Below are 140,533 nucleotides of genomic sequence, written 5' to 3'. Positions count from 1 at the left end.
TTAGGGTGGGGTACTTTACTATAAAACCAGCTTTGTCTACTTGACTCGCTCAATCTCCTGGCTGAGGGTGCGCCCGACTCTGCAGACTCATGAATAAACGCCTCATTTTGCTGCTGAAGTCCTGTGTCCCGGTGTTTTATTGTGAGCGTCTCTCACACTCACTGGTGGGTGTGAAGGCTCGGGGAGATACAGGGAAGCACTTAGACAAGGGGCTTCCATGGTGGTCTCTATGTAGGCATCACTGTGTTGTTGGGCACCGCCCACATGGTATGACCCTGCAGAGAGGAGTCAACCTGCAAGGCCTGATGGATCCCTGCAGCCACCTCTGCTTCACACATGCTAGACGGAGGTCTCACAGCTGGTCAGGGGTGCTGTCAGGACAGGAACCCGACTCAGGCTCCCTGCCGACAGGACTGCTGTGACTCAAGTTTGCAGGAGGAGAGGAGGAGGCTGGGGTAGGCAAGCACTTAGGGGAATCCATGACCTCTCTTCTCTCAGAAATGGAAGTGTGTTTGGCAATGTCTCTCCATGGTGCAGTTGGGGTTGGTGTAGCCAAGAAGCAGCCGATGACAGGCCTGGGGGTTACTTACACAGCTGGCTCGGCAGGAGTGCAGGGACATGCCTGGCCTCTGTAGCATCAGCTGGATTTCGCCTGGACCTTGACACCTTGGCCTGGTCACAGCTGCAACTTGGCCTCAATCCTTGGCAGTGTAAGTGTTACAGAAACAGGGGAGTCCAAAAATCCCTAGAGTTTGCGGCTAGGGGATGGGGAGAAGGAAGCAGCTTTTAGAATGTCTCCACATGCCTGAGGCTGGTGGCTAATGTCTTTTTTTATGCAAAATGGCTTTAATGCATCCAAGGCCCAGGAGGATGGGAGGGGTCTTGGACCAGGGGATGGTACGGAGAAAGCACACAGAGCCTGCGTGAGGTTCTGTGAATGGTCAGAACTGGTTACCACACCTACTGCATCAGAGGACGTAGTCAGGGATTTAAAAATAAGCAGCAGACATTTTAGCCAGGCTGACCGTGCGGATTTGGCTAAGGCTGAGGCTGACTGTGTGGATTTGACTGGGGCTGAGGCTGACTGTATGGATTTAACTGGGACTGACGATGCAGTTTTAAGGAAGGGACATACCTTGCTGCTTTGAAAAGGAACAGACTGACCATGTAGAATACAAAAAAAGGACTAACTATACAGTTTACAAGGAGGCTGAGAATCTACGAGGTTCTGGATTAAAAGCGGATGGACGCCATAACACAGACGAGGTCTCCCCAATCAGGACTGAATGGTTGGCAGCTACTGGTAAAGCTGAACTGTGTTTGGAAAGTAGGGAAACGGTTTCTCTAACTTTTCTAAAACTGGCCTGGTTTGGTAGGGGGGAGGCAAGGATATGTGTTTATGGGTGTTTTAAAGAACATAAGACTTAACAGAAATCCGCAAATAACTGAATCTATATAACTGGTAAATAAACTATTCTTTTTCTTTTCACCAAACTCTGGTATTGAGAGTTATAATTCTGGCGGCGGGCAATCGGGCCCCTGACTAAAGAGCCCGTGGGCTGTTTCAATCGGAGCAGCCCAGGGGTTCTGTGACATAAGGGAGCCCAGGCTGGCACAGGAGTCCCGAGTCCAGTGGCTGGAACAGGTGAGTCCTCTGGCCTGCTCCACCTAGAGGTCTGTGAGCATGTCTCTGGACCATGCACCTGGTTGCTCAACCTTTGCTGAACAGCCACTGGGTGCTGGGCACTGATGTAGGTGCTGATGACAGGCAGGCAGAAAGCCCTGCCCTCTCAGAGGGGAGGGAGACAGAGCAATCAGTGTGTAACATAACATCAGATAGTGATCAATACTTCACACAAAGCAGGAAGAGGGCAGAGAGGGATGTGGGGGAGGGGAGGAAAGCACCCTCTCATTGGTTAAGAGATTGACTGGAGGGAATGGAGGGGAATCAGGATATCGGGAGGGCATCCCAGGTCTAACTCAGGAGGGAAGCTCAGTGTGGGAGGAGAGAGAGTGGGGGGAGGGGCAGGGTAGGCAGTGCCTTCCAGTCAAAGGAGGGGCGGTAGATCTGATGCTAAGTGTGCTGCAAAGTCCTTGAGGGTTTGGTCTTGTTTGGTCGTCCCTGCAACCCTTGCTGTCAGTGAAACCAGAAAAGTCAGCATTCGTGCTGCCTGTCACCTACCAGACCCAATAAGTAGAGACAAGGATTGAATCTTTACAGGCACTTAATTCAGAGGGTCCACGATCTGAGAAGACAACAGGTTTGTACCCTAATAGACTGTCTTAAATTCCATTGTAAATGGACCTTTTTGTAAGGAGAAGAAAAGTGTCCTAAGGGGTTTGGAATTCAGGGAAAAAGTTAATTGAATAAAAGCTGCAGCGTTCTCTCCTCTGTGTCCTGGGTGGTCTTTATCTGTGCCCTGGGCGTTCACCCTCTCATCCTGGAGCACTATGGCTCAGATACCATCTTGATTGCCTGCAATCCTCCTGAGGCACAAAATTTCTCCTTCATTTGAGTCCCCCATCAGCAAGGGACAGTGCCCCAAACTGCAGTGATGCAGTGAGGAAGCCGTGTCCACATTTGAGGTTTCACATTACTGATGGCGGACTCATGTTGGAAATTTTTAGTTTCAGGTAACAGTTAATAAGCTTAGTAATCAACGTGTGTAAAAAGCTATTGTTTCAGGAACTGGAGGTATGACGCACCCTGGCTCCAGGGGACCATAAGCTGTTCCACCTTTGTGCCTCAGGAGGACTGCAGGCAATCAGGATGGTATCTGAGCCATTGTACTCCTGGGTGACTGCCACCCAGGACACAAAGACCACGGCCCAGGATACAAGGACCACAGCCCAAGACCCAAGGACCACCACCCAGGGCACAGGGACCACTGTCCAGGGCACAGGGACCACAGCCCAGGACTCGGAAGAACGCTGCAGCTTTTATCTGATTAACTTTTCCCTGAACGCCAAACCCCTTATCTACACTTTTCTTCTCCCTATAAAAAGGGCCCATTTATAATGGAATTGAAGACAGTCTGTTCAGGTACAAACCTGCTGTCTTCTCAGATCACCAACTATCTGAATAAAGCGCCCTTAAAGATTCAATCCCTGTCTCTGCTTATTGGGTCTGGTGGACGACAGGCAGCACAAACACCGACTTTTCCAGTTTCATTACCAGCGCTGAAATGCAACTTGAACCTGACTTGCACTTGAACCTGCTGTTTGTGTGAGGTGCCAGGGCAGGCACAAGCTCCTCCCTCCGTGGTAATACTCAGTTAACCGGGGCTGACCCAGTGGCTTCCACTAGGGATGTCTTGTCTTTCATTCTTTACTCAGCAAACATACTCAGACATCACATTGTGCTCTGTGGCTAGAACCTTGCAGGGGTAGGAGATACAGATAAGTAAGGGCCAGTCCCTGCCCTCCCTCGAGAAGCCGCCAGATCACAAGTGACAGAACCTAAACTGTCTGTCACCATCCAGGGGCAGGTACTAGGATGGCGAGCAGCCAGAGAACACCCTGAACATGGCCAGTGGCCATCAGAGGTTTGCAAGCACAGGTTGCCTACTGAATCCCGCAAGCCTGTTAGCAGCATTCAGCTAGGCCACGCTGGGCAGGGCCCGAGGGCCGGAGAGAGCGCTCCAGCAACAGGAACAGCAGGCAGGGAAGCTCCGTGGAGGGCATGCACAGGCTGCGTAGGGGCCTCCAGGTGGTTAGTGGGGCCGCGGCCCAGGATGGTGCGGAGCAGTGCCAACAGCGGAGCCTAGGAGGACACTGCCTTCCCCACTCTGGGCTCAGCTCCTAACCTACTCAATGAGTGATCCCAAGGAAGCCATGCAACCAGGCCCAGGAAGGGCCCAGGGAGGGCCTGGGGCTGGAGGGCTGGTTAGCCTTGGCTGAGCTGAGTCCCCTGCCTGTGTCTGGGTGTGTGGGCAGACTTGAGCCCAGCAGCCAGATGAAAGTGTAAGACAAGGACATAGTGACTCCCAAACCAGTAGAAAATCATTAGTAACAAAGGGCAAATGTAATTAGAGGGTCTCAAGGGCAAATATAATTAGAGGGTCTCTGAGAAGGAAGTTGACAGCATTAGCATATTTACAAATCACAAAAGGGACATTTAGATAATTGTGTTAGATTGTAACTCCGGAGTATCCAGCATGGAGAAACGGGGAAGGAAAGAGAGAGCAAGGGGGGCTTTAGATGCGTTAGGGATAAAAGCAACCAGCTCCCTCTTTGGTGCGCACATTCTCCTGGCTGTGAGGGTGCGCCCGGCTCTGCAGACTCGTGAATAAACGCCTCGCTTTGCTTCTCAAGTCCTGTGTCCCGGTTTTTATTGTGAGCGTTTCTCAGACTTTGGGGGCTCGTCTGGGATCCTCCGCCTGTGTGTGGGAAGGGGCTCTGAGCCGAGGCCGGGAGACGCATCCTACCCGCTTTTGGGTGGCCCGCTTGACCCAGGGCCCACCCGCCTCAGTGTCCGGAAACGACCTGAGACTTCTTGTTGGGACAGCAGTGGATCGACGCACGGGGAAACAAAAGCAAACTCCACGGCAACCAGGCAACCTCGTGCACGGGCCAAGGTAGAAAAATTGGACTTAAGTACTGCCTTGGTGGTTGGCCATCCTCGGGGAGCTGATTGTGCGTGTGGCTGGTACGAGTTGTGTGTGTGGCTGGTACGAGTGTGGAGTGCCTCTCCGCTGGGTCCGCTGTCCCGTGAGGGAGACGGCCGGAGTGCACCTCCGCTGGGTCCGCTGTCCCGTGAGGGAGACGGCCGGAGTGCACCTCCGCTGGGTCCGTTGTCCTGTGAGGGAAACGGCCAGAGACAAACGAAGCATCTCGGTCTGTGTGCAAGTAAGCGAGTGTGGAGTGCCCCTCCGCTGGGTCCGTTCTCAATAGATCTCTGGTGAAGGAGGTTGAGAACACAACCGGATTCAGCCATGGGAATCAGCTGAGGATGGGAAATAGAAATCCTAGGCCTAGGGGTGGGGCCAAGGAAGACCCCACAAACATGCCATCGAACAGTCCATTAGGGAGAATGTTAGAGCACTGGGGAGAGGATCCCTGGACCAAAAGTAAGGAAAAACAGACAATGGTAAAATACTGTTGTCTCCTTTGGCCAAAGGAACCCATTAAGGGGAGATCTGTCTTCTGGCCCCAATTTGGGTCTGATGAATGTTGGGTTTGTCAAGCCCTGGTTTTTATGTGAATGATCGGGCATCAGCTTCTAGGAAAGAGAAAGAATATGCTCTCTGCTCATTGCAACCTACCAGCTCGTCTACGGGCCTCTTCCCTGTAAACGAAAAGGAAAAAAAAGAGGATAAATCCTGGGACCCTCTGTCCTGTCTTCCACCACCTTATGGCCCTGGCCAGCCGGCGGTCAACTGGGCACAGGCACCGCGGACAGACAGTACAGACGGAAGAGGCCAGGAACACCTAGCAGATACTCCACCAGTATCCACCCCCACGGCACCTGCAGCGCCAGTGGGAATCTATCCTAGATTAAGAAAGGAATTAGAACAATGTAAGCAAGACCTAAAGAACTTCCCCATTCCCTCAGAGCAGCCGATGTTTCCTCTCAAAGAGGTCCCTATAGGTCTGGGGCAAATTGGATATGTTAATGCTCCTCTAACAAGCACTGGAGTCAGAAATTCCAAGTGTGAGATGAAGTGCTTGATAGAGGACCCCCTTGGACTGGCGGAACAGCTAGACCAGTTCCTTGGACCATGCACATAACACGTGGACAGAATTAATGTCTATTCTAGACATCCTTTTTAGTGGAGAAGAGAGGGGAATGATCAGACGGGCTGCTATGAGGAAATGGGAAAGAGAACACCCTCCTGGTCCAGGAGTTATCCCGGCTGGACAGAAATTCCCCAACGTAGATCCTGAGTGGAATCATAACAGGCCAGAAGATAGGACTCAGATGAGAGACCTTAGGAGTCCCATCATCAGGGGAATTAAAGAGTCTGTACCTAGAACACAGAACGTCTCAAAGGCATTTGAGATACACCAAGAAAGAGATGAGGCTCCATCTGTGTTCCTACAGAGGCTCAGGGACCAGATGAGAAAGTATTCTGGTCTAGATCCAGAGGACGCTGTGGGGCAGGGACTCCTAAAGGTCACCTTTGTACAAACAAAAAGTTGGCCAGATATTAGTAAGAAATTACAGAAGGTAGATGGGTGGAATGAAAGAACGGTTGAGGAACTCCTCAGGGAAGCTCAGAAAGTGTACGTTAGGAGGGAGGAGGAGAAGCAAAAGCAGAAGGCCCGGATCATGGTCTCAACCGTTGAGAAAGTCATCCAGGGGAAGCAAGGGCTAGAAACACCAAACAGAAGGGGTTGCCAGGGGCCCAGACGAAGGGGCAACGGGGAAAGAAAGTCTTTAAGGCCTGGGGTATGTTACAAGTGCGGGAAACCCGGCCATATTAGGCGGGAGTGTCCTGACCTCCAGAAAGAGAGAGATCTTACAAACCTCATGACCTTTGATGAGGAGTAGGCGTGTCAGGGGCTCCTTTTAAGTAGATCCCACCAAGAGCCCTTGATAAATTTAAAGGTGGGACCCCATAAAGAAGAAACTACATTTTTAATAGATACAGGGGCAGCCAGATCATCTTTAACTTTTCAACCCCAAGGGACAGACTTCTCTAAGGAAAAGATATTAGTGTCAGGGGTAAAAGGGGAGGGATTTCAAGTGCCAGTTTTCCAGCAAATGCAACTACAATTAGGAGAAGAACTAATTGAGGAGTCTCTTCTATACGTCCCTGAGGCTAGAGTAAATTTATTAGGTCGAGACTTAATTGTCAGGCTAGGCTTAGACCTCGGGGTAGAAGAGGGACAAATTAAGGTCAAGCTGAATCTCCTAACTGAAGAAGAAGAACAGCAAATTGATTCTATAGTGGGGGCTAATGAAGGAAATGGGGGGGGGGGGCTGAAGATTGCTCCATTTGAAATTGAACTACAAAAACCAGGGGAAACTGTCTGCAGACGCCAGTACCCCATTTCCAATGAGGGGAAAAAGGGCTTACAGCCTGTTATTCATAAACTCCTGCAGGATGGGCTTCTGGAGCCATGTATGTCCCCCTATAGTACCCCCATGCTCCCCATAAAGAAACCTGATGGCAACTACCGGCTGGTCCAGGACCTAAGAGCCATAAACCAACTCGTCCGAACCCGCCATCCTGTCGTCCCTAACCCCTACACTCTCCTTAGCAAAATCCCCTTTGAACATAAGTGGTCTAGTGTAATAGATCTCAAACATGCATTTTGGGCTTGCCCCCTTGCTCTAAAAAGCAGAGACTTGTTTGCCTTTGAATGGAAGGACTTAACTACAGGAAGGAAATAGCAATATCGCTGGACAGTCCTGCCCCAGGGCTTTACAGAAGCTCCAAATCTGTTTGGCCAAGCTCTTGAAGAAATCCTTACAGAATTCCTTCCTGTGGGACACACTCAATTACTGCAATATGTGGATGACTTACTCCTCTCTGGTCCTGATCAAGAGGAAGTGAGACTCTCTACTATTTCTCTCCTAAACTTCTTGGGTCAGAAGGGATTGCGTGTGTCTAAGGAAAAAAACTGCAGTTTGTAGAACAGGAGGTAAAATACTTAGGCCATCTAATAAGTGCAGGGAAGAGAAAAATCAGCCCTGAGAGGATAGCCGCTATTACTACCCTTCCCTTACCTCGGACTAAGCGAGAATTGAGAAAATTTTTAGGGCTAACAGGGTATTGCAGGCTCTGGATAGAGTCATATGCTCAGAAAACCAGACTATTGTATTCAGAACTGTTAGAACAAAAACCAGATCCTCTTCAGTGGACGACTGAGGGGATAAATACCGTCAATGAGCTAAAACAAGCTCTAGTAACTGCCCCAGTTTTAGCCCTTCCTTCCTTAGAGAAACCTTTCCACCTCTTTGTCACGGTGGATCAGGGCACGGCACTCAGGGTTCTGGCTCAGGAGTGGGCTGGAAAGAAACAACCTGTTGCCTATCTCTCCAAACTCCTTGATCCAGTTTCCCTGGGGTGGCCAGAATGTATCCAGACGGTGGCTGCTACAGCTTTGTTAGTAGAAGAAAGCAGGAAATTGACCTTCAGGGGGTCTCTCACTGTAACCTCCCCTCATCAAGTCAGAACAATTCTAAACCAGAGGGCAGGACGGTGGTTAACCGACTCCAGGATTCTTAAATATGAGGCTGTCCTCCTAGAAAAGGATGATTTTTCTCTCTCTCAAAGCCCAAATTTGAACCCTGCTAGCTTCCTTTGGGCAGGAGGAGAGAGGACTCAAGAGGCTTTAGAGCATAACTGCCTTGATGTCATAGAATACCAGACTAAGGTCAGACCGGATTTGAGAGAAAAGCCCTTAAAGGGTGGACAGTCCCTCTTCATCGATGGCTCTTCCCGAGTAATCAATGGGAAAAGGCATGATGGATATGCCATTATTGATGGGGACTCTCAAGCGCTTTCTGAGGGAGGGAGGCTGCCTAATAATTGGTCTGCACAGACTTGTGAACTCTATGCTTTAGGGCAGGCATTAAAACTACTAAAGGACCAGGAAGGAACCATCTATACGGACTCTAAGTATGCCTATGGGGTAGCCCATACCTTTGAAAAAATTTGGCTAGAACGAGGACTAATAAATAGCGGGGGAAAGAACTAGTACATGAAAAACTAGTCAAGTCAGTCCTGGATGGCCTCCTACTCACTGCAGAAGTCGCTATAGTCCACATCAATGGGCATCAGACCGGGGGATCATATGAAGCTAGAGGAAATAGGCTGGCTGATAATGCAGCAAAGCAGCCTGCGTTAGAGGGAGAAAGTAAAGTCCTCTACCTGGTTCCGTGCCTCCCCTCTGTGTCAATAGCTCCTACCTTTTCCTTGGAGGAAATAAGGAGATTAACTCAGATAGGAACCTCGAAGGATGCAACTGGTTAGTAGAAACTCCCAGATGGGAGAGAGATGCTGAATAAGCAGGTCCTCAGGGAGATTATGATAACACTGCATCAAGGCAGCCATTGGGGACCTCAGGCCCTCTGTGACAGTCCTCAGACAACATGGGGGATTTGGAATTTATACTATAGCTAAGCAGATCTGTCATGGATGCCTCATATGCCAGAAGGTGAACAAACAGGCAGTACAAAAGATGCCAGCTGGGGGAAGGCCACCGGGATTCAGGCCCTTCCAGAGCATTCAGGTTGATTTTACTGAAATGCCAAAGGTGGGTCATCAAAAATTTCTCTTAGTTATAGTAGGTCATTTCTCTGGGTGGGTGGAAGCCTTACCACTTCCATCAGCCACAGCAAGCAAGGTGGTTAAAATAATCCTTGAACAAATTATCCCCAGATTTGGCTTAGTCGAAAATATTGACTCAGACAATGGGGGTCATTTTTCCTCCCAAGTGCTAAAGGGTGTTATGAGGTGTCTGGACATCAAATGGGAATATCATACCCCCTGGCACCCTCCTTCCTCCGGCAGAGTAGAACGCATGAATCAAACCCTAAAGAAACAATTAGCTAAACTGATCTCGGAGACCAAGTTACCATGGACCAAGTGTCTTCCATTGGCTCTCCTCAGGATCAGGACAGCTCCTAGGAAGGATCCTGGGATATCACCCTATATGAACTCCCTTACCTGGGGGGGAGGACTGAGATACCCACCCTGGAGACCAAGGATCAGTTCTTAAAGAAATACATATTGGCTATTACATCTACCCTTGCTTCTCTCAAGGTGAAAGGCCTTCTTGCCCAGACCCCACCACTCGAGTTCCCGGTTCACCGCTTCCAGCCTGGCGACAAGGTCCTGATCAAGTCCTGGAGAGAAGAGAAACTTCAGCCCAAGTGGGAAGGACTGTTCCAGGTGCTCCTGACCACTGAGACTGCCGTGAGAACTGCTGAAAAGGGGTGGACTCATTATACTAGGGTGAAGGGACCCCTAGAAGAAAAGGCAGAGGCTAAGTGGGAAGTAACCTCAGAGCAGGGAAGGGACCCTCTGAAGTTAACTCTCAGGAAAAAGTCATGTTCCCCAGGTGGGGGTGTGGGCCCTTTATAATGCTCTGCTGGATAACAGTCTCCCTGGGGCACTCTGGGCTGGGTCAGGCCAATAACCCTAATTATTAATGTAACTGAAAGTACAAATCCCCAAACCCTGAAGTTTGATGCATGCCAAGTTTTGTCTTGTGGGGACCTTACTTATCAACGCTGGCTGTCATCTCAGGAGAAGTATCTCTGTCCCTATCTAGAAAACAATGGGATTCTTACATATTTAGGGAACGTCCCTTGTCCTACATGGGAGGATATTTGGTGGACAACTAACCCTAGTGGGCAAACGGCTGCTCCCCCTGAGCCAGTAAAACTGCTCCTGCCTAAAATAACTTTCAGCAAAGGAGCTCCTCCCCCAAACCGCCAGCCTCTCCAGTGCAACCCTCTTTTTCTGACACTGAACCAGTCACAGGCCTTAAGTCAGGAACCCCATGTGGCTACCAGAGTTTACAGCCTAGGAGCTGATGTATCTGGCATAGATCCAGTAGGGTGGCTAGGTCTTCACTTAGTGACAACTACTCCTTCCCTAGAAAATCTAACTTCCCCCAGCCAGACCTCAGAAACACCTCAGAAAAGACCCCAGAATAATCCAGCCAAGGTAAAAGTTTTTGAGGTATTAGATCTCAGACAGACCTTAGAGATAGACACTGGATATGGGGACGCAAATGCTTGGGTAAAACGGGTCAAATTTACTGTTAAATCCCTGAATAAAAGCAACTGTTATGCTTGTACCACAGGGAGACCCCAGGCACAGGTCGTACCATTTCCACTAGGCTGGGACTCTGACCCCTCGGGAATGGCCTGTATGCTCGCTCTCTACCAGGATGAGAATGCATGGGGAAAGGAGACTTGCAGAAGCTTGTCTCTCCTCTTTCCCTCTATAAGGAGTAATGGGACTCAATCCCTCTCTTCATACTCAGTGGGGCCCATGAATTACTCTTCTTGCCTCTCTAGGTGTGAAGCGAATCCGGGTACCCCTGTGGGAGAACTCCTAACATGCACTCATACCAGAAATGCGAGCCACCTTCACAGTGGGGCAGGCAACTATTCTCCCCTCCGAATCCCCAGAGCAGATGTCTGGTGGTATTGTGGGCAAAGGAGTCTCTGGAAAATCCTACCTGACAGGTGGAGTGGAACCTGTGCCCTGGTTCAATTGGCTATCCCATTTACCCTAGCATTTCCAAAACCGATCCAGACTGTCCCTGTTAGGAAAAAGAGGTCAATGGCGCCTAGTGGATCCTTTGATCCTCATATCTATATTGACGCCATTGGGGTCCCCAGAGGAGTTCCAAATGAGTTTAAAGCTAGAAATCAGATGGCAGCAGGGTTTGAGTCAGTGCTCTTCTGGTGGTCAACCATTAATAAAAATGTTGATTGGATAAACTATATTTATTATAACCAGCAGAGGTTTATCAATTATAGTAGGAATGCCATAGAAGGAATCGCTCAACCATTAGATGCCACCAGCCGAGTGGCTTGGGAGAACAGGATGGCACTGGATATGATGTTGGCAGAAAAGGGAGGTGTATGTGTAATGCTCAGGGGGCAGTGTTGCACCTTTATCCCTAATAATACTGCCCCTGATGGATCTATCACTAAGGCTCTGCAGGGACTAACTACCTTAGCAAATGAGCTAGCGAAAAACTCAGGCATCGACAATCCCATAACGGGATGGTTAGAAAACTGGTTTGGCAACTGGAAAGGAATGATCTCATCAGCTCTGGTATCCCTCATAGTGGTAGCAGGTGTCCTAACAGCTTTAGGCTGCTGTATTATTCCATGCGTCAGAAGTTTGGTTCAAAGGCTCATTGAGACTGCACTAACTAAACAGATGCCAGCAACTTCTCATAATCTCCTCCTCCGAGAGACCAAAGGGAATCCTAACTATGAGGAAGAAAGTCGAGAAATCCTCCTTAGATTTGAAGGTGTGAGAAACGCTCACAATAAAAACTGGGACACAGGACTTGAGCAGTAAAACGAGGCCTTTATTCACGAGTCTGCAGAGCCGGGCGCACCCTCACAGCCAGGAGAATGTGCGCGCCAAGTAGACAAAGGAACCTGGTTTTATAGTCTTAGCTTCCCCACCCTAACGCAACTAGTTTCCCCTCCCCTCTCCTCCTTCCCCGTTTCTCCATGACTGGATACTCCGGAGGTACAATCTAACGCGTTCATCTAAATGCCCTTATTGTGATTTGTGAATATGCTAATGTTATCCACTCCCTTCTCAGAGATCCTTTAATTACATTTGCCCTTAAGACCCTTTAATTACATTTGCCTTTTGTTACCAATGACTTTGCTACTGGTTTGGGAGTCACTATGAACTTGTTTCTAACAATTTCCCCCTGTCTCTTTTGGAAAATTGACTACTCAAACCATTCTATTTATTCCTCCAAATTTAAGGAGGATTTCTTAACTTTCTTCCTCATGGTTAGGATTCCCTTTGGTCTCTCGGAGGAGGAGATTATGAAAAGTTGCTGCATCTGTTTAGTTAGTGCAGTCTCAATTAGTCTTTGAACTAAACCTCTAATGCATGGAATACAGCAGCCTAAAGCTGTGAGGACACCTGTTACCACTATGAGGGATACCAGAGCTGATGAGATTATTCCTTTCCAGTTGCCAAACCAATTTTCTAACCATTCTGTTATGGGATTGTCAATACCTGAGTTTTCTGCTAGCTTATTTGCTAAGGTAGTTAGTCTCTGCAGAGCCTTAGTGATAGATTCATCAGGGGCTGTATTATTAGGGATAAAGGTGCAACACTGCCCCCCAAGCATTACACATACACCTCCCTTTTCTGCCAGCATCATATCCAGTGCCATCATGTTCTCCCAAGCCACTCAACTGGTGGCATTTAATAAATAAATCAACAGAAGAGCACTGACTCAAACCCTGCTGCTATTTGATTTCTAGCTTTAAACTCATTTGGAACTACTCTGGGGACTCCAATTGCGTCAATATAGATATGAGGATCAAAGGATCCACCAGGCACCACTGACCTCTTTTCCCTAACAGGGGCAGTCTAGTCTGGACCAGTTTTGGAAATGCTAGGGTAAATGGGATAGCCAATTGAACCAGGGCACAGGTTCCACTCCACCTGTCAGGTAGGATTTTCCAGAGACTCCTTTACCCACAATACCACCAGACATCTGCTCTGGGGACTTGGAGGGGAATATAGTCGCCGGCCCCACTGTGAAGGTGGCTCGCATTTCTGGTATGAGTGCATGTTCGGAGTTCTCCCACAGGGGTACCCGAATTCGCTTCCCACCTAGAGAGGCAAGAAGAGTCATTCATGGGCCCCACTGAGTATGAAGGGAGGGATTGAGTCCCATTACTCCTTATAGAGGGAAGAGGAGAGACAAGCTTCTGCAAGTCCCATTTCCCCATGCATTCTCATCCTGGTAGAGAGCGAGCATACAGGCCATTCCCGAGGGGTCAGAGTCCCAGCCTAGTGGAAATGGTACGACCTGTGCCTGGGGTCTCCCTGTGGTACAAGCATAACAGTTGCTTTTATTCAGGGAATTAACAGCAAATTTGACCCATTCTACCCAAGCATTTGCGTCTCCGTACCCAGTCTCTATCTCTAAGGTTTGTCTGAGATGTAATACCTTAAAAACTTTTACCTTGGCTGGATTATTCTGGAGTCTTTTCTGAGGTGTAGCTGAGAGAAGTTAGATTTTCTAGGGAAGGAGTAGTTGTCACTAAGTGAAGACCTAGCCACCCTACTGGATTTATGTCAGATACATTAGCTTTTAGGCCATAAACTCTGGCAGCCACATGGGGTTCCTGACTTAAGGTCTGTGGCTGGTTCAGTGTCAGAAGAAGAGGGTTGCACTGGAGAGGCTGGCAGTTTCGAGAAGGAGCTCCTTGGTGAAAGTTATTTTAAGCAAAAGAGAGACCAGTTTAAAGTGAAGCCCACTGACCAACCCATACTTCGCCAACCCAACCACTTAGTTCAGCCAAACTGTTGAGTCTCAGGAGGCAGCAATGCAGATGGGCTTCTTAAGTGAGGCTTCTATGTACAGACAATCACTCAGGTAATGAGATTATAGGCTTATATCCTATGAAAACAGAAAGAACACACACATGTTTATTCACACAACACAATTCACAAACCAATTTCTAAATTTGCAAGACTGTCTTATTGGGAAGACATCCAGTTGCAAGGCATTTGATATTCTTCTTGCCTGTAAATTAAGCATTGTTGATATCACAGACCTGGTTTAACTTTTGAATGAAAACAAACTTTTAATTAAAATAAACTTTATAGACACAGCTGCACTAGTTTATAGTCTACCACTGATCATTGTGATTTTCCTCAAATCACGATTTTTCTCCCTAAGATTACCCTCCTCGTTATTAAAGGGACTGCATTAAGTCCAGTTTTAATTTAGCCTGTTCATTTGCATAAATACAAGAGCAGCCATTGATAGCATAAATCTTTTAAGTCTGCTTTGCTGGAACTTACACAAGGAACCTTCAGGATTACCTTTAGTCTGCCCTCTGGGCACAGAAGCTGAGCCACATACCTGCCATCTGGCCTTGCCTGTAAAACCCATGCTTTTTACAAATTCTTCAAGCTTTCCATTGTGCCTTAAGTTTCTTCCTAGCCATTTATTAGGGAAGCAATCTTCGTTTTTTTCCCTAGAAAGATTGCCATGGACCGCACAACCAGCCAAGGTGCCAGGCCTTTCCCTCGTGGGCTTTCATTAGCCTAAGCATGCCTCCTTCAGGCATGACATTCCAGTCAAAGCCTCGTCTGACATAACCACCATTAGCAACTGTCTTTTTAGTTTTATGCAAAGAAACCTAATGTAATTACTTCTTTAAATTGCCAAGTTCTGGAGGGATCAGGTAGGGAGAAAAATATACAGTGTGAAGGAAAATTCTTGTCCTTCTAATATTCCCTAAAATTGCATTTCCATGCCTTATACTTTCTTTTGTTCACTTTCCTACATGTGAAGTTTTTTTAATTTTCTCTGGGAAACCTCAATTTTCCTTTCAGATTATATGGCCAGTACCAATACAGAGAATTCCAGACCCTTCCTAGGCCTCAGAGAATTCTAGGTCTCCAACAGCTAAATGCCAAACCAATACAGGGAATTCCAAATGACCTTTCATAGGTCCCCAATGGCTTAATGCCAATACAGAGGTACAGTAACCATACAATTAGACCACAAGTAGTTGAGGTTTCCCTTTTCCCAGGTTTAAAAACTTTCACAACCTTTCTATACATTTTTATGACTTTCCACAGACTTTCTGCAACATTCACAAACTTTCCATATATTTACCCATTCAGATTTAACCATAACCCATTTCCAATTCTTTTCCACACTGTAAAGGACTCTACCCAAACTCAGTATTTAGCAGCTAAAATTTCCCTAGATTTGTAGATATTCTGCAGTTTTCTGAAGCTTAGACCTTGCAAACACCTGTCATGCAGCAATGACTTGAATGTTTAGACATACACCATTTTGCAAACAAAGCACATCACCTTAAGAGCATATCTAACCGACCATTTTGCCCACTTCAAAGATGGCTGCAGCATTACATGCAGCATCTTTGAAGACAGTGGCACCCATAAGTACCACCCACAAGATGGTGGCAAACCCACGTGACTTATCCACCATGGTGGAGCATTCACGTGGCTTACCCTAAATGGCAGTATACATATGAGGCTCAGTGTCCAAATCACAACTTTCATGCGGGCTCTGGAGGGAGAGACCCATTTCTCCTCCTGCAGAGGTGGAGTCATTGGCTTTGCAGTCACTTCAGAGGCCATAACCAAAAGGCGTACTGAGAGGGAAGTCCCTTGAATCTGCAGACGGGTGGGCACTGCAGAAGCCACGCTCACCTGCAGAGGGGGCTGCGCCCCAGGAGCCTCCGATGCTGCCGCAGGAACCGCCCCCACCTGGGGAGAGGGCTGTGCCGCGGGAGTGGCCCCTACCTTCAGAAGGGGTGGTGCCATGGGAGGCGCCTTTACCTGGGCGCAGTTTGGCGCCAAAACAGTTCCTTTGTCTCCCGGATTTAGAGAGTTAAAGAGGGCTACTTCCTCATTCTCCTCCTCTCTTCTAACATACACTTTCTGAGCTTCCCTGAAGAGTTTTTCAGTTGCTTTAATTGGCCCATTCACTTACTTTTTGCAATTTCTTACAAATATTTGGCCAGTTTCTGTTACAATGGTGACTTTTAAGAGTCCCTGTCCCACAGCATTCTCTGGATTTAGACCAGAATACTCCCTCATTTTGTCCCTGAGCTTCTGCAGGGATCTGATGGAGCTGTATTTCGAATGCCTTGGAGACATTCTGTGCATGGGGAACGGACTCCTTGATTTCCCTGATGACGAAGCTCCTAAGGTCTTTCATTTGAGCCCTAGCCTCCGGCCTGTTATCCCAATCAGGGTCTATACTGGGAAACTTCTGTTAGGCCGGGACAATTTCCTGACCGGGGGGATGTTCCCTTTCCCATATCCTCATAGCAGCCCGTCTGATCACTCCCTTCTCTTCCCCACTGAAGATGTCTAGTATAGACAGTAATTCTGTCCACATGTATATGCTGGGTCCGGGGAACTGATCTAATTATTCTGCCAGTCCAAGGGGGTCCTTTACCAAGCGCTTCATATTGCGTTTGAAGTTTCTAACTTCAGTGCTTGTTGAAGGAGCATTTGACATATCTAATATGTCCTGGACCCATGGAGACCTCCCTAAGGGGAAACCCGCTGCTCTGAGGGAACGGGGAAGTTCTTTAGGTCTTGCTTACATTGTTTCAATTCCTTTCTTAATTTAGATAAGTTGCCACCAGCGCCGTAGGTGTCATGGGGACGGATACTGGTGGGGTATCTGCTAGGTGTTCCTGGCCTCTTCCGTCTGTACTGTCCGTCCACGGTGCCTCTGCCCAGTTGGCCGCCGGCTGGCCAGGGCTATAAGGCAGTGGGAGACAGGACAGAGGGTCCCAGGCCTTCTCTTTTTCTTTTTTACAGGGAAGAGACCTGCGGATCTGCTGGTAGGTGGTGATCAGCAGAGAGCATATTCCCTCTCTTCCTTAAAGGCTGATGCCTGGCCCTGGCTGTTGTGGCCCAGTGGACCAAGCACCAGCCCGCGAACCAAGTGTTGCCGGTTCAACTCCCAGTCAGGGCACACGACCAGGCCACACGCCAGGTCCCCAACTGGGGGCACGAGCGAGAGGCAACCACACAGCGATGCCCCTCTCTTCTTTCTCCAAAAACAAACAAACAAACAAACAATCCAAAAAAACTGAACACACATATAAGACCAGGGCTTGACAAACCCAACATTCATCAGACCCAAACAGGGGCTAGGAGACAGATTTCCCCTAAATGGGTTCCTTTGGCCAAAGGAAACAACAATAATTTACCATTGTCTGTTCTTCCTTACTTTTGGTCCCCACCCCTAGGCCTAAATTTCCATTTCCCATCCTCCAGTCAAAAGTCTTGGTTAACAATACCTTTATTAACAACTGGTCTTTTTAGTTTTATGCAAAGAAACCTAACGGTAATTACTTACTCCTTTAAATTGCCAAATTCTGGAGGGATCAGGTAGGAGAAAAATACACAGTGTGAAGGAAAATCCTTGTCCTTCTAATATTCCCAAAATTGCATTTCCATGCCTTATACTTTCTTTTGTTCACTTTCCTACATGTGAAGTTTTTTTTTTTTAACTTTCTCTGGGAAACCTCAATTTTCCTTTCAGATTATATGGCCAGTACCAATACAGAGAATTCCAGACACTTCCTAGGTCTCAGAGAATTCTAGACCTTACATAGGTCTCCAGTGGCTAATGCCAAACCAATACAGGGAATTCCAGATGACCTTTCCTAGGTCCCAAGGCTAAATGCCAATCCAGGGAATTCCAGATGACCTTTCCTAGGTCACCAATGGCTAATGCCAAACCAAAGAATTCCAGACCCTTCCAAGGCCTCAGAGAATTCTAGACCTTACATAGGTCTCCAGTGGCTAATGCCAAACCAATACAGGGAATTCCAAATGACCTTTCCTAGGTCCCCAATGGCTAAATGCCAATACAGAGGTACAGTAACCATACAATTAGACCACAAATAGTTGAGGTTTCCCTTTTCCCAGGTTTAAAAACTTTCACAACCTTTCTATATGTTTACCCATTCAGATTTAACCATAACCCATTTCCAATTCTTTTCCACACTGTAAAGGACTCTACCCAAACTCAATATTTGGCAGCTAAAATTCCCTAGATTTGCAAGCACATGCCTAAAGCAAAAGAAACATTTTAAATCTGTGTTTCAGTTCACTGTCCTTTTTTTCGAAAGAGTAATTTCAAATCTTCTTCTGGAGTGCAGGTCCAACTTTCCCTTTCGGTGTCAGTCACAGCAGCAGGGTCTGTGTCCTCCTCAGGCGGTGCTCGTTTTACCCGTGTGTGGTGTATCCAGGGCTTGATTCCTACCAGCTTCAGCGAAGAATGTGTTGTTAGCAAAACATCATAGGGACCAGTCCATTGTTCAGCCAGCTGCTGTTCAGGACCTTGCGTCTTCCAGGTCTTCAGTAAGACTCTGTCCCCAGGTCCGAATGGGTGCAAGGGTTCTCATTTCTACTTCCCTTCTTACGATCTGGACACTCATTCTTCCAATGGCCCTTCTTTCTGCAATAGGCACACTGGTCCTTGCCCAATGGCTCTTTCCTCCTCTCTTTAGGGTCCTGTTTCTTCCTTTGGCCTCTCCAGCCTGTTTTAAAGAACATCAGGTCCTGTCTTCTCTTTTCTACTCCCCTTGCATGGTAAACTTTAAATGCGATGTCCACTAACTGAGAGGGGCTCATTCCTAATACCCCATCTATACGCTGGAGTTTCCGTCTAATATCTGGGGCACTCTGCCCAATAAATGTCATGTTCACCATTCTTATGTTCTCTTGTGCCTGTGGATCAACATCAGTGTACTTTCTATAGGCTTGATAGATCCTCTCTAAGAACTCAGAAGGATCCTCATCTGGTTTTTGCTGAATAGTCCGTACCATATTCAGGCTTTTTGGCTTGGGTACCCCTTTTCTAAGTCCTTCCAATATACACTTCCTGTAGTGTTTCAAAGGAACTAGGCCTCCACCATTTGGGTCCCAGTTAGGCTCTGTCCAGGGAATTGCCACAGTTGGGTCGGGGGTCCCATGGGGATCCTCTCCATGGAGACGCTGAGCCTCTTCATTAGCCTTACTTGTAACCAGTCGCCTCTCATCCCCAGTTAGAAGAATATTTAGGAGAGCCTGTACATCTGCCCAGTTCGGGTTATGAGTGGCAAAAATGGAGGCAACAAGCTCTGCCATTTTCTGAGGATCTTCCCTATATGAGGGGTTAGAATTTTTCCAATTTAGCAAATCTGAAGTGGAAAACGGAGTATGGGCCCAATAGTAGCCAGAGGGCTGGCCTTGCTGATTTATTCCACCTATTGGGTACTGCCGTAGAGGGAATTGGCTTGCTCCAAATTGGGAGGCCCCCTGACTATACTGAGTTCCTTGGCGGGTTCTGGCGGGGGAGACCCACTCCTCCTCCTGTAAGGGTGGAGTCATTGACTTTGCAGTCACTTCAGAGGCTGGCTCCAAAAAGGGTGGCGTGAGAGAAGTCCCTTGAGTTTGCAAAAGGGCGGGCACCACGGAAGCCACTTCCATCTCTGGAGGTGGTATGGTGGAAGCAACCTCCACCTGCAGAGGGTGCTGTGCCATCGCCACTGGCATTGCAGGAGCTGCGGCTGCCTGCAGAGGGCGCTGCGCCACAGGAACCGCCACCTCGGAACCCTGGGCCTCCTGCAGAGGAGGTGGAGCCACTGCTGCGGAAGCTATGGCCTCCTGAACCGCCCCCACCTGTGCCTGGCTTGGTGCCAAATTAGGGCCTTTGTCTCCCGGATTTAGAGAATTAAAGAGGGCTACTTCCTCATTCTCCCTTTCTTCCGGCGTTTGACTCTCAGGAAAAGGCTTTGAGACCTCTTTTTTCCTCTGCACCATTATTCGGGCCTCCATTTCTGCTAAGGTCTTATTATGCAACTCTACAAATGCATTTAGATAATAAACATCTTCCCAATTTCCTGATTGCAGGCAGTACCTTTTCAATTGCTTAATGACATGGTAATTCAGGGTACCATTCACAGGCCACCTTTTCTTACCACCCAGAACATACTCAGGCCAAACAGTGTTACAATAATAAATTAATATTTTTCTAGTCATAGGATAACAACAGTATTTATCCCAATTTTCCAAAATTCTCTCCAGTGGGCTGCCATCAGGGACTTGCCCAGAACTGCTCTTATTAACCCAGACATACATGCTAATGGCTATAACCAAAATAATCCCAAGGACTAGAAAACATATATACCACTCCGGCATCCATAATTCTTTTACGTCCAGGAATTCTCCTAACCGGACAAACAAATCTAGCATCCACGGTGCCATTATTTCAGAAATGAGTTTTAGCAAACAATCTTACTTCTCTAATCTCTTCCCAGTTCTGTTTTCTTTTCACCACACAGGCGTACTTAGGCGGTCGGCGCCCTCAGAAGGTGTCTCCCAAGGGGGTCGACCTGCCACGGGCAATTATTAATGTCCCATCTGGGTCGCCAAATTGTTACAGAACCCCTGGGCTGCTCCAGTTGAAAACAAACCCACGGGCTCTTTGGTTAGGGGCCCGATTGCCCGCCGCCAAAATTATAACTCTCAATACCAGAGTTTGGTGAAAAGAAAAAGAATTGTTTATTTAACAGTTATATAGATTTAGTTATTTGTGGATTTCTGTTATTAAGTCTTATGCTCTTTAAAATACCCACAAACACATATCCTTGCCTCCCCCCCCTTCCAAACCAGGCTAGTTTTAGGGAAGTCAGAGAAACCATTTCCCTACTTTCCCAACACAGTTCAGCTTTACCAGCAGCTGCCAATCATTCAATCCTGATTGGGGAGGTCCTTTCTGTGCTGTGGTGCCCTCCAGCTCTCAATGCAGAAGCGCCTGGGTTCTCAGCCTCCTTGTAAACTGCCTTCTTCCTGCAAACCGCGCGGATCTCCTCTCCTTCTCAAAACCGCATGGCAAGAGCCTCTTAAAGCAGCCTGAAGACCCCTTCTCCAAGCCACATGGAGAAGGCCCCGTCACCAAGCCACGTGGAGGGAGCACACGAGAGAGCGAGAGAGCCCGAGAGCTAGAGAGCCCGAGTCAGAGCGCCAGAGCGAGAGCGCGAGCCAGAGAGAGTCAGAGAGCGAGAGTCAGAGCGCCAGTGAGAGCCAGAGCCCGAACGAGAGCTTGAGAGAGTCTGAGCTAAAATGTCTGCAGCTGCTTATATATCCCTGACTGCGTCATCTGACGCAGTGGGCGTTGCAAATAGTTCTGACCATTCACAGAACCTTACGTAGGCTCTGTGTGCTTTCCATACCGTCCCCTGGTTCAAGACTCCTCCCATCTGCCTGAGGCTTTGGATGCATTAAAGCCATTTGCATAAGAAAGTAGCCACCAGCCTCAGGCATGTGGAAGCATTTGAAAAGCTGCTTACTTATCCCCATCCCCCAGCAGCAAACTCTGGGGATTTTTTGGACTCCCCTGTTTCTGTAACAACAGGACAATGGACCCAGCGGAGGTGCACTCCGGCCGTTCCCTCACGGGAGAACGGACCCAGCGGAGGTGCACTCCGGCCATTTCCTCACAGGACAACGGACCCAGCGGAGGAGCACTCCGGCCGTTCCCTCACAGGAGAACGGACCCAGCGGAGGTGCACTCCGGCCGTTTCCTTCACGGGACAACGGACCCAGCGGAGGTGCATTCCGGCCGTTCCCTCACAGGAGAACGGACCCAGCGGAGGTGCACTCCGGCCGTTTCCTTCACGGGACAACGGACCCACCGGAGGTGCATTCCGGCCGTTCCCTAACGGGAGAACGGACCCAGCGGAAGAGCACTCCGGCCGTTTCCCTCACGGGAGGACGGACCCAGCGGAGATGCACTCCGGCCGTCTCCCTCATGGGACAACGGACCCAGCGGAGGTGCACTCCGGCCGTCTCCCTCACGGGACAGCGGACCCAGCGGAGAGGCACTCCACACTCGTACCAGCCACACACACAACTCGTACCAGCCACACACACAACTCGTACCAGCCACACGCACAATCAGCTTCCCGAGGATGCCCAACCACCAAGGCAGTACTTAAGTCCAATTTTCCTACCTTGGCCCGTGCACGAGGTTGCCTGGTTGCCGCGGTGTTTGCTTTTGTTTCCCCCTGCGTCGATCCACTGCTGTCCCAACAAGAAGTCTCGGGTCGTTTCCGGACACTGAGGCGGGTGGGCCCTGGGTCAAGCGGGCCACCCAAAAGCAGGTAGGACGCGTCTCCCCACCTTGGCTCAGAGCCCTTCCCACATACAGGCGGAGGATCCCGGACGAGCCCCCAAATTGTGAGAAACGCTCACAATAAAAACTGGGACACAGGACTTGAGCAGTAAAACGAGGCCTTTATTCACGAGTCTGCAGAGCCGGGCGCACCCTCACAGCCAGGAGAATGTGCGCGCCAAGTAGACAAAGGAACCTTGTTTTATAGTCTTAGCTTCCCCACCCTAACGCAACTAGTTTCCCCTCCCCTCTCCTCCTTCCCCGTTTCTCCATGACTGGATACTCCGGAGGTACAATCTAACGCGTTCATCTAAATGCCCCTATTGTGATTTGTGAATATGCTAATGTTATCCACTCCCTTCTCAGAGATCCTTTAATTACATTTGCCCTTAAGACCCTTTAATTACATTTGCCTTTTGTTACCAATGACTTTGCTACTGGTTTGGGAGTCACTATGACCTTGTTCTAACAAAGGGATAAATAGAATGGTTTGAGTAGTCAATTTTCCGAAAGAGACAGGGGGGAATTGTTTGAAACAAGGACATAGTGACTCCCAAACCAGTAGAAAATCATTAGTAACAAAGGGCAAATGTAATTAGAGGGTCTCAAGGGCAAATATAATTAGAGGATCTCTGAGAAGGAAGTTGACAGCATTAGCATATTTACAAATCACAAAAGGCACATTTAGATAATGCTGCTCAAGTCCTGTGTCCCAGTTTTTACTGTGAGCATTTCTCACAAAAGGAAGGCAGGTGCAACTTTGTTTTCCTCTTTCTTTTTAGCACCTCTTAAATAAGGACGTTTACAAAATTTATGACAATATTTGTTTTATGTCCTCAATTTGTATTTCCTTTGGATTAAAGAAAGAAGAAAGGGGGGGAGGAAGGGAAGGGGACATAAGGAAGGGGAGACAGGCAGAAAAAAGAAAGACTTGAGAAATTTTTTTCTTGTCTTTTTCTGGACTAAATGGCCCCAACCTTTACCTATTCTCACCCCTTGGAGTCACTGGTTTTCTGCCTTCTTGGGAAAGACCCCCGCCACCCCCTTGCCAAACACACACACACACACACACACACACACACGTCTTGCCATTTTACTGCTGTACCTGTGTCAGCCTCCTAGTCCTCAGAAGCTGGATTTTCAACCAGTTTACGGGTGTGTCTTCACAGAGGGACGAGCATCCAAAAGGAACAGCTGGAGAATTAAAGCAGTTTTCCCAACATATCAGAGCATCCTGATTCTCTCCCCTTCCAAAAAGCACTGGATTCTCCTGGGGTAGCGATTTTCACCCGGTGTGCCACAAGAATTTTTAAAACATTGCAGTACCTGACTATTTAGACAGGGGCACTGACCTCTCTCCCCTTAGATTGTCGAATTTAAAAAGGACAGCAGCCAACACAAAAGAATTATACCGATTTTTTCAGTCAGATCAGCAAAAAATGTATTTTTTGATGAGCCACAGAATTTTAGTAATTAGTTTGTGTGTGCCATGAGATGGAAAAAGTTGAAAATCACTGTCTCGGGGTTTGGATTTTTCCGTCTGTGAGGTATGTGGTGTGAGAACACTTTGGGCAGGTGAGGCTCCTGAGCGGGGCGGGGCGGCTGATTCTCTGGGGAGCAGGCGGCTGCCGCTTTCCGAACTCTGCGCAGCTCTGCATGGCCCGGTCCAGGCCCCTGCGCTTCCTTGCTGCACACCACGTTCATATCTCGTGTAAGCTGGGCCTCCTCACTGCCATTTGAAGTGGACAAGGCAGCAGTTATCAGCACCCTGTCCATTTTATAGTCGAGGAAACGGAGACTGTGTACGGCGGCGGGACGTGCCTGCGGTCACAGAGCTGCCGAGCCCTACCTCGTACCCTGGTCTTCCTCATCCCGGACCTCCGTGGTTTTGCACACAGCACTCTCACGCTGGCTTCTTTCCAATTTTCGTAGCCCCCTCAGGCTCCTCTGGAGTCCCCCAGCCTGCAGTCTACCCCCACCCCCCACCATTTTTTTTTCTTCTGGGGAGAAGGGGATGAGCATTGGAGACAGAAAGGGAAGATAGAGCAACAGGGCAGCCGAGCGCGCACACCCCTGCTCTGTCCTCACAGGACAGTGGCAGAGACTGAGTGATGGACACAATATTTGGGTTAAGAAACATATAAGACTGCATGAAAACTTAGGCCCTCAAAAAGGTGAAATTGCTTCGGGAGTGGATGCTGGGCTTTGAACGCTGGCTTTCTGACTCTCAATTTTCTGCCCTTGGCATTGGAGAGGACCACTTAACTAGAGAGTTGACTGTCATCTCAGCCGTGATTGGGACTTTTGCCCATGATGCCCAGTGGAATGCCAACAGGAGAGTGTGATGCAGGCCAGGGTCATCGAGGGCAGAGCAGGGGCCCCTCATCATGACATGCCTTCTCTTTCTGCCTCTTGGTATCATTTATGAAATACAAGGAGGAAGTGGTTTACTATTACACATATTATATGGTTGGGAGGGCACTGGATGAATAAAACTAAGAATTAAGAATGACTTCAACAGATATTTATTCAGAGCTGAATCGATATCAAGGTGTAATAGAGAAGCACTCAGAATGGGAAGTGTATTGCCACAGCTAAGAGCCTTGGTACGTCCCTTTATTAATAGAGGCACAGGGTGGGGACAACTGCTCATTACTGCATGATTTAAAACAGGGATGGAGATGGTAACAGGCAGGGTTCTTAAGACCAACAGAAATGGATCTGGTTAAACAAAATTTTAAAAAAGGAAGGAAATTAAAATTTAATGGAAAGAAGTGGAGCGACTTAGAGAATCAAAGGCAAGGCTTGAGAAAGCCACCACCTTGCATGGCAGATCCAGGATTTCAGAAGCGAGAATTGATGGGCAAGCTTTTGAAGGCAACACTGCTGGGGGGGGGGGTGCCCACAAAGGGAGACCAGATGCTGAGCAGTTAATCCAATGGAGGACCCCACCAGGTGGGTAATCCTCAGAGACCCCACCTGCAGCGGGCAGGTGGAACCTGGCTGAACTATAAAGTAATTTTGCTGAAGTAAACTTCAAATCCTATCTTTGAATGTGAGAACCCAATATAGGTTGGAGATGCCTGGTCTTGCAGTAACTAATAGACAAAACCCTGCAATTGCTCTTTGAGAGCCTCTGTAAGGAAACTGCAGATAAAGCTGCACAGGTGTGCAAAGGCATATGATCAAGGACACACGAAGTATGTAGCAGAATGCAGGGGATAATGTCTGCCATTCACTGGGGATTAGATAAATACTCTAAGGCATTACAAATGAGGCAGTTATCTTTATGTTGAAGTGGAAGAATCTCCAAGAAAAACAATATTAAGTGAAAAGAGGGAGTTACCATTTGTGTAAAACAGGGTGGGGGCTGGATAGATATAAATCTGCAGTACACACAGAATCCCTGGGGTACACTGAAACAGTGGTCATCCCTAGGGAGGGGGACTGAAGGTCTGAGGGGATAGCAGGAGGGACAGTTGTTTTCCATGCTATGTCCTGATATACTGTTGGAACTTTTTCTGTGCATGTATTTTGTTTTTATTCTCACTTCAGGACATGTTTATTGATTTTAGAGAGAGGTGTAAGAAACAAGGACATAGTGACTCCCAAACCAGTAGAAAGTCATTAGTAACAAAGGGCAAATGTAATTAAAGAGTCTCTGAGAAGGGAGTTGACAGCATTATTGTGATATTCAAAAATCACAATAAGGGCATTTAGATGAACATGATTGTAACTCTGGAGTATCCAGTCATGGAGAAACGGGGAAGGAGGAGAGGGGAGGGGGAGCTAATTGCGTTAGGGCGGGGGAGCTGATTGCTCTCACTTTAGGGTGAGGAAGCTAATCAATTTCACTTTAGGGTGGGAATTTCAGGGTGGGGAAGCTAAGACTATAAAACCAGCCATCTTTGTCTACTTGGCGCGAACATTCTCCTGGCTGTGAGGGTGCGCCCTGCTCTGCGGACTCGTGAATAAAGGCCTCACTTTACTGCTCGAGTCCTGTGTCCCAGTTTTCTTATTGTGAGCGTTTCTCACAGAGGGAAAGAGAGAGAGAGAGAGGAAGAGAGGGAAAGAGAGAGAGAGAGAGAGAGAGAAACATTCATGTTCATGTGAAAGAGAAACATGGATTGGTTGCCTCTTGTACGCTCCCTGTCCGGGGACCAAACCTGCAACCCAAGCATGTGCCCTGACTGGGAATTAAACCTGAAACTTTGGTTCATGGGACGACACTCCAATCAACTGAGCCACACCAGCCAGGGTTGTGCATGTATTATTTTAAAAACATTTTTACTTTGGAGTGATTTCAGAGTTATAGAAAATTTTCAAATATAGGACAGTTTTCCTCTACCTTCTGTACCCTAATTACTGTACATTACCATTGTCCTTTTGTCAAAACTAAGATATTACCATTGGGACTTCTGGCCAAGATGGAGGCGTAGGTAGATGTGCTTTGCCTCCTTCCACAGTCATAAGAAGGATTACATCTATCTCAAAACAAAAACAACCAGAACTACCAGAAAATTGAACTACATGGAAGTCCAACAAACAAAGATATAAAGAAGCAATACTCGTCCACACAGGGAGGAGGGGCGGAACCATGGTGGAGAGGATGTGGTGTGGATGCTGCAGTGACGGCAGCGGCATCAAGGCAGTGACCAGCCATCAGAAAGAGCAGTCACACACTATAAAAGCCAGGAGGGACACCTGAAGAGTGGTCCCAGTCCCAGGCCAGATCACACAGCTCATGGTTCCAGTGCTGGGAAAATAAAGCCTCATTGCTTCTGACTGTGAAAACCAGTGGGGGATGGGATGGCGGAAGAAACTTCCAGTCTCTCATGAGAGTCTGTTTAAGAGGCCCTCTGGTCCTAGAATGTCCACAAACCCATCCACTCTAGGAACCATCAGCAGGGCAACAGCTAGAGGGGCATCTGTCACATAAAAGAAGCGGGCAAAATGACTGGAACAGGGGCGAGTGCTGAGCAAGAAGCACTGTTTCCTTTCAGACCCCTCTCCCACATACAGCACCAGCACTGACGAATATCTAAGGCTCTTCCCCTTACTGTGTAACACATGAGACAGCTCTACCTAAGAGACACAGGCAAATACAGGAGGTGGTCAAGTTGAGGAGACAGAAGTATGGCCCAAAAGAGGGAGCAGATCAAGACTCAACTGGGAGACCTAAGCGACGAGGAGATAGCCACCTAACATATGGAGAGTTCAAAACACTGGTGATAATGATGCTCACAGACATGACAGACATGACTGAGTACGGCAAACACATTAGGGAAGAAGTAAAGGCTAAACTAAGTGAAATGAAGGAAAATTCACATGAAACCAAAGGTGAAGGGAAGGAAGCCAGGGTTCATATCAAGAAATTGGAACACAGGAAGAAATAAACAATCAACCAGTACAGAATGAAGAAACAAGAATTGAAAAAAATGAGGAAAGGCTTGGGAACCTCTGGGACAACTTTAAATGTGCCAACATCCAAATCATAGGGGTGCCAAGAGAAGAGGAAGAGCAAGAAATTGAAAGCTTATGTGAAAATATAATGAAGGGAAACTTCCCTAATTTGGTGGAGGAAATAAAACATACAAGTCCAGGAAGCACAGAAAGTCCCAAACAAGCTAGACCCAAAGAGGACCACTCCAAGAGACATCATAATTAAAATGCCAAAGGTTAAAGATAAAAAGAGAACCTTAAAAGCAGCAACAGAAGAGCAGAGTTACCTACAAAGGAGTTCTCATAAGACTGCCAGCTGATTTCTCAAAAGAAACTTTGCAGGCAAGAAGGGATTGGCAAGAAGTATTCAAAATAATGAAAAGCATGGACCTACAACCAAGACTACTCTATCCAGCAAAGCTATCATTTATAATGGAAGGGCAGATAAAGTGCTTCCCAGACAAGGTAAAGCTAAAGGAGTTTATCATCGCCAAGCCGTTATTGTATGAAATGTTAAAGGGACACATTTAAGAAAAAGATCAAAACTATGAACAGTAAAATTACTATAAACCCACAATTATCAACAAATGAATCTAAAAACAAAACAAAAACATACTAAGCAAACAAGCAGAACAGGAATAGAACCATAGATATGGAGATCATATGGAGGTTTGTCAGTGGGGAGGGGGAAGGGGGAGAATGGGAGAGAGTAGGGGAAAAGGTGCAGGGATCAAGAAGCATAACTGGTAGGTACAAAATAAACAGGGGGACATAAAGAATAGTATAGGAAGTGGAGAAGCCAAAGAACTTGTATGCACAACCCATGGACATGAACTAAGTGGGGGGTGGGGAGATTGCTGGAGGGAACAGAGGTACTGGGCAGAGGGAGGCAAAAGGCAAAAATTGGGACAATTGTAATAGCATAATCAATAAAATATACCTAAAAAAAAAAAAGAAATTGTCATTAGTACAGTACTATTAACTAAGCCACATAAATTATTCAGATTTCACCAGTTTTTCTACCAATCTCTCTTCTATAATAAGACACCACTCAGGATACCACACTGTTGATGTGTCTTCTTAGTCTTCTCTAGTTGGTGGCAGTTTCTTAATCTTTCTTGTGTTTCATGACCTTGACAGTTTTGAAGAGTACTGGTCAGCTATTTGTAAAATGTGTTCATGTATTTTTTAGGATTATTTTAAAATACTATAAGTATAAAGACTGAAATTATCAGAAAATTAAACAAAAACTCTTTGGAAACGGGGTTGATGATCATTACGGTCAAGAATTTGGGTACCGAGGGCTGAAAACCTGTCAACTGGCTGCGGGACGAACGGGGGTTCGTCAGAGGGGTGGGCATCGCTGCACACCTCGCAGCATCGGCTTCCCTGCTGTAACTGCCCCTGACTCCTGGGCGAGCTCCCGTTGGCATAAGCCAATCACCCTTATTGTACATATTCCACATCAGACTCCCCACAGTTGGCTCAGGGATGAGCAGGAGATCTGAGTGCTTCTAACCAGAGCAAACCTCAGGTATTAGTTTGCTGGTTGGGAGACAGAGTCACTGATGCTTCTGGGTGGTGTGGCTACTGATACAAAGCACAGACTCGCTGCAGGCAATTTAGTCAGTCAAGACTCCGGCCAAGGAAAGCGATGGCATGTCTAGGAAGCACGTATCAAAGATGTGGAGTCAGGACCGTGGTCATATTGCACCTGAAGTCCCAGCTCTGGAGATTGTAGTTAAGTGAGCCCATTGATTCCAATGATCACTTAAGCCAGTTTAAGCTGGGATTTCTATTAAAATAGTTCCAACTGATGTATTGGCTTGTGTGCTAAAAAGTCCAGGGTGAAAGCTTCAGGCATGGCTGGTTCAAAGTGTTCAACGGCAGCAGAAATCTCTTTTCTCTCATCCCTGCCCCTCTTCGTGTTGGCTTCGTTCTCAGCCTGGCTGTCCCAGTGTGGAGCTGCTCCTGGCTTAAATTACACTAGCTCCGCAACCTGATGGAAAGAGCAGGGTCACTTCTTCAATGGTTTCTACAGAAGTCCTGGTTTTGAGGTTCACTGGCCTGTCTTGAGTCATCTGACCATTTCTGAGCCAATCACTATGACAAGGAGAGATGTTCTGACTCGCTCACCCTTGATTATACACCAACCCCTGGGGCTGAAGGGGAGGGGCAATCTCTCCCCTCAGCCTATTCAAATTTCTTCTTGAGCTTGGCTTTGAAATCAGACAGCCCTGGGTTTTCTAGCATTGCCAGTTTTTAGCTTTGTGATCATGGGGCAAATAGTTGGATCTCTCTGAACCTCATCTGTAAATTAAGGACAATGATGGTCTCAAATGCAAAGTTGTGATGAAGAGGAAATGAGTTAATCTATGCAAGACATTTGCACAGCGCTCACTACTTTGTTTTTGTTATATTACTACTGTTTCCTAGCTTCAGTCCTTCCACTTCCAGACAGTCTGCCCTGATTGCTCCCTCCCCACAGACTAGAAGGGAACTTCCTTCTTGAGCTGTCACAGTTCTTTCTCTTATGATTCTCCATGTAATTTAAAGTTTCAGTTTCTGCTCATGTTCATGACTCCTCCGCCATTTTAGACTTCCAGCACCTACAGGAGTCAGAACAGCTTCATCTCTGTACCTTAAGAAGAATCACGGCTAACGCCCATCTAGGCCTTTACTGTTTCCAAAGCATTTTCTTCTCTGCTTTTTCTTTCTGAACTGAAGTGCAGTCCTACAAGGTGGGACGGGTTATGATTCCCACTTCCAAGATGGAGCAACTGAGGACTTGGAAGGAGCAGTGATATGGCCAAGGTCAAGCAACAAATCAGTGGGCAAGAAGTTAGGTGTTTTTGGATTTCCAGCACAGGGTTCTTTCTGCTGGAGATGGTTTTGAATCCAGGGTTCACCCCTGGACCTCCTTCTGCACCTTTGCTTAGTGATTCTTTTCCCTCAGCACACCCTCTCTCCCTGCCCGCAAGGCTTCTCCCCTTGACGCCCTCCTTCCCTAACTCCAGAGATATCCCTGGCCTCCACAGCCAACTCTTTCTGCATCTCAAGCCAGCCCCAGTCACTCTGCCTCATTATGCATCTGGAACCAACCTCCAAATCCTAGGAAGGACAGGTGAGGGTCTGCTCTGGCTCTGTGTCCTGGGCTTGGACAGTGTCTGGCTTATCTGGCACCCTCCCCCGCAATACTGCTTACGTGCTGTGGACTGAGCAGAACCAGGGTTTGAATCCCAGCACTGCAGTGTGCTGCGTCTGATTTTTCATCAGTAAAAGAACAGAGCTGCTGACCACAAGTCTACTTATGAGGATGCATTGAGAAGGGGAAGTGAGAGAGGGTGGTATGTTTCAAAGGGGGTGCAGGAAGGAGAAATGACTTCGAGGAATGAAGAAACGTTCTCACCGATCTTGCTCATGGGTGGTGGTCTTCCAGCCTCTGGAGACCCTCCCCCACTCCCCAGCCTGGCTCAATCTCCTGCCCTCCAACTCACTTTCTGGGCGGTACTTAGCTCATCATTTCTTTATCTATATCCAGTTCTCTTTCCAAAGCTTGCATCTTATCTCTGTGACAATGCAGACTTGCTAGCTGAGTGGGGAAAGAAATGGGTTTTGCATGCAGGAAAGTCATCCTGGGTGATCAAGACCCAGCATCTCCTTGAGCCTCAATTTCTTGGTCTAGAAAATGTGAGCAATAAGAATTGACTACACCAGCCAGGTATAGTAAATTGGTTGGGCGTCGTTCCTCAAGGCAAAGTCACCAGTTCGACTTCTGGTCAGGGCGCCTGCCTGGGTTGCAGGTCCGGTCCCCAGTGGGAGTGTGTGCAAGAGGCAACCGAGCAATGTTTCTCTCCCTCTCTTTCTCCCTCCCTTCCCCGCTCTCTGAAAATAAATAAATAAAATCTTTTAAAAAAAAGAATGCTCACCTTCTAGGCCAGCACTGTTTAGTATGACAGCATCTAGCTACATGTAGCCATTTAAATTTATTCGTTAAAGTTAAATAAGGTCTTAAAAATTCAGATCCTTGGTCGCACTAGCCACATTTCAGTGCTTTCATGTGGATAGCATTGCTAGAGGACATTTCCATCATTGCCCATGGCTGGTGGTTGGGCAGTGCTGTTTTAGTCAATCTACGTAAAACACTCAAGCCTCAACTGGGCACCCAGTATTGTTACCAAGCAAAGTGGGGCTCGTTCGTGAGGCACCTTTGTGTATGACCCAACAATTAGTATTGCAGAAAACAGGTCTTTATTCACAAGATTCCAACCTTTGGGGGGCCGGAAGCACTCCTGCTCAGAGCTCTGTTCTCCCACGAGACCCAACACTTCCCTTGGTCCCCAAAAGGCTAGAAGCTGAAACCAAGCCCAATAGCTCCCCAGGCCTTATCTGTCAGCTCCCTCCTTCAGGACCTGGGGTACGATGTCATCAGCCCCCGTATAACAGTCCAGGAAGGCATGTGCCGTGTTACACTGGATCACAGTGAAGTCCGGGACGGGCACAAGTCCTAAGAGAGTGTCCTTTCCTCATGTCCTGAGTTCCAAGAGTCCGGATAGCGTCTGGGTCTGCAAGGCAGAGTCCTCGGTGGCTTTGGCGTCAGCTGGAGCGGGCACGGCCAAAGCAGCAGCGGGCCTGCTTTCTGACCTGCCCAGGCCGCAGGGCCGGGTCCTGACTGCAAACCGCAGGGCTGCTGCTTCTCCCATGGTTGGCACAGCCCGCCGCTCCATCACGCTCCTCCGACACGCTCCTTCCATCGTGCTGCTTCTTGTGGCAGACGAGGGCCCTTCATCCTTTCAAATAGCATGGCCCCCTTCCTTATGGCTACCCCACTTCTCTCGGCTGGCTGCCCTAATTTTAAATGCTGACCTTGAGCAACATACTTCATTGTTATGAAAAGTATCTTAAGTGTACCCAGCACAGCTTCCCTACAGGAAAGGCTGGGGCTTTCACCTTGTCATTGATATGCAAACTATATTAAACCGTAGCAGCTGCCCTTTTACTGGCCTCTTACTGGGGCAGAAGCACAGCTATTGTCTAGCTACCTGCCTGCCATAGATATGCAAAGTACCTTATAAGCTGTATTATCTCCTTCGCTCATCCCCCAAACCATGGGCTGTTGGGACTTTGGGCACCCTGCTCCTTACAGTATGTGTTGCCACAATTCACCTTAAGTTGCAAACTTTTTGAGGCTAGGAGCCATGATTTCATGTAAAGTTCTCTCCTGGAAGGGCCAGGAAGGCCCAGCCAACTTTTACTCCTTGTGGTTTATAAGCAGTGTTGGACTGGCTGAAGGCCTTTTCTGGGTCCAGGAGCTTGCGATCCAGCCACAAGGCAGGTGACATAAAACTTAGTTCACTCTCCTACTGGAGAAGGGATGCTGAGCAGCGGGAGGGACGTGGAGCCCTGGGTGGGCAGCAAAGTGTTGGAGTTTCTAGCATCCAGAACAAGCGTGGGACTTTTGAAAGAGAAAATGTCCGCATGAGTTTGCAAATATGTTAGTTTCTCTCTTTTTCTTCTCCCTCCCCTTTCCTCCCCTCTCTTCTCCTGCTTATATTTTTGCCAGAGGAGGGAAGTCTAGTCTAGATCCCAGCTTGTGAGAACACAGGGGATGTCTCGGTCCATCTGGCTCCTTCATAGGGTGGAGGACTATGAGGCTCAGAGAAGTTCGGAGACTTGCCTAAGGTCCCTTAGTGATTAGGGCAGTGAAAATTCTGGACACAGCTTCCCTGAAACCAGAGTTTGGCATAGTGTTGTCACCTGGGCAACAGGGAGGGTGCTATCTGCCAACCTAGCAAGCCCTGATCCACTCCCAGACCCTGCTGCGGGAGTCTCTGCAGTGCCCGCCCTGGCTGGAGCAGGTCCGTGGGCTGTGAGTTCCTGAGAATGTCTCCGGGGTCTGCCTCTCTTGCTTTGTCTTTGTCTCCTTCTGTACCAAGCACCATGCTGGGCACATAGTAGGTGCCTGTGGGTGCTGGCTGAACCTAAGGGAAAAGGCAGTTCCTGCCGCTACTTGGAGACTGTGCGGCCGTGTGAAGGGGCAAGGCTGCACCGGGGGTATCTAGTAAACCCGGCATATCAGGGTTACGCTGAGCCAAGGGCCTCACCTTGTCAGTGCCACCACCTCTTGGGCAGTCTACCAAAGCGTATGCGTCCCTTCTCAGAATAATTTTGAGTGTGCTTCATTAAAGTATAACACACGTACATTAAAGTGCACATATCCAAAGTGCACACTGGTGATGTTTCACGGAGTGAACACTTTTGACTCCGGCACCCAGCTCAAGGAACCAAGCGTGACCAGCGCCCCAAGCAGCCACCTCACCCCTCCCAGGTGCCTCCTCCCAAGAAGCTTCTGTCCCGGTAATACTTACCAGTGTGGACTGCAAGGGTGAGTGCGAGATTCGGCGGGGGTGTGTGGGGTGTGTGTGTGTGCGTGTGGAGTGAGGAGTTGTGGGATGTGTATAGGGTGGAGGGAGCATGGGGGGGAACCTGAGTGAAGGTGGCCCAGTGCATGGATTTGGGGTATGAATTTGCAAGGTATGTGTGGCATTTGGGATCGTCGGGACGCGTGTGCGGGGTTGGGGAGGTTGTTTGGGGGATTCCGCTGTATGTTCCAGCTGTGGGGCAGCCTACGTGGGTGGGGTGGGAGCTGCGGGGGACGGGGCGTGGGCGGTGCTACAGGGCCGGGCGGCAGGCGCGGGGCGGGGCCTGAGCTGGACGGAGGGCGGGGCCGGCGGGCGCGCGCACGCAGCCGGCGCGCCCCCTCCCGGCCGCCATGTTGGCTGGTGTGTGGGTGTCAAACGGGGCTAGACGCGGTGGTGGTGGCGCCGGCGGCGGCGGCGGCGGCAGCTCTCCGGGCTCCGGTCGCTCCCGCCTCCCCAGCGCTGCTGGCGGCCGTAGCCGCGCACCCGGGCCGGTCCGAAGGAGCGAAGGTGAGCCGGGTTCGGGGACCCTCCCCCTTCCTTAGGGAGCGGACGCCCCCAGAACACAGGCTCCCCGGGAGTCAGCCCCCCAAGCATGCATCCCTGCAGCCCCAGCTGGGTCTGTCCCTCTGGCGGAACCCCCTTCGTTCCAACCAGACCCCGCCCCACAGGCTCGAGCATGGCCCCCTCCCAATGTCTTTCCCTCCTTCCGCTGCAAGGACCCCTCCTGCCCCCGACACACACACGCACACCTTTCCTGTCTGAGAGCTTTTCATTTTCTGGCCCGGGAGTGTGGCGCTCCCCCGACTCTTGCTTCAGGTCCGGGAGCCCCCCTGGCCCTCACCTCTCAGCCTGGACTAACCCCGCCCGTTCTCCCCGTAGCACTTTCCGCCGCTCCCGGGCCAGGCGTCCCTTTTCGCCGGAGCCGAGCCCGATCTCCCCTCGCCCCCGTGCAGAGCCCGGACCCCATCCCTCCGGGAATCGGGGCAGGGACCTCTGTGTTCAGGATCCCTGCCCGACCCCGCTCTTCTTCGGGCTGGAGCGGGGCCCCCTTCCCCTCCCGAGGGACCAGGCTCCCTCCCCACCCCCACCCCCACTGCACAGCGGGGACGGGGGCGGCCGAGCCGGCTCCTGCTGCCTTTTGTTCCGCGTGGGATTGCAGAGAACCCTCCCGGCAGTCCTGCTCGGCTAATCCGGGTGGGTGAATGGGTCCGTGGGGCTCGACTCTTCCAGGCCGTCCGCGTGGGAAGAGACCCTTCCTTTCTTTCCCAGTGGGGCGGCTCCCCGGGAGCCGAGCGCGCTGGGAGAGGCTGGCCCTTCCTAGAGGAGTCTTTGCCAACAGGTTTTTGTTTGCGCCCTGGAGTTGGCCAAGTGGCTTTGCGGAAGGGGCTGTTTGCTCTCCCCAGAAGCCCCAGCACGGGCCGTGAAAGGCCACTCCTCAACGTAGGGGCTCACTGTGGGACCCCTTCACAGCTTTGCTGCCCTGGGAATGCTTCTGGTCCGTGCTTGAAGACAGATGAGGCTTAACCATCTTTGGGGTTGAGATGGGGAAAACTGAGGCCCAGAGGTGCAAGTGATTTGCTCAGGGCCACATAGCGATTCCAGAACTGTAGGCTCCCTCCTCCAGGGCGCTCTCCATGCTCTCCAGGACATTTTGGGCTTTTTTTTTTTTTCTTTTCTTAAGAGAGAGATGTTCAGGATTATCTTCCTCTTTTATTTTAAAGGGTGAGTTTTAATGTCCATGCCCCTCTCTCCCCCTCCTACCTTCCAAATTCTCTGTGCATCTTGTCACTCTAGATACCAGATGATAGGCGCTGGCAAAACCGTGTTCTGAATCCTGCACAGCAGGGTTTGAGTTTGCACCGATAATTAAGTTTTCACCTGCATTTAAACCTCCCAAGGGACTACAGCTTATTTCTGAATAGCGCTTGTTCCAGTGTTTGTGTTTGGAACAAGTGATCCTGTTGGAGAAACCACCAAGATCTCATCTTTCATTTATCTGTATTTATTTTTACATCGTAAAAGCTTATTTGTTTCTTTAGTTTTAATATTGGGCTAGTCTTCCTTACCAGTCTCACTGAGCTGTTCTTTTGTAAGCATTGACTGAGACTCTGGCTATCACAGAGTCTGGTAAAGTGCAGGTTACTGGAAGGCATGACTCAGGACTGCATCCGGCAGGCCCCTGGACCAGGAGCAAGTCTGGATTGTCCTGCGGGATGCGCGGATCTCTTCTGGGCCGACACAGGCTATTTACCCTCCTGAACCCTGAGCTTGGCGGGTAAGGGAGCTCTGTGGAGATCTCTCTCCCAGCACAGTGTGCTGTGCCAAGTACCTGCATGAGGTGTGAAGAAATGTAAAACTTTCAAGTCATGATACCTGCCTAGCTAGCATGGTGTATGCAGTCTTGAAAAATGACCTGTCCTTGGTAGACGTTCTCTGTAGAAGCACAGTTGCCACTTGATGTTTTCTACATTATAATAAGGGATGGATTTCCTGAGAGTTAGGATCCTGGTGAGTCCTGCAAAAGTAGTTGAAAAGTTTGGGGGCTCCGCTTAGTTTTAATGACTTGGCTGTTCCTGAACTTAAAGGGTGAGTGGTGGCAGCTTCTGCTGGGGTGGCTGCTGCTGCTCTTCCTCCTCCTCCTCCTCCCTTACTCCCTCCTTTCTCTTCTCCATTTCATCGGAGGAGTGGCAACTTTCAGTTCTTTGTGGACTAAAGCGCTAGGAGATTTTCATGGGTGGGATTGTTGTTATATTCTTGGGAAGCACATTCAAGTCTTCAAAGCTTTTTGGCAGTTGTTCTCATTGTCCCCCAGACCCTTCAATTGGATTGGTGGGGCATGGGTGACCGTGGCAGTTGTCATTTTATGGCCTGAGGACCTGATGGCTCTGAGCCTTGGAGAACTCAGAGGGCTTGGATTGGGGGTATTTGAGGTTAGAGAGTATAAAGAATTGTCTAGTCCCACTCCTTGTTTTCTGCTGAACTTTCATCTCCTGTCTTAAGTTTAAACAAACTTCTGTCAAGCCTTTGCCAGCCAGCTCCATCAGCATTTGGGCCCCGCTGACTCTCCTCTCTAAGCCCTCACCACCCTAGACAGTCTGTTGGAGCACTTATCACATTACCTGTGTATGTGGGGCTCTTGTGACACAGTGATTGCCCCGTCTTTCTTTGCCTCTCCAGCATGCAGCTCAGTCTCTGACATGTGCATGGTAGGTGTTCATTAAAGGTCTGGGGTGTGAATAAGTTGTCCTGGGGGCAGCGGAACAACCTTTCATTGGTCTTACTATGGGCTCCCCTGTTCTGTCTTGTTCTTGCAAAAAGCACTGCTGTTTGTCCAGCAGTCACATGTCAGTCAGATGGGTATTATCTTCAGTCTGCAGATGAGGAAAGTGAGACCCAGGGGCTGCAGTCATGTGCTCAAGGCCACTCACCCAGTAAGTGATGGAGCTGGGATTTGAATAGGTATGCTGGATTCCAAAATATTATTATACCAGATATCTCATTTGAAAAACCCATTCTCACAGGAATGAAGGGACTTGCTTAAACCCCTACTGCAAATTGGCAGTAAACTGAGGACTGCGAAATGATGTAATTAACATTGGTGAGGGTGAGCCCTGGCTGGTGTGGCTCAGTTGGTGGAGCACCTGGCCTGTAAACCAAAAGGTCATGGTTTCGATTCCGCGTCAGGTGAATGCCTAGGTTGTGGCTTCAGTCCCCTGTTGGGCTGTGTGCAGGAGGCAACTGATTGATGTTTCTCTCTCACATTGATGTTTTTCTCCCTCCCTTTCTCTAAAAAATAAATGAATATATATATATATAACAGGAAAAGGCATTTGCATCCCATACCCCAAATAAATATTTATTAATGTTTTAAAAATTATTTTATTTATGTATTTTTAGAGAGGGGGAAAGGGACCTGGTCCACAACCTGGGCATGTGCCCTGACTAGGAATCAAACCAGCAACTTTTTTTGGTTCGCTGGCCACTGCTCAATCTACTGAGCCACAACACAAGCCAGGGCCCAAATAAATACTTAAAAAAAAAAAAAAAAAAAAAAAGATGGTGAGGGCGGGAGAAAGCACACTGTTGAAGCGACTGTTCACATCCATCTGTTGAGTTTTTGAAAATTGACAAGCTTTCTGATAAGTTAGTCAGTGGAATTTTCTTTGATCTTAATTAGCTCGTTCAAGGTATCTAAAAATAGACACTTAGAAAACAAAACCAGCGCAGTAAATGTAGTTGTGGTTGAGTGAGTGTATTCAGTGGCGTCCATCTGTGGGTTTGTTCGACCATACCCATTTTTCAGTCAGGCAGTTAAGTTTTGATACCTCGAAATGCAAAGCTGTTATAGCAGCCTTTTAATTTGTTTCACATAAAATTTTACAGGGACTACCACCCATTTGTGAATGGAAAACCTGAGGTCCAGAAGAGAGGTTAGGTAACTGCCCCCCCCATCCCTGTCATCAATATTTATTGAGCATTTATGGTGTACTAGGCACACTAGAACACATAAAAAACATTGTCTTGAGGCACTTACATGCTAAAAGAAAAAAAAATACACCTTTTAAAATGGTGTTTCTGTTTGTTGTTTTTACAGGGTACTGAGGAAGTAGTCTGTAGGGTGAGCTTTGCTACAACTTAGCCCCGTTATTTAAGGAAGAGGAAGAGGAAGGATTTAAAGGCAGACAATGACACACCATTCAGGACAGGTAGCGTTGACAGGGAGGAACAGTCTTATCAGCTAAGGAGAGATTTGCTGCAGTCAGCAGGACGAGGGGGAGAGTTTGTGGGGTGCAAGCAAAGGAAGCAGGGCCTCTGGAGACATTTAGTGGAGCCAGAAAGATCCTATGGTTTTTTTCCCCAAGTACATGGCCACCAAGTAGGAATGGTTGGTGACAAGACTGAAGGCTAAAAAAAGGTAATCTTGTACACCTGACCAATAGAAGAAAGGCTCAAAGCTAAAGACAGGCTATCAGAGTATCAAGAAATTCTTAATAACAAAAATTACTTGGAAGCACAAAACTTAAAAAGTTAATGCTACCCCATGCCATGATGGGCCTAGAATATTGTGGTGTCCAAAATTATAAAATGCCATATACAATTTTAAATGGAACACATTACTTTTTTAAAATCAGTCCCCCTACCTCTGAAAAAATAAATAGCAACCCAACACCTTTCTGTCCCGAGGGTTGGGGAAGAGGACTATGGGATGCGGTTGGAAACAATAGTAGCTATATTAGTTGTATTTTGTCATGACAAACTTTGAATTTAAACTTGGTAAAAACCCCATTATCTGCCAAGAGGGAATAAGGAATAAATTTCCAAAACTGTACAATTTCCTTTAGAGAAGTTTCAGAACCAGAAGACTAATTTGCATGAGAAGCTGTAGAGTAGTTGTTGAAAAGTTCATTCATAAAACTTATTCCACTTACATGGGCTTATACAGGTGCTCTTAACCATTATGCTTAGATTGTTCATGAAAATTTCATAAGACATTAAAGCTAGCCACCATCTCAGTTATTTCCCCGTTAACTTTTTAATATTTTATTTATTTAGTTTTAGAGAGGACAGGCGGTAGAGAAAGAGGGAGAGAAACATTGATCAGCTGTCTCTCACAAGGCCCCATCCAGGCGTGTGCCCCAACCAGGAATCAAACCAGTGACCCCTGGTTCGCAGGCCGGGGCTCAGTTCACTGAGCCACACCAGTCAGCGCCCTGTTAACTTTTTAAAAAAAGATTTTATTTATTTTTAGAGAGGGGAAGGGAGGGAGAAAGAGAGGGAGAGAAACATTGATATGAGAGGGAAACATCTATTGGCTACGTCTTGTATGTACCCAGTCAGGAACTGAACCTACAACCCAGGCGTGTGCCCGACCAGGAATCAGACTGGTGACCTTTCACCTGGTGGAACGACACCCAGCCAACTGAGCCACACCAGTCAGGGCTCCCTGTTAGCTATTTTTATAGCACATGCATGTTAGGCAAGTATTAAAAAAAAAAAAAATCATAAAAACAAAACAAAAAACCCTACAAAAAGTTAAACACATGAGTTTTTTTGTCGTTTTACTGCTGGGCTTGATATGCATGAGGTAATGGAGGTCAAGCAGTTCGTTCTACTGCGTGTTGTACGTTTGTTCTTGGGCTGCCTAAAACACTTACATACAAATAAAATGAGTGTAGCAGAAATAGAGCAGGCAGCAGGCAGCTTTACGAATAACGGAATGTGAACTGTTCTGCCCTTGTCCAGGGCAAGTTGGTCACAACTAAGAGAGCACCTGTGCAGCTGTAGGCAACGGTGTGCGTTGAGACTGAGGACTCCCAGGCGCGCATGTGGTTCAGCGTGCCCTGGCCCTTGCAGCCTGGGCTGTCTGCTTCTGCCACAGCCTCTGAGTGCCCTAGGGGTGGGGGGATTTTTGAGAACTGGCACAGCCAGGGGTCTGTGTGATTCCCCGACCTGGTTTCCTCCTGTTCCACCAGCTCCTGTAGAAAGCCCCCCAGTATAATGGGTACTCATTTAAATTGTAGGATAAACTTGTGATCTGAAAATCACCATCACCTTTATTTAGCAGGCTGGGAATTGTGAATGAGGAGATTTCTGTCTTTCTCTTAATCTTATGGTCTGTGAAAATTACTGCATGTCAAGAATTTAATGGACAGCTTGGAACTGCTAGATGGTAGATTTAGGGTTTGATTAAAAAAAAAAAAAAAAAAGACGTGCTTCCTGCGAACCATGCTGTTAAAAGGTTCTCTGTATATGCCCGTTGGACTTTTCCTGGTGACGCATTCTCGCCGGAGCCAGGTTCTGGACCCTGCTTTGTGCCTGGACACAGAGTGTCGTCCTCTCGGTCCTGGGCTTGGCAGTGTCTAGGCTGCACTTTCAGGCCCTCCGGAGACAGAACGGGTACTTTAATTCTCCTTCTGTTCAAAGTAGTGCTGGGAATTGGGTGCATACAGGGCTGTGAATGAAGGGACCCCCCATCTTCTCTTCAGGGCAACCTGGCTGATGAATGGAGCAGGCAGAAGCAGGCTCATCCCGAGGGATGGCTGATTATCGAGGGATGATGGGTGATGTGGATTTAAAAGCATCCATAACTAATCACTTCTAAGTACAGCATTCTTCCCTCCTCTCACTCCCAGCCCTCTTAAGGTAATGTCCTCCTTGCATCCTGGGGGCTCCGTCCCTGAGAGCACCAAGCGGTACAGACAACTTGGCTACAAAGGCCATGCGACAAATAGCTTTGGAATCTGATTGGGTACATACTGGCTGCGGGCTTTGGCCATTTTAGTCACTGAGCTTCAGTTTCCTTATCTCTAAAGTGGGGCTAATAATAACCACTTGGCAGCCGAGTAGTGGTTCTCAGACTCCAGTGCGCATCGGAATTACCAAGAGCCTGTTAGATGCTGCTGGGCTCCACCCGAGAGCTTCTGATTCAGTAGGTCCGGGTGAGGCCTGAGAGTGTGCGTTTGCAACCAGGTGTCTGGTGTTACGGATGCTGCTGGTCTGGGGACCAGATTTGGGAACTCTGGCCCAGAGGACTGAAGGAGAAGGCGTGAGAGGGGTCAGCCCTGGCTGGCTTGCAGGGGAAACCCAAAAACAGTTCCTTCTGCCTCTGCCAGTCCTCTGGTTTCGCACAGAAGATGGTGCTGTGGCACTTAGGGATCTGGTTCTCAAAAAGGTGCTTTCACTTTATTCTGATGTGATTGTAATTTGGACTGTGGTCACAGGCATTATCACTGTGGGTTAATTGGGATGTTTTCTGTAGTGAAAGGAATGCAAGATGTCAGTGCCCATCAAAGAGGCAGTGAATTTAAGGTTGTTCGAAAAGCCAGTTCATTCCCACACATTAGGCAAGACCTTCTCTGTGGAGGCTTCTAGATAAGCAGCTGGGAAAGGCCGGGGGAGTGGTGCTGGGTGCCGGGCAGACTCCCATGGGGTCGGTAGGGATGGCCGCTGGCGTTAATGGAAGGCACTCCTTCCCCCTCCAACAATTCAGACTGATTTAATATTCTTTGGTGTTTGGAGTTTGGAGAAAAACATTGTTTTCCTCCACTGGCGATTGTCCGTGGAAACCAGACGTGGGCGTGTGGTTTGAGACCGTCTCCTGTGTGTTAGGCCGTCTGTACTTGGTGTATGCACGGTTTTTAATTTAGATCTCATCGTTATCCTGAAAAGCCTGTCACCGTTTCCCTCTCTGCACGCGCAGAAACGGAGACTCCGCGGGGTCAGCAGCCTGGCCCAGGCTACTGTCAGTAAGGATCCCTGCTGTGTCACATTCAGAACCCTGTTACCTCCGCTGCCTCACTCTCGAGACATTCCAGGTGCTTGCACTGCCTCGCCGCACCTCACAGCAGCCTGGGAAGTGGGCGTCTCACAGGGGCGCGGGGCGGGCAGGCTCGCTCGCCTGCGTCCGCCCGGCGCTCAGTCCCACGCTTGTCTGATTTTGGAGCCTCGTGAAGCTGTTCCTGTGACAGCGCCTCCCTTTCCCACCCAGGGCCGCAGAATTCTGAGGTCTGCAGCTGCCTGGGTGAGTCTGGCCAGGACCTGGGGGACCCACTTGGCTTGCCTGGGAGGAAGTTTCTGTGGGCGTATAAGGGTTTTGGTGTTTGTAAAGCTGTGTGAAAATAATTGTCCAAATTGCTCTTTGAGGGAAGGGACCATTTCCTCTTACTCTGTAATTCTGAAGCATTGCACGTTTGTTCTTTAAACATGACACGTGGAAATTAAGGTCTAAAAAGCCTCTGGTAATGCTGTTGTTAAAACGTGATCAGATTCATACAGAATCTCTTGATAGTCTTAAACAGTTGCATGTAAATAGAAACAGAGCATCTCCTTCCTCAGCAGGCAGTCCAGCCATGGCTCTAGTAACTGGGTCATTTTCTGGTCTTACAGTGTGGGGAGGCTGGGGTGTGATCACTTTCCCAGGGTTTGGAAACTGCCTGCAGCTCCCAAGCCAAGGGATGGTAAACAGCTATGTGTCAGTACCTGCCCTACACTCAGGAGGCCCTGGAGGTTTGGACTTGAATGTGGTGTTTCGTAAACTCTTCAAGGCTCTGAAGTGAATAAATCATGAGAGCTAAAGTTACCGTTCAAAGTCTGTACCCCCTCACAGTCCTAGCAATAAAGGAGTCCTGGCCAGGTAGAAAGTCACATTTCTATGTGAAAGCAAGTCCTCCCTGAGTGCCTGTTTGATACCCAGAGTTGTCCTGGGTATAATAACTAGACTTTGGACCCAAACATATTGGAAACAGGAGCAGAGAAATAATTTTTATGCTACTTTATGGGAAGTGGTCTGGTTGATACAGAATCACGAGCATTGAATCAAAGGCAATTTCATGGCAGCTGGGCAGAATATTTGAGATCGGTGTCAGTCTGGAAAACACGCAACTCAGGATGGGTGTCAGCGAAATGCTGTGTTTCTTGCCACCAAGAACTTAGTCTAATTGAGAAGACAAAGGTAACAGGGAGAAGATAGGATCTGAGCTGGCCCTCAAAGGACAGGGAATAGTTTCAGGAGTGGAAGCAGATGGGAAGGCATTTCAGCCGGAGGGAACAGCAGGGGGCCAGGCTTGGGGTGTGTTTGGGCTGGTGCCTGCGTGCCGGTGGGGTGTGTGCCCAGTGCAGGCTTCAGAAGCGGCGCTGCCCGGTGGGTGTCTGTTGGGAGCAGATGAAGATGGAGGAGGTGGCAGAGGCCTTGGGACTTGGTGGTGCTGGGGAGGGGCCCTCTGGCAAGGGCCTTACAAGTGGCATCATTTCTGTGGGCGGGGGCTGGCCAGGCTGGCTTCCTGGGACTGAACAGGTTGCAGTTTTGGAGCTGGCACAAGGGTGTGTGTCAGAGAGAAGGGAAGCCGTGGGGGCTGTTCTGTTTCTGGGGAGGTCAGTGGGGAAGTGTGGATATGGCTCTCTGTGAGCCTGCAGTTCTTACCCTTGGGTGTACCTGCAAATCACATGGCCTGGAAAGCTTTCTCAGATGCCTATTACAGGCCCCATTCCAGACCGTGGAGGTGGGGACCAGTAGTACTTTACGAAGTTATCCGGATGATTCTAACGGCTCCTGTGGGCTGAAGAGCTGAACTGTACACTCAGGGGAGCCTCTGGGAGTGCCATGCGTTAAAGGGGGGAGAAAACTGGAGCAGAGAGAGCAGGAAGCCTTGCAGTCAGGATGCATGGGTGCGGGCCCCTGAGAACTGCGGAGGGCTGGCTGGAGAAGAGAGGGGGCGGCAGAGGGGGCGAGGTCAGACGTAGGCCTGGGCTGAAGTTTGCCTCAGCCGAGGAAACTGGTGAGGACCAGAGAAGAGACTGTGACCCACCTGTTTGGTAATTAATCCTGCCTGAGCAGAGCTCAGCAAGTTCTTATCTACACCTTCAAGCCTGCAGGCAGGTTCCGTCCTATACTCCTAACTGTGAGGACTGCAGCAGACACTACTTGTAAAATTTAAAACTACATTTCTTTAAAGTAATTATTTTAAAATAGTTGTTATTTAGAGTTCTTAATTCAGGTAGATTTACTTTATTAAAGATTAGAAGTGAGGCTTACCTGGTGCATTTAATAAATATCACAACACAATAATTTCTAGTGGTACAGAAAAATTAGTGTATAGGCCAGTTTCTTTAGTCTTTTTTTAATGTCTGTTGAGCACACAGTATTATTATATGCTTATAATCTGGGTGGTAAGTTCTGGCCCTCAAGTAGCTTATGGTCTGCAGAAAGTGGCTCCTGATGTGGGGACAAGTCATGCCCATCCCTGGAGAGGGAACTTCAGATGGTGGTGCCCGGCACTGAGGAGGACCCTGGGTGTTGCAGAAGACCTCGGAGGGCATGATCTGTAAGCAGAGTCTTGAAGGAAGAGTGGGAGTCTTGGGGAACAGCCGGGAGGACTGCCAGCTGCGGGGACCAGCTGTGTCAGGGCCTGAGGGCGAAGCCAGGCTTGGGCTGAGCAGGCAGGAGGGGCTGGTGGCTACACCACAGGCGACCGGGCAGGACAGGTGGAGAACTTAGTGAGATCTGGGCTGGGCTGTGGTTTTTACACAGTCTTGGTAGCAAGTGTGCAGTGCCCTGGGTCCTCCACTCGACCTCTGATCAGAGGAGCTCTGCTCTGGTCTGAATGCAGGGAACTAAAAAGAGCTTATTTGGAAAGTGCTTCTCTGCTGTTTAAAAAAAAATCAAAGTGATCTCATTGCAGGGGATGCTGGGGAGCCAGTCTGAGCAGGAGAGTGCCTGGTGCGTGACTGGGAGGGAGGGACTGGCACGTCCTCGGGGACCTGAGGACGCTCTCACTTCTGGCTGTCTGCAGAAGGTGGAGTTGAAAAGGACTCTGTTCCATCCTGTGCTCCAAGCCAGTTTCTCAGGTCCCAGGGTGATGTCTGGGCAGTGTGCTGCTGCTGTGGTTCACAGGTCCCTTGGGAATAGAACTCCTTACAGCCAAGCATTTCTGTTTCCCAGAAGTCCCTGGAGAATTTTATGACCGGTTTGCAAAGGACCCCATGGTTAACCTGGAGTACGTGTCAGAGAGTGTGCAGCAGGCTCGGTGCCCAGGGAGGCCAGTCCTCAGGTCTCCTCTGTGTGGGCCAGACACAAGTGGGCCACGTCTGATGCCACCCTCAGAGGCATTTAAACATTAACATTGCTTGCTGTGTTCGTTCCCTGTGGCTGCTGCACCAGGTGACCACACACACAGCTTACAGCAACGCAGGCTAGACGTGCTGCACTGGTTTTCGGGCGCCAAAATCGTGGTGAAGCCAGGGCTGCATTTCCTTTGGGGGAGGATCTGTTTCCTCCTCTTTTCCAGCTTCCATTGATTTGTGGTCCCAAGGCCATCTTCAAAGCCAGCTAGTCCTATCCTCCCATTGCCTCACTCAGACACTGCCTTCTCTGCCTCCCATTCCACACTTAAGGACCCTTGTGATTACCTTGAGCCCACTGGAGAATCTAGGATCCCCTCCCTATTTTAAGGTCAGCTGATTAGAAACCTTAATTCCATCGGCTACCTTAATTCTTCCTTGCCATGTAACCAGGGCGGTGTGGACAGACATCTTTGGGAGGCCATTATTCTGTCTTCCATGTTGCCAGCGTGAAGATTAGGAGATCTTACGTAGCATAGACATGCAGCTTCATTGACAAATCAGAACACTTGGCAGCTGGGGGCCTGCGCTGCTGCCTGGCAACGCTGGGTCAGTGCCAGTGTGGGCACTGCCTGGATGGGGTTGCGTCTACCAGTTCTTCAGAGCCACCACCTCTCCCGCGGTGCCCACTCACTTTCCTTCGTTGTCTGAACCCTGCTCTGGGGACCCAGGACCTCACACAGAGACCAGTCATGGCAGAAACCAGCATTCGGGTTGCTGGAGCTCGCTTACCAGCCTGGTCGCTTACCACCTCCTTGCCTCGGGCCCCTCCCTGTCCCCAGGCCCTTGTCCCAAACCCTCCTCTGCCTGGCACACACCCGTCCCTACTCTCCATGCCCCCCTCTCCCTGACCCAGGGCTCTACATTCTGGAGCACCCCTGATGCTATTTTAGATGGTATTTGTACCATAATTCCATGTTCCCGTCCCTCCTCTTCTGGCACCCAACACTAATGCATTGGCCAAAAAGTCTGTAGTTCTTTCCGTAAAATAAAAGATACGTTAATTTTCACAATAACTACTGATTCGGATGTTTTAAGTATGTTGGCTGTCTCCCACTATTGGCTTCTAGTGGGTAGAGGCCAGGGGTGCTGCATAAGGCAGCCCCACAGCAAACAATCTTTGGCCAAAACGTCAATAATACCGAGAAACTTCTCAAACCACTTTTGACGCAATCAGTCGTAGCACCTTCTCCATACGCTGCACAAATCATTTTTTGCCTCTCAGTTGTGTTTTTACCTTTCTTGAAATTATAAAGCACGATATGCCGACAGTGTTGCATATTTTTTCCATCTTCAATATGAAAACGGCTGCACAAAAATTCACCAGTTTTGATAAGCTTATTTAACTTAAGCACGCTGATATGACAGCTGTTGCAGTACAGTCCAACAAAATTGTTTCTAATTAAGTTAAAGACAACTAAACACTACTAGAGCTGCCCTATGGAAAAAGGGACTTTCTGACCAACCCGATATGTTCTGTTATCTTCCATGTCTTGCATTTGTAAAGAGCAAATCTTTATAATATGCCCTTGGAGCAGTATCCATAAAGAGTCAGGATCACACAGCAAGCATTTAGTTGAACATATACTGTGTGCCACATATTTTCCTAGACAATAGGGAATGAGATAGATACCTGCACCCCCCCCCCCCCCCCGCCTTCTCCACCTCCAATCTAATTCTGGCGGAGAGGAGAAAAAACAGGCAGTTGCATATTAACCATCTACTGCATCTAGAGGGAGGCTCTGGCCTCAGTGGTCAGGAATTCAGGGCTGGGGGTGGGGGACTGCTAAAGGCATTTTAGTGAAAGGTTCCCTCACTTCCAGACATCCCCTAGGCCCCAGTTGATAGCTGAATTTGAGGCAGGCAGCTCAGAGGCCCAGATAGCAGATTGGTTTGCTCTGTGAAGGACTAGGCTGGACACCTTGTGCTCAGGCAGTCTGAACTGGAGCCTGGTGACTTTCTGAGGGCCCCTTGGTGTGGCGTGCTGTGGGTGGGCCTGCCCTGGTGACCCTGCACTGGGAGGCTCAGTCGCAGGGCCCCAGGCTGAGTCGGGGGAGCTGGACAGTGTGAGTTCCTTATCCAGCCTGTCAGAGGTCTTTGGAAGCTTGCTTGAAAACAGAGCAAAACTCTTCATTATGGAGGATTTCTAACATAAAAATAGAGTAGTTTGGTGAAACCCATCCCTCAGCTTCAGTTTTAGTGCACGTTTTCCCTGCCCCCTGCTGGATTACTTCAGATTGAATCCTAGACCTCTCTTAGGTGATAAATGCCTCAGCATGTATCTCTAACAGATACGGACTCTGGAAACCGTTTTTTTTTTTTAAGTCAACACTGACTACTAGCAGTTTATTTCTGATTTTAATATGTTCTGGGGTTGAAGCTGATTTTTTATCAGTTGTGGAATACAATCATCTTTATACAAAATCTTGATTTAGGTTGAATTTTATTAGCATTTACATTAGGGCAGAACAATGAGAGTTCTGCTGTTTTAATTTTTTCACTGTAAAAGACATAAAATTCAGTGGCACTGGTACACTTAGAGACAGTGCTTTGCCGTTGTCACCACTGCCTAGTTCCAGAGTATTTTTTTTTCTTTTCTCTTTTTTAATAAAGATTCTATTTATTTATTTATTTGTTTGTTTATTTATTTATTTTCAGAGAGAGGGGAAGGGAAGGAGAAAGAGAGGGAGAGAAACATCCGAGTGTGGTTGCCTCTTACACGCCCCCAGCTGGGGACCTGGCCTGCAACCCAGGCACCTGCCCTGACTAGGAATCGAACCAGCTACCACCCTTTGGTTCACAGGCTGGAGCACGATCTGCTGAGCCACACCAGCCAGGTCCAGAGCTTTTCATCACCCCACAGGAAAGCCTGTACCCACTTAGCCGTCGCTCTCTGCACCCCCCTACCTCCCAGCCCTGGGGACCGTGGATCTGCTTTCTGTCCCTGTGGGTTCACCTGTGCTGGACATTTCATGCAATGGAATCATAGAGTATGTGAGCAGTGTTTTCCAGGTTCATCCGTGTAGCACCTGGGTCAGTACTTCCTTCTTTATGTGGCCGAATAATATTCCATGGTGTGCATAGACCACAGTTGGTTTATCCACTCATCTGTTGATGAACACTTGGGCTGTCTCCACTTTTGGCAGTTGTAAGTAGTTGCTGCTTTAACTCATCAGTGCTGGCTTTGGAATGGGATGAGCCGTGGGTGGTGTAGTTCAGTGGATTGAGCGTCTGCCTGTGAACCAAATAGTTGCCAGTTTGATTCCCAGTCAGGGCAAATGCCTGCTGCATTGCAGGCCAGGTCCCCAGTTGTGGGGGCGCAAGAGGCAAACACACACTGATGTTTCTCTCCTTCCTTTCCCTCTCTAAAAATAAATAAAAAAACATTTTTTTAAAGAAATGGGATGATGTGCATGGATCAAAAAGAAAATGTCATGTATGTGGGAGCAGGAGGGTGACTTACTCTTGGTTTCATTGATTTCTACACACCTATTGAAAAGAACTTATTACTGAAGCGTAATGTGCATAACAGAAAAGCACACAGCACATCGTGTCAGTACATAAGTGGTGCAGAGGTCTCTTGTGATTGTCTGTTGTTCTCGGGGCCATGAGGCCTGCTCAGTAGGCTGCCTTCTGGGGTACAGGCCCTGTTCTTAGACCTGCGAGGGTGGCCAGTCGCCTCTCCAAGCCCAGTGCTTGGCAGTCTCCGGATGTGGCCCCGCCCTGAGTTACGGGGACAGAGTTGGTGCTCTTCATGTTTTCATGAGTCATGACAAAAGAGCTTGTTTTCCTGGCCACCGAGTCTGTGCCGTTATTTACCTTGTCCGTAAAATGGAGTCTGTGCCCTTGCGTTTTCACAACAGCCTCCTGGAGTCCAGGATGGCAGTGTTACCGGTGTGGAAGCAAAGCGCCTCTGCGGTGTGGAGGCGAGTTGGTTTCCAGCAAGGAGTTCACAGGCAGCGCTAACTGGCCCAGAGCTGCCTTGAGGGCGCCCTTCTCAGGGCTGCTGCGGGAGGTGAGAAGTGGCCCGGTGCCACTTCTAGGTGGTTGTGGTCACCTGGTTAGGTGTTGGGAGCATAGCGTCCACTGCTCTGTGCTGCGTGACTTCTAGGTGGTTGTGGTCACCTGGTTAGGTGTTGGGAGCATAGCGTCCACTGCTCTGTGCTGCGTGTCCCTGTTAGAGGGCGCGAGGGAGGCATTCTCCTCTCAGGTCCCAGGGCTAGGGGAGTCTTCCCCTGTGACCCGGGTGTGTGCTGTCTTGCAGACCAGTGGTTTTCAACGGGCGTGCTGCCGCTGCGGGAAGTGTAACGCGTGCACCACATGACCAGTGTAACGCGTGCACCACATGACCAGTTGGTTGGGGCGCTGACCTCTTGCCCTGAGATTGTTGCATAAAGAATGACAGCAGCCAGCACAGCAACAGCCGTCCAGTGGCAATGACTCAAAAATATACCTTTTTTTTTTTTTTCTCCATCAGAGTGGCAAAAAATGTTTATTTTTGGTGTGCCACATAATTAGTCTGTGTGCCATGAGATGAAAAAGGTTGAGAATCACCGTTGCAGACAGTGAATTCTCTTTACTTTGGCTACCAGGAAGCTCGGCTCAGAGCACGTTTGTCCAAGCTGTAGTGCGGCCTGCTCTTCGGATTCTAACCTCGTTTTCTGACTTTGCACCCCCCTCCCCCTGCTTCTATTTTCCTATTGCCTGTGTTTTTTCATTTACTTACTTTTTATTACCTATCAGTCAAGTGGATTTCTGCAAGGGCGTGATTCTCCACTTGTCTACTTTACCTTAATCAGAATCACCTGGGAAGATTCTTTTTTAAAAGTTGCCACCACCTTATGTTTTAATTGTTCTGGGATGGGGCCTGAGCATAAGTATGTTTCCAAGGCTCCCCAGAGCTTCAAACGGGGCTCTTGGGTTGAGAGCTGCTGCTTCAGGCTATTTCACATCTTTTTAGCAACAAGCCAGTGATAAATAGATGGGAAAAAAGGGAGTCTGGTACAGAGAAGCTGAGTAAAGAGGGTTCTGTAGCTTCCAGGGCTTTCCCTGATGGTGGAAGCAGTGGGAAAGCTCGGAGGGGCTCCTCTTCTTGGCCAGAACCGCAGAAGCCTTACTCCTGGACTGGCGTGGGAAGGAGCAGCTAGAGATTTTGCTCTGAAGATCTTGGGCCTGGCTAGTGTCGTAGGTAGTACAGCTTTGTAGTAAGGTCTTCTGGGCTGTTTAGGACCCAGGTTCCATACTTGGGATCTAATTTATGCTTAACAACATTTGCTATATAATGTAATTATAGAGAAGACCCAGTGTATAAAAGAAAAAATTTTAAATATTTTATTTACTTTCAGAGAGGGGAAGGGAGGGAGAGGAGAGAAACAACTATTGCGAGAGAAAGGTGGATCAGTTGCCTCTCGTGTGCCCGCAACTGGGGACCTGGCCACCACCCTGACTGGGAATTGAACCAGTGACCTTTTGGTTTGCAGGCTGGTGCTCAATCCATTTAGCCACAGCAGTCAGGGCTGAAAATTTAAAACATGGTCTTTGCAACTAATCTAATACCTCCTGCACTTTAAAAAAGCTCTATTCCTGCCCTGACCAGTGTGGCTCAGTTGGTTGGAGTGTTCTGTAAATAGAAAGGTCACAGGTTCAATTCCCAGTCAGGACACATGTTCATGTTGCAGGTTTGGTTCCTGGTCGGGGTGCATGTCAGAGGCCACTGATTGATGTTTCTCACATTGGTGTTTCTCTCCCTCTAAAATCAATAAGCATGTCCTTGGATGAGGGTTAAAAAAAATAAAAAACACTTTCCCTGCTCTAAAGAGAAAACAGGAAATTATGAAAGAAAACACATTCTTTCTTGATTTAAAAGCGTATATTTTCTTGGCAGAAGAAAATGGCAAGTAGCACAAGAACTCACTGTGTCACCGGATTGCAAGGTGTTGGTCAGATCTTAACATCTGAAGAAAGAGTAACACATGTCTCTTTAAAGAAACCAAACCAAACCGATTATCTCCAACCCCCCCCCCAAAAAAAACCCCAAACCAGACTGTTTTCATTTAGTTCTTCTGCCTTTTACCGAAAATCTTAACATTTTTTTCCTTCACCATCTGATTATCAGTAGTTTCCAAAGACTTATTTTAAAGGCAACTCTACCAAAATAGATTCTGTGTGATCTAGTATTCCCCGGCTGGTTTTCTTTTTGTACTGTCTCATGGATGATGTTTGGGATGCCTGTTTTAATCGCCATCAAAGAAAATTTGGGGAGTTCTTTCTCCGAGTTGTTTGTTTGGTACCCAGGGGTCTTCGCGGCCTGTGCGACCAGCATGGGGTGGCTCAGAGCTTTCCCTTGAGTGGCTGTGCTGGGAATAGGCCAACTGCCTTCTGGGATTTGTCCCCTACTCTATTCATTCATTTATTTATTTATTTATCTTAAAATTTTATTTATTGTTTTTTCAATTATAGTTGTCCCATTTTCCCCCCATTTGCCCCCTACTCTCTTGCCATAGGCGATGGGGGTCTGCAGCTTCCAGAGGCTCCAGGAGGCCGGGAGGGAACTTGGCTGGCGTGGTAGGGTCTGGTACCCGGCTGGGTGTGGGTGTGAGGGGGAGGAGCCCCGAGCCTGCCCGAGGCTGGGGGGGGCGCTGGTGCTGGTGCTGAGACAGGAGTGTGGGCGTGAAACGGCCGGGCGGGAGGAGGACTTCAGGACTGGGTGATGGAAGCACTACAAGCACTTCAGAGACTTTCAGAGCCGGGCCCACTGGCTCCTGGGCAAGGTTGCTCCATGCTCTCTGGGCGTCAGCCTCCGCATCTATGATTAAAAAGTCAGGGAGTTGGATTAAGTGATATCCAAGTCCTTCCCTGTGCCAAAATGCTTTGGTTTTGTCTTTAAAACCTTCCATTCTTCAGTAAGAGCAGCATTGAAGCTGGCAGGTGTTTTGTGTTTTCTGAAGGTATGTTTTTCCCTCTAGTGAAGTTTGGTTGGGTTGTTGAGAAGCTGGTAACTGGTTTATCACCTTTCCTTTCAGGAGTCTTCAGAAAAGGGGCCAGTGCCTCAGGAAATAGGTTTGCCTGAGGCTACTAACATACTCTGATTCCACCCAGAGAGCTAGTCCAGGTTGTAGGTCAACCTGGTCATTTTCGGGTGACTCATGCCAACCTGTGGTCGTTGAGCCAGTTCTACACCAATAGGAATCCCCAGTTTGGGGTACAGTGAAGAAGGAAACTTTGGGGTGCAAAACAGCTCAATTGTGACACAGCATGGCTATGAGGCAGCCCCCGGGCCAGACCCCTGTCTGTTAGAGAGCCCTGCTTTACTGCTCTGACCTGCTCTGGCGTGACAGCTTCAGTGTTTCAGCTCAGCTAAGAAAACAGTCTTCAGTTTTCTGTGGAAGGGAAAGTGCACTCTCAGGGCTGGAGGAGAGCTGGCTTATATAGACAGGAGTCCCCAGTCCCGGTGTCTGATTGGTCCGTCCTCCTGCAAAGAAAGACTCCAAATCATTGCCGTTTGAATGGTCCAAAAGACACTTTCCTGATTGGTTAGAATGGAGCTACCTTGATTGGTTGGTGAAAATGCTGATGGGGATATAGCTGTGCAGCTCCAATTGAATGGGGAAAGCTTCAGCCCTATTGGTTGAAATAGAACTCCAGGAGTTCCTTTATAAGGGCCAGCTCAGAGGGCAGGAACCCAGTGCAGGCAGGCGGTTTGGTGTGGCTTCTCCCAGAAGTGCAGTTTGCGTGAGATGCCCTTGTGTAGAAATGGCTGCTAGACTCTGGTTTTTAAATTTGAGCCTCGTTAGCCACCAGGTATCCTTCTAAGTAGGTGTCTTCTTTCTCAAGGTCCATACCTACGACATGTTAATGTCTAGAAATTTCCTCCCGGGGTCCTTGACACTGGTGTTGCATGTGTACCGTCAGAGCAGTTATTTGTGCCTCTCTGTGAGCGGGTCTCCCATGCTGGGAAAAGGCCCCTGATCCCCTGCCCATTGGTGTTAGGCCCACTTGACTGGTCTCAGAGTCAACTCCGGTGAAAAGATGTCTGCCTTCCCACAAGACCACACAGCCCAGAGACAGCAGTCCTGCTGTGTGCAGTGTTTAGTGAAGGGCCTGGTAGTCATGGATGGCCAGGTACAGCCCTGTCAAATGAGGTTTGTATTTGTGTGCTGCAATTCACTCGCAACTGGTAGATTTTTAAGAAATCCTTTCAAAGGAAATGTAAAGGCCAGCCTTGGCCGCTGTGGCTTGGTTGGAGTGGGCATATACCTAGGTTGTGGATTCGAGCCCCGGTCCAGGTGTGTATGGGAGGCAACTGATCTATGTTTCTCTTTCTCCCTTTCTCTCACTAAAAGAGATGAAAAAAAATGTCCTTCAATGAGGACTTCAAAAATAGAAAGAAAAAAAATAATGTAAAGGCCACTATGAAGGATTACTTTTTTCTATTTGGGAGAGAATATTGGTTTTTAAACTTGAAAAGAAAAAGCAGATGTCTTCTTTGAAAGAAAAAAAAACTCACTTTTTAACATATTAGCTTCTAAACTCTCAGAAATAAGAGTTTTTAAATTATATTTTGATTATGCTATTACAGTTGTCCTGATTTTTTTTTCCCTTTGCCCCCCTCCACCCAGCATCCCCCACTCCCTCAGGCGATCCCCACGTCATTGTTCATGTCCATGCGCCATGAGTAGGTTCTTTGGCTGCTCCATTTCCTGTGCTGTACTTTACATCCCGTGGCTATTCTGTGACTACCTATTTGTGCTTAATCCCCTCACCTCTTCACCCATCCCCCACAACCCCTCCCAGCTGGCAACCATCAAAATGCTCTCTGTGTCCGTGATTCTGTCTCTGTTCTTGTTTGCTTAGTTTGTTTTTTAGATTCAAATGTTGATAGGTTTGTATTTATTGCCATTTTATTGTTTATAGTTTTGATTTTCTTTTTCTTAAATAATTCCTTAATATTTCATATAATAATGGTTTGGTGACGATGAATTCCTTTAGCTTTACCTTGCCCAGGAAACACTGTATCTGCCCTTCCATTCCAAATGATAGCTTTGCTGGATAGAGCAATCTTGGTTCTAGGTCCCTGCTTTTCATAATTTTGAATATTTCTTGCCAATCCCTTCTAGCCTGCAAGGTTTCTTTAGAGAAATCAGATGACAGTCTTATGGGAACTCCACTGTAGGTAACTAACTGCTTTTCTCTTGCTGCTTTTAAGACTCTCTCTTTGTATTTAATTTTTGGCATTTTAAATATGACGTGTCTTGGAGAGGGCCTCTTTGCATCTAGCTTGTTTGGGACTCTCTGTGCTTCCTGGACTTGCATGTCTATTTCCTTAACCAAATTAGGGAAGTTTTCTTTCACTGTTTTTTCAAATACCTCTTCTCCTTCTGGTACCCATATGATGCGAATGTTGGATCTCCTGAAGTTGTCCCAGAGGCTTGTTAAACTGTTTTTTGGATTCTTGTTTCTTCTTGTTCTGATTGGTTGTTTTTTGCCTCCTATGTTGCAAATCATTGATTTGATTCTTGGCTTCATCCACTCTACTGTTGTTCCCCTGTAAATTGTTTTTTATTTCAATTAGTGAATCCTTTGTTTCTGACTGGATCTTTTTTATGCTGTTGAGGTCCTCACTATGTTTTTGCAGCATCCTTATAACCAGGGTTTTGAACTCTGCCTCTGTTAAATTGCTTGTCTCCATTTCATTTAGCTTTTTCTCTGGAGTTTTGGTCTGTTCTTTCATCAGAGCATGTTTCTTTGTCTCCTCGTTTTGACAGCATTTCCGTGTTTGTTTCTGTGTAGCTGCTCTTACTCCCTATCTTGGTAGCATGGACTAATATAGTAGGTGTCCTGTGGGGTCCAGTGGCACAGCCTCCCCTATCACCCAAGCTGGGTACTCGAGGTGCACCCTTCGTATGGGCTGAGTACACCCTCCTCTTGTAGTTGAGCCTTGATTGCTGTTGGCAGGTCAATGGGAGGCATTTGCCCAGGCCTGTCAGCTGCAAGGACTGGCTGTGACCACTGACCACCAACCTCCGCCCTCCATGGAGGGTCAGCTGAGCGGGGGCAGGGTGGTGGTGCTCTGACGTGGTCTGTAGGTGTCCACTGGGTGTGCTGGCCCTGGGGTTTCCCAGGTGGTGCAGACCCAGGGCAGCCCCCACCTGTGTTTTGTCCTGGGGCACCCTGCCTGAGCTGTAAAGCAATCTGAGATGGCTGCTACTTGTGCTGGGCTTGGAGATTCCCAGGGGAAGGCAGGCTGTGAATCTAGGCTGTCAGCTGCTAGTGCAGGGCCTGGGACTCACTGAAGCCAGCTGTTGCCTGTTTGAGAAGATTTAGGAAGTTGTGAAGCATGAGCCAGGACCAGCCATTCATCTGGAAAAGCAGCTTGGGTGGGTCTAAGTTGGGTGGGGCAGAGTCTCTGGGGCTCTCCAAGGGGGTCAAAGTTAGCCAGGTTGATGGGGTCTCAGATATGACACCAGCTTGCCGGCTCTGTCGGGGGAGGGTTTACAAAAGGGGCCATGGCCTCTGCTCGCCTTGACACCAGACACCTCAGTTCCTCCCTGTGTGCCACTGCTGCCTTTCAAGCTGCTGCCCTGGTGCTGGAGCTCAGAGGGAGTGAGTCTGAGTAGGTGAGTCTGTGTATGGGATTCTAGCAGTTTCTCCCACTGACTCACTTTGCACTGGTTTTTGCAGCCAGAAGTTGTGGGGACTTAACTTCCTGGCTCTGGAACCCTGGGCTGGGGGGGCTGGTGTGAAGCTGTGACTCCTTGCTCCTGAGCCCTCCCTCCAGGATTCTTATCCACCTCACGTGGGTGAGGGACCAGCTCATTCCACTCTGTGCCCCTCCTACCCGTCTGGATGGAGGTGGTTTCTTTAATTCCGTAGCTGTCAGACTTCCATTCAACTCGATTTCTGATGGTTCTGAGTGATGGCTGTTCTATACTTTAGTTGTAATTTTCATGTGGGAGGAGGCGAGCCATGTTTATCTATGCCACCATCTTGACTGGAAGTCCCCAAGAGTTTTTGTTTTTTTTAACTGTCCTGTGAGGCTTATAGAAATATAATTTGGGATTGGTCAGCCTAATTCCCTTTCATGGAAATACAGTTTTGTTGTTGTTAATTATGAGCAGTGCTTCGTTGTGTTGGCATCTTTTGAGCATCGAGTTGCTGTTGGGGAAAATTTCCAGACAAATTAAAATCACCCCTTTGAGTCCCTAAGCCTTTCTTTTCCCCTGTAGCTTCTGTTTTCCACTGCACGGTCACGCTTGCCTATGTCCTTACTTCACAGAGGCCAGGCCGGCTGGCCAGCACATGTTTGGGGGGGCTGGCTTCCAGGTGAAAGGCTGACGGTGCCTGGAGTGATGGATGCGGTTGCTCCCCTGGGTGGGCCCTGGGCCCCCACTCCTCACCGCTGGACGCCTGGGGCAGGAGTCCCAGTTCTGTTACTGGCATCCGGGGCCCATTCCCCTGTGGTCTGTTCTGCTCTCTCTGGCTCCACCCTCTGCTTTCTCTCTCCACGTGCCAAGCTGGGTGCTGGAGTGTGCCTGGCCTCTAGGTACCGTTGAGGCTTCCCGTGTAGGGTGTCACTAGGGTTGTGTCTGGTTGATGGGTATCCCCTGGCCCTGAAGCAGGTGCTGAGTGCGCACCTGCTGCACAAGGGACGGCTCCGAGCTTCTCGGTCTCTTCCTGGGCCCTGCCCGTGCTGATGGATTGGAGAGACAGGCCTGTTCCGCCTGCGGGGGTTGGTGGGGGTAGGGAAGCTGCACACGAATCCATCGGTAGTGCCGGGAGAGACACGCCAGGAGAGGATGGCTCACACCAGCTGGGTGGTGGGTGGGCCATTGGGGACACCAGTCACAGCCTTCCGGGTGTGAGGTCTGAGAGGCCTGGAAGGGGCAGACACAGGGCTGTCTGGTGGTTTCTGGCCTCTCGCTGCGGGTGGAGGTCCGACCCAGATTGACAGAAGGAGGGAGGGGGGAGCTGGGCTGACAGCCGCCTGGGCGCTCACAGCTCTGGTGTCTGAGACCTCTTTGCCAAAGGCTCTGTGTGGCTTTGGTGTTTCTTTTTCAGTGAGCATGGGGCTTTGTTTTTAAGTAATGCTCTTTGAATGTGCAATTCACTCATGTAGTTCTAAAATGAAAAGATACTGAAGTGTACTTTGAGAAGTCTTTCCTGATCTCATCTGCCCCAGCCCTGCTCCCTAAGTTAACCCTTTTTAGTAGTTTGAATAGCTTTCCAGTGCTTCTGTATGCAAATAAAGCAAACACAAATTTATATTACTATTTTTTCCTTTTTGTTAAATCCAAGACAGCACACGATACACTGTTCAACACCTTGCTTTTTTACTTGCTGCTGTGGCCTAGAAATTTCCCATGTCAGCATGTGGAGAATCATTGACATTCTCTTTTAGCTATTAGTATTGTGAAGTTGTTCCTAATTTTGGAGGAGCAGAAGTTGTTCCTTTTGTTTTAAGTCCCATTCCCTACACAAAGGCATTTGGGCAAGTTTCCAATAAGCCATTTCCTAACTTACTGTGAGGAGTAGTCTTATCTCTGCTGTCTCTCACATGTGCAGGTGGATCTGTAGGGTAGCGTCCCCCAGGGACGTTGCTGGGTAAGAGGGAAATCACATTTGTAACTTGGATAGATTTTGCCCAATTGCCCTCCACGGGGTGGCTCTGCTTTGCGCCCCCGCCAGCAGGTAGGTGTGAGTGCCTGTTTCCGGTCGCCTCACCAACAGAAGGTGTAGTCAAACGCTCGGATTTTGCCAGCCTGACAGGTGTAAAGAGTATCTCAGTATAGTTTTAAATTTGCATTTTTCTGGAGTGTGAGCTGATCATACTGTCATATGTTTAAGGACCATTTATACTTTTATATAGACTTTTCTCATTTTTCTCTTGTGTTATTTGTTGCTTATTTCTGTTTTTGTGAATGGTTTGTATTTTTGGAAGATTAGTTCATTGTGTTATGAGTTGTAAATATTTTTCCAGGTTAGGAATTATTCTGATCTAGTCACATTCTTTAACCACCCCCTCCCCACCACCATCCAGTTTCCTGTGTTTGAAGGTTCAGACTGTGGCCTTGGGACAGAGTCTTGTCCTTGCTGGGACAGAACAACTCTGGTTTCTTGTAGGGTTTTAAATTAACTGGCCACAGCCATGTTTTCAGCACGAACGTAGAGTGGTGGTGGGGTGGTGGTGGTGGGTGGGTTAGGTGGCGCTGCGGAAACGGCCAGTCCCTCTCATTGGCGTGGCCCAGCACACGGAGGGGGGCCTGTGGGTGGTCGTCACAGTTGCCCGTGGGCCCAGGATGAGGGAATACAGTTCGGTTCCTTAGTTTTAAGGGCAGAGTGTGCACCCAGCAGCCTAATCTTACTTTAGGACATTTTGTCACCCCCAAAAGAAATCTTGTACCCACTAAGCGGTCATTCGCCCTCCTCCCCTGCCCCCAGGCTCCAGTAACTGTTAGTCTACTTTCTGTCCCTGAGGATCGCCTGTTCTGGACATTTCATCTCAGCAAAACCACACAGTGTGTGGCCTTTTTTGTGTCTGGCTTCTTTCACTCAGCATCGTGTTTTCAAGGCTCATTCTCGTTGTAGCAGGTGTCCATTCCCCTTCCTCTGTGGGTGGACAAGATTATTCCTGTGTTTTGGCTCCTGTAAGTCATGCTGCCGGGAACACTCTGCAGCCACACTTTCCTTTCTCTTGGGTTGATAAGGAGGCTTCCACCTTCACCACCATGTTGAAAAGGAAACATGGAGAATTGTACATTGGCTTTTTAAATGTTTGACAAAAAGTGACACACACACACAGTTCTATGACATTTTACTGGCCAGTGCCACAACTGACTTCAGAGGGATGGGAAATGCAACTTTTTCATAGGCCCAGGAGAACGTCGAGGTATTTGGTGAATAGAAGTAATTACTATAGAAGAGAAGAGGAATGGACATTGCTGAGACCCAAGAGGCTGGTTCTGAAGGCTTCATTAGCTCATTAGTAAGGTGGGAATTCTAGGTACACATCACCTAGAGCTAATGGTTCAACCTGGAAAGCTGGTTGGTGGAAAGACCTTGATCTTTTCAAGGGGCAGCCCCATGGAAGTAACGTCAAGTCGGTTTAGGACTGGGCTTGTCCGAGTTTGCGCTGGAGGCCTCCTGCAGCTCTGGGGCTTGTGCCGTTACTCATCCTTCCCCCTCTCACCGGTAAGACGCCTGCCTCCCGTGCAGAACTGTAGCACAGAGCAGGCACTGAGTGAACGACAGCGCTCACCTGGGTGGCTTTGACCTGCCTAGCCTGAGTCTCGGAGCGAGCCTGCCGAGCCTTCCTGGCCTTGGCTCACGTTAGCCTTGTGAAGTGTAAACATTCGCACGGCCTGGTTCTCCCCTGGGTGGCTGAGGAGCAGGCTGGTGGCATGGCATGGCCGGTGACTGTTCCCCGGCAAACGAACAGTGAACAGTTCTTCCTCAGCCCGGGCACACGAGTTTCTAAACCGGAGGGTTTTCAGGGTGCAGGAGACACTGAGCTGATCTGTGTCCGCTCAGTCGTCAGTGCTGGGAAGGCAGCCCTTCATTACTGTTTTTCTAAACAAAGCAGGACAATGGCGATGTAAACATTATTTGCACAAAAGCGTTTGGCTGTTGGAGATTAAACCAAAAGGAAAATAACAACTTCACTTGCTTTTTAGTTTTTGTGTTTGATAGTTGGCAGCATTCTAATCTTTTTTAAGAATTAAAAACATTCTGTGGTATGCGGACTGCTGTTTGTTTCTGCTTATTCAATTTAGTGCGAGATTGACTCCGCATTCCCTCTCCCCTGCCAGCTTGCTCCCGCTTTTTGCTTTAATTTTGAAGGAAGAGGTGGGGCCCAGCAGGGCCCGAAGAGGGCCCGTCGGAAGCATGCGAGCAAATGTGGACCCTGTGGCAGAAGTAAAAGGCTTCACCCAGCTCACCCAGCTCCTTCCTGTCTGTGTCGGTGTGCCCTTCCCATTCCCAGAGGAGGAAGCAGACTTGTCCAGGCGACTGAAAGCCATCTTTCCACCCAAGCTGTTATTTCTAAACTACAGCAGTGTCTGTCGGCCGTGTTTTATATTCCAGAGAGCGTTTACCATCCTGGATGTGGAGTTTGGTGAGGGAATGGAGGGGAGCAGCAAGACGGGGAGGGGGGCGGCTAGCAGGTGGGGGTGGACTGGTGCCCTGTGAGTCATTCATTCCTGGGGCAGATGTGTGCCAGGCACCCTGCCAGGTCCTGTAAGGCAGGCGGCAGTTCGGAGACAGTTGGGGCCTCTGTGCTCCGAGAGCCTGTGGCCCAGAGGTTGTGGCCGGAAGGAGCAAGAGGTGGCGAGGGAGCCGGAAGCCCCGGCGGCAACAGGTGGTGGCTCTTCCAGCAGAGGGTCCCTGGAGGAAAGGGAAGGGGTGCGTGTGGGGGGTCGGGGGTGGTGGGTTCAGTTTGTCCTGAGACTGGGTGCGGAGTCGGAGTGGCACAGTGGTGGGGGCCGGAATGCGCAGCCCGTGCAGCATGCTTTGCAAGGGCATCAGTGCCACTCGGTCCTCGATGATCAGCATCGTTGGGAGAAGGCCTGGTTTTCGCAGCCAAGCCCTACTGTGCTCTGGACGCTTCTGTGTTGCGTGGTTACCGTCATTCCCTGAAAACACCCCCTCCGCTGCCCTCCCTCCCACTGGGTGGTTCTCCTGTCTCCACCACGTCGCTGACGGACACTCATATCCTTCTGACCTGCGTCCTCACCCACTCTCCATGGCTGTCCACGGTCCCCTTGCCTTCTCCCAGAGGGACGTGCAGCGCCAGCCCCCTCTCCGCCCTGTGCCGACTGCCGCCTGGCCGTCTCCATGCCCGTCGCCAGCCACGTCTGTCTGAATAAAACTACTCATCCTGCCTCTTTCCTTCTCCTGAAGTCGGCACACCTTCCCACCTTTGCTCTCTGTTAAGGATGCCTGGGTCGTCCTGGCTGCTCCCACTGCCTCTTGTCGGGGGTGGGTTCTCTTGCTCTGTGTTTCCATCTCCTTTCCTCATTCCCCGCTGCACTTGGATTCAGGCCCTGGTCTCCCTTGTCACCTCTGTGTGGGCTTGCTTCTAAGTGGTCTTCCTGTCCTCGTCATCCTCTCCGCCCACAGTCCTCTCGCCCTCCTGCTGCCAGGTCAGGATTTTAGGAACACCATCCTGACAGCGTTGCTTCTCTGCTCCTGAGCAAAACAAACCAGCTAGCTTCGCCTTCAGCACCATTTCCTAAAATAATTTTAAGTCGTACACAGTTGAATGTTACTCATTTTTAGTAGTTCTTTATCTTCAAAATGCCATAGTACTTTGGCAGTTTCTCAAAAAGCTAAACATAGAGTTACCCTATGACCCAACAATTCCACTCTTCAGTATATACCCAAAAGGGCTGAAAGCACATGTCCATGCAAAACCTTACGCACTGATGTTCACAGCAGCATTCACGATAGCCCCACATGGAAACAGCCCAGATGTTCTCTACCTGATGAGTGGGTAAATAAAATGTGGTGTATCCATACAATAGGAAATTATTCAGCCGGAAAAGGGATGAAGTATTGATACATAATGCAACAGGGAAGGACCTTTAAAATATGCAAGGTGAAATAAGCCAGACAAGAGCCCATGTATTGTGTGTTTTCATAGATATAAAGTGTTCAGAACAGGCAATCCATAGAGACAGAAAGATTCATGGTTACCAGGAGCCAGGGGAAAGGGGCTGCTAAAGATAGATGCTGGGGATCTTTTTGGGTAATGAAAATGTTATGGTTGTACAACATTGCATATACTAAATTGGAAGTCTGGATTGTACATTTTAAAATGGTGACTTTTATGCTATGTGAATTGTATCTCAATAAAAATAAACAAAAAGACAGCCCCCCACCTCGCCAAATGTCACAGCAAACAATAATGCAACTTACAGTAAGAATTTAATGAGCCCTGGCTGGTGTGGCTCAGTGGATTGAGAGCTGGCCTGTGAGCCCAAAGGTTGCTGATTCGATTCCCAGTAGAAACAAAAGAAGGATTTAATGAGAATTTCTAACACAGACACTGGTGCATAGTAAGCCCCCGGTAAGTGTTAGCCGTTATCGTCATTTGGAGGATATGGCAAAGAACTGGAAGGTGAATAACCAGAGTCGACAAGTCCGAGTTTCTCAGTGTGCTGAGGGAGGGATGCTCTCCATGGAGCCCCCGCCAGCCGGTGCTGCCCCCGAAGGCCCAGCAGCCCCCGCAGCCCCGTTGCCCGCGTTCTGCCCGGGGGCCGCCTTCCCCTCACGCGCTGCCCACCCCAGGCGCACTTGGTGCCCTGCTAGTCACAGGGGCTGCCTGGAGCACCCAGTGTAGAGTCCAGGGTCCTGTGTGAGGTGGCTCTGTCCCCCCAACCCCTGTCCAGACTGAAAGCCCCATCTCGTGCCCCCCTCACCCCGTGCCTGTTGGCATTGTCTTTTACACACTGAGGTCGCATCCAGTCCCACGCAGCCATGAACGTGGCCTTGTGCTGTGATGATAAAGTGGTGTCCAGAGCTGGGCAGCACAAGTATTTTTAAACAGACAGTGTGGAGAATGTTACAAAGGAGCGCCCTCCTCTGCGGGTTCCTCTAGGAAGACTCGGCATATGTGTCCCAGGGATGCACCTGGACATACCAGCACTGTCTGTGATAGCAAAAACCTGGGCACAGTCCAGGTGTCCGCAACAGGAGACTGAGTGGGAAGCTGTTAAATGTGGACGTAGTCCGATACTACACAGAAGTGAAAATGGATGAACCACAACTAGTTACACATGGCACCATGGCTGAGTCTCAGAAATAATACTGAGTGGCAAAAGCAAGCTTTTTTTTAAAGCAAGGGACCAAAGAACCCTGAACCTCAGCAGTTTTCCTGGCGGAGTCAGTGGGGCAGGGCATGACCCCTGTGCATTGCAGTCCTGCTCCAGGCCTTGGGGGGGCCCGGGGCTCATAGGCACCCTGGGCTTCTCACGGAGTTTGCACTTCCCCTTTTCTATGTACCCAGTGGTACACAGCGATTGAGAAAGCAGAGGAGCAGCGAGAAGAGAAGTCATTAGCGGGCTCTCGCCTTTCTGGGGCGGATTCCAACGTTTCAGAGTTAGGTGGAACCTGTCGTCGTCCTCCTGCGGCCAGCCAGCGTGCAGAATAAATGCAACCCTGGGAGCATCCCTAGCAGCACAGGATGGGGGGACTAATATTTTACTGTGTACCAAAAAAGGAAATTTACCTTTCAGCGTGGAGACTCATTTTTTTTCTGTGTAGTATTTCAGATGACAGCTATTTCAAAAGAATGCAGACTTCTTAGGTTGTTAAAGTTGATGTGACTGATTTAGTAGAAGACACAGTTACAGCCAGAGAGACATCATTTCTTAAGCATGTGAGTTCTGAAGAACACATTTTTAAAAATAGTTCTGGAGTGTCTGTGGTATTTCAGACTTCCACCCTGATTCCATTTTGGTTCCAGTCTGTAGAATCATATGCATTTCAAGGGGAAGCCTGCTTTGAAGAGCATTACAGCCTCTTTCCTTCTGATTGCCCTGCGGGAAGGAGCAAGGTGGCCTGGGTCTGATCCTGGGGCTGCACGGCACCTCTAGGCCTCGCTGTCAGCACCCCGTGAGCCCCGAGGTCTTCCCCGCTCTGGGGTCTTTGCCCTGCTCCCTTGATGTGGTGGACTGGCTGGGGAAAGGCTCCCCTATGGCCCCCTGAACAAGGAGAGGTTAGGAAGACAGCTGCTTCTCTGCCACCTCCTGGCCTCTTAAATGTCTAGACAAGAAGGGCCTTTTTAAAGGCCTGCAGATTCAGCCAGGAAAATTCATTGTTCTTAAGATTTTGAGTACTGGATTTGTCCAAAGCCAGGTGGAATAAGGGATAGGGATAAAGGAGATGGGGCCAGGGCCAGAGGTCCAGGATCAAATCCTGGTCCTACCACTTGTTGGCAGTATAGCTTGGGCCAGTTACTTACCCCCTCTGTGCCTTAGCTTCCTCCTCTGTAAAATGAGCATAATAATGATAACTCCCTGTAGGACTGTTACGAAGATTCAGTGAGTAGACTTGTATGAAGTTCTTAGAACACGCCTGGCATATTATCAGAGCTCAGTTAGTGGTGGCTAGCTTCTGTTTTACATTACTCTTCTAAGTCTATCCTGTTATAATAACTAGTACCAAGGAGTTAGCCTGAGAATCTTCTTGGAATTGCCCACTGTGAAGGAGAAGGGCTGGCTCTGGTGACTGTGTTTAACAGGTAAGAAGGGGCAGAAAAGAGGTGCCTGGGCAGTACACCTGCCAGACTGGGAGGTGATGGCCACCCAGCATGCTTCTCGTAGAATGCTTCTGTTGGCTTTCATCTCCTGCCTTGGAAGTCCTCTCTGAGTTGTCCTAGGAGCACGCTAAGAAACGCTCTTCTAGACATGCTCACCTTGGGGGGCTGGGGAGGGGAAGCAGATATTCGGACACTTATTACTTGCTGGTCCCTCTCCAGGCACCTCCTCGCAGCAACCCTGCGCACAGCTATCGTGACCTCCATTTGGCTGGTGGAGAAATAGAGGCTCAGAAAAGCTCATTCACTTGCCTCAGGTCAGCCAGCTGGAAAGGCAGGGTGTAGACCTCTGTGGTCAGAATAAGAAATACCCACTTTGGCCCTCGCCGGCTGCCCTCGGGTGGCTGGCTCTGCCCCTGAGCCCAGGCATCAGAGGTGTCCAGTGGTCTGCGGCACATGCCCCTGCGCTGCCCTACGGGGCCGTGACTTTGGCAGCTCTTCGCATGGTAAGCATTTACTAAACACCAGTACGGGCAGTCCCTGTCCTCACGCAGACCGTTAGGGCAGCTGTTATTAACTCAAGGGCTAGATACCAAAAGGGAGCCAGGAACTAGGGGAAGAGCCCTCAGGGTTTTACCTCTGGTGATCTCTTAGCAGACAGGATGAAGGATAACGTTTTTAATTTTCTTCTTTTGTCTCTGTTAGTTCACTCAGCAAATGTTTTCTTTAATTTTAATGTTTTGTTATTTTATTGATTATGCTGTTACAGTTGTCACAATTTTTTTACCTTTGCCCCCCTTCATCTGGTACCCCCTTCCCTCCAGCAATCCCACCCCTCCTTTTTTCATGTCCATGGGTCGTGCGTAAGTCCTTTGGCTTCTCCATTTCTTTTACTGTTCTCAACTTCCCCGTCTATTTTGTTCCTACCAATTGTGCTTCTTCATCCCCACAGCATTTCCCCCATTTCTCCTCCTTCCCGCTTCCAGCTGATAACCCTCCAAATGATCTCCATACCTATGATTCTGTTCCTGTTCTGGTTTGCTTAGTTGGATTTTGTTTTTATTTTTTAGATTCTGTTGTTGAGAGTTGTGAGTTTGTTGTCATTTTAATGTTTATAGTTTTGATCTAGTTTTTCTTAAGTCCCTTTCACATTTCATATAATAATGACTTGGTGATGATGAACTCCTTCAGCTTTACCTTGTCTGGGAAGCACTTTATCTGCCCTCCCATTCCAAATGATAGCTTTGCTGGAGAGAGTAATCTTGGTTGTAGGGTCTTGGTTTTCATCACATTAAATACTTCTTGCCAGTCCCTTCTGGCCTGCAAAGTTTCTTTTGAGAAGTCAGCTGACAGTCTTACGGGAACTCCTTTATAGGTAACTCTGCTTTTCTGTTGTTGCTTTTAAGATTCTCTTTTTATCTTTAACCTTTGGCATTGTAATGATGGTGTGTCTTGGTGTGGTCCTCTTTGGGTCCAATTTGTTTGGGACTCTCTGTGCTTCCTGGACTTGTATGTCCATTTCCTTCACCAAATTAGGGAATTTTTTTTCATTATTTTTTCAAATAAGTTTTCAATTTCTTGCTCTTCCTCTTCTTCTGGCATCCCTATGATTCAGATGTTCGTATGTTTAAAGTTGTCCCAGAGGCTCCTAATTCTTTCCTCATTTTTCAGTTCTTTCTGTTCCAGGTGAATGTTTATTTCTTCCCTTTGTTCCAAATTGTTGATTTAAATCCTGGCTTCCTTTCCATCACTGTTGGTTCCCTTTCATTATTTCACTTTGTATAACCTTTATATCTTCCTTTATTTTGTGGCTATACTCTGTCATTTCTCTGAGCATCCTGATCACCAGTGTTTTGAATTCTGTATCTGATAGGTTGGCTATCTCCATTTCATTTAGTTCTTTTTCTGGAGTTTTGATCTGTTCTTTCATTTGGGCCATGTTTCTTTGTCTCCTCGTTTTGGCAGCCTCCCTGTGTTTGTTTCTGTGTATTAGGTAGAGCTGCTATGGCTCCCTGTCTTTGTAGTGTGGCCTAATGTAGTAGGTGTCCTATAGGGTCCAGTGGCACAGCCTCCCCTATCACCCAAACTTGGTACTCGAGGTGTGCCTTTCATGTGGGCTGAGTACACCCTCCTCTTGTAGTTGAACCTTGATTGCTGTTGGCAGATCAATGGGAAGGATTTACCCAGGCCAGTCAGCTGCATTGACTTGCTGTGTGACCACTGACCACCAGCCTCTGCCCTCTATGGAGGGTCAGCTGAGCAGGGGCAGGAGGTGGTGCTCTAATGTGATCTGTAGCTGTCCACTGGGTGCGCTGACCCTGGGGTTTCCCAGGTGGTGCAGGCCAAGGTCAATCCCTGCCTGAGTTACGAAGCAATCTGAGATGGCTGCTACTTTTGTGGGCTTGGAGATTCCCAGGGGAAGCCAAGCTGTGACTCTAAGCTGTCTGCTGCTAGTGCCAGGCCTGGAGCTCACTGAGGACAGCTGTTTATTGCTTGTTTGATAGGACTTAGGAAGTTGTGAAGCATGAGCCAGGACCAGCCATTCATTTGGAAAGGCAGCTTGAGTGGGTCCAAAGGGGCAGAGTCTCTGGGAATCTCCAAGTGGGTCAAACTGTGTTAGGTTGATGGAGTCTCAGATATAGCACCAGCCTGCTGGCTCCTGGGGGAGGATTTAGCACAGGGACAATGACCTCTGCCCGCCTCAATGCCAGTCACTTCAGTTCCACCTGTATGCCGCTGGTACCTTTCAAGCTGCTACCTGGTGCTGGAGCTCAGAGGGAGTGAATCTGAGCAAGTTCATCTGTGGGTTCTTTTAAGATGAACCGTTTGGGGCTCCAGCAGTTTCTTCCACTGACTCAATCCCTACTGGTTTTTGCAGCCAGAAGTTGTGGGGACTTATCTTCCTGGCTCTGGAACCCTGGGCTTGGGGGCCCTGGGGCTCCTCGCTCCTGAGATATCCCTCCCGAATTTTTATCCCCCACATGTGAGTGAGAGACCAGCCTGTTCCGATCTGCGCCCTCTTTGCTGTCCCAATGGATGTGGTTTCTTTAATTCCATAGTTGTCAAGACTTCCATTCAACTTGATTTCTGATGGTTCCGAATGATGGTTGTTCCACATTCTAGTTGTAATTTTGATATGACTATGCTCAGAGGTGAGCCACGTCTGCCTGCGCCACCATCTTGACCGGATTTTCAGCAAATGTTTATTGAGGGCTCGCTATGTGCCAGCCTGTTCTAGCACTGGGGAGGTGGCCGGGAAGACATGGAGCGCCCTGCTCTTACAGGGCCTGTGGGGGGCACGGGAGAGAACACTGACAGGTAGGGACACAAACAAGAAAGGGACCAGTAGAGAGAAGGCCTCTGCTGAGAAGTGAAACTGGCGATTTGATGGTGTGAGCGGCGGTTCCGAGGAGACGATGTGTAGACTGAGATCTGAATGGGGAGAGGGAGCCAGTCTAGTGACGGCCACAGGGAAGGGTGGCAGGCAGAGGAAGGAGGTGGTGGGCGGGAGCTGGGGGTCAGGAGCCAGTTTGGTGTGCGGGTTTCTCTGGATTGTTCTAGTAACGAGGGGAGGGACTGGAAACAGGGCGGTTGGTACCGGCGTGACACCCAGAGTCAGCCTTCAGTCTGTCCTGGGGCCACAGTTAGGGTAACTGGCTAGTCCTCTGACCGTGTGCTGGGTGACCCTGTCCTCTGGGCTCTGGGGCTCAGGCTCACCGCCCCGCATTTCTCAGTGTGCAGGTGGGGATGTCCGACATCAGCCATCACTAGCGAGGTCCGTGGACGCAGCTTCCTCAGCCGCCAGTGGGTGCGTCAGCCGTGACCTCCCAGAGCTGCTGGTTTAGGGGCAGAGGTGAGCAAACAACTCGTTTTTCCTGTGGCTTTGGTTTTATACTTACAGTGTGGAAATACCTGTTCCTTACTTGCAGGGTTTCTTCTGAGCTCCTTTTGAGAAAAGTGTTAGGTTGCTGCTGTGACCCAGCACACCTGTGGGGTCCTGGCAGAGGGGACGCACATCTCGGGCCACACGCCCCCCTGTCCCCCTGCCTCTGGCTCCCACCAGCTCTGCAGGAGAGGCTGGCAGCCCGGCCCATAGTGCGCCGTGGCGGCCAGCCAGGTCTGAAGTAAACATGGGACATGGGAATTCTGAATTTTCCCATGCAGCTCTGCATCTTCCTCAGGTGTCTCAAGCTGGAAGACTGTACTGATCAAATCACAGTCCCTAGCTGGGCCCTGCGGGTGGGTGAAGCCATGAAATACCCTGTCCTGTGGTTCTCAGTCTCAAGGGGGCATTGCCATCTGTCATTAGTGGGTATTTCTAGTAGCTGCGTCACAGTTTTAGAAATGGAGACTCTCTGGCCCAGGGGTCACACCCAAGCTGCCTGGGGGAGGAGAGGGTTCCGAGGGCTGCTGCGCACACTCCCAAAGGCCTGAGGGAAGGTGGGCCTTTGTCTCCCCATAGAGCTGCAGGGCCAAGGTGGATGGCCGCTGCCAGGCTTGTGGCTAGAAATCTGCCCGTGGCAGGAATGAAGCGGTTTGTCAGTGCTGGATTTAGACCCCTGGTTTCTTGTGTCCTGATTCTTCTGTGCTCCATCACCCCACAGTTTGCTCTTTGGCATGGTTTTTTAAGAATGCCGTCCTTGATTTGTCATTTGCAAAACTACTTTGAGCAGTAGAAGAGGTGGGGGGGGGGGCATACAAGAATTCTCTGTATGTAATTATGCACCACCCGCTTGGGCCAGTCATGGGGCGGGGGCGTTGCTCATCCCACTGCCATTTCCAAGGCTGGGGGCGTGAGGCCAAGGGACTGCAGTCCGTGGCTGGGGTGCAGCTGAAATGGCCCGAACCGGGTCCCCTGACCCTGGCGCTTGCTCTGTGGGGCCTGTAAAAATGTCTGCAGCCACAGGCTGCTTCCCAGACACTTAATGGTTGGAGCATGTCGGTGAAGAAAATTGAAATTCTTTATGTGTGTTTTCAGTAGTTGATTTCTTTTAGAAAAATTAAAAACAGGAAAAGTCATGGGAGGCTGTTTGAAATCTAATTTGAGTTCTCCTGTGCTTGTGCCAGTGACTGTCAGATCCTGGAAGAAGCCGCCCCGGTGGCTCTTTGTAGGAAGAGCTCCTGCCTTGTGTGAAGGGTGGCACTGTCCAGCATGGGGGCTGTGGGCTCCCCGCCTGGGCCACTGGGCAGCCCCTCACACCTCCCCGTGACCGCAGGCTAACTGACCCCCTCGGTGCTCAGGGCTCTTCCACCTCCAGAAGGAAGTGCCAGACAGTTCACCTGCTTTGTTCTCTGCAGATCAAGTCTAAAGTGTTTGTTTTTCCTTGAAATTCTTTAAACATGTGCGTGCAGTTTTTTTAAGCCCACGTTTTGGATGGTGATATAAAATTTGATTCTCTACACAACAAGAAGTCATTGGAATTTAGATGCCCACATTCAGTCAGGGAAGAGAGGGCTTTTAATTGGCCAACTCTTCCTGTGTTTCTGGCATGGGTAAAGGGTTTTTTCTTCCCTTTTCGCTTCTCTCACTTTCATGAATAGTAGTTATAAGCCCTAAGTTATTGCTAGCGTGGCTGATCCAGAGTCATAATAGTCCTTTCTCCTTTGGCTGAAGTGATCACTGTGGAGAAAGAATGTGGCGACTGTCCATATTGCCCTAGCTGGACCACTGTCTTCTGGAGGGTCTGCTCCGTTTGGTCATGTGAGCTGCGGCTCAGCCACCCTGACTGCCTCCCTGTGATGGTCCTGGCCCCCCGCCCCAGCAGGAAGCTGCAGATGTGCCCCCGCCCATGGACTGCACGCACAGGAAAGTCAAAGCCAGCACATCAAGGCTTGCCGAGCATTTCACAAGCTTTGTGTTGACAGAAGTCATATACTGGCACCTGACACCCGCCTCAGTAAGCCTGCCGACCACCTGGGAGCTGCGTAAGAGTGTCCTGTCCCCTAAGTGTTGCTCCCAATTCCTATGTGTCTGGAGTTGTGAATAATGTTCACAGGAGACTCACAGAGGACACCCTGCAGGAAGGGTGGCTGTGCCCTCCTCCCTCAGCCGTCCCTGGCATGGGCCGTGTGAAAGATGGAGAGTGTGTGACGTCATAGGAGGCTGCCACACCTAGGCAGTTTGAACTGTGATCTGGGCTGATGATGACTGGATTGTCTTGGTCAATATTGAGTGACCTGTGACTGTTAGATCTTGGGCTGTGGTAGAGACGAATATTGCTATTCCTACATCGCTGGTCTTGACCCCTGATCCCTGTCAGATAGGGTGAACAGCTCCTCAGCACGCAGTCAGCTATGTGCCTGGGCCACAGGAGCACAGTGGCAGAGCGACACATGGGCTTTGACCAGGGACCCATTTGTGCTGCTCCAAACCATGGAAGCCTCTTCTTTCTCCCATAGTGGGTAAACTAGATTCGGAAGGAATGTCCCCACCCAGCTCCACAAGCCCTTGGAGCACATTGTTTATGGAATTCTTCTTATCTCCAGGGGCCTCGCTCTAGCCTTGGAATTTTTGCCTGTTTGTTTAGTTTTCTTCTGTTTGCTATTTTTTAAGTCTGTTTTCAGGCTCTACTGTCTTTAGACTGCTCGTATTTTCAAATTTGCCAGTTTTTCTTCCCCAGCTTGACCCTGCAGATGTGGTTATTCTGCTGCTACTTTGTGGTCTGCCATCACAAGCCACTTTCAGAGAAAGAGCCTGGAGAGCCTGCACTTTGAGGAGTGATTAGCCTCCCAGGAGGGACCCTCCAGCCAGCCTGGGGCCAGGGTTCCGTGTGTCTGAGGAGAGCGGGCTGCCGTCTCTGCACTTGTAACGGCCGCCTGGTCCTGCTGGAGGTCTGGGGAGGTCAGCTGGCGCCTGCGTGTGTTTGGTTGTTGCGACTTCGTCCTCTCAGGTGCTCAGTGCGGAGCGTGTGGTGGGAAGGGACAGAGCACACGTTGCTATTGGTTGCAGTGACTGCATTGGCTCATGCCGCTGCGAAGTCCGCGGGTTAACGGCCTTGGGCACAGATGGACCCGGAGGCTCCGAGGGTGGCCTTCTTGCTCCTTCTCCTTCCCTTGGCTCCTTGCTTGCATCTGCGTCGGCTTCAGACTTAGGGCAGCCCTCCCCCTGTGGTGGCTTCCGGTAGCTTAGCCACCCTGCTGGTTCCCCAGTAATTTCAGGACCCATCCAGAGAGGTCTCCAGGTGGTCCAGTCTGGATTGTCCAGCGGCCCCTGACCAGCCGCTCTGGCTGGGGCGCATGGAGCTCTGACTGGCGGGGCCGGGCCGGGCCTGCTCCTGGTCACTTCCCCCGGAAGCCCAAGGCTCTTTCCAAGGCAAGGGGATGTGGCTGTTTCCCAGGCAGAAAGTGAGTGTCCCCTCCCACCCGGACGAGGCTGCGGCTGCTGAGGGGGAGCCTCCAGGGGCCCGGCTGGCGGAAGGCTGACAGGCGGCGCGTCGCCCCCTCTGCAACTCCCCAGACTGCCCTGTATGCCCGTTTCTGTGCTGTTGGGTGGATTTTATCAACTCATTGTGGTCCCCAGTGGCTGTCTTCTGTGCAACAGAAACCCTGATTCTTAATAAAATGAATTATTAATTAGTACTGTTTCAAAACAGGCTATTCAGGGCTGGAGTGGGGAGGAGTGTGGGGCTGTGCTGGTTGGGAGCCCCAAGTGATCTCATCCGGGGAAATCGGTGGCTGTCTTCTGGTTCTGGTTCCAGCTCTCTTGGTAGGTGCAAAAAATTTATTTGCCTTGAATAGTAAATACCAATGTGGAGTCATTTTGCTGTCTGTCTCCATTCAAAAGTATTTAAAGTTTGAACAGAATTATATAAACTCACTTGCTTCATTCACCACTTACCATAAAATAGTTCCAAGTAATACCTGATGATAGAAAAATATTTCTGGCCGTTGCCAGTGTGGCTAAGTTGTTGGACAGTCATCCTGTACACCTAAAGGTTGTGGGTTCGATCCCCAGTGAGGGCACATGTCTGGGTTGTGGGTTCAGTCCTTGGTCGGGGCTTGTATGGGAGGCAGCCAATCAATGCTTCCCTCGCTCTCCCTCTCTCCCTTCCTCTCCCTCTAAAGTCAATAAACATATTTTCTTTTTAAAAAAAGTTTTTTAAAAAATTACTGATTTCAGAGATAGCCCTCACAAGAGAGAAAGATAAACATCTATTTGTTTTTCCACTTGTTTATACATTAGTTGGGTGCTTCTTGTATGTGCCCTGACCGGAGATCGAACCCGCAACCTTGGAATATCGAGACGATCACATTTTCTTTAATTAAAAAAAAACCAACATGTTTCTAAAGGCATTTCTGATGACTAATGGTGTTTGTCCCTTCAGTTGTCAGTACGTAAGTTATGAAAATGAGTCCTTCCCCTTTTTTCCTGTTGGTCTGTACTTTAACCAAGTTTGTTTTCCCTTCTTGTTTTGACTATGGTCCCTACCCCCTCCTCCCCACGTGTGTCCTGGAGGTCTGTAGTAAATGCCTGGCTGTTTCTGAGCTGATCGTATTTCCCCGGGCTTGAGTGAAAAGCCTGTTTTAGTTGCTTTTGCATGCACGTTAGTTCAGACTCGGCAAGTTGGAGAAAAAGCTGGCCAATTGAGAAGGAAAGTTCGGAAAGTGGAGCATGCTGACTCTTCAAGGGTGAAATCGGGACTCCGGCTCTGGGAGTAACCCAGCGTGTGGACCTGAGGGTGCTGTGTGCTCGGACTGGCTCCTGGGAGGGCGCGCCGGCAAATGGTTTCGGGGAGGGCAGGTGTTGATTCACTGCCCAGCCTGAGGTTGAGGGGAGATGTTTTAAAATGGGGAACCGAGCCCAGAGGTTGACAGGGACAAGTGCGAGAGCCACTGAGGCCCGCGCCTCCCGTTGGAGGGGCGAGGAGAGCTGGCGCTCCTGTGTCCACAGGACTCCGTGGTGGGATTGGAAGTTGGATTGGCAGAGTATCAGAGGAGGCCTGTGACCCATTCGGCCTTGAAAATAGTTTCTTGAAGGTGCCTTTGGTGTATTTTCTCCTCTCAGGAACTTCTTAGCTCCAGACCTCAGCCCTCCCACCGTTGGTTGGTCCTGAAAGCGGCTCTTGTCTATAGCTTCAAGAAAATAGCAGGCAGCCGTTCATCTTAGACAGACTTTATATTCTAGTTCTGAATATAACAAATCTCATATTAGCTTTTTCTTCTCCTTGAAGCCTCACTATTTCCAAGAGTCTGCCAGCAGATGTCTTTGCAAGTTGAGCCTGTTAGAGGAAGCCCCTGCCTTGGTCTGCAGCCCCATTTCTAAATTGTGTGGCATTCTTTCCCAGCCCCTGTCTGTCAGCAGGAGCACCCTACCCTGGCCCTTGCTCACAGGGATTGCTGCCTTTTCTTTTCTACCAAAGGCCTGGGAGGCTGTGGGCGCCCTGCCCTGGTTGGGCCTCATGGCCTCTTCCTAGTCTCCCTGGAGAGGCAGAGTATACCTGCCCTCAGGGGAAGCCCCTCTCTTGGAGGCAGGACTCTTGTCATCTTGGAGTATGGCCAGGCCCAGCTGTGTTGACTGTCACCAGAGTGAGATGTTCCAAGCTGTCTTTCTTGTTTTGTTTGTATGGCTGCATGTGATGAGTGGTCACTGATGGCATTTCCTGTGGCTTCCCGCTTCTGACCCTTGTGTTGGCGTATTCGTTCAGAGGGCAGTGGGCGCATTGCCTGTCTAAGGCTTTGAGACGGGTGGGAGCCATTCATTGTTTCTCTGGCAGAAGCAGCCCAGCAGCGTGTTGGAGAGAAGGGCCGCTGTGGGGGGAGGAAAGAGGGCCCTAGCCGGGGTCCGCAGTCAGCTGCAGGCTGCAGGTTCCTCCTCTGCGCCAGGGGAAGAACAATCTTGACCCAGAAGGCTTCCTGAGCCTGCCATGCAGTGAAAATACAACGCGTAGAAGAGCCATTTTCAATGGAAGTATTTCGAAAATAGAACAAAAATAGAAAATTGTCACAATGTTTACTTCTTTTCTTCCAAAGACTTAAAATTGAGTTTAAATTTTATGCCACATTAACCTGTAGTATTGAGAGGGCCGAGCCTGAGGCACCCAGGCGGTGGGGGTGGGGCAGTGGGTGGTGGGGGACCTTTCTGTCCGGACCCGGCTGTACGCTCTGTGGAAGTCCCTGGAGTCTTCTGGGCCCTCATTTTATACATGAGGAGCTGCCTGTGTCACTGCTTCCTGTCCTTGCCCTCAGCTGCCCTCAGCTTTGAAGACTGTACTGAGGGTCATTTCTGGCACCAGTCCTTCCCATGCCTGCCTTTGCAGCCCCAGCACCCAGCTGAGCGGGTGGTTCTGGCTTTGCATCTCCAGGTCCCTGTACTCCATCCCCTGCCAGATGAGGCCTTCCTGAGGAAAGGGACATCATTTTCAATCCACTTCATAAATTTATTCGGCAGGGTTTATATCATGTCAGGCACAGGGCTAGGTGCTGGGTGCTCATTGGTGAACACGACTAGTGGGGGCCCTGACCGGTGTGGCTCAGTGATTTGGGCATTGTTCTGCAAACCAAAAGGTCGCTGGTTTGATTCCCAGTCAGGGCACGTGCCTGCGTTGTGGGCCACATCCCCAGCTGGGAGTGTGCAAGAGGCAGCCAATCGATGTTTCTCTCACACATTGATGCTCCTCTCCCTCTCTTTCTCCCTCCCTTCCCTGCTCTCTAAAAATAAATAAAATATTTTTTAAATTAAAAAACAAAAAAGACTAATGGGGAGTGGCCAAACGTGTGGGGGAGAGCCCACTGTCAGAGACGTGGAGCTCACTCTAGCTTAGTCAGTGTTTCTCTCCCGGCGAGGGAACAGAGAGGTGTGTTTGTGGCACTGGGTTGGGTGAGCCAGTTAATGCAGAATGCAGAGTGTCAGCTTTCTCCTGGACATGCAGGGGTTGGCCTAGAACCAGGTGATTTCTAAGGTGTATTATACAGCTCGGGCCAGATTCTGGGGACTTTTGAAAACCCCGTGGAAGGCCTTAGCTGTGCTCTGGAAGAACACTTGGGAACCTTTATAAAAACTCAGGAGAAAGTGGTGCTCACAGAGAAGTCCCTGGGCAGCTGTACACACGGTGGACCAAAGCAGGCAGAGGTGCAGACTGACATGTCTGGGTTATCATACACCTGAGATGAGGGGCTTTCTTATTCCCAAACGTAATTTAAAATCTGTCAGGATCAGCCTCTCCCAACGTTGATTCATCTGTAGCTGGCTTTTGCCATGAAGTGAAAATACAACCCATAGAGCCATTTTCAATGGAAGTATTTTGAAAATAGAACAAAAACAGAAAATTGTCATAATGTTTACTTCTTTTCTTCCAAAGACTTAAACTTGAGTTTAAATTTTATTCCACATTAACCTGTAATGTTGAATCTCTTTCATCCGGGAAGGCTGGAGTATGTCCAATGACTGCCCCCCAACACCCCCCCCCCCCCCCAGAACCTGCTGTTTACAGAAATGCCTCAGAGGAGCAGTGAGTGTTTTTCTCTCTCTCTCTAGGTCATGGCTTCCAGCCTCTCAGACCTGAGTCTCCAGGGGAGGAAATGACTGTCAGGGATCTCGCTTCAGATCTGTTACAGAGACCAAGCCTTTGCAGGGTGCAGACTTGCCCGGAAAAGGAAAGTTTCTCTCGTGGAAGGGCTTTACGTTTGTAACCAAGAAAAGAAAGATGACGACTTCGTCTATCAGGCGGCAGATGAAAAACATTGTGAACAATTACTCAGAAGCCGAAATAAAAGTACGTGAAGCCACCTCCAATGACCCATGGGGCCCGTCCAGCTCGCTGATGACCGAGATCGCGGACCTGACCTACAACGTGGTGGCCTTCTCAGAGATCATGAGCATGGTGTGGAAGCGGCTCAATGACCACGGCAAGAACTGGCGGCATGTGTACAAGGCCCTGGCGCTCCTGGACTACCTCATCAAGACAGGCTCCGAGCGGGTGGCCCAGCAGTGCCGAGAGAACATCTTCGCCATCCAGACCCTGAAGGACTTCCAGTACATTGACCGGGATGGCAAGGACCAGGGCATCAATGTGCGTGAGAAATCCAAGCAGCTGGTGGCCCTCCTCAAGGACGAGGAGCGGCTGAAGGCTGAGAGGGTCCAGGCCCTCAAAACCAAAGAGCGCATGGCCCAGGTCGCCACCAGCATGGGCAGCAACCAGATCACCTTCGGTCGCGGCTCCAGCCAGCCCAACCTCTCCACCACCTACTCGGAGCAGGAGTATGGCAAGGCCGGGGGATCGCCAGCCTCCTATCATGGCTGTGAGTAAGGGAGGCGCCCCTCACCCTTTGCCAGAGCGTGCTGTGTAGGCACAGTAGTTCTGGGCAACAGGTGGGTGGGTGCCCTTGGGCGGAGCGAGATGGTACACCTGTCCTTCGTCTCAGTTTCTGGGAGCCCAGACAACAGTGCCCTTGATCTGTTACAAAGGGCCTTTCAGCCCCGTGGCTGCTTTGGCTCAGGTATCTCAAGACCCTCTGCTGCTCTCAGTCTGATTCTGTACCTGCACCTCTAGGCAGGACTGCCTTCGGGGAGAGGCAGGCGTGGAGGCAGGCCTCCCCCGCTTCCTCCTCGGGGGGGAGGGGGGGCTGGAGTGAAGGGATTGGCCTGCGCACAAACTGGGGAGTTCACTGTGTTTGGTGGCTTAGGAGGTGACAAGTGCTTTCTCTGGGTACTCTTGTTTCTTTGATCTCATTTCGATGTTTTTCAAATGACTGGGCTACAGGTCTTCAGACTGGCTCAGTGTATTTTTCTACTTCAGCATCACAGGGCATGAGATGGTGTGTCTCTGTCTCACCTCAAGAGGGAGAAGGCAAAGCCTCTGCAGGGACCCTGTGGGCAGGGCCTCCTGGCCCACATGTGGACGGGAGTTCTTGGTGACTGGTTTGCATGGCTGGGCCTGTGCTGGCTGAGGCTGCCCTGCTTCCTCATTTTGCATGTTGGATTACTCAAGGCCCCATGTTCTGAAGAGGTTTCAGGGAACAGAAGTGAGCTCAGGGCCTGACGGAAGCTGATCTCTGGGCAGTGTTGGCATCCTGGCCTCTCCCTGAAAGTGCTCCGGGCACGGCCGCCTCTGCCTGCACAGTAAGGTGTTGAGACAGGGGCCCTGGTGGCCTGCGGGGAGGAGGGGGTGGCATGCAAAAGTGTGTCTTCTGTCTGTAAAAATTAAATTAGGTCCCCATATCCTTTCTTTTTGGAATCAGTAACACTATGTCAGCAAAACAGACAACTTTTTTTAAAGGAAGTTGTTTGTAGTTTGACAAATTCCTGTCAGCCCTTGCTTAGTCAGTGGCTCTGTTACCAGACCACGTACTAACATTTCCTGCTTTTGCAGGTTTCAGTTTGACTCTGTCCAGCCACCAGGAGCTTGGTGTGGTAAAGCCACAGGTCGGGCCTCTAGGGATTGTACACTGTTATTGAGCTCCCAGAGGTTAGCGTTTCCTTGTCCCATCATGTCCTCACTTGGTTTGAACTCTGCTTAAGTGAAAGTGTGACCTTCACAAAAGGGCTTGAAACAACGTCGGGGCCAGAACACTTCAGAAATAAAGATTGCCCTTTAGGAAGTGAAGGTGTTTGTTTCTCTCCTGGATCCTCTGCGTGCCCGGCAAGGCCCCCTGGAGTTGAGGTGGCCTCCCGGCCCCTTGGCGTCCTCTTGGGGAGGCGGCTGTAGCGGGCTCTGTGGCCCCCCGGGGCTGCTCTTCTCTCCGCCTGCTTTTTGTAGTCAGCGTTTTCAGGGAGCCCGAGGACACAAAGCGAGGGGCTGAAATCGTTGTCTGTAGTTTGATAGTTTCATCAGTAGTTCGTGGGATGTCCCAGGGGCAGGGGCAAGGCTGTGGGCTGCAGGAGCCCTGGGCACCTGGGTCCGGCCTCCTCCCGGGGACTGCCCGGCCGTTCCCTGGGCCCGCAGCTGCTGCCATCGTCCCAGCTCGGATGGTTTCTGGTTCCCTTAGCCCTTGAGCTTGAGCTGCATGTTCAGGGGCTGAACGTGGGGGGTCAGCAGGCTGCTCACTGCCTCCCAGAATGCCTGCTGGGCGTTGGCCTCGGCCTGAACCTCTGCCGCTCCTTCTCCCTCTAATGGCGTGTCTTTCTCTGTGTGTGTGTGTGTGTCCCTGCCCAACAGCGCCCGAGGCCTCGCTGTGCCCCCAGCACCGCACAGGGGCCCCGCTGGGTCAGAGCGAGGAGCTGCAGCCGCTGAGCCAGCGTCAGCCCTTCCCGCCGCACCCGGGGCTGGCCTCCCACCCAAATGGTGACTGGTCCCAGCCCTGCCTCACTTGCGACTGTGCAGCCCGAGGTGGGACGGCGGTTTGCTTTTCTCCTTCCTAGAAACGCTGGGCAGCTTGCTGGGGGTGTGCTTGTCATGTCAGTACAGCCAACTCTCTCCCTGCCTCCTCTGGACCTCGTGGTCCAGCCTCCAGCGGACCCAGGGCACCTCTCCTGCTCTCCTCTGGGGGTCCGAGGCCTGCTCATGCTCCCCCACACTGGCCCACATTACTCGTTAGAAGTTCTGCTGGAGGCTTGGTGGGGGAGCCGCTGTTCGGGTCAGGCGTGGGGTGGTTGTCCGTGCTTTCCTTGTGTCCCCGGGTCCTGAATAAATTGGAGGGGGCTCTACTGTCTGCCAGACCCGGGGGTAGTGGAGGACCAGACCACGTGGCTTGTTGAGCCAGAAAGGTGGTGGTTTAAATCTCAGTGCTGGACAAACCCAAGGGCCTGGCGGATGGTCGTTGGAAGCCATTATCCCTGATGCAGTGACGCGTGCTTTACTGAGGACAAAATGGGATTGTTTTTGCTTCTCAGCTGCTGTTCTTCCTGAAATCCCCATTACCATGGTGAACAGAGAGTTAGCTGTACTGTCAGTTCTGGGTCACAGCGTTTGAAGATACCTAATTCAAGGGGTAATTAAAAATGGGGCTTCTCTTTTGACTAATTAATAATGTATCCTGGTCAGAGTCTACAACTGTTGCAGGTTAAACTGAAAACAGATTTCACCATTGCCTGCAAGAAAATGCTCTCAGTCTAATCTACCTTGGGTCCCAAGTGGGGCCCTGCTCCAGAGAAGAAAGCTGTTGTCGAGGGGGCCCGACAAAGGGCCTTTGTGTGGCTGCCCGGGAAGGTGCGGCCAGCCGTCACCCAGCCCTGGGAGCAGGGCTGCCTGTTCGGGCCTCGCTAGCGTTACAGCTCGTTTGCCTTGGGCATTCATTCGTGCGGTCCCTTTATTTCGCTCTGGGTATTTGCTCGTGCCCCCTCTTCCCCTAACACTTTGTACAGGATTTGTAAGGAGGGCCAGCTTTGCACTGTAGAGCAGGTAAAAAGGTCAAAACAAAGTGTGTTTTCAGGGAGCTTCCGGGGGCACCGAGTTACAGGTCTGTTGGTCTCCCCAGGTCTTTGGGGCCATTCCCAGCAGTTCCCAGTGTTCCCCAGAACTCCAGGAGCCCCCCTCCCTTTGCTTTTCCCAGGTTCTCCCCATCCAGTAACTGATAGGTCTGTTTGAATCTCAGTGGGTAACTGTAGTCACCTGGCCCCCAGCCCTCCTGCTGGCAGCCGGGCTCCCTGGGACATTTGCATATTAAAATCAGGCTGCAGGGCACCTGCTCTCCCACTGTGGGAGCGACACCCTGCTCCTCCAGGCCGGGGTCCTCCGCCTCTGGGCCTCTGCCCTGCTGTTCCTCCCGCTTGGGGGCCTCCCCTGCACATGTGACTTTCTCTTCTTCTTCTGCTCTGGTAGAAATTAAGGATAAAAATGAGTTTTGTTTGTTTTTGACAAGTTCTCATGCCCTGGATGAGTTTTGGGCACACGAGTGATACCTGCTGTCATGTGTCATTGTTGAGTCGCTTCGTGTGTGCCTGCTGCTCCATATTTCACTCCATGAGGGGTCTGCCGGGGGTCCGGACCCTGTCTTGTGGCTCCTTTCTGTTCTTTCTTGGCACCTAACAAAGCGTTGCGTGTAAGGCCAGTGCTTCATACATGCCCATCGGCAGGTGTGCTTTGCACACACTGGCCCGGAATCCAGCAGTGGGGAAGTCCGGCGGACGCCAGCCAGCCAAAGTGCAGGCTGTGATTCTGGGGAGACGTGTGTGAGAGGCACACTGAGGATCCCAGACCCCTCGTGGGAGCCTGGTGGGCACAGCTGCACTCAGGGCAGGGATGGGGGAGGCAGTAGCCAAGAAGACCCCTTTTTGGGCAAGTTGGCACTGCGAGGAGACCGGAGTGGGGCTCTGGCCACCAGCTTCCCCACAGTGATCATCATGGTGGTGTTCGCGGAGAGCTTTCGCCTCCCCCCCGTGGCCGTTCACCCTCCCCGCGCCGCCTCCCACTGTCTTGCACTGCACAGATCTATACACCTGACCTTTGAAACCCCTCAGATGCTCTCCTTTGACTCTAGTTCCATGGCCTCAGCTCACTGCCAGCCTTCTGTGACTGGTTTTCTTGATGTTAGCCTCCCCATTCTTATCCACCGTTTAACTTTATAAGTCATGTTTGGGTCCCAGGTATCAGAAAACTCCTCTGGATCTGGGGTCCCCAGAGGGTCCAGCCCAGGGCCTTTGACATGGCAGACAACTCCCTTCCCTGGGTCCTCGGTCGCCGTCTGCCAGCCTGGGTCTGCCGAGGTCTGCCTTGGGGCCCCGCTGTCAGCGAAGCTCGCCCCAGCTGCACTCTGGCTCCCATGTTCCCTCATTCATTCAACAAGTATGTATAAAATTCCCACTGTGTGCCAGGCACTGTGACAAGCACAGAGCAGAAACCCCTGCCACTACTCATGGGAAGAGGGATGATAAACACAGACATTATATAGCATGTTTTGTGGTGAGTGCTTTGTGAAACAGCAAACAAAACCCAAAGCCACCTGTCCTGTTCGAGCAAGGATTGAAGAGGAGGAAGAGTGAGCTGTTGAAGGTCTGGAAGAGCATCTGGGCAGAGGGCTGGAGCAGCAGTGCGGGGCGCTGAGGCGGGTGTCTCCCTGGGTGTTGGCGGAACAGGAAGCCCTGGGGACAGGGAGGCAGCCAGCGGGGCTAGGGGCTGGAGCTGCAGGTGGCAGGTGAGGTCAGGGTGGGCCTGGAGAGGGTTTATATCAGTGTTTAGATTGTGTAGCAATGTCAGATGCTCTAAAAGTTTGCAAATACTTTTCTTACTAACCTTGTTGTGTGCCATATGCTCAGTAGACTAGTGTAGGGCCTTTGGGTCATTGCAAACCCTTTGGATTTTACTCAGTGGCTGGGTTTGGAACCAAGGATGGACTTAATCTGATTTGGGGACAAGAAGGCTTAGGAAGACCCTCTGTGTGTGGGACAAGGTGGGCCCAGGGAGCCCAGTCGGGAGGCCACGGCCCTCGTGCAGGGCGGGGATGATGTGCCTGGGTCTGACGGGCTGTGGAGGCCTGGTGAGTTGTGACGGAGGGTGGAGGGACATGCCGCGGTGAGACAGCTCTGACGCCTGCCAGCTCAGTACCGGGGGAGGTGCTGCGGCATGATCAGGGGTGGGGTGGAGGGTGGCTGTGAGTAGGGTGGGTTTGAGCGGAGGCGGGATTACCTTCCAGACGTGTGGAAGTGTCTGGTGGACATGCAGGGGGAGGTGGGGAGGGTCCCTCAGAAGTCAGGGGCTCAGAACTCGGGCTGGAGGTGCCATCCGCACTCCGGCCTCCCTGGCGCCCGTGGCTCCGTGGCTCCTGGTCACTGGCTGCCCTTCCCAGAAAGGCCGGCTCTTCGGCTCACCTTGTGTCGCTTGGTGGCCTCCCTGGCTCCTGGGAAGTAGTCAGGACTGCCGTGTGCAGGCGAGGCTGAGGGACTCAGAGGAGGCTTCTCGGGCCGAGGGGTTGGTCCTGACACCCCATGGCAAGGCGGCCAGTTTGGATGGAGTCGGGTGCACACAGCCTGCCTGTTGCCCTTGCCCTCAGCTATGTCCACCCTCTCACATTCTGGAGGGCCAGTCATGACGCTCAGCAGGTTGTGTCCTTGGGGCAGCAGGAGCCCACACCAGAGGCCCTGCACAGGGCTTGGGAGCGGCATCCCTGTGAGTCAAGGTGGAAGCCTGGAACGGAAAGGTCGCCGCTGCCCTCTGGCATGCATGCTCTCCCGGATCCCTGCGCCTCCGTGGAGGGGGACTAATGGAAGGAGGAGGAAGTCCCTGCTCACCTTCTCAGGCCCTCTGTTGAGCTCCCTGAGCCAGCGTCCAGGCCCAGAGCCAAGCCGCCCTTGCCTTGCTGCGGCGGCATGGCCATGTCCCATGTTGCTGGTGCCTTGGTTGTCTGGGTGGGGCGGCAACTGTCGGCATTCTTAGTAAAAAAGAAAGAAAAAATAAGATGGAGAATAGAAATTCTCATTGTCCTCTGTTTCCTGCGGTGAATTAGAACCAACCGGAAGTTCCACAGCTGAAGGGGGCAGTGGTGTGCTTTGCACAGACGGGGGCAGTACTGCCACCTGTGGCCGGGTCTCGGTCTGTCCCAATGGACCCCTGTCGTGGGGACACCTTTGCACTCTGGCTGATGCCAAGAAGCAGGCTGTGGTGTGGGTCAGGCCTGATCCCAGTCCTCAGGACAGCCTCACACAGGGCCGGGGGCTCCGCCGCAGAGCCGCCCGCCTCGCACGGGGTCCACAGGGAGTTCCTGCACGATGACTGGAGTCTGACCCTTTCCTTGATTTGCCCTGGCTTCCCTTTAGAGAGGATTGGAGTTGGCCTACAAAACACATGCAATACCAGAAGAAATTGGGGCAAGAGGAAAATAAAGATAAAATAAGATAAGGCCAGGGTCACATATAACTCCTGGAGATGAATCCAGATTTGGCTTTGAATTTTTGAGCCACCAGCACCCAAGAGGACTGTTTCTCTTCAGTTGCTGGACAGGAGTCCGGGATCCAGATGAGATCCAGGTGCTCCCTGTGCTGGAGAAGCAGGGCCTGAGAACGACTTGCCTGGGCCTCCCCGGGAGCACACGGGCTCTGTCCTCACTGCGTCCCACAGCCTGCGGCGTGGTCTCCTGGGCACGGGGGGATGGGATGCCCTCCCGCACCTCCGTGGTGGTCAGCCACTCTTAAACCCTCTCTTAGAGAGATTCTGAGAGCTGGGTGTCTCCTCTCTGTCACACGTGTGTTTGAGGAGGTCCTGGGACTCTCAGGGAAGCTGGTCTCTCCAGCACAGGAGCCGGGATAAGGAGTTGCTGTGGCAGGGGCTCTGCCGGGCAGGTGGGGGAGTGCAGCGGGAGTGCACGCACGGGACGGAGTGTTTGTTTCCTGAGAGTCAGGCATCTGAGAAGGGAGTCTCATCACAGTCTGTTAGGAAAACGTGAGGATGTGGGAAAACACATTAATTGCTTTAAAGTTTTTTAAATGAAGTTCTGAGATGCAGGGCTGAGTGAGTCTGCCCAGGACGGGGTTGGGGGACATACCCAGGACAGAAGGGTGGTTGGTGGCTGCTGGCCAGGTGATTTCCTGGTCTCAGAAAAGGCGAGGGAGAGCCAGCCCTCGGCGCTTCCATTGGGCTTTGGGCTGCATCTTGGCATTGGTTTCTGAGGGGGGCAGATTGGGAATTTGGTGGGAGGTGGGATTCTTTTGACATTTGGTTGTGCTGGGACCAGTATGTTCTGTGAGCCATGGGACCCCTGAGTCTTTGACAGGCAGTAAGTCCCAGGGACAGGCAGGGGCTGGGCTGTCATTGGTTTACTCCGCAGAGAGTTCGTCTCCAGGTGTAAGACAGAATCACAGAGGGAGCTGGCGGGCACTGGCAGTGCCGTTTTATGGACTCCTCTGTCCAAGGGTGAAACATAAAAATGCTCATTTTGCCACAGGGGCTGAGTCTTCAGTGGGACCTGAATGGGCTCCCATCAGCAGCTGCCCGAGAGCGTCCCCTGTGAGGTGCTGCTCGGCCCCTCGCCTGGCCCGAGGAGGTGGGTGGCGCTGTGTGCTGGCTGAGGACCCGGTGGGCTCTGCCCGAGGGCCGAGGCCGGGTGGGAACCCGGGTGTCCGAGCACTCTGGCTTGCCTGCCTTTTTTAAAATAAAAAGTGGGTTTTGAATAAAAAGTTTTTAAACCATTCTACAAAATGTTTGAATATTTAGTGTACACCTGCTGAAATTTATGGTTGTGTGGGATCTTTCTTGTGTTTTTCTTACTTGCACAGTTGTTAAAAGCAGGAATCCCTGTGTAAACTGTGACTTCATGGGGACCCAGACCCTAAGGGGCTCCCCTGCTAGTCAGAGAGGCTGGTATGAGACTGAAACACAGCTATCAAAATTGCACAGTAGGGCAAGTTTGATCATTGTTACCTAAATGATTGGTGTTGACTGTGCCATAGAAAACTGAAGTTATAAATACAGTATTTGTATCTATTTCTTTGTTGAAGAGGTAAATAGACTTCTTTTTTTTAAATAAACTGTCAAGAATGGAGCATGAAAACGGGAGGAGAGTGCACATCAGGTTCCATAACAGTCACGCAGCTGTTACACTGTGATTCACGGCTGCTTAGTGGCTCGTTCTAAACAGCTTTAAGAGGGCATTTGAAAATTGTGTAAATAAAAACGAGAGGGAAAGTTTAAAGATAAATTTCTCTTTGTGTGGGAAAATAGAACATATAATTTACATATCATCGTGACGCATTGTGTTCCTCTGCCTCTTCAGAGCTTTCCACCATCTGAGGTCATCAGCTGGTCTCCGTTTCACTGTGCTGAGACGCGTTGCGAGCAGTGGCCGCGCTTGGGCTCAGTGTGTGAGGCCTGGCCCTGGAGAGCAGTTTGGTAAACATTTCCTGAATGGACGCTTGCTAAAGAAACCTGATTTTCTGGGAGGGAGTATTTTAGTATTTTTATGTGATGTGCTCATCTCTCTTAGTGTCTCCCCAGCCATGAGTCTTTTGAAAATACACTTCGTAGGTTTTTCTCAGTGATATCTGATACATCATACACATCTGTGTAGTTTCTTGATGCTGTAAAGTTGAGTTTAGCAACAATACGATTCATAGTTGTAGTGTTTGCTCAGTAACAACAACATGCTCTCCCTCATTTGCCAGCTTCCATTTTCCCCTAAGCCGCCGGCTCTCAAGCTGACTGTCCAGGAGCTTTTAATATCCCCCAGTGTCCTGAAGCCGGGGTCCCGTCTCTGACCAGTCAAGTTGCAAGCTGTGGGACAGGCCCCCAGCACCCCAGTGGGTCCCAGCCGCTGGCAATGACGCTGTGAGCCTGGGCTGAGCGCCTCTGCGTTCAGCTGCTGCCCAGCAGCAGTCCCTCTGAGGGGACTTTGGTCAGCAGGTGGTGCTCTGGCCCACAGCAGCTCCAGGTCGATGGAGCCCCCCCCCCTGCTGACTGCCAGTGGGAGGGCTGGTCCCGCTGTCGGCACTCTCCCACGGGGTCCCGGGGGCCTCCTGCCTCCGGTTCACCTGCTGAGTGTGGTGTGGATGTGAAATATGAACCTGCCAGCGTTTTCATTATAAAAGCAATGTGCGTTCATTTGCGATAGTGTAGGAAATGCAAGAATAAATATCCCATAATCTTAGGACATGAACATAACTGTTCACGTGTTAGTACTTCCTTCTGGACTTTTTTTAAAAGCATTTTCTTTTTCAGGGTTGCAGTTACATTGTAGATCCAACTTTACATTCCTTCTTTTTGTCCCACAACATTATGACAGAAGTCTTCTCATTTCTCCACAATCCTGTAAATTTTTCAGCATCCATACTCAGCATTCCACTAAGTCCACCTGCACCCGATGTTGGACAGCCAGTCGTTCACCCGCAGCCCAGGCGTCTTCAGGGCTCAGGGCCCAGCTGCCTGGACTGCAAGCATGGGCAGCCTGGAGCCCCTGTTGTGGGGTTGTGTTGTGGCATCGCGGTGGGCAAAGCAGGCAGGTCCTTCATCTGGAGAGGACCTGACGGCCAGATCAAGGCGCCGCCCCCCCCAGCAGCTGTTCGAACTCCAATCACAGATCTGACTGGTATTTCACGGGAACAGCACACTCGGTGTTTCATGGCGTGCAGGTACCAGAACAACAGAGTGGTATCAGTGTCCGTCAGAGCCGTATGACATTTTCAGAGCTCATTTTTCAAAATGTTACTTTGTTCACTTGCTCATGTTTTAAGTTATGGGTGCTAGGGCTGGCAGTGTCTCTGTTGGCTGCCGCGGCCTTGCCCTCGGTGGGCTTCCCCACATCGGCATCGTGCCGCATATGGTGAGCGCGGAGCGGCCCCAGCCCTGCGCCTGCGGGACCGCAGTAGACACTGTGCCGTGACAGCGGAGGGTGCCTGTCAGCTGACTCCTTACCGCTGATTCCCGTGAGAAACGGTGCAAGCGTGCAGCCTGGTTTCCTTTTCACCGTTCTGTGTGCGTTTTCCAGATTGCTTCACAGTTACACTTTTTATTTTATTTTATTTTTAAATATTTTATTTATTTATTTTTAGAGAGAGGGGAATGGAGGGAGAAAGAGAGGGAGAGAAACATCATTGCGTGGTTGCCTCTTGCACACCCCCAACTGGGGACCTTGCCAGCTACCCAGGCATGTGCTCTGACTGGGAATCGAACTGGCAACCCTTTGGTTCACAGGACGGCACTCAGTCCACTGAGCCACACCAGCCAGGGCTGTAATGTTTTTTAAAGATTATTATTAACTTAATGGGGATTACTACGAGACACTTATTTTAAAAGTGTGTTTCCTGTTTACGAATATTACTCTAAGTGCTTTTCAACCTTTTTCATCTCGTGGTACACATAAACCAATTACTGAAATTCTGCAGCACACCAAAAATTATAGTTTTTGTCAATCTGGCAAACAAATTAAGTACAATTTTGATTCATTCACATTGGACTGCTAGAGTTGTGTTGGCTGCTTGTCATTTTTTTTTCTTTGACAATCTAAGGGAAGAGGTCCTTGCCCCTGACTCAGCAGTCAAGTATTACATGCGTTGGAAGTTCTTGTTGCTCTAGGAAATTGCTGTAGGCATTTAACTTCCTTAAGTTTTGATTGAATTAAAAAAGAGATGCATTATGTCTCTGTTGCACTCACAAGCCCAGAGCCAGTGTTCAGAGGCCCACCTCCTTCCCCACTTCTCCTGGGAAGGTGTGCAGGGCTCCTGGGAAGACGACCATGAGGAAAGGTTGCTTCAGGTTTTAGACGAGCCCTTCCTTCCCCACCACACAGGCTGGTGATCTTGAAATGGAGAGGGCCAATCTGTAGCTCAAAGAGAGCAGCACAAACTTGCTCTTTTATTTCAGGTGGAAGATGGGCTCTGGATCATGCAGACAAAAAAGGGCTGGCTTTTGTCTCTGCTCCCCCCTCCCCCATTTCAGCCTTCAGCCCCACAACCCCCTGGAACCTGGCTGCTGTTGTGGTGCAGCCTCCTCCCGCCCTGGGTTCAGGCTCCGGGTCTGTGAGCGGGGCTGGCCGCCCCAGTACGGTAACGCGCGCGTGAGGCGTTGTGGGGGGACGAGGCCCGCGGGGCACACCTGGCGGAGCGCCTGGCCTGCTCCCCGTGCTCAGCAGTGGGGTGGCGTGTCCGTGGCGAATGAAGGCAGTAAGAACTCCTGCCCTGTGGAGCATTCTGATGTCTGGCTGGAGAAGGCAGCATGAGCGCTGACACTTGCGGACGAGGACACACTTCTCCCGTTTGAGGAACGGAGGGAGAACGGACAGTCTGAGGCTGGAAGGGGCAGGAGGGGTCTGGGAACTGAGGGTAGGCCGTGGGAAAGGTGACCAGGGGCAGCATGGCCGGCCAGGGGATCATCCCAGGGGAATGAAGAGTCAAGAGACGAGGGGGTGGGGAGGGCCCTGAGATGTGCTGGGAAGGGTCAGTGCCTCGTGGCTTCCTGGGGCTTGTGCTGCCACGCTTAACCCAGCCTCTGGGGGCTGGAAGTTCAGTATCCATGTCCGCAGGGTTGGCCTCCCTCTGAAACCTGCAGGGGAGCAGCCTCCCTTGCCATCTGGTGGTGGCCATCAGTCCTGGGTGCTCCGTGGCTGACGGCTGCAGCCACCACCCTGCCTCGTCATTACGTGCGGCCCCCTGCGCCTCTGTGCTGTGTCTCCTCTTCTCCTGTGCAGACGCCATTCATACTAGAGTAGGTATGACATGTTAACAGGTTCCATCTATGACACCTCTGTTTCTGATACATTCACATTCTGAGGTCCTGGAACAGGTTTTGGGGGGCACAATTCTGACACAGCCCCTGGTGAGGAGAAAGCACTTGGCGTGCTGAGCATGCACTGCGGTACCCTGCTCGTGGCGGGGGGACGGGGGGGGCGGGCAGGCTGCGAGGGCCGCCATGAGCCAGGCCTCTGGCTGGACGGTCCAGGGGTGTTTCCCGGTGCACTAGAACCTCAGTTAATGCCGAACCTGGCCACTTCCCACCTGCTTCAAAGCTCCAGTCCTCACCTGAGATCCCTGCGTGGCTCCTTGGACCAGTCAGATTGCCTCACCGCTCTGCTAAGACCTTTCCGAAGCATGCCCCGGAGTGGCCATGGCCCTTCCAGCTGACCCCTTGGCACCCTCTGCCTGTTCCAGCCTCAAGCCCTTTGCCCCCTGAGCGAAGCTCCCCCCTGCTCTGTGCCCGACCTCCTCACTGCCCCGCCCCCACGGCTGCTTCAGTGTCTCCTCAGAAAGACTGTCCCTGATGGCCAAGCACACCCGCGGGTGCGCCCCTGTGCTGGCACCTCCCTTCCCCCACTGCGTATGTGTGCGTTGTCTCCTTGCTGGAGCGTGCGCAGGAAAGCAGGCAGCTCCTCGGGCCTGGGCAGTGCTGGCATGGTGTGTGGGTGTGAAGGGCCAAGGGGCTCAGCCCCCTTGGGTGCCAGGAGCAAGTGTGGAGCTTGGCTCTGAGGCCTACCTTTGCACTCTTCTGCCGGCTCTGAGCAAGTTCTTGGACCTCGCTGGGCCCCAGTGCCCTCCTCTGTCAGAAGGGTGGACAATGAAGTCAGATTTTCAGGGTCAGACTCACTGGCTAGGTGACTTGGGCAAGTCACCTCACTTCTACGCCCTCAGCCATGGTCTGTAAGTTAGGGGGCAGCACCGCCTCCTACTGGGGGTCTATTGAGATGCTAGTAAGTGTTGTCCAAGTGCCAGGGGCCGGACTGAGTGCTTCCACGTATTGGCTCTCATCCTCACGGCCACCAGAGGAGGCAGGTACTCTGTCCTTTCTGCAGAAGAGCAGACGGAGGCACAGGGACTTGCCACCCAAGGCCCAGGTCACGTGCTGAGAAGTGGCAGAGCCCATATCTGGGCCCAGGTATTTGGACTTGCCCTCTGCGCTGGGCTGCCTCTCTGATGCCAAGCACACTCAGCCTTGGTCAGCCAAGGCAAGACACACGCGCACCCAGCAGCGCAGGGCGAGGCAGGGACGTGGTTCGCTGCGGTGAGGCTGGGACAGTGCGCGCACACATCCGCACACGGAGTGTGCATTAAGAGGCTTTTCTGGGTGAGGTCACCAGAAAATGCCCACAGCTGCTTCCTCTGGGGAAAGGAGCGGCTCTCACTTCCTTTCACGCTGAAGTGGGCGTCCTCACACTGTTCCTGTCCATCCTTCAGTCCTTGCTGCTTCCTGAAGAGGGAGGTCAGAGCCATTATCATGCCCAACCAGCCGCACAGTCATACCGCACTTGGCACTTGTCTAAACCTCGTGCCGACGCAGCTTTGCCAGTGGCCCCCGAAGTGCCTCCCAGCCCAGCCCCCAGGACCGCATGCTGCGTCTGATTGTTCTGTCCCTTCAGTCTTACTGCAGTGAATTCCCTTTGTCTCATGACCCTGACGCACAGGAGGCCTGGCCAATTGTCCTGCAGCGTCCCTAGGTCTGGGTTTGTTCACGCACTGCCTTGTGCGATGTTTGCTCCGTCCTTGCCCTGTGCGTCTGAGCTGGGAAACAGATCAGGGGTCTGCGTTGCAGTCAAGTTAGAGGTGTGGTGTGGGCCGTCGGGGGTGGTGGGCGGCATCCTGTGGCGGGCCAGGCGCGGCTGCCGCGCCAGGTGCCTACCTTGGTCCTCTGTTCTGAGTCGGACTGTACCCCACCCCCTTGTGGTCTGAGGGCGATCTGGCTGTGATGGTACTTCGGCTATACCTCCCATCCGGTGCTCTTCCACTCTGGATTTATACCTTTTTTTCTCTTAATTTTATGTGGGGTAACCTGAGGTTAGTTTCTCATAATTTGCGTCATTAAACTAAAAGCAGTCTTTCCTGTGCCCCCCCTGAGGAATGGGTTTGGAAGCCTCAGCTCGGGCCAAGCTGTGGGTGAGCAAAGACTCAGTAGCCCAGGGTACTGCCTCAGGAAATGGCCAGTAAACCCCAGGAAGGTGCTGCCACGTTGAGGAAGACCCAGGAGGCGCATCCCTGCAGTTTAGGAATGAGGAAGGAACTTAGCTGGACTGGGGGAACCAGTCACTGGAGACAGAGGCTGGCCCTGGGCTCAGGGTGGGCTCCCCAGCCCCTCCTTTAAAGGACCGCAGCAGCAGAGAGAGAAAGGTAGAGGCCGTGGCCTGGCAGGAGCCACAGTCCTGTCCCCAGGAAGGCCTGGTCACCACAGGCAATGCACTTACGGTTTCCACCCCATGAGATAGAAACTAGGAGTGCCCGAAAGAGCGCTGGTCCCCAGGTTGTCTGGTAGTGTTGGGAGGCAGCAGAGGACAGTGACTGGGGGCAGGGCACATCCTCTGGGGGAGCCAGCTGTGTCCTAGCCACTGTGACCCTTCCACGCCCCCGTCTCCGGCCCCCCGCCACGGGCTCCACTTCACAACTGAGCAGCAGTAGCCCAGAGAGGTCGGGCTGTTGGCATGTGTCTCCAGTCCAGTGGATGGTGATGGCAAGATTGGAGCCCTGGTGCCCAGCCAGCTGACGGGCACGGGGCTGTAGCCGCGGCTGCAGTGCTTGAACACAGATGAGGTCTCGGCCCCTGAGGACTGGCGACCATATGCTCTTGCTGAGGTGGCATGTGCCTGTATGTCCAGCATCAGCTGGGGACACGCAGAGAGGAGGCCCTCAGCCTGCAAGAGGCCCACGTACCAGCGAGCTTTCCCAGAAGTCATGCTGGTCACCTCAAAGAGCCCTTTGACGGTAAAGTCACGTCCCACAGCGTCTGTTCCCAGTAACCAGCACACACATTGTACAAGCTGCTCAAGTGCTTTCTAGGAAAATTGCAAAACCTAGCTGTGAGGAGAAGCAATTTCCTGTTTTTCTATTACCTTGACTGCTTTGCTTTGCTTCTTTCAAAATCATCCTAGCCTGACCAGCTGACGCCTCTTTGTCTTGGGGGATGTTCAGGAAGTGAGGCCCTTCGGCAGCGCAGGGGCCGGGGGTGCAGGCTCGGCCAGGCTGCCCCAGGGGCAGGAGCAGGGACAGGAATGGCCAGACCCTTGTCTGTCTGCACTGGGAAATCTTCCTCTTAGCCTAGATCTTGAGGGAAATGTTGGGCTTCTACAGGTTCAACCTCTCTGCGCAACCTCTGCCCTCAGGCTTTCTCTGGTAAGGCAGCAGGCCGAGAAGGGTAAAAGCTAGGCCTGCCTGTGTTTAACATCCTGGGCCAGAGCAAGTGAAGCCTTTGATCCCCTCGGACAACAGTGCCCGTGATGCTCCTTTAGTGACTGGCTCACACTGACGACTTCCACCCGCCCCTCCCAAGCAGCCAGCTGACTTGAGACTGGGCAGCCTCCCAGACACTTGCTCTGCCACGCGCTCCTGGGGGTCCTGGACCTTGCAGTCCTCAGAGCGGGGCCAGGTCCGTGCCCAGGTGGTCCGTTCAGGCCCATCTCACAACCACGTCTGTGTTCGCTGTCATGTGCACAGCACAAGAGGCCCTTTGTGGGGCCGTGATGCCGTCACGGATGCAAGAACGTCTCTGTTGGAATCCTTCCTCACAGCGGAGACCTCTGTCTGCAGCTCTGCTGATAATCAGGGCTGGTGGCTGTGAATTCTGCCACCTGCGGAACTGAGAGCTGTACATCCCCTTTGTACAAACCACAGCGTTCGGGGGAATACCCTTTGCCTTTAGTTTCCACATTGATGTGGTGAGCTGTTTCCGTAGGTGCCAGCTGTGCATTGTTCTGACAGCCTCAGTTAGGGTGGCTGTAAGCGTGCACCGTGGCATTTGAGGCCAGTCTGGCCGTGCAGATGTGCAGAAAGGCGCCGAGGACAAGGGGGCCTCGTTCCTGCGGAAGGTCGCCTTCTCCCCTGGGCTGTCGGCGGCGGCCTTCCATGCTGGCGTGGGCTCATGCTCAGCGCACTTGGGGGCATGGGGCGGGATAGGGGCTGCTCCTTTCTCGTACGTGAGTTCCATCTGTGGTGGTGCAGGATGTCCGGGATGCTGTTTTTATTACCAGCTGCATGGCTTCGTGAAGCCAGCCTCAGAGGGTCTTTATCAGGAAGGCGGCTGGGGATGGGTGGCCTGAGAGGCTGGTGATCGGACAGGAGAGCCGCCTTCAGTTGAGGAGAGTCTCCCGAAAGTGGCCCCCAGAACCGCTCTGAATAGTCCCCACATGTGTGCCCCAAACCTCTGGCGCCCTTCGTTTGCACTGGTTGGGATGGTGGCATCTTTGCTTCCAGAGCACGAGGAAGCCCAGAGCTAAGAACCAAGACAGGCATGAGTGATGTATTTTGTTTTGGTATGTTTTTAAGAAATCAAATTATTAAGATGGATTTGAGGGCGTTTTTGATACCATCTACCTTTATTTCTAAAAAAATGCTTTGTAAACTATTACGGTGATACACTAGGCTGGGACTCAATTTGATTTTATTTAAAAATTTTTTTATAACAGCAACTCTTTTTCTTCTTGTAGCGTAGCGTAGACATGAGGCAGCTGGTTCTTTTATTTTTTTTGATGGGTCTTTAGTTGACAATAAATCATAGCAAACATACTTCTTCACACCACCGAATAGTTCTGAATGAAATCTTGCTGCCGGGTGTTTTATCTGTTTTCTTAATAGTGTGACAGGGCAATGCCACTTACCGCCTCCTGCCCTGCGCGGCCCCTGCAGCCTCAGCTATCTCTCCCCCGGATCACCCCCGTGACCCTGCCTGGACCTGGTCCTCTCCTCCTGCTTTATTCATGGCAGCCAGAACCCAGATGTCTGGAAACCTCTGTTAGGAATCGTTCCCCGCCTTTTCCCTTTTTCCAGAGAGGCAGATCTTAAGAAGCAAGATCAGAATAAAGGTTTGGGCGAGCCTTGATGGTCGAGTTTGCTAGAATGGATGTAATGAAAGAAGGAAGCAAACTGAGACACAATTAGAGTATTTTCCAACAGTTGCCCATCAGCATGAAGTCAAATTCTCTGTCCATCTGTCCATTCACCATTTGCGTGCGTGCATCTATCCAGCCATTCCACGAGCGTCAACCACTGTGCCATCCAGCGTTGTGTGTAGATGTCATAGTGGGAGGACAGGCCTGGGCCTTCCCAAGCAGCGAGCCTTCTGGCCTGACCCACCAGAGTGCAGTGTGAAGGCGAGCGCCGTGAGAGGGAGGAAGGGTGCTGGCCTGGCCCAAGGGGAGGGTGGGCCTGGGGGGCCTGGAGAAGAGGGAAGAGCATGGCCGAAGGGGGGGCGTTGCTGTCTGTGACGGTGTCTCCAGAGGTCTATCAGGTGGCAGACCTCGCGGTGTGACTTTCAGAGACGGCAGGCACCCACGTAGGCACATGCTCCCAGAGCTCTATGTCTAATTTCTGGAGGCCCCTAGACTCCTTGATTCACAGATGCCCCGATGGCCAGTGTGCCCAGCATTCCTCACGCAGGAGGCCCGGCCTGGCTGGCAGTGGGCCATGGAGCCCCTCCTTCCCTTGGGGGTCGTTGCAGAACTAGGGAGCCCCATCTCATCCCTTCCGCACAAGCTCTTCAGCCAGCCTGTTGTTTTCCAAGTCAACGTACAGTTTCACTTAAAAAAGAAGTTGCCGAGGTTACTGCAGAAGTGTTTGCCCTTCATTTTCCATGATCCTTACTGACATGAGAGAAAAGTAAGATTCTTAAAAGCTAGGGAAGTGTGAAGTGGAGTTCAGTCCATAGATGCCCTGCACGTGTTTGATGTTCTTTGATTCAGCTTTTCAAGAACTAGACTCTCGGTCTTTTAAGAAGAGCTCCTCCCTTCAAAGCAGCGCAGCTCAGGCCCTGGGGAGGCCCGACCACCAGGCGTGTGCCTGAAGGCGTCTTTGCTTGGCTGACGCCAGGTGGCAGTTGTGAAACCACATTTGACAGTTACTTGGTTTAAACCTTGAATTGGTTGAAAACGTTTCAGGCCCTGTGTTGTGGAGCTACTGCCAGACCTTGTGGCTGTGAGACGGGAAGGGGCTGGGGCGCGACTGGGTGACTACTGAGCACGAACCTGTCCTTTGCCTTCCCCACAGCCACGTCCCCCCGGGTGTCCTCTGAGCTGGAGCAGGCCCGGCCCCAGACCAGCGGAGAAGAGGAGCTGCAGCTGCAGCTGGCGCTGGCCATGAGCAGAGAAGTTGCTGAGCAGGTTGGCCCAGGCCCCTGGGCACTGCCCTGTGCGGGGGGGCGGGCCCCGTCCTCCACACTGCGGGTGTGCTGCCCAGACTCCGCCTGTCTGTCTGTCAGTCACCTGCTGCCCCGGGTCAGGGAGGGATCCTCTGCAAAGTCACACTTAGGAAAGGGTTTCAGGAAATCGTTGCCAAGGAAGGGACAAACCAGGCAAAAGTGCTTCCCAGAAACACTTGCGCAGACGTGGCTGAGCCTCGCAGGAGCTCTGAACAAGCAGAGCGTCCACAGCCTCCTGGAGGCCTGTGTGTGGGCTCGGGGGCGAGCTGAGCCCCGGGAGCCCGGTCAGGGGAAGCGACTGCCTCTGCACTCCGAGGAAGGAGGAAGGAGGAAGGACGGGCGAGCAGGAGGTGCCCCGGGAGTAAGAGTGTTTACATTTGGATGATGGAAGTACATGGAGTTTTCATTTTTCTAGTTCCCATTTTTCTTTATAATAAAGATGCATTTGTTTAAAATGGAGAAGGAGGGAAAAGAGGGATTGAAATGACCTTTTGGAGGTGTCAGCCCTTTTAGCTAGAGCTACAGGTCTGTCTGCTGGCCTTTGGCTGCAAAGGGCAGATGGCGCCAGGTGTTGGGGCGGTGGGGGGCAGGGGCCCTCTCACTTAGAAGTGTGTTTACTACAGAACGTTGGATGGAAGTGCGGATGGACCTCCTGGGCCCATTTTAGTTAACATCCATGATTTATTATAATTATAATATAATGAGTATATTTACTTATGTAATCATTATTTAAAAGCTAGGATGACCCAATCTTTTGCATATGGTGGTTATAATGAATCGTTTTTGTTAGAAATTATAGGAGATACATGGTCATTTCCTGGAAGTATACACAGTGGAAGGTGGGATGATAGGTGGTTTTCATAATCTTTTAAATTCCTTTCTGGTTGTCAGATCTTTTCATTTTATAAGAAGACATATTGCTTCTGTAATTGGAATTATAAAGCCATTTTTATTTTGAGAAAAATAATTATCGAATAAGTATTCCCTTTCCCTGGTTTGGTGATGTCTGTGCCCCGTTTTCCCTGCTGGGACCCCAAAGCCAGTGGAAGCCACCCAGGACTGCGTGAGGTGGCGAGCAGGGAGTCACACAGGGTTCAGTGTATCTTACACATTGTCACCCAAGTTCTCTTTCGAAGTAACACCTAGTACAGCCTTGCCCTTCCTGGCTCTGCCCAGGGTTGCTTTGCTCTGCACAGCGATGTCCTTGCATTCACCAGCTTCAAGTCCATTGTCCCCCACAGGAGGAGCGCCTCAGGCGGGGGGACGACCTCCGACTGCAGATGGCCCTGGAGGAAAGCCGAAGAGATACGGTGAAACTTCCGAAAAAGAAAGAGGTGAGCACCCCGCTGGGGAGGTGAGCGTCCTGGGACTGTCCGGTTGTCGCTCCAGCGCCCAAACCCGCCCCACCGTGTGTGAGCGGAGCACCGGGAGCTCTCACGTTTACCGGTCTCTCCACTCAGCAAGCAGCCCTGAGGCCGTGACGGGCGAGAGCGAGGTGCCCGGCCCTCCTGAGGCCACCCCAGTATGGTGGACATGGGCAAGGGGCCTCGTTGCCCAGGCGCGACTCCCTGCTGGCCTGTCCCTCCGTTCCCTACCTGCGGAATGGCAGGGAGTACCGTCCACCTTACATAGTGTGACGGCTCTTAGTTACGGCGCTGCTGTCAGGTGCTCTGGAGCCATTGCCTGGCGCAGGGTCTGCCCTCAGCAGTGCTGGTTTCCCCCGTCATTTTCATTTCCGTGCCAGACTCCTGCTTCGAACCTCAAGGTAACCAGCACATGGCTCTGCTCCTGACAGGCTCATCGTCCGGTCAGGATTCAGGCCCCCTCACAGCACAGGGCCAGGGGCCCCTGTGGCCTCCCATGTTCTAATGCCCCCAAGTGTCCCTGACCCCACAGCCTTGGGAGCAGAGGAAGGGGCAGCCCCCAGGAACGAGAGCCCTGGGTAATGGCTGGCTGCTGGGGGAACAAGACAGGTGTGCATTCTGGCAGGAGGAGGGAGCCTGGGGCAAAGCTGGGGTCGGGCAGGAAAGTGGGGAGGGCTCTTTGAAAGTGAGCAGGTCATTGGGCACATGAACGGCTCCATGTGGCCGTGGGGATGCTGGGGCAGAGGGGCATGGACAGGGCAGCAGACAGGGCCGCTCAGCCTCCACGGTCCTGTTGGCCTCTCCCGGAGTCGGGCCTCTACTCTGGTAAGAAGCATGAGCAATATTTATGGCTGTCACGTGTTACTGTAGCAAAGTAACACCTGTCTCCTTCTCTTTATCTCAAAAGCCCGGCTCCTACCCACAGCAGACCACTCTGTTGGATTTAATGGACGCCCTCCCCAGCTCAGGCCCTGCTGCCCAGAGATCAGAGCCGTGGGGCCCGGCAGCCTCAGCTAACCAGCCCAGCCCCTGGGGTGGGCCAGCAGTCCCCACCAGCACGTCGAGCCCCTGGCCATCGTTCGGTAAAGATCCCCTCGTTCGTCTCTCACGCCTGCTTGTTTAGTGGGTGAGGGCACAGGGTGGAGCTGCTGGCTCCCCTCCCCTGGTGGGGGGCGGTGGATCTGGTGTCGGTGGTGGGTGACGGCTCCTGCAGTTCCCGCCGTGACGTCCTCCTGGGGCCTGCGGTGCGGCACGCTCTTCCCTTCTGTTTTGGATGGTTTTCTGCTTTGGTAAAGGGAAAGCAACTTCCTCTCTGTGTCCCAAGAGCATCAAAAATGGCTTGTCCCACCTCTGGGACATGTCAGCACTCTCAGCCTCAGAGTGGCACCCAACTCCCAGGGTAAGACACTAACACACCATGAAACATGTGAATCAAGTTGCTGTAATTACCTGCAAGTTATGACGTACTTCACACGGCTGCTAACGGAAAGGGGCTGTGTTTGCTATCGTAACTCTTCTTACTTGTTTTTTAAAGCAATAGTCACTCAGTCTACTAGGCTAAATGAATACTTTTCAGTTCTGCTTAATGCCAAATGCAAGAGAATTTGTACTAAGAGATGTGAGCTGTGGGTGCAGCATGATGGGTCTCCTCTGGGTGGAGATCTTGGACGCGGGGGTTCCTGGATTGCTGAAACGGGGCCTGACCTGCAGGCTTCAGGTGGCTTCCCACACAGCCTGCACCCTGAGAATTCCCCCTGGGTGCTCTGAACTCTGCTGGACCTGGGTGATCTGTGGGTTTTCTGTCTAAGGACTTTGAATTGTGTATTTTGTGACAACTTGCCCATATCTGTTCGGGTCTCTGTTCCCCCAACTGGAACCATCTTTTGTATTCAGCTGGGCCCCCTGCATGTTGGCTGAAGTGTGCCAGACGCCAGCCTCTGTCCTGGCATGCAGGCACCCAGGCACAAACAAGCAATGGTCCTGCCCGCAAGGGTCTGGGCAGGTGTGGGCAAGATGGGGAAGCAGCCTGGCCACAGTGTGTGTGGCTGGGCCTTGGTGGCGGGTCTTTGAGATGAAGATTGGATTGCGTGGATTCTGGGGACGGGCTTGGGGGCCAAGGTGGTGGGAGGGACACACTTCTCCCTCCTCTTTTTTTTTTTTTTTTAACTGTCTGTCTTACCTGGTTGGGAGAGGTAAATAAATATGTTATAAATGAGCAAGTTGGCCAGCCCTTCCTTTGGCTGCTGGGCAGGGCTGTGTCCTGGAACCAAGAGTGTGGATTGAGCCAGGGACGTGACCCTCGCGGGCGTGGGGCAGTCTCCCATCGGTGAGACAGCTGGGGTTCTCACACGCCAGATGCTGGCGCCCCGTGGGGAAAGGCAGCTATGGTTGGAGGCAGAGGAGCATCTCATGTAGCATAACGTTCACCGTTTCAACCACTTTAAACGGGCAGTTCAGTGGTTCTTAGCCGTTCAGATGTCGTGCAGTCGTCAGGCCCGAGGCCAGGACGCTTCTGTGACGGCAGCACCCTAGTCCCCCCTCCCCCCGGCCCTGCACCCGCAGTCTGCCTTGTCTCTGGGTGTGTCTGTTCGGGACATGTCACATGTGTAAGGGACTCCTGCAACGCGTGGTCTTCGTCTTTTCCATTTAGCACGTTTTGACAGTTCATCGACATGCCAGCGTGTCTCCAGCCTTCATTCTTTTATGGCTGAGTAAGACTCAGTTTTAGAGATAACACCCCATTTTGTTGAACCATTTAGCTGTGATGGATATTTTGGGTTATTTCCACTTTGAGGCTGTTACAAATCCACTTTTTTTAAAGAGAAGATTGAAACCCTGCATTAAAAATCTATTAATTATTAAATGTTGACAATTAGAACATTAAGAACATGTTGGGAACTAATCAAAATACATCTGCAGGTTCATGGACTTTTGCCACTTCCCAGCCCAGGGCCCTCTTTTTAGATCTGATGCATGTGGCGTTTTTACAATGACTTGGGGAGAAAACAGGCCCCCAAAGCCAAGAGAGGCTGTTTGCCTCCTTGGGTCACACAGCAAGTGAGAGGCAAGCTCAGTGCTTCTGCTGCTCAGTGCCAGGCCCTGCCCCTGCCCTACACCATCACGGAGACCTCGGTGCTGGTCCCTGGTGCTGTCCTAGACCGTCACGGAGGCCTCGGGGCCGGGGAACGGCGCCGTCCTAGACCGTCACGGAGGCCTCGGGGCCGGGGAACGGCGCCGTCCTAGACCGTCACGGAGGCCTCGGTGGTGCACGTGTCCTGGGATGTTACCTCCAGCTCCAGCACTGAGAGGTGGCTGGTGTCACAACGTTAGCTAGTTGCTGCCTGTTGTTTCCGGGCACTTGTGTTTTCATGTCGTCCCGTTTGCGCTGTAGTCCAAGTGTTTCTAGGTGCGTGGACATGCTAAGCAGCGTGGCAGCGGATGGCACAGGGCGGCGACACTCCCGTCCCTGCAGCCGCTGCTGTGCACGGCTGGGCCTGCATGTGCCATGCCGTGTGCTGCCCTCAGCAGTGCTGCCTAGTTCACTAGCGCCTGGTCGAGTCCCCTTGCTCCCCCTTCTAGACCCAGCTCCAGAGCAGCTGTGGGTGTCAGCGCTACGGATTTGTCTAGTAAAATGTGCTTGTGTGTGTTCTCGGGGCCACCCCACTGCCCTGAAACACGTTCGTGAATTAGAAAGAGTAGAGGGTCTCTTTTCACACATGCCTCATTGTGCCCCCGGGATGAAAGAAGCGCTGTTTTGAAAGCCACTGTTGGTCGCGAGCCCCGCCGTTACGGTTTCTCCCAGGCAGCAGTGGGGGCAGCTGGGCCAGATGGCCTTGGGAAGCAATGCCGAGGGCCCAGAGGAGGGAAACTGGAGCCTGCCAGGTCGGCAGGCACTTCCTCCACCGCTCAGGCGCACAAAGCAGCCCACCTGGTAGGAGGGACTCGCAGCCTGGTGACTGAGGAGGCCTTGGCTGGCTCGGGCCCTCCTCTCTGCCCCCCCCCCCCCCCGCCCCGCTACCGCCTGGGCCAGGACAGAGGCCGCCTTCCGCTCTGGCAGCAGCAGGTGGTGCTGCTGGTCTCTTGGTGACCCGGGACGGCTCAGTTCCGTGGCTTCCTCCCTGTGCCGTGAGTATTAATGTGTGGGGCTGGGACGCAGCGGGCTGGCCAGGGGGGCCGTGGCTGTGTGCGTCCTGTGAATGGGCCCTCAGAGGAGGCCGGAAGCTGCTTGGTCCTCCTGCCCTTGGTGGCATCCTCCTTTCCTCTCAGTCACTGGCGCTTTCACAAGCATTTATGTATTAGTGCGTGGCACAGTCTGGGCCCTGCCGAGGACGGGGTGGCAGAGCACAGAGGAGCCTCGCGGTGGGCCTGTCCCTCACGGAGGAGGGCAGAGGACCGCGCTGTCAGTGGGCGTCTGTGGGGGCGCACGTGCCTGCCCCTGTGGCCCGCTGTCCGCAGGCTGCCTCCTGCGCCTGTGGGAAGCTGCGGGGAGCACTCTGCCTCCAGATTAGGTTTGACAGAGTGTGGCCTCCTGTAACTCCCACAGCACATGGTAGAGTAGAAAGTCAGCATAGTGTCCTGTGCGCACATAGGTCCCCAACTACCAGTCACAGGACAGAAACCTGACAAAGTTCCCCAAGGCCAAGCAGCTTGTCCACGGTCATCTGGCTGATGTGGGGTCAGTGGGGGTTGACCTGAACTCCTCTTTCGTCTCCCGTGCAAAGCACTCTGAGCTGTGGCCAAGTTTGCCTTGTCCACAGCGGTCTTGTCCTTGCTCTCGGCGGGACAGGAGCAGAGTTCCTTTCGGCCAGAGCTTGTTGACTGCAGTGCTGTGCATCGTACAGGATGCCGATGTGTTTAAAGTTCATGGCCATGCTGTTTTTGTTGTTGCAGCAGATTCCAGAGGGGAAGCAGGGCCCATGGAAAATAACTGGAGGTGTTAGAAGAGGCTCTCCAGCCATGTCAGGGTGGTGGGGCCCTGGGGCGGAGGCCTTGCCTGAGAGCCCCGGGTGGCGGGACTCTGCGTGGTGGTTTCACACAGCCTCCCGTCCCAGCGTTCCTGTGGGACGGGCCCTTCCAGGCAGGGTGCCGGGCTTGGTGGGAACTCTTAACGGTAGGAGTTTATCAGCGTTTTTAGAAACTAGTGTTTTTAGATTCTCGAGGCCCCAGAGTAGGTCCGGATGGCGTAGCAAGCACCTCTTTTTTCACACACATGTACATGTGCGCAGTCCCTGAGGGGCTTGCTGTGTGTGGTTAGGAAGCCCCTCCAAGGCCCGGGCTGCTCTGCTTGGTGGGGCGGCTGCATGCCCTGAAGTGCCTGCTCCTCATTTTATAGTGAATCCTGCTGTCTCCTTAGCTAGCTCTTGTTTATTCTTGAAAACGAGGCTCAGATGATCGTGCTCGGGGCGACATGATCCTCCTGCCCCCAATGCCACTTCCCCGTCTCGTGGCCCCTGACGCCCGAGGCACCCACGCTGAGTGTAGTTGCTCTGTCCGCCTTTTGTCCCTCTGGGGACGGGCTCCACACGTGGTGCAGAAAGAACACGGTGACTCCAAGGGTCACCCGACTGTTGGGGGCCGGGCTGGACCCCACGCGCTGTCTGTCTGTGTGTCCAAGCTGGAGGCTTGGCCGAGGACGTGAGTGCTCAGGGCTCAGTGGCTCTCACACATCCAGGCCGACCATCCCAGTCACAGGGAGCTTCTGAAAATCCACGTGCCCAGGCCCTTCCCAGAGTCGGCGGAGGTGGAGTGGGGAGGGGCAGCATCTGTATTTTGCTAAAAGCCCCTGAGAGTCCTGGGGGCGGCCACGTGAAAACCCTGGTCTGGCGCCTGGGCTGCATGGTGAGCCAAGTCCCACTGAGCCTGAGACACCTGAGCACTCCCTGTGGGGACTGTCTGAGTTCGGGAGCAGCTCCCTGCCCAGGTGCGTCTCTGGTACCAGAAGCGGACATTCACCTGGAGCCTCCGCAGGCGGTCATTGAACTCGGGGCTCAGATGCATTTTATGGGGGGAGGCGACAGCTGCACCCCTGAGGCTGGTGCCGTACTTCCCTGGATCCCATCAGTCCCCCACCTGTCACTGAACCCCTTCTGGGAGCTGGGTGCAGGGAGCAGCGCGGGCACAGCAGGCCCAGCCTCTGCTCCCGTGGGACTTGCGCTCCAGCTGGGGACACAGACAGGTTCTCCCGTGAGCAAGAGCAGGGTGTGCCTTGTGAGGGCTCTGGGCGGGGTTCAGGGCAGGGGACTGTGACAGACAAGGCGGCGTGGAGGCTGCAGGCTGGGAGCCGTGTCCTCCCAGCAAGCCCCCTATACACACACACACGTGTATGCACGCATCACACACAAGTGTGTGCACGCACAGACACGTGCACACGCGTGCACTGAGTGTGTTGGGGCGCAGGCCAGGCAGGACGTTGTGCTGTGACAACTTCGGTGGAGACAGCCAGCTCCGCCTTCGGTCCAGCTCGGCGCAGGGCTTGGGAATGGCCCCGCAGACACGGGTCCTCTGCACCGCCCCACCGGGTGGGCCCGCTTCCTCTCCCCCCCAGCCTCAGAGAAGCTTGGGTGCCCAGCTCCTGTCGCCAGTTGGTAGCCTCAGAGGTGGGGAGGGTTTCTCTGTAGCTCCTGTACCTTTCTGGGTTTGGGGGTGAGGGGTTGGGACTGAGGAACTGTGCAGATTGACTTGTTTAGTGAAGCCCACGCAGACTGGGACGAGTAAGGGATAACTGAGGAAAACCAGCGTGTCATTCAGGAAAGGGGGTGTCTCCTGAGGAAGGTGAGTGGGAGGAAAGGACAGCAGGTCTCTGTGTTTAAGGGCGAGGTGCCTGGTATAGTCAGGACTGTGGGGGAAGACCGAGAGACTCTCGGCCCATGTCCTCCAGGCACACATGAGCTTGGGGGATAGGGACCCCGTAGTCAAGTCCTTCTGATGTGATCTTGTCCTGTTCTTATGGCTGCTGGTGAGCGAGGCGGAGGCAGGCACGTGAGCACCTCTGGTCCACGGTGCCTGACTCTGGGTCCCTGGTCTCCCCACTGCACCTTGGGCAGCTCGGGGGACACTTCCCCACTCTTCTGACTTGCAGTCCCGCCCCGCCTGATGCCCTGACACGGTTTCCACCACATCACTTCCCTCCAGTCAAGGTGCCGTTTTGGGGGCAGAACGAGGGCCCATCCCTGCTGTATGGTTCCAGCTGGGACCAGGGTCAGTGTCCTGATCTGTCCCTGTCCATCCAGCAGAAGTGGCCTGGGGGCCGGGGGTAGTGAGTTCAGTCACAGGGAGGGGGTTCTGTGTGAGATGCTGGGAAGACCAGGGGTGAAAGATCAGAGGTGTTTCTGGAGGCCTCTAGAGTGCTGTGGTTTGGGGCAACAGCAGTTGACAGGTCATAAGTGACATGCATGCACGTCCAGCGGTGATGGGAGTGGAGCTTGCAGGCCGCAGTCCCCCTGGCGCGCTGTAGCTGCTGGGGCAAGCTGGGAAGCCGGGGCAGCAGCCGTCTCCCTCCTGCACAGAGCTGCGCCCGCATGTGGGCAGCCAGCCCCACCAATGCGGATGGCACTGGCCAGTGCAGTCGGCGTTTCAGAGATGGGAGGTGATGGAGCCGGCGTGGTGGAGCAGTGCAGCAGAGGGCACCTTTCTGAAAGCCAGGCAGCCTCCTGCCCACATGTATGTTCCTGCTTTCTGCCACTGGGGCTGTTAAAGGGGCCCAGGAGATGAGTCTAGAGGCTAGGGGGCCATTCCCTGGTCTTCTCTGAGACTGCCTGGTGGAGAGGGAGGCAACAGCTTCTGCCCCGAAGCAGTTCACAGTCCAAGGTAAACTCCTAGGCAGAAAGTGGTTTTGGTGATGTGCGGCAAGTACTCTGATGGAGGCCAAGTGGAGGGATCAGGGAAGGCAGGACAGAGGGGAGAAGGCGGTGGGTGTGCCCTCTGGTGTGTCGTTGTGGCTGGGGACACGTGGAGGCAGAATGAGGAAGACACGTAACACACATCTGTTTGGAGAAGAGCTAATACTTGAAAAGGTAATGACTGAGGCTTTTCAAGAACCTCTCAGACCCAGGAAGCTCGGTGAATCATCAGCAGGGTAAGAAAAGAAGTCCCCGCCTACACACAGCATCAGAAAAACCAAAGGAAGAGATCATCTTCAGTGAACCCCCCAGGGAGCAGGTGCTGCGTGACAAGGGCGGGGCCGGCAGATGGAAGGCTGACCTCTCGGCAGCCGCGGCAGCCCCGGGGTGGTGGCGTGAGGCCGTGGGAGCCCTGAGAGAACGCTGTTGGCGGAGGGCTCAGTTCTAGCGAAACCAGCTTTGATCCTAGGATGACGGTGAAGCAAAGATATTTTAAATTTTGAAGTGAAAAGAATCACTGTCACCCTCCAGAATTCTGTACTCAGTGATGCTGTTCTTCAGCAGTGATGGTGAACGACAGTTCCAGGCAACAAGAAACGCTAGGGATGTCCCTGCGGCTGAGAGGAAACGGATGGAAACTCGAGCGCCAGGAAGGAATGAAGAGCGTCAGAAGTGGGAAGTGATGTGGGGGAATAGTTTTAGAGTAGTAAGAATATAAGAAGAGGGGATTAGCGTGATTCATGAGCCCGTGAACTTGCTACATCCAGCACTTGGAGAATGCACAATCTTTTCAGTATGTGCAGAACGCTAACAAGGAACTGCTCCTGTGCTAGGCAGACACGCCAGCCTCCACCAGTGTCAGAAAAGTGGGGTCACTTAGAGGATATTTCCTGACAACAATACACTGAAGTGAAAAGTCAGTAACAAAAAGGTAACTAGAAAAACTCATGGACTTGACACTTTTTTAAAATACTTCTAAATTCTTGAGTCAAAAATAATGAAAATCAGAAATATTTGGAACCAAATAATTAAATATTTTTATCAGAATTTGTGGGGCAACTGAAGCAATAGTAAGAGAGAAATGTATAGCTCAGAGTGTTTATATTAGTCCAGAAGAAAGGCACCAGATTAATGAGGTAACAGGGTTAGACTAGCATTATACCCAGATAACCAGAAGGAATGAAATAAAGATAAGAACAGAAATGCATTAAAACACAAACTAATAATATCCACAAAGACAGAAGTTGGTAATTGAAGAGAGTAGTAAAATAGACTAATCATTAGCAAGACTGATTTTTAAAAACAGGAAAGGCAGTGTTGGGAATGAAACAAAGAAGTTAACTGCCAAGATTCAAAATAGTTAGCGGTTCCGTGTTCAACTCTGCGCTCTCAACTCTAAAAGCTTAGACAAAACGGGTAAATTAAAAGGGACCACTTAGCAAAGCTGACTGAAGACCAACAGAAAACCGATAAGGAGGGATAGTTTTTTGTAATTATTAAAGAAACTGAATCAGTTACTTAAAAATTCCTCTCACCCCTTAAATCTACCCAAAGGGCTTTACTGGCCAGTTCTAACACTGTTCAAGAAACAGTTCCACTTTCATACAGACTCCTTCCAAGGACAGAAAAATAGGAAGCATTCCTATGCCTTTGATGAGGCTAGTGCAACCTTAACCCCCAAACCAGTTGGAAGATGTGAGAAGATCTGTGTCAGGCCAGTCCCACTTGTGAACGCAGGTGCAAAAACCCTAAGCAAAGAAATAGCAGCAAAACCAAAATGAGAAAAAGATAAAAAATAATACAGTACCTCATGAAAAACTTGGTTTCAAGAACCACGTTCTTAGAAAATGTATTAATACACCATTTTAATAGACCCAAAGAGAAAAATAATGTGATCATCTTAATAGAGTCAGAAACAGATTGATAAAATCATCAGCTAATCATTGGAAAAATCTTAAAAAAAAAAAAAAAAAAAGAAAAATCTTAGCAAACTTGAAATAATGGGGAACTTCCATAACTTGCTAACGGGCTTCTAAAACGAAAAAACCCAATTATTCCAAATGGTACCATTTCATAGTGAAATGTTGAAAGTTGACCTGTAATAGCAAGACAGGGACACTGTGTACCAGCTCCATGTTGGGACTGATGGTCCTGGCCATGCAGTGAGACAGGAAAATAAAAGGGAAAATATAAGGACCAGAAAAACTACATTGTTGTCATTTGCAAGTCATATGATCATGTACATAAAATATTAAATTTTTCTGCTGATGAGTTTATTAGAATTAAAAGTTATAAGGATCATAAGAAAGTAGGATAAATTCCAATGTTAGAATTAAGAGTAGCAAGGTTTCTGGATATAAAAATAAGTTTATAAAATTGTTTTCTGTATAACAATAAATAAATAGAAAATGAAATTCTAAAAATACACCAGTCCTCAGGAATAAATTTTACAAAGGTTGTGTAAACCCCTTATGGAAAAGGATAAAATTTAAAAAGATTAAATTTTACTGAGACTATTAAAGAAGACTTCAGTAAATGGGGAGATACTCTGTGATTTTGGTTTGGAATACTTGCTATATCATAATGATAACAGTTTTCCTTAAATTGGTCTGAGATTCAGTGCAATTCTGATCAAAATCCCAACAAAGTTTTAATTTTTTTTTTAACTTGACGAGATGATTTTAAAATGACTGTGGAGGAGCAAAGGGCCAAGAACAGCCAAAGCCCCTCCCTGTTGTTTAACCAGGAGGGAAATCTGAAGGGCTGACTGTGGCCCAGGGATGGGCCTGCGGGTGCCATCAGGGGAGGTGCCTCCTGGTCCTTGCAGAGCAGCCGTGGTTTCTACACACTGCTTCTGATGCTGCCCTGGGGGGAAGGGGATGCATGATGGGTTTTGTGTGTCTGCATGTGTGCACACAAGTACCTACATGTGTACATACACATCTGCTCTTGCCTGTCAGGGAAGATTCACACATCAGGATGGACACCTTACGTTTTTACTCGAGTGTTTTCTGTCCTTAACAGTGGCGTGTGACGCACCAATTTGGTTTGTTGCTCACACCGGCACTGTGCAGTTGGTTCAGCTGGGAGGTCAGTACCGCACACAGCTGCCTGCGCTAATCTCGCTCTCTGTGCTCAGCCGTCCTTCCTTCGAAAGCAGAAACCACTCAAAGCAGGTGGGGAGGAGCCCCGCCGGGCCCAGCGCGAGCCGTGGGTACAGGCGTCGGTGCAGGCTGAGCTCCTGTCAGAGGAGGAAGCCCGTGGCCTCGGGAGGGGCTTGAGCATGGCCCCGGAGCCCTTTCCCAGATGTCTGGGTCCAGGAGCATGGAACGCTTCTCAGCAGCGTCCTCCCCAGTTCCTCCCCAGCGGGATGTCCCCGCCAGGCCTCGCCCGGCGCCATGTGCCCCTTCTGACGGCAGGCAGAGTTCCTGGTGTGGTTCACGTGGCCCCTGGTGTCCTTGCTCTTCTCACCTCAGGTGCCCAGAACCTTCTGAGGGCCTCTCTGAGCCCTCCCCCCCTTCCTGCAGGTGCCAAGCCAGCTTCCTCTGTCGACCCATGGGGAGCTGCCCCCGGAGCCAGCATGCACTGCGCCTCCAAGAGCTCAGATGCCTGGGCAGCCCCGCAGCCGCCTGCCCCCGATTCCCAGAGAACCGCTGACGCCTGGGCCCTGGGTGAGGCCTCGCGCTGCCCTTCAGGCCCCGCCCCGCCCCGCCCCCCTGCGGCCCCTTGGCATGGGGCCTCGCAGTTTGCCCACAGCAGCTGCCCTCCCCTGCAGCGTTTGTCGCTGACACCCTATGTCGTGCGGCTAGTGTGCGGGGTGAGCTCAGAGGCCTTCTGGGCACCAGCACCTCCCTCCGGGGCAGGCTGCCCTCCGGACTCTCTCCTGGTCGCTTCCTGCATGCCTCTCCCAGCGCCCAGGCCCAGCTCAGATGTGTCTCCTCCACCATGAGTCCCTCCTTCAGTTTCGGGGGGCAGAATTGGCAGGCGAGCACCCCAGTCCGCACTCGGAAGCCAAAGTCCCTGGCCCGCCCCCCGCCCCCCGCCCCCGGCCCAGTCCCCGCCCACCAGCTGACCCTGAACCCGGACCCGCCCCTTGTTCTCGGCGCGCGCTCCCAGACGTGGGGTGGAGGCCTGCCAGGGCCGCCGTCGCCCGCCCGCCGCGGAGGTAGGCTGGGGAGCGGAATGCAGGGAGGTCATGAGGTGCCCACAGTCACTGGCCTCTTGTGTTCACCCAGGGGCCTTTGATCTCTTCAGCAATTTGAATGGGACAATTAAAGACGACTTTTCTGAATTTGACAAACTCCGAACTTCAAAAAAAACAGGTATGTAAAGTTCGTTTTCATAAAGTTCTGTGCATTTGACCATCCCAGTTAGTTCAGAAATCATAATCAATGCCCAGAACCTATCATCTCCATGCATTTTCTCTGCGTTTTGGCCTTGGGAACCATAGTGTCTAATTGTGTGAATTCTCATATCGACAGTGGAGAACTGAGGCCTTCTTTCACCCATCCTCGTGCCGGGACCTGTGCTTCCTCTCTGGGTCACCTATGTGTTGTGGCCTCGCACCCCCCGAGGCTCGTGACCTCCCTGTCTCCCACCCCAGCCCAGCATGGGCCCCCACCTCCAGCTCAGCCATGGCTTCCATCCACTTGCCTCCTCCCAGCTTCCCACTCCCCAGAGGGGCCAGCTTCTCCAGACTACCCCAGCTTCAGGTCAACGGGCGTCTGTGCCCCACTTCCTCGCTTCAGGCCCAGCTCCTCCCTGTGTGCCCCTGGGCTGGGAGGGGCCAGGAGGGCAGGGGACAGCCAGGCAGCCTGTCTGCCTCAGGCTGCACCTCTGAGCCACACAGAGCAACTTCTCTTCTTCTTTCCTCCCTCCGCTCCTCCCCACTCTCCACCACCTCCTGCCTCCCACCTCTTCCGCCATTGCCCCCGCTGCAGTCATAGGCCCGGCTGGCCCTGGTCTAAGGTACGAGCAGCCTGGCCCCGTCTCGACTCAGGGCATCAGAGGCAACCTAGAACGTGCTGCTTCTCGGGGTCTTTCTTTTGCTGTGTTCAGAAAGCTGCAGGGCTCCAGGGGCCCCTGTGCAGGCCGCAGTGCAACCTAACTGTCCTTCCTGGCCCTCCCATGGCGCCTCCGCGACAGGGCGGCGTGGCTTGTGCATGGACATCCTTCCAGGGACCTGCAAAGCATATTCCCCCGTTCTAAGAATATTCCGCTTGTAGAAAACCTGGAAAAGTTTATGGGGGAAAATGAAAATCATCTGTGATTCTTCTCCTACGCTCAGCTACTGTTTCCTTCCAGTATTTTTTCTGAGCTCTTAAATACAGTTTGGCTCCTACTGTCAGACTTGACTCCTGGGCACCCCCTAACCCCCAGCGCCCCGCTTTTATGGAATAACAAATTGAGAATGTTTTCTCATAACATTAAAAATTCTTTAGAAAATATTTCACATTTACGTAGGATCTCTGTATCGCTCAGAAATAACTTATTTAATCTTTAATTTTGGGAGGACATTTTAGGTTGATTTCAAGTTTTGCTGAAGTAAATAATGCTGTGGTGAACATCTTTGTGTTTAAATCTGTGTTCACATTTTGCATTATTTCCTGAAACTGGATTCCTAGAAATGGGATTACTGAGTGCGGAGTATGACCATTTTTAAGAACCTCTGTGCCACACGGCCGCCTTGCATCTTGGCAGAGCAGCACCTTCCCTCCAGCCTGTCTCAGCACACCCTCTGGTTCGCTGAATTCTTAAAAATAATTTGCTTTCTTCAAGAAATTCATGTTCATTGTAGATAATTTAGAAAATGAAAACATTAAAAAACATAAGCTGCGCACGCCTAGGCACCCCCCGGAACAGCACCCTACTGCGTTTGGAGGACTGTGCCGTCTGTACCGCTTAGCCCCGGCTCTTGTCGTGGGAAACGCTGGCACAGCGTGCTCTCCTCCTCGTCTGGTCGCCTCAGTCCCTGCATCGGGCTTGGCTGGATGGACAGTAGGTCATGTGACCTGTCCTGTGGCCGGCTGTCTGTCTCCAGCATGAGGCTGTTGGAAACAGCACTGCAACGAGCATCCCCCTGCCCTGCACAGCCACTCGGGAGCCGTGGGCCCAGGAGTGTCAGGTGGGGGCGGGGTGCCTCCGGGGTTGGTGGCAGCACTGGGCGTGGTCTCGGGGCCAAGTCCCCACATCCACCGTGCCTGTGTGTGTCCTTGTCTCATTCGTAGCTGAGGTGGTAGCCTCTCTGCCATCCCCCAAAAATGGAGCTACAAGCCCTGACCCCTTTGAGTCTCAGCCCCTGACCATCACCTCGAGCAAGCCCAGCAGCGCCCGGAAAACACCGGAGTCCTTCCTGGGCCCCAACGCAGCCCTGGTGAACCTGGACTCGCTGGTGACCAGGCCAGCCCCGCCAGCCCAGTCCCTCAACCCTTTCCTGGCACCAGGTATGCTGGCTCCCAGAGCTTGCTCTGGCTCCGCTCCTCCTGGGGATGGGAGTGAGGTAGGCTCTCTCCTCCACCTCTGGGGGGCTCTTGCTCAGGGGCACACCCGGCCCCTCGGGGCTGGGGCGCAGTGGAGCCAGCCAGACGCCTGGACAGCACTTGCGGCTCTCCAGGGCCTTGCCGGGTCCAGTGAGCACGAGAGCCCCTTTTCAGTTCTGGGCAGGGAGGGGGTTGAAAAGCAGCCCCGCCCCTTTCTTGCAGTGGAGACCACTGAGCAGAAGCTGCCCCTGACTTGGTGCCTCTGCCAGGGAGACCCTCAAGCAAGTGAGCAACAGTCCTGGGCCCGCTGGAGGAGGGGGTGCTGGGGTGAGGAAGAGTGAGGTTTGCTGCCCAGCACCCCCGTCAGGTGGGATGGAGCTGGGCCATAAGCTGGGCTGTCCTGCAGGGACCTGAGGATCCTCACTACCCCTGCTGCTGGGGTCTGTCTTTCCTGGGGCTGGAAACGCATCCTCTCTGCTGGCGGGCTCTGTCCGAACACCTGCTCTCTGCCCTCGGCTCCACCTGGACTGCAGGGCCAGCCCCTGCCCTGGCATTAGTGCCCAGGACAGTGTGGCTCCCCTCCCCTTCCCTGTGCTCTCAGGCCCGCAGCGGCCACTCCTGACACCCCTCGTTCCCTCTGCCTGGAGCGCCCTCCCCCGTTCCAGTGGGAGACCCTCTGCCCTTCAGCACCCATCCCAGACAGCCCTCTTCCTCCAGGAAACCCCCCTCCATCCTCACAGATTTTCCAGCGGGGCCTCGGGCTCCCCAAGAGTGAGAACTGGTCCCATTCGAGGTGTTCAGCCCCGGATCTGCCCCACGACAAAGGGAGCTGAAGACCTGGATGGCCCCTGATAGGACCCTGCAGAGAAGGACTTGGGGACTTAGAGGGGCTGGGGCTGGGGACCCTAGGGCAGAACTGGTCCTGACAGGGGCAAGGATGTGGTACCCCACAGAGGAGGGGCTCCAGGGCCCCTAAGCCAGTGGGGCGCCCCTGTGCCTGCCCCAGAAGGGCTCTTGCCGCCTCTGCCCACAGAGCCCTGGGGCCCCGCAGGCGTCCGTTGGCAGGCTGTGTCCGTCAGCAGTTCTTCCAGGCTTTGGGCCGTGGCGGCGGGTGGGGGGTGGGGCACATCAGGGTCTTGGTGCAGCTGTGCTGTCTGCAAACAAGTCATGGTCCCTGTGGGCTGCCCCCAAGGTGCAGGAGGGTTAAGCAGCCCTACTGGACCTCCAGGGCCATTTCCCAGGCCACACAGGTAGCTTCGCACTGTTGTCATTTGTGCGGTCCTGGCTCTAAGCCTTCTGTGCAGGGGGTGTCCAGCAAGTCACTGTCCTGCTCTGTAGGCTGGGTTTGGTCATTTCTGACTGGGGTGATCTGCTGGGGAGGCTCACGCAAGAGTCGGGCGCGCCCCCCAGCAGGCAGCCTCGCACTGGTATGGGGACAGTGTAGCTGGCGGTCCCGTCGCAGCTCCCTCACCAGGCGGCCCTGTGACCAGGAGCTGGGCTGCACTGGTGACGTGTGCTGGCAGCGCTGCAGGTTTGCGGAGCAGTGACAGGTGCTTTTGCTAAAGGAGGGAAGAGGCTTTCTGGTGCAAGACTAATGCCGGCAGCACGGGGTGAGACAGGCTGCCGCTGCCTCCGGACGGCAGAGTCCTCAGAGCCTCTGGGGTACGGGGTACAGTGTGGGGCTGCCACTGCCAGGCCACACTGCAGTTCCGGCCTCCCGCTCTGCCGTTCCCTCTCCTGGCACCTTGTCACAGAGCTCTGCCCACAGTTAGGGAGCAGTGCCAGCTGTTGGCTGCTGCAGAGCCCTGAGAGCCAGCCCTGAGGAGGAGGAGGAGGAGGAAGAGGAGGAGCCGGAGCCCTGCCATGGGTGGGCTTTGTGACCCCGGACAAGTCACTTGGCTTCTCCAAGTCCCAGCCTTCGTCTCCTCCTCCAGACAGTGGGGAGGCCTTTAGTAAGCAGGTCAGAGCTGCTGTAGGCTCTGCGGCACGGCAGGGACCTGGACGCACCGCCCTTGGGGGCGAGGGGCCGTTCTGACTGCCCTTGCTTCTCTTGCTCTCTCCTCAGGTGCAGCTGCGGTGTCGGGCCCCGTCAACCCCTTCCAGGTGAACCAGCCCCAGCCGCTGACACTGAACCAGTTGCGGGGGAGCCCAGTGCTGGGGACCAGCACATCTTTCGGGCCTGGCCCGGGTGTGGAGCCCTCAGCCATGGTTTCCATGGTCTCCACAGCCTCCCACCCAACTCTAGGGCCTGGCAGTTCCTCCCTGGTGCCCTTGGGCCCTGCCACGAGGAGCATGGTGGGCAGCGTGGGCATCCCCCCATCGGCAGCGCAGGCTCCTGGCACCACCAACCCTTTCCTTCTCTAGGGCCCAGCCAGGCCTGGGACCCGCACAGAGCAGGTGCTGAGGACCCCAAGCAAGGACTCGCGTTTGTGGGTGGCATCCGAGAGGTGGGGGTGGGTACTAGGGCTTTCCAGGTGCAGCTTCCTGGTGGAAGCTTGTTTCTATGCCCCGTCCTCAGGCTGGAGCAGGGAGGGGTCACAGAGAGGGCAGGTCCAGCATGCGGCTCAGCACCTGACAGGCTGCTGGCCCGTCCCCCACCTGCAGCCCGTGTCACAGGAAAGCGCCCTGACCCAGCCTGGCTGCCCTCACGGCCACCTCCTGAGTGCAGGGTCCTGGATCCTGTGGGGCTCACCCGGCTGGCTCTCCGGGGCTGTGGACGAGGAAGCGGGAGTCCCCAGAGTTGCCCTTGCCTTTAGCTTCGGCCGGAGGGTCTTGGGGACACTGCTCACCTAGGACTTGGGATGGCTGCCTTGTCTCTGCCCGTCATCCCAGCCCTGTGACTCCCCAGGCTGTCCCAGGTGCGGTGGGACGGAGGGCTGACTCCATTAGGCGCTGACCTTCTGGGGGAGTGGTCGTGCATCTTTCCCTTTGACCCGTGAGTGAGGTCAGAGCAAACACTGCCACCGTGGAACAACTCTTGGATTAAGGCCACGAGAGCAAGCTTTAAACTAACCTGAGCGTAACCCTGCCGCGTGGCTCTCTGTGCTTGTGTACGTTTGCACATACTTTGTTTAGTGCAGTTTCATATTTGAGTTTGCAGAATTATCTAATAGTCTTTTTTTGGCTAATATTTTTATAACGTGGTTCTTATTTAACGGTCTAGTTTTGATAGAATTTACCAGGTCTGGCTGAATTAAGATATTGGCACGTGTCATGTTAGTAGTTTAAATTCTCTTATTTATGGTTTTAACTCTGTAAGAAAATTTAAATAGGAAGAGACAAAAATGCCTTATGGAAAAACTAAAGCAAATTCTTTATAGGAAAAAATATGAGAATTTGATTACACTTAAAAGATGTTTATTTAAAAAACAACAACAAAAACTCTAGCCTCCAGTTGCCTTTTCCTTTAATTCCCCTTTTTGGTGAATTACCAAACTTCCACTTTCAACCTTTCTGGCTTGATGCTAAGGAAGGCTATTTTTCTTACCGATAAACCAGCATCAAGAAAGTTAAAGAAAAAAGCCTAATGTGTGGGTGTGAGTCGCCAGTCTTCATCAGCCAGGACCTCTGTTTACGACGAGGCTGAAGTGGAAGACGTCTGGGGCCTCCTCTGTCCTAGGCCCAGCTCGGGGCACAGCGGGGCTGGCGGGGGACGGCAGTCGTCTGGGGCAAAGGCCCTTCCTGGCCCCTCTCCCTGCGGGTCTCACAGCGGAGATGGGGTGAGAGGCCAGGGCTGGCCCTGACCCCACACCTCTCATCTAGACACACAATGCAGACTTAAAAATCTTCATCTCCTATTTTGGAGAGGAAGGAAAACATTCTCACAGAGAAGATATCTAACAAGGATGCACTAATATTGCCTCCCTCTCCCTGCGCCCTGCTTCCTTCACCACCACCATCACCACCACCCCCACCCCACCCCCCGGCTGTAAAGAAAGAAGTGTTAGGACATGGATGAAAGACCCGAGAAGACTTGCTTCTCCCCAGGGAAGGGACGGTTCCCCCAAACCCTGTGTCTGGTCTGCCTGCCTCACGTGACACTGCAGACTTCTTAACTCTAAACCCAAGGGCAGCTGACCACTGGGTGGTCCCTCTGGGCGGGGACAGGGCCCCTCCACCCCTCTGGTTCTAGGAGGGGTCTGACCCTCAGCAGGAGGGGTGGTGGAGAGTGCCGGGAGGCACGCAGACTGCAGGCCAACCCAGAACTGCTCGCAGGCCCTCTCCTGTGCCCTCCCTACTCAGGTGTGGCAGCCTGACGTCTCCTGGGGCCACATCCAGCCTCTTCTGGCCTGGGGGTGGGTGGACAGGTAAGCTCAGGCAGGGTGCTTCCGCAACCGGGCGTGGCCTGGCCACTTTCCAGGTCAGTGATTCTTTTGTAACAGCCAAGAGCCCCTCCTGTGGTATGGCCACCGAGGCCCAAGAGACTCGCCCCCACCCCCCACCCCAGGTGGGTCCCTGGGCACCTTGTCCCTGTTGCCCACTGCCACACATGCTGTGCACATGCCACCACACTCCTGCCTGCCCAGCACTTGGATGGGGTGTCGCCCAGCCATTTCCTCAGTCCCAGGGGCTGGTAGCTTGTTTTGAACTTGTGTTGACTATTGATACTTATTTACTGTATAAATATAATTTATCATTTATATCATGATGCAGTCTCTGGTATCCTTCCTCCACCCCCATCTTGACCAACGCTGCGGCGCAGGAGAGGGGTGAGAGCCAGTTCCTGCCTGGGGCCCAGCCTGGCCTGCGGCTGACAAGGTCACTGGCTTTGTCCTGATGCCCAAGTGCCTCTGTGTGTCCAGGGAGGAGAGTTGCCCAGCCACCTGCTCACACTCGCGACAGTGACCATCACAGCTGCTAGTTCTTGGGTGGCTGTGCAGCTTTGCTGTGGCAGTAGCTGCCTGGTACTGGGCCCTGCCCCTCAGAGCCTGTGGTCAGAGGCGGTACCACAGCTGGAGAACAGGCTGGCGCAGGTGGCGGTGGCCCCGGCAGGTGGGGAGGTGGGAGGCAGGGCTGTGCTCCAGCTGCCACTTCGCAGCTGCCTGCCCACCTGTCTGTGCTCCAGACCTGGCCTGGTACCCACTCAGGGAGCAGGGCTTAACGGGGGGCCTGTAGGGGAGTTGCTAGAGCCTGGAGCAGTGGGGGTCCACTTGCAAGACAGTGAGGGGTGCCTTAGGGTGCTTCTGCTTGGGCAGCTCCGCAGGCAGTGGCTGGGAGCTCAGCTGCTTTCGCCTTGTGACTACAGCCGCTGTTTACGACGGGGTCTGGGACCTCGTGCATCAGGAGCTGCCTCTGTCCTCCTGGCTTGGTCCTTGCAGGTTGCTGTGCAAGGGGCAAGGAAACGAGAGCACAGTGGGAGGTGCAGGAGGTTTCTTAGGGGCCAGGCCGGGAAGGGCACAACTTGCCCCTTGTTCCAAGGCCAGCCCTGGTCTCTTGCCGCCCACCCCCCCAGGGGTACAGGGGAATGAGGACGTGCATGTGGGCTTCCTTGGTGCCCCGGGGCCTGGAAATGGGCCCTCTGGTCACCAAATACTTCACTCCTTCTCACACACGGGTCCTATAGTCCCCCCTCAAGGGAGACTCCATCGGGCCCGTCCAGGCAGTCACCTGCAGCGTCGTGAGGGGACAGGCAGTGGTAGTTGTTCCACAGCAGCAGGTAATGAGAACACACGGTGCCGCCCTCCATAGAAGCCTGCCGCGTCCCGGCCTGCTGTGTGAGCGCCGCCCAGGTATCTGGGCCCTGCCTCGGCCGGGTTACCTGTCACAGAGCTTTCACGCGGCCCTTCCCATGTGAGTTGCAGAAAGTTTCCTTTTCCAGTCTTCTGATGCCAAACGTATTTTGTTTCTCTTTTTTGTCATTTCTGCTTACAAACTGCTCTTCCCCGATCTCATCTCTTCCCTGTGACAGCTTCCACAGCAGCCGACAGGCCCTGGGCCTCCTAGCAGCCAGCCCTGGCCCCGGAGCTGCCGGCTCAGCAGGCACAGAGCCTGCCCCAGGCCAGTGCAGCTGCCTGTGCTCCTGGCCCGCTGCCCAGCCAGCGCACGCAGCTTGGTTCTTTGGTTGTAGCAGAAACCCACTCCTGATACCAACTTCCATGTCACGATAGAATAGGTTCCACAGGAACAAATGAACCCAAACTCTGGTGAATGTAATAAGCTTCTCACGAAATGCCCAGTGGGGGTGTTCCTGGCAGCTGCCGTGGGGTGTGCCACCTTCTGCACCAGGCCTGGGAGGCAGGGTTGGGGTCAGAAGGGTCACTCCGGGAGGCTTTATATGGATCAGACCTCCACATGGGAAACATCCTTTCAACCCACGTTTTCTTAGCCAGTGAGTCACGGACCCACGTAGATACAAGGGCCCAGGAAATAACAGTTGTCCCACAAAAACAGGAGAGACGGGAAGTGGTCTGGGGACACACAGCTTTGTCACAGTGGGTGGTCACAGATCCCCACTCTACTCCCCTCTGCCTGGCACAAACCCAGGCCCTCAACCCCCACGGTCCCTGACTGCGCCACTCTGCTGCCCTGACTGGGAAGCGACAGGGGGAGCTTCCGGAGGTGCCGGCAGCGTCCCGAGCCTTGCAGGGAGGGGCGTGCCTTCGTCCATACTCTGTGTGGTGCGCTTCTGTGCACTTCATTGCATGTAAATGTTCCTTCGAAAGAAAAGACAAACGTGAAAAACTAATGACAAGCATGCTGAAGTTTACAGGAAGTGTACTGATGTCTGCAGTTTATTTTGAAATGTGCTAAAAGGGCTAGGATGGGTTGGGCAGACGTGAAAACACTAGGAAACGGTCAGGGTGGCATATGGGTGTTCACTGTAAAGTATTTAAACTTTTCTATGAAAAATAAAAAAAACAGAACACTGAACACAATAAAAGGCGCTGACAGAGGGTGCCTGCAAGTGGTTCCACACGGGTGCTGAGGAGGTGGACGGAGAACTCAGTTGCGTGTGGGGCTGCAGGAGGGTGAGACGGGGGAGTGGAGAAGCAGGGGGAGGGTCTGGGGGTTTGTGGTGTTTGGCTGACCCACACTGTAAGAGCCCCCATGGAGGCTGATGGCGATGATCCTGCAGAGGACAGCGCAGGCACGGGGTGGGGGCCATGACAGTGCCACCATGGGAAGGCAGAGGGCCTGGGACCACCTGGTGGGTGGCTGCAGGTAGGGCCCGGGCATCTCCGGAGCAGATGTGGTGGGAAGGTGGGGGAGCTCTGAGCTTCCCATTTCCTCATGAGCCCTTCAGGGAGGGAAGGGGCACAGGGGACTGCAGGTTTGAGGGGAGGGAAGGGTGAATGGGTTTTCCCAGAATTCACGAGGGGTTGATGAAGGAAATCCGGGGGACTGCCTGGCAGCGTTTTGAGGGAGGCCTGGCTATGGACATGGTGGGGCCCAGCCAGGCCTTGGCCCTCAGCAGATGGCTCTCGGCCCGTCTGGGACCGAGTTGGCTGGGCGGACAGGAGTACCGCAAGGGACAGGGCCTGGGGGCTGAGGGCGGATGACCGTGGCATGCAGGACTCACAGCTGTACTGTCCTGCTCGCCTGGGGAGGGGGGCACTGAGACGTTAGAGCAGCAGCGCCTCTCACGCTGGCCCGCAGTGCCTGGCTTTTGTCTGCCGCCTTCATCCTCCCTCAGCCCCAGGCCCTGTCCCATTGCTGTATTGTCAGGCACTGACCTCTTTTCCTTAGATGGTCAAATAAAAAAAAAATGACAATAGCCACACAATAGCTGTCCAGTGTGAATGAATCAAAATTATACCTTTTTGTCAGATCAACAAAATATATATTTTTGGGTGGGCCTCGGAATTTTGGCGATTGCTTCTGTGTGCCAAGAGATGAAGGGCTGGGTCGGAGAACAGGGCTGCCCCGCTCTTCGTCCCGGGCGGACGTACAGGACCGCCAGCAGCCCGCTCAGGAGCAGCAGGGACCTGGCCGCGGGCCTGATGTGCTCAGAGGCTGCTCCTTTTGGGGCTGCCAGGAGAGCTGACACAAGGCCCTCGCTTTTTAGAGTAGCTGGACGCTGGATTTATATGCTTTTGTCCTTTTATCACTTGACCATCAGAATACAAATTATGTTCTGAGGTGACCCACAGGAACACTCCAATGTAAAGAGGTTTATGTGTGCTTCTTTAAACAAAACCCACTCTGAAGTCCGCGCTTTCCCAGCACAGAGGACCCACAGGCAGCACTGCGACTGAGTCAGGATGAGAGGCTGATTGCCCCTTGGTGACCGGTACCTACCGGGGTCCATTATACCACCTGTCACCAAAGCAAGTTGCTGCTCTGATGTATTAGTGCAGCAATCTGCACAGGACACCCGGTGATGTATTCCTCCAAAGGTGGCCCCGTGTATGTCAGCGAGGCTCTGGGAACAGCCTGGTCCCCGTCAAGGCAACTGGAAGGCTTCCACCGAGTCTGAACTTGGCCAGCAAGCAGCAAAGGCACCTTCTTGTAGCATCAAGAAAAACTGGTTTTACATTAAGTCTCTTATCACCTTTGTAATAAATTTGCAGTCCTATTTGAAAACAGAGAGGGAGAGAAGGTGCAGGCATGACTGGCAGGGAGGGGACGGAGGGCTGACGGAGCGGCTTGGCTGGTGGCTCAGAGGCCCTGATGGCGGACTGCCGGAGCCGAGACCACAGGAAAGGAAGGGTCTGGGGGAGGGATGCTTGGATGCACATTTTAGAGATCATCAGTCACTGGTCACAAGGAACAGGCTCTGACCATGGGCAGCTACTGAGGGGCACAGGCCAAGCTCATTGCAAGGGAGGAGGCTGAAGAAGAAGCCCAGTTGTGGGAAGGCTCAGCCGCATGGTCAGAGGTGCTGCCGTGCACAGCTGGCTGCTGGCGGGGACAGGGCAGGCAGTCCCATCTTCGGTGAACAGCAGCGTGTGGCCTGATGGCCCGGGTGTCAAGGGTGCTGGGTGGGGCAGGAGGCAATGCCCATGGGGAGGACACAAGCCCCACCTCCAAGCTAGCAGGACGTGGTGTGAGGAGTCTGGGGGGCTGCGGGGGACGGTGTAGGTCTCAGTAACACAGGCTGGGGGAGGAGCCTTCCTGTCAGAGGGCTAGAGTCACGGGAATTTTGCTGATGGCTGAGTTTCAGAGTACAGAGTCAGAGTACCCCTGCGCAGTGCAGCTTCCGGTGCTGAGAACTGATAATGGCAGACCAGTGGCCTCGGAGCAAGTTCAGGTCACTGCCAGGGCGATGTGTATCAGTGGGGCTGCTGGGCTTCCCGCCGGGGGGCAGCAGCTGATGAGGAGCCGAGGCAGGCACTTCGTGGCTTCCCTTAAATTCCGGGGGTGTGCTGGCTGTGTCCCACCCCAGGGGCTCCCCCGAAGCTGTGGGCAGCAGGGGGACAGACTCTGCCTCTGTCGGGCTGGGTGTGTGCGGGGAGAAGGTAGGCAGGCCCAGCCTTGGGTTGAGGGCAGCGTGAGCAGAGCTGGGGGCCTGTGCACCTAGAGGACTCTGCTCTCAGGGTCCAGGGCGCTGGGGGCAAGACTCTCCTTCCTCTCCTCCTGAGACTGGGCAGGAAGCTGGAATGCCAGCCGCTTCCAAGGGGTGGGTTTTTCAGCCCCACTCTCTGGGCTGTGGGGGGCAGGCAGAAGGCTAGAGGGCTGGCTGGGCGCCTCTCCATCCACCTCCCGCTAACAGGATATCCTCCTTGTTGCCAAGGGAGGCTGGTGGTCAGGAGTGAGATGTGTGACCAGAGCCCCATCCCCAGGCAGGCCCTGAAGGGGAAAGGATGCAGCCCAGGCCTGGGTACTGTGACAAAGTAACCATCTATTTTATTAAAAATACCCGCCCACCCCCCTCTCCCCCCACACACTTTAGTCAGGCACATGGACCTGGCTTCTTGGGGCTGCTCGGCCAGTCTTACTGGGCGGCAGAGGGGCTGACATCTTCACGGCAGGAGGCCTGGGGGCAGGCTGAGCCCTGAGACACCCTGCGTGTCCGCAGGCCCAGTGTCATAGCCCAGCTTCCTCATGTCCTTGGTCACCACATTGAAGAGGAGCGTGACAAAGCCCTGGGAGCGGACGCGGGTCACTGGGGACAAAGGGAGCATCAGTGGGTCTGGGGCAGAAACAGCCAGGCTGCCCTGGGCATCAGCCCAATGGTCTCTAACACGGGGATGACAGTGCCTCGCCACACCCCCACTGGGACAGGACAGGGCTGCCACGGAGAAGACACTCAAGGCAAACCCCCTATGCTCTGGCTAGGCCTGTGTCTGGGTGACACTCCTGCAGCCCCAGCGGCCACATACCTGGCTGGCCAGGCACCCGCCCCATCTGTTTCATGTGGTCCCTCCCAGGCTCCCACCTGTCTGTACGGGGAATGGTGGGGTCGGGGATCAAGCTTTACCTTCTCGGCCTTCACCCTGAGCCACAACCTTGGGGTCTGTGTACTCGGGCCGCCGTCCCGTGAACCAGCTGGGAAGACAGGAGAACAGGTGAACATGGCCACAGCCTGGATACCCCACGGACAGATGCTACACGCGGGCGGGCTCTCTCCTTGCTTCAGAAACCCGCACCCCACCCCCCACCTCCGGACGAGGCCCTGCGCAGAGGCTTCCCAAGCACCCTCCCTCCGTCTGTCTGAGAGGCGAGGCCAGGCAGACAGGGGTGGTGTCTGTCTTCTGTCCGGGAGGCCTGTGGGTCCTGCAGCTCCACCCTGCAGCCGGATCGGGCTTTTCCATCATCATCATCAGTCCCCATGGCCACCACTCCCTGGGCATAAACGCTGAGGGAGAACTGGGCTGGACTAGGGGAGCCGCGCATCCTGAGCCCAGGTGGGGATACAAGGTGGGGTAGCAGCTGAGGTGAGGGAGGGGTGGCCGGCCTGGGGCCAGTGTGACCTGCCCACCCCCACCTCCCTGGCGAAGGCCCCATCCCAGAGTTGGGGCTTTCCACTGTGCATCATGGCGTGGGGTCCAGAACAAGTCACTTCCCATCTCGGAACCGCTGCACCCTCGATGCTAATGGAGATAACAAAGGCACCTACCCCATGGGGCTCTGAGGTGAAGACACTTTGTCAACTGCCACAGAGAACGTGAAGCTCACTTACTACCCAGGGTTCCTGCTCTGGGACCCAGCAAGGACGGGCCTGTGCTGTGCTGGCAAACACCATCCTCCACCCCTGTCACCCTGGTGAGGGTGCTGCATGGGGCCCTGACTGCCACCTCTCCCTGCCCCTCCAGGAGCCTGCGAGGCCACAGTGAGACAGGTCCACCACAGGGGCCTCCTGCTGTCCCCGCCCACCCTCCTGGCTCCAGACCCCAGGGGTGCAGCCTCGCCTCCACCACACCTGCTGAGCTGGAAACAAACCCGGGACACTGTTCCCGGCTGCATGGGCAGGGCAGGCCTGAACTCTGTCTGGGAACCACCGGCTCGGAAATACGCAGGCAGTGCGGGCATCTGGGCAGCTTGGGGCCTCCCACACGAACCTCAGAGGCTGCTGCGCCCCAGAGAGGCCCGTCTTCAACCCCTCCGCCCTGCGATAGCAGTGGAGCAGCAGCGGAGTGGAGTGCCCCTGGTCCCTCCCTGGGGTGGCAGCGGAGCGGCAGCGTGGTGGGGTATCCCTGGCGCAGCCCTCCCCGACGTTCAGCCATTTGAGGGCCCAGTGCCCACGGCCTCCCAGCTTCCGCTGATGGACGCAGCAGCTGCCTATCTGTCCGCAGGCCATGTGGAGACACAGTGAGGGGCTCACGGACTCCCAGTGCCAAGGAAGGGGACAGGGCGGGAGACAGGGAACCCAGGCTCCAGCCGGGCCTCTCTGTGACTCAGTTACCCACTCCAAGGAGTGGGGCTGCTGTGAGAGCCTAGGCTGCGTGACACCCAGAGCAGCCCCAGCCACTGTGGGGGGCGGGGGGGTGGAGAGGCAGGAAAGGACTGGCAGGCTGGGGGCACTGAGGCGGGGAGAGGGCACGAGGTCAGCGGGCCAGAGAACACGGGGCCTGGAAGCCTTCTCACTGAAGTTAATCCGAAGCGCAGAGATGTGCCTGAGTAACTTCTAAAGTTGCATTTCAGGAAAATCTTTTTTGTTGCTATGTGTAGACTAGATTGGAGGTACTGTCCCAGGCTGAGTAATGGCCCCCACGCCGGTTCCTGGAACCTGTGAATGTGACCTTATCTGGAAAAAAAGGGTCTTTGCACGTGTATTAAGGCAAGGATCTTAACCCAAGAAGACTACCCTGGATCACCCAGGTGGGCCTTAAATGCCACCAGAGGCGGGGGGTGGGGGGGCTCCCCTGGAGCCTGGAGGAGGGGGTGCGGCCCTGCAACACCTGGGCATGGCCCAGCAATGCTGACTTTGCACTTCGGCCTTCAGAACTGGCAGAAAACAACTCTGTTGTTTTAAGCTGTCCAGTCTGTGGTCATTTGTCACAGCAGCCACAGGAAACTGACCTGGGGTGGAGGAGCGTGCCCACGGGCAGGCCAGCTAGGCTGAGAAGCAGGCACTGGGGAGGCGGTGGGACAGGGGAGGGGCTGGGACAACCCCTGAGCAAAGGGGGCTGCTGGAGCAAGCTGCTCAGTGGCCTCCAGGGTCCCCTGTCTGGGAAGATTTGTCAGCAAACCGCCTTCACCTGCCAGCCCTGCCCACCCCACCCTTGTCTGGTCCAAGCACACTGGGCCTTGCCCAGGCGGGAGCTGCACGGAAGCAGTGGCATCGGCAAAAACCTCGACTGCTTTGCCAGTTGCAGGTCTCATTCCTCAACAACAGAACACCCTCCTTGGAGCTGGGGGGCACACAGCAATGCCAGCACCTGCCCAGGGTGGCCGAGGGGACTCTCACAGGCCTAGCCCCCTGTACCCCCGGGGTGGGCACCACCCCTGCTTCCCCACAGCCCGTGGCCTGGGAGTTGTCACCTCCAGCTTACGCTGGTCCAGGGCATCGGCTAATAAGCCCCTTCCTGTCAGGGCGGCCTCTCGAGGGGCTTCTAGGGACAGCAGGCACCCAAGTCGGCCCCTCCCCAGGCTCCAGAACTCAGCGAAGCTTCCCCAGTTCAGGCCCCACGCTGCCCCCTGCCCAGGACGCTCCCCAACACTGGCCAGGCCTGCAGGGGACCCAGTGGGCCGCCATCTCCCCTTGTGCAGCCGCTCCCAGCTGACCTGCGGGGCAGCAGAAGGGTTTGGGGCTGAGCTGATGGAGGCTTCTGTCCCCAGCGCCTGGGCAGTCAGCCAGGCCTCAGTGGCCCTCCCATGGGTCCGTGCAGGCAGCGGGGGGCAAAGGACCTGGCGCTCAGTCTCCCTGCCTGCCTCCTCCCCCCACCCCGCCCCCTTGTTCACCACACACAGCTCCCCAACAGGCTAGGTTCGGGCTCTCCCAGGGGCCTCACAGGGTGTCCCCGCGCCAGGGCGTTCTTCCAGGTCTCCCCGCTGGCCCCTTCCCTCAGCTCCAGCCTGTGCTCACGTTCACCCCTCGCGGAGGCTCCCGGGGTGAAGGCGCTTGGCACCTGCCTGAGAGAAGGCACCTGCTGGATCGTTACTACCGCCCCAGGTCACCTGGCTCTCACCGATGTACCCCCGTATTCCCCCCGTTTAAATCACGTGATGTCACAGCATGTTCCCATCTGACAGGTGTGTTTCTTCCTTTCCGACACAAATGCCTTTACAGGGCACAGGAAACTATGCTGCTGGGACAGCGCCTAAGGGCGGCCCACAGAACTCGTCTCAGGGTCCCCGCAGAAGGATCGGCATGGAGGCGGGCAAGGTCACTGGCCCGGGGGCGGGGGGAGTGCGCCACCGGCCCTCTCCGCTGGCTACCGAGGTCAGAGGGCGGTGGGGGTGACGGGCAGGAAACTCACCTGGTGAACTTCTGCAGCGTGGATGTGGACTCTGGGACGAACATGGGGATGGTCCTTTTGTGCCTGAAACACACGTTTCCGCAGATGTGCCGAGTAACAGAAAGCGGTGAGACTTTCTGCGCCTCCAGCGAGCAGCACGCACGGGCCGGGTGCCCCCGAGGGCCCGGCTCCACTGCCCGCGCCCGCTGTGCCCAGGCCTGGTGCCGAGGGCTGGGGCACTCGGGAACGCCGTGCACCAGGCCCAGCCCTGCAGAGCTCTGTCTCATGAGAGTCTGGGATTCTTCTCAGGAGTTAGAAGGATGCTAAGGGTCACAAACCTCAAACCTGTGGTCCCAGCTCCCACCAGGCCCCTCAGAGAGCCCTTGCCTTCTCCAAATGTCCAAACACTCTGCCATCTTCAAGGCCCAGCTTGGATTCCCTGCCTCCAGGAAGCCCCTGGCAAAGCCCCGGACTGGCCCCACTGTGGCCACCTGCCCAGTCCAGCATCCTCCTCAGAGCCTGGGTCCTGTCCGGCCTCTCTCCTTGCCACCCAGGCACCCTGCGCCTCCCGTTCTGACAGCAGCACTCGGGGCACCCAGTCTGTGCTGCTCCCCTTCCTCCGTCTGCCTTCTCCGGATGGACCACCGGCCTTACAGGCCCACTGACCCGGGCCCTCTGCCATGTCCCAGGACACTGCCCACACGTGGTCCACTGAGCTTGAAAGAGCTGTCTCTCTGCCCCTAGATCTGCTACTCTGGGGCTCCAGGGGGCAGAGCCCCGTGGTCACACCTGTGCCCCACACACCTGTGTCCTGCCGCCAGCAGAGCCAGGCACGAAGGGGCACTGTGAGGGCTTGCAGGACACGGAGGGAGGGAAGAGATGAGTGAGCGTCTGGACTCCCTGGCTGCCCAGGACACTGGGTTGGATCCAGTCCCCTCAGGATGGCCCAGCATCCCGTTGGGCCCTCCTGCACTCCCTCCCAGGCCACGGTGTTTGAGTCTCACCCACTGGGGTCTCCTTTCAAATGTGGGCTGTGTCCTCGCCACCCAAGCCAAGCTGCCCAGGCTCCTGGGGCACCCAGCACATTTCCAGCCTAGGGATGCAGTCTGTCCCAGGCAAAGCCCCGCCACAGATGCACAGGTCCCTGAGCCAGCGTGGCCCAGTGAGGGCTGGGCTGTGGCCCAGAGTGGGCCCGAGGGAGGACCTACCTGCCAGGGGAGAAAGGCACGTGCACTGCCCCATAGCCTCGCACCACGTCATTCCCGAACACGTCTGGTCCATACACGCTGAGCACAATCTGTGGCCCTGGGGAAGGATGAGGCGGGGTCAGCCTGTGGAAACCCAGGGAAGGTGCAGGGCCCAGGAGGTGGCGTGCAAAGCCCTAGGGGCAGGGGCTTGCCAGAGCCAGTGGAGGCACCAAGGGCTTCTGCCAACGCAGGATCCAGGGAGGTGGGTGGGGGTGAGGGGGAACCAGAACCTGTTGGCCAGGAGTCACAGAGCCAGGATGCTGCCCCAATTCTGTCATTAGACAAACAGTGTCTCCAGAGGCCCTATTCAAGGCATGGGACCAGCTGTGAACTGTGCCAAAGGCTTGCTCTTGGGCGCTTCCTTTCTGATGGGAGCAGTCAGATGCAAGCAGGCAACACCTGGCTTATGGACCCGAGGGGGCTGGGTTTGGAGTATCTGTGGGAGGGGTCAGAGAGAAAGCAAAGGCCTTCCATGCACCTTCCTTTAAAATATTAACAAGTACACCTGTTCCAATCAAGGTATCTCAGGTCTTTAAATCCCCTTCTGTGGGTGTGTCCCCTGGATGCAGCGGAGGTCACTGCTCCAGGTGACAGGCTCAGAGGCTTGGGAGCACCTGCCAGTCCCTGACCTCGCAGCCACCAGCACCAGCCTCAGGCAGCTGTCTCCCTCCAGCCCCTCCACTTCCTCCTCTTGAGGACACTTGGCATAGGGACTGAGTGCTCAGCGGGGTTCGGGGAGGTCTGCACCCTTCCTGTTGCTCCCTCCAAAGGTAGCCACGATTATGAACGTCATGAGGGCATGGAAGGCCAAAGGTGCATCCCAAACAACGCGTGCTCCGGTTCTGCCCACTTTTTTGGACTTTATATAAATGAAGTCATACAGTACATATATTTGTGTCCAACTTCTTTAATTCCGCATGTTTGTGGGGTTCATTCAAGTTGATTCACTCAGAGCTGGGCTTGTCCTCAGTGCTGGACAGACTACAGGACTTGGCCTGCCCGTGTTGATGGGCACGCGGGCCATCCCTCCTCCAGGGCTGCCCCAGATTCCGAGGCCAGGAACACTCTGCTCCTCTTGTACAAGATCCAGTCACACACATGCACACATTTCTGTTGGGCACGGATCCAAGGGAAGCACCCAGGGTTTGCACATGTTCCGTCTTCACGGATAACGCACCCCCACCAGTGTCACCTGAGGCCCCACGCCTTGGCATCCCCACCAAAGCTCGCTGTGCTGAGCATAAGGGAGTGACCAGGGCAGCTCGCTTTAGCTTCAACTGGTATTTTCCTTACTAATTGTTCGTACTAAAAACAAGCCTCGTCCTTTTTCTCGGTCACTTGAAGTGCCTGCTCAGGCCTCTTGCCCTTTTCTCATGGATTCGTAACGTGTGTGAATTCTGTTGCTTGTCTTTTCACTCTAATGCCTTTCAATGAACAGACGCCCTTAACCTTAACGGCCAGCTCTGCGGACACACTTCTCCAGTCTCCCTCTCCCCGGGACGGCGGGGCTGCCTCCTGAGGCCAGCCTGGCTTTTCACACCCTTGTTCATGGGCCCTTCAGGAATGGACTTTTGTGGGTAAGGTGAAACAGGGGTCAGGTTTCACTTTCTACCCTGTGCACATCAGACTGTCCCAGCACCATTTATTAAAAATGCTCAGATCCACACACAAAAAGAACAAACTCTCCTGCTGCTCGGCAGTCCCCCTGGGTCACCAACCAGCTGCACAGGCTCGGGTCTGGGGCTCTCTCTGGGTCAGTCTGTCCGTCCTTGTGCCAAAATGACACTTAGTTATTGTACTTTATAATTAAAGCGTGATATCTGGTAAAATTAGTTATATTTTGATATTATAAAGAATTTATTTAAAAAATTTTTTATACAGAATATTCTTTTATACAAAAAGCAACTGATTCTTGTATGTTAATCTTATAAATGGCATTCATAGCAATGTATTAATTCTAATAGTTTATTTGTAGCTTATTTTGGAAACCCTACATAACCACGTCACCTGTGAATGAGTTCTGTTCTTCCTAATTCTTTTACCTTCTGTTTGGCGGTGACAAGCATCCTGATCTCAGACGGGACTATTTTGACAGTCCACTAAAAAAATAAGTGATGTCTGCTCTAAGTTTCTTATAGGTGGCCTTGATCGAATTAAGTTAGTTCCCCTCTAGTCCTAGTTTGCTAAGTGTCTATCATGAATGGATGTTGAGTTTTATCACATTTTCTTCACGTATGGTGATGCTCATGACTCCTTTATAATGCGGTAAACTGCACTGGTTTACTTTAGATGCCACCCAAGCTCTGTATTTCTAAAATAAACGCTAGTTGCTCATTATCGTTTGTACCCTGCTGCATTCGGTTTGCAGCTATTTTGTCAGGGATTTCGCTCGGGTCTGGAATGCCCAGGGAGGGGCTGCAGTCTCTGTGGGGCTGGTATACCTCCATGTCTTCCTCACCCTTGGGCACAGCTCCTGAAGGTCTCGGCTCACGTTGGGAGGATGTACCCAAGGCCCTCACCCAACCGCTGCTCGAGTCCTGAGCACCAGGTCTTGTGCCCTGAGCCCAGAGAGGTCATCAGAAGTCTCGAGCCCCCCGTCAGTCCCCTCTGTTGTACTGCTTTTCTCCTGGAGGCTGACCTGGTAAATCACTCCTTTGATAGCCATCTGATCCCTTCAAGTGGTTGGTTTTGTTTTGTTTTTTCCTTTTAATATTTTATTTGCCTCTCCTAGCCGCCCTCGGCAAGAGGAAGTTGGTCACTATCTGGAGCCCCGTTCCAGGAAGCTACAGGAAGTGTCTCACTCAGGGAGAGTGACAGTAATCCCTGCCCAGAACCACCAGGCCGCCCCCTGCTCCAGGCCCTCTGTACCCGGTAAGCCCGGCCCTGGTCACATGCAGCAAAAGGCCTGGACTATGAAATCAAATGATCCTGAAATCAAATCCATGCTCAGCTATTAGGTGTAAAGCTGAAGGCAAGTGGTGTCTTTCTGACTGTTTCCTAACATAGGAAACGAAATGGAGGGTAATCCACCCACCAGACAGGATCAGGGAGCTTGGACAAGCCCACACAGGGACAGCAGTCACTGAAGCGCCACAGCTGCTTAAGTGAAAGTAAGAAATAACTACCAGACAAGGTAGAAAGTAAATGCTGCCAGCAAAGAAGCCTCAGGGAAGGTCAGAGGCAGGACGTGGGAAGGTATCCCGGGCCGGGGGAGTGGCATGAACCACAGCTCAGAAGAGGGGACCCGAGCGCCTTGCAGAGGAGCAGGTTTTGCTGGAGCACAACACGCGGCAGAAGGCTGAGACCTCGAGGTCAGCTCTCCAGGTCACTGCAGCTCTGGGCACCAGGCTTGCCTCTCCCAGGCACAGAGCCACCCAAGACTTTCGGCGGGGTTTCACCCGATTCACTCTGAACTTCCCACCTGTCCACTGCCCAGCCTGGCGGTGAACTGCGGTGGCAGAAGAAAGACAGGGAGGGAAATGGCCAGGTGGCGAGAGCATGTCACAAGGCCGGTGCAAGGGCCCAGATGATGGGCAATGAAGATCTGAGGGTGGTGGGCAGGATGAGGCCGAGACTGCCCGGGGTGCCTCCTCCCCACCCCCTCACCCCGCCGATTCCTCCTGCAGGGCCCCTGCACACTCACAGCCAAAGGGGTTGGTGCTTTTAAAGGTGACATCAATGGGGAAGTTCCACACCAGCGCTTGCCGCACAGCTTGGCTCCTAGATGTGATCTGGGAGATCCCCTCCTCCAGACCCTGTGAGGACAATGACAGCTAGTGTCCAAGTTCTAGACAGTCATATGCTCCCCTTACCTGGGCAGGCAGGTGGGAGGGCTGTTTTTTTCACTACCTTCCGCCAAAACACTTAACTTCCAAACAAAGGCAACTAAGGGATATAGAGGCAGTTCCTAGGTCTTTTCATGGCACCTTCAAGAGCCCACCTTTACCTGTGCATGAGACCTCATCCCTCTGGCCTCACTGCAGGAACGGCTCCCGCAGGCTGTTCCCCACTCCTGCAGCACCAGCTGTATCCAGATCCTTCCCATGTTTTCTCCATCACAGAGCAATACTCGCTCGACTCTTCTTCCTCCACCCATCAACCCATGCTTGCCTCCCTTTATAGCAAAGCTCCTTGCAAGAGTTGTTGATACTCACCAGGTCCAATTCCATTGTTTTTCTTTCATGAACCCACTCTAGTCTACCGGTCTCCACTCTACCAAAGCATTTTTGTAAAAAACACCAGTGACCTCAGCATCTATGGCTACTTCTCTGTGCTCATTTTATCTGGCCCTCTGGCAGCATCTGATACAGCTAGTCACTTCCTGACATCCTGCCTCCACCTGGTCTCTGGCTCCAGCGCCACAGCTCTTGCACATGCGTCTTTGAGCAGAAGCGTCTTGAGGCTCAGTCTCTGTAAGCTTCTTTATCTGCACCTGGGATCTCGCTGGTCTCTGGGCTTTCAGTGTGGTCTGTGTGGTTACGATCCCTAAGCTCATCACCTCCAGCCCTGGCTCCACTACCAAGTCCTCTCAGATCTGCCCTGTGCAGTCTTCTCACTGAACAGCAGCAACTCTACTTCCAAGTGCTCAGGCTAAAAAGCTTCGCATTATTCTTAACTCCTTTCTCACATGCCCCACATCTATCCAACAGGAAAACCTATTGGCTCCATCTTCAAAATATACATACTTGAAATCCAACACCTCCCCACTGCTTCACCTTGTCCACAATGCCATCTACTCCCAACGGTTTACCATTGATGGTCTCCCTGCTTTGGCCTGTGCTCCCCTGCAGTCTACTCTGAACAAAGAAGCCAAAGGGATCTTTTAAAAACACAAATCAGATTACCTCTGTTCAAAACTCTCTGAGGGAGTCCCATCTCACCCCATATAAAGGTCACGGTCCTTATTCTGACCTACCACACCCTCTAAGATCTGCCTGTGACCTTCCTGCTCCATCCCCAACCACTGTGCTTGCTCGCTGTTCACCGGCCACACTGGCCTCGTCGTGGTTCCTCAAACAGGCCAGGCTCACCCCTGCCTCACACTCTCTGTTCCTTCTATTTGGCACATTCTTGCCATAGATTCCACACGGGTCGCTCCCTTGCTTCCTTCAGGTCTTTCTTTACTCGTTACCTTCCCAGCCCACGGTATCTAGATTCCAGTCTCTCTCTCATCCGTTACAGCTCCCCTTCCTAACTTGACTTTCTCTTCAGCACTTAGTACTGGATAACATACCAGAATGTTTGCTACTTATTATGTGTCTCCCAACAAGAATGTGCGCTCTGGGAGACACAGACTTCTGTTTGGCTTTGCTCACTACTGTATCCCTCGTCAGCACCCAGAAGACTCTTAAGCGGTTATTCAGTCACTGGGTAGATAGGAAATAAGTATTGTCATCTCCGTAGCACAGATGAGGAAACAAACTCAGAGCGGCTAAACCAGCTGGGCCTCCACGTCCTCAGCTGCTGTGAGGATTAAACAAGAGCTCTGCAAACAGTCAAGTGTGGTCCAGGCTGAAGTTGTCCTGGCGGAGAGGGGCTGTTCCTGGTCAAGTCCTGAAAGGAGAGCTCCGGAGTCCTCCTCACAGGCAGAGAAGAGGTCAGCCAGCCGAGCGGCCGGAGCGTCCACAGCCCAGCCGGCATTCTGGGGCCCGCCCGCGCCGCCCACGCACTCGTTTACTGCCACGTGCACGCGCGCACGATGGGCTGCGTGAGCGAGCACAGCCTCGGCAATGGAACAGTGAGTCCAATGGTGTTCCGTTCTCCCCTCCAGCTTCACCGAGAACAAACTCATTTTGGGTCGCCTCTGAACTCAGCGTCTACTTTTCAAATGGTTCTGAACTGGGAGGGGAAGGGGTGTGTTTGACACCTTCAGAAACTCCAAGTCATGAAGGCCATGAGGGGGGCCCCAGAGTCCCACTTACCGCTGTGGGGGCCCAGTCATGGCCGTACACAAAGCAGTACTTGCAGTAGAGATCGTCGTACTCGGGGAACTGTGGAAAAAGCACACACAGGCTGTTCAAGGGAACTCACGCGGAGGCGAACGTGTTGGCCAGGCAGGCACAGCCGACGGTAACTCTGAACAGAGACACCTGGGCTGGGATGGGGGCGACAGCCACCGTTGTGAACATGGAGTTCAGCGCTGGGGCCTGAGACATGGGAGTCCAAGGCAGTCCCGAGCTGCTGCTGCCCCTGAGCCTCTGCGCAGGCTTTGCCTTCTGTCTGACATGCCCTTCCCTTTCCTTCGCCTGGCCAACTCCTGCTCATCCTTCTAGACTTACCCTTCAGGGAGGCTGCCCAAACTGCCAGGCTATCTTAAGGGCCCTGTCTTGGCTCCTTCAGGCCCTGGTGCTTCCCTTCATCAAAGCACCTGCCTGTGTTTGTTCTTGTTAACCCCATTAGACTGTGAGCAAGGAACAGGTACGATTCCTGCCTGTGTCCCCAGCGCCTGACCCAGGTGTGGACACAGAGATCTAAGGGAATGGTGTGGGACTGAAAGGTCTGAGAACCCAGGGCGCTGTGAGGACCCAGCCCATATGCATGGCTGGAGTTAAAGGGTGGAAGGGCCCAGAGCAGAGGGGCAGGCGGAGTGGGCTGGGTGCTTCCAGTGCAGACACACATGACCCAGGCCAGCTGAGCCCCTCCTGCGACCTGGAAGGGCAGTGCGGCAAAGTTTTGGTGTTATAAAAACCTGGCTTCAAATCCCAGTCTTGACACTTCCTTTGGGCAAGTTTTCCCACCTGTCAGGTGGGGATGCTAGTAATATCTACTGCACAGGGTTGTTGTGAAGACGAAATGAGCAGTGCTGAGCACCGCGTTTGGCACACGGTGAATACTTGCTGAAACTTTAAAACATTTTATATGTAAATAAACAAATGGTTCTTACAAAGTGTAGGGGTGTAGGGAGAGTAGGGTCCCCTCGCGTCTGGCAGACACATCCTCCCTGGATCATTCCAGGACACTACCATCGTTGGATAGGATTAATCAAATCATCTCCATTCTAACAACCCAAGGTGAGGATCTGAGAGTTCAGAGCGCGGAGCACTCCTGCGCACGCGACCCGAGCCGGGCTCACAACTGGACCGCGTGTGACCTCCGTACTAGGTCATTCTCTCGAGCGGTTTCGAGCAACCTCACGCCAAACTTCTCAAATGCTGGGTCCCCTCCCCCGCCTAACATGCCTCTTCGGGGCCACAAAGCAGCTCGCGAAGTTGCGGGACGGACCCTCGGGGAATCCTGGGGGGTCCCGGTGGGGACCATGGCCGCTCACCTGGGCGCTCTCCACCTGCCCGTTGACCATGAGTAAAAAGACGCTGGGGCCCGCCGCCGCCATGGTGGGGGGGGCGCGCAAAGTAAATCATCCAGGTTGCGCGCGCATTTGCTAGGAGGTGCCCCCAGTTACCCTGGAAACAGACGGCGTGGCACGCGGGACACGATTCTGGAAGCAGGACCTTTGCGAAGGCATGTGCACGTGGGCGGCGGTGCGCAGGCGCAGCCGCGGCCCCCGCCTCTCTGCAGGAATGCTGGGACGGTCTTTGCCAGGCGCCGGGGCGGGCGTCCGGGCCCGGGATGTGGAGTGTAGCTCGTTTGTGGCGTCAGGCGCGTCCGACTCAGGCAGGCTCTTGGGAAGCCAAGTGATAGAGAGAGCCCTCGGCCACGAGATGTCGCTGTGGCGCCATCGCGAGGATGGCGGTGGGAGGAGCCTGCTGGGCGTGAGTCGGAAGCCTCTGCTAGTCCGAGTTAAGGCGCTGAGGCTGGGGTCTCAGAGGTTTCCTGTCCCTGGGTCCGAAGAGTACCCAGCTGGGACCACGCAGCTCCCCGGCCTCGTCGGGTGATGTGTACCTTGTGGCTTTTGAGACCCTCGCCTCGGAAAAGTTTATTAAACTTGGGGGGAACCACAAGAATCCTTAAATCCAAGCCACGGCTCCTTGGTGAGAAGCTGAGACACTGAGGCCCACGGAGGGGCAGTACCTGGCACCCCAGTCACCTAGCCACCAAGGAAGAGGGTCTGAGGGTTCAGAGTGTAGGGCGGTCACTGACCGATGCGTTGCGCCAGAGCACGCATGGTTCTGCCAGGACACCCGCAAATAACAGTTGCTCTCAGCCCGCCCCAAGAGGTCACAGCTTCTGCTAACACGTTGCTCCAGTTATCTCAGCACTCACCGTGGTTTGTATTCGCGCACTTAATATTTATTACCTCTCCATCCACTCAGGGCCGCGCAAATCTTGTGCCACGCCCAGCCACTCCCCCCATCTTAAGCAGTGGTGATGCTGCCGAACTCAAGGGGACCACCACTTGGGGTGCTCTATGTGAGGAGACGTGGTAGTCCAGTTTGCAAGGCAGTTTTACTTACTTACACAAAGTAAAGCAAAGAGGACTCACAGCCAAAACTCCTCCTCTGCAAAGCGAGGCTTAGCGGTTGCTTATATACACTCTTTGGTCAATTACATGTTGATTTCTTCTTTGCAGTTGGCTATATTTTATCCTTTTGCGTTCCTGTCAAGCTCCTCCTGTTACAGCTGGCCTGTGAAATACTGTGCTACACTTTAACATTCAGCAAGAATAGCATTTAGTGAGAATGCCGCAGGCCTTGAGACCCATGTCTTAGCTAACAATCCTCCCTGAGATTTTTCACTCCACATTTAGGGAATAGGGACGAGGGCCATACTTCCGTCACTGACTCCTGCTGAACATGGACGGAGTGTGTCTTTGAGTTAGAGCAGTGAAATTCTCTGGCTGCCTGACTTATGAAAGCCTAGGGGTCCCCTAGGTTCTGGGGCTCCTGAGAACAGGAGTGCTTAAAGAGAGCACTGCTCTGCCAGGAGACATGCATCCTAAGGGGTGAGGCAGAAGCAGGAAAAGTCAAGGGGACAGAGACCCTGCCACTCAGACTCACACTCTGGTGGGCATTTAATGAGCAAGATGGACCAGAGTGGCAGCCTGCCTAAGGACAAAGTTTCCAGCAAGGAAGAGAAGGGCGAAGGTGCTGTCATATTTGAATCTCTTTCCATAAAATTCAGGACACTAAGCCATGGTTTTTATTCAGGAATCACTTATGGAGCTGCTAGGTCTGTCCAGGACTTCAAAGGACAGGTGGGATCCAGGCAGGATGTGACTATGCAGAGAGGGTGAGCCCCATGGATGAAGCACAGGAACCCCAGAGGGGGAGAGGATACCAGACATGAGAGGCCTACACAATATCCGGTTGGCGTCCCATGGATTCTCAAGCACACTGATGCTGTTGCCATGTGGCTGAGTAAAGACTGCACCTTGTAAGGCATCTGGGCTTGGGGAGAAGGTCCTGACACAGCCTTCTGCGTCACTCTCTTGGGACAGTGCACCCCAGAAAAGCCCCCTGGGAGGGAAGGAGGCACTCCTGGGGAATGTAAACTGTGTGTGTGTCTGTTGTGGACCCTGAGAAAGAAGATGTCTACTATGAAGGGCTTCTAGTGTCTTAACTGGACTGAAAAAACAAACAAACAAAAAAGGCCTAGCACCCATTTCTGCACAGGGGCTTCTCATGTATATTGCACTTCAGGGAGAAGCCTGCACTGAATTACTTGCCTCTGTACTGAACTGCGCTGTATTCCTGCCAGCTGAGCCAGCCCTTATAAAGGAATTTCCTGAATTGTCTTTCAATCAATGGGACTGAGACTTCCCCCATCCAATTGGAGCAGCTGTATTATGACCAATCAAAACAATGCCTTTTGGACCAATCAAGCTGTGAAGATTTGTAGACCTCGTTGGCATGAGGATGGACCAATCAGGGACCAGGGCAGGGACTTACGTCCATATAAACCAGCTCCCCTGTGGAAGGGGGGGGGTGTTTTCCCTTTCCACCAAAGGTTGAGGCTTGTGTTTTTCTGCTTAGAAGTAAAACACTGATGCTGTCTAGCCAGAACCTGATCAGTGCAGGAGCAGAGAGGGCTACCTGTGTGGAGTGGAGCAGACCAGACTAAACCAAACCAGAGCAGAGCAGAGAAGAACTGAACCGCCTGTCTGAACGGGGGCCTGGGCCCAGGACTGTCTCACAGCCTTGCTGTTCACACCTGTGCTCTATCGCAATAGGGCTGTTCCATAGCCATTCTGTTTTTACAGCAGTGCTGTATCACGACGGAACTATTTGCACCAAGTACTGTAGTTATTTTCTTCATCGGTTCCTAATTGGGGATTCCTTTTGGCATTGAATTGACACCAATGACCATCAGTTGACACCCATGCATACACACAGGAGGGTAAGGCCACACCTGTGAGACCACGCTGTTCAGGCCCACACAGCACAGGGCCCTCTGTGATCAGACGTCCTGGTGGACACCATCCCCTAGTCAGCTGGCTGCACAGCTGCAGTTCAGAGACGGACGCCCTTCTGAAAATCAGGATTTGGGGAGAAAGCCCGGCTCACCTGCAACCTCGTTGTCCCCGAAACCCACTGCCTGGCAGGCGCTGGGACGGGCCTCGAGGAGAGCAGAGCCCCCGAGGTGTATACAGCCCCCAGTTTCCACCTCTCACAGACAGTGGCTCCGTGACCCCTTGTCCCCAGTTTGGAAATGATAGGGAGACTGAAAGTGAGGGCAGGAACTAGGTGAGGGCACAGGTTGTCATGAGACAGAGAAAAGTAAGGACAGTCAGTGACGCCGTGGGGGCTGCGCACGCGAGGCACCGGCCCACCTCACTTCTCTCCGGCTGCAGACGCCCACACAGCATCAGCTCCTACGGCGGCCTCAGGCCAGCTGTCTCACCCCTGGCGTCTGGACTCCTAGGGACAATGGGCTGAGAAGGTCGCCCCAGGGCTGGCCCCCACGCCCCAGACACGTGGGCCTGCGAGAGGCAGAGGGCAGGCCTGGCCCGGGCTGCCTGGTGGAACAGCCTGGCTCACCTGCCACAATGCAGACCCAGTCTGCTCAAGGGAAGGTTCTGGGTAGTGCGGCCTCCCTGCCACTGCCTCCGCCCCGGCTCACACTCAGCAGTGCGGTGTTCTGGCCCTAAACCTCCATGGCTGCCTCTGCAGGGAGAAAACCTGGGGCTGCCCCGACCCTGTGCTTCCCCAGCAGGGCCAGTGCCCAGTCAGCCCGTTCCAGGGCCGGTCAGCAGACTCCCACAGCCACAGGGGACTGTGCCCAGGCCGAGTGGGGGCCACTCCCCTAGGAGGCACTCAGCTTAGAAGCACCCTGTCCTGCCTGTGGATGCCCCACTCCAGCCACCCCTCAGCTTTGGAGGGTGGGGGGGAGCTAATGGACTCAGACAGGAAGCTGGTCTCAGGAGTCTTCTGGACCTGGCTGGGCTCTGGCACAAGGGGATGCACCCGCCCGAGTCAGTGACCTCATCACTGAAGATGAATTGTCAAGGAACCAGAAAATTACTTCTCAAGATCACTCTAAAATATTACTGAAACCAATTCATTTCTCTGTCATTTTCAACTTCCTCCTTCATGTGGCTAGGACACCCACCCTTTTGGCTTGTTACTCAGAAAACATACATGTGGTTGATTCTACCTGCTTCATTTTGCAAGTCCAGTAGAGCTGACTCAAACTACATTTTCTTTCACATTTTTTAAAGTATATCTCATTGATTATGTTGTTACAGTAGTTCCAATTTTTTCCCCCTTTGCTCCCCTCTGCCCAGTACCCTCCTTCCCTCCAGCAGTCCCACCCCACTTAGTTCATGTCCATGGGTCATGCACATAAGTTCTTTGGCTTCACCTTTTCCTACGTTATTCTTAACATCCCCTGTCTATTTTGTACCAACAAATTATGCTTCTTAATCCCTGCACCATTTCCCCATTTCTCCCCCTCCCCCCTCCCAGCTGATAACCCTCCAAATGATCCCCATACCTATGATTCTGTTCCTATTCTGGTTTGCTTAGTTGGATTTTATTTTTTAGATTCAGTTGTTGATAGTTGTAAGTTTGTTGTCCTTTTTTTTTTTACCGGGTTTATTGAGGGAAAAGGGGGAAGGGGTTGGAGGGAAGAGGAAACTCTGGGACCAACTCAAGGATCCATAGGAGCAAGGGAAGGGGTAAGGGGAAAGGGGAAAAGGGAAAGAGGGGAGGAAGGGGGAGCAGAGACTACCAGTCACTCACGGGGGCCCATAGGAATTGCCTGTCTGTTGTCATTTTAGTGTTCATAGTTTTGATCTTTTTCTTAAGTCCCTTTGACATTTCATATAATAATGGCTTGGTGATGATGAACTCCTTTAGCTTTACCTTGTCTGGGAAGCACTTCATCTGCCCTTCCATTCCAAATGATAGCTTTGCTGGATAGAGTAATCTTGGTTGTAGGTTGCTTTTCATCACATTGATACTGCTTGCCAGTCCCTTCCTGCCTGCAAAGTGTCCTCTGAGAAATCAGCTGATAGTCCTATAGGCACCCCCCTGTAGGCAACTCTCTTCCTCTCCCTTGCTGCCCCCAGGACTCTCTCTTTATCTTTCACCTTTGGCATCTCAATCATCATGCATCCTGGTGAGGTCCCCTATGGGTCCAGGTTGCCCGGGACCCTTCATGCTTCCCAGACCTGTATGTCCATCTCCTCCACAAAATTTGGGAAGTTTTTCTCATTTTTTTTCAATTCTTGCTTCCTCATTCTGCAATGGTTGACTGTTTTTTCCTTCCTTATGTTCCAAATCATTGATTTGAACCCCAGTTTGCTTCACTTCACCATTTGTTTTGTGTGGATTTTCCTTCGTTTCACTTAGCACAGCCTTCACTTCTTCTATTATGCGTTTGCCGTACTCAAGCATATCTGTCAAGCCTGTGAGCATCTTTATCACCAATGTTTTGAATTCTGCATCTGTTAGGTTGTCTATCTCCTCATCTGTTAGGTTGGTTATCTCCTCATCACTTAGTTCTCCCACTGGAACCTTGGTCCGTTCCCCCTTTTGGGCCATACTTCTCTGTCTCCTCATTCTGACAGGCTCCTGTGTTTGTTTGCCTTCGCGTCTGAGGTAGAGCTGTCGCTCCTGTTACGTTTTTAAGGTGCAGAGCCTTAGGGATTCCTCAGTACAGGGCGACCTGTTTCGCCACGTTGTGGCGCTGTATGTGGCGGAGGGGTCTGAGAGGGAACAATGCCACCTGCCCAGCACTCGCCCCTTTTCCAGGCACCTCTCCCACTTCTGCATCGGACTGATGCCCCTCTAGCTGGCCATAATTCCCAGGGTGGGTGGGTCTGCGGATGTTCTAGGACCCTGGGGGCCCTTTAAACAAGCGGACTCTGCTGAGAGACCGGCAGTTTCTGCCTCCACCCCAACCCCCACTGGTCTGCACTGTCAGAACCAATGAGGCTTGATTTTCCCCGGTGCTGGGACAGTGAGCTGTGAGGTCTGGTGAGGAGCTGGGAATGCTCCCCACGTGTCCCTCCTGACTTTAAAACATGTGACTGCGATTTCTGCTGGCCTGCTGCTGCTGCCGCTGCTGCCACCACACTGTGTCCTCTCCGCCCTGGCTCTTCTCCTCCTACCTGCCTGGATGAGTGTTTCTTCTTTATATCTTTGCAGCACTTCCTTGCAGCACGATTTTCTGGAACTTCTGGTTGTTTCTAGTTTTGAGGTAGCTGTATTCCCTTAGTTGTGGAGGGAGATGCAGCATGTCTATCTAGGCCTCCATCTTGGCCGGAAGTCCCAGGCTTAATACCTCAAACTACATTTTTAAACCATAGCCGAGTTTTCTCTTTTTCTAACACCAGTCCAATCAGGTAACCTTAGTTTTATTTAGCTTTCCCTCCTCCTAGGACATCTGGCCTCTGCACCACACCTTTGGTAAAACTTCTGGGACCGCACTGCTAATGGGACACCTCCTTGTTTACACCAATGATAGTCCTCGAAGACATTCGGCACGTCCTTTCTCCTTGCCCTTCAGAGGAGAGAGCAGAGGGAGACTCAGCTCACAGATACAATCAGTAGTTCCTCCCATGTAGCCCAAGCCTGTGCCTCACACCTCTGGCCACAGACCGGCCCCGAGTCCCACAGCCGAGCCTTTGCCGCTCGGCCCTGCTGGTCTCAGGTCACCTCCCTGGGAACCACGGGGATCCTCCATGAAGGTGCCCAGCTGTGCTCAGGAAGCGGCAGGGCCACCATTCCCATTTCTCATCATGAGCTCCGCCCTGGCGTGGCGCCTCCTGAACGTGCCCTCCGTGGGTGGAAGCGGGGCGGGGGCTGCAGGGGAAGCTCATATGGGGACAGCAAAGGCTGAAACCTGAGGAAGCCAAGAAGCTGCGCTTTGAAGACAGAGCCTCCCAAATGCACAACAGACTCCCAGCCTGGAGCAGTTTCCTACCATTGACCCATTTGTTATATTTCTTAATTCATGTAAGAGCTTAATTAATTTATTTTATTTTTAATTTTTATTA

General features: G+C 52.3%; 2 protein-coding genes across 2 annotated transcripts; one reads left to right on the top strand and one right to left on the bottom strand.

Annotated features, from left to right (window-relative positions):
* The first annotated feature begins 34,661 nt into the window (after positions 1-34,661).
* EPN2 (epsin 2) lies at positions 34,662-115,086 on the top strand. Its single transcript, XM_090291291.1, has 11 exons — positions 34,662-34,724; positions 76,559-77,322; positions 79,179-79,349; positions 95,336-95,511; positions 96,045-96,056; positions 96,704-96,820; positions 97,758-97,932; positions 108,216-108,359; positions 108,924-109,010; positions 110,916-111,131; positions 113,233-115,086. Exons 2-11 carry the CDS (start codon positions 76,728-76,730, stop codon positions 113,529-113,531), a joined length of 1,992 nt encoding a protein of 663 aa, XP_090147417.1. The 5' UTR covers positions 34,662-34,724; positions 76,559-76,727; the 3' UTR covers positions 113,532-115,086.
* A 5,904-nt stretch (positions 115,087-120,990) lies between these two features.
* B9D1 (B9 domain containing 1) lies at positions 120,991-133,658 on the bottom strand. The gene is made up of 7 exons (XM_090290689.1): positions 133,463-133,658; positions 132,117-132,185; positions 129,839-129,950; positions 126,157-126,253; positions 124,970-125,032; positions 121,528-121,595; positions 120,991-121,212 (listed from the first exon to the last, which is right to left on the bottom strand). The coding sequence occupies exons 1-7, from the start codon at positions 133,523-133,525 to the stop codon at positions 121,070-121,072; spliced, it is 615 nt and encodes a 204-aa protein (XP_090146815.1). The 5' UTR covers positions 133,526-133,658; the 3' UTR covers positions 120,991-121,069.
* Positions 133,659-140,533: the final 6,875 nt, after the last annotated feature.

The sequence above is a fragment of the Furipterus horrens genome, unplaced genomic scaffold (assembly GCF_987537825.1).
Source record: "Furipterus horrens unplaced genomic scaffold, mFurHor1.1.pri manual_scaffold_11, whole genome shotgun sequence".
Classification (NCBI taxonomy): Eukaryota; Metazoa; Chordata; class Mammalia; order Chiroptera; family Furipteridae; genus Furipterus; species Furipterus horrens.
The sequence above is the reverse complement of the archived record's forward strand: the minus strand, read 5'-3'. Positions and strand labels throughout refer to the sequence as shown.

Bases quoted from the DNA above. Each gene is read 5' to 3' on its own strand.
- EPN2 (XM_090291291.1), top strand. From the start codon at position 76,728: ATGACGACTTCGTCTATCAGGCGGCAGATGAAAAACATTGTGAACAAT. The intron at 77,323-79,178 runs GTGAGTAAGGGA...CCTGCCCAACAG, and splicing joins GCCAGCCTCCTATCATGGCT to CGCCCGAGGCCTCGCTGTGC. The intron at 96,821-97,757 runs GTGAGCACCCCG...TTATCTCAAAAG, and splicing joins AACTTCCGAAAAAGAAAGAG to CCCGGCTCCTACCCACAGCA.
- B9D1 (XM_090290689.1), bottom strand. From the start codon at position 133,525: ATGGCGGCGGCGGGCCCCAGCGTCTTTTTACTCATGGTCAACGGGCAG. The intron at 126,254-129,838 runs GTGAGTGTGCAG...ATCCTTCCCCAG, and splicing joins AAGCACCAACCCCTTTGGCT to GGCCACAGATTGTGCTCAGC. The intron at 121,596-124,969 runs GTGAGTTTCCTG...CTGTCTTCCCAG, and splicing joins ACGCTGCAGAAGTTCACCAG to CTGGTTCACGGGACGGCGGC.